General features: G+C 40.6%; 3 protein-coding genes across 6 annotated transcripts; 1 reads left to right on the forward strand and 2 right to left on the reverse strand.

The window, feature by feature from the left end:
• Positions 1-14,782: 14,782 nt before the first annotated feature.
• Positions 14,783-50,752, forward strand: SLC22A3 (solute carrier family 22 member 3). 2 transcript variants are annotated; one of them, XM_054064027.1, is made up of 12 exons: positions 14,783-15,495; positions 29,124-29,227; positions 31,224-31,378; positions 34,241-34,406; positions 35,155-35,272; positions 40,495-40,592; positions 40,732-40,946; positions 44,014-44,122; positions 44,366-44,478; positions 45,402-45,501; positions 46,250-46,351; positions 49,517-50,752. In XM_054064027.1, exons 1-11 carry the CDS (start codon positions 15,082-15,084, stop codon positions 46,305-46,307), a joined length of 1,650 nt encoding a protein of 549 aa, XP_053920002.1. In that variant the 5' UTR covers positions 14,783-15,081; the 3' UTR covers positions 46,308-46,351; positions 49,517-50,752. The 2 variants fall into 2 exon arrangements, with proteins under 2 accessions (XP_053920002.1, XP_009556013.2); XM_009557718.2 differs by having other exon boundaries at positions 46,250-50,752.
• A 193-nt stretch (positions 50,753-50,945) lies between these two features.
• On the reverse strand, positions 50,946-75,754 carry PLG (plasminogen). 3 transcript variants are annotated; one of them, XM_054064022.1, is made up of 20 exons: positions 75,621-75,754; positions 72,255-72,390; positions 70,164-70,270; positions 65,577-65,691; positions 64,549-64,688; positions 63,847-63,967; positions 63,605-63,723; positions 62,588-62,750; positions 61,866-61,996; positions 60,946-61,111; positions 60,039-60,205; positions 59,195-59,343; positions 57,653-57,746; positions 55,832-55,952; positions 55,025-55,099; positions 54,522-54,662; positions 53,633-53,739; positions 52,753-52,898; positions 51,407-51,574; positions 50,946-51,239 (listed from the first exon to the last, which is right to left on the reverse strand). In XM_054064022.1, exons 1-19 carry the CDS (start codon positions 75,667-75,669, stop codon positions 51,413-51,415), a joined length of 2,409 nt encoding a protein of 802 aa, XP_053919997.1. In that variant the 5' UTR covers positions 75,670-75,754; the 3' UTR covers positions 50,946-51,239; positions 51,407-51,412. The 3 variants fall into 3 exon arrangements, with proteins under 3 accessions (XP_053919997.1, XP_053919998.1, XP_009556014.2); XM_054064023.1 differs by having other exon boundaries at positions 50,946-51,574; positions 63,847-63,964; XM_009557719.2 differs by having other exon boundaries at positions 50,946-51,574.
• A 5,458-nt stretch (positions 75,755-81,212) lies between these two features.
• On the reverse strand, positions 81,213-107,699 carry LOC104056486 (plasminogen). Its single transcript, XM_054064035.1, has 19 exons — positions 107,592-107,699; positions 104,686-104,821; positions 103,977-104,083; positions 100,240-100,354; positions 99,009-99,172; positions 98,357-98,492; positions 98,115-98,233; positions 96,458-96,620; positions 95,416-95,546; positions 95,028-95,187; positions 93,360-93,592; positions 92,298-92,446; positions 91,507-91,600; positions 89,513-89,630; positions 88,486-88,560; positions 87,883-88,023; positions 86,425-86,531; positions 84,467-84,612; positions 81,213-83,447 (listed from the first exon to the last, which is right to left on the reverse strand). The coding sequence occupies exons 1-19, from the start codon at positions 107,638-107,640 to the stop codon at positions 83,289-83,291; spliced, it is 2,502 nt and encodes an 833-aa protein (XP_053920010.1). The 5' UTR covers positions 107,641-107,699; the 3' UTR covers positions 81,213-83,288.
• Positions 107,700-144,179: the final 36,480 nt, after the last annotated feature.

A 144,179-nucleotide genomic window follows, 5' to 3' on the forward strand; every position in this document is an offset into this window, starting at 1 on the left:
ATTATGCAGATTACTTTTGGATTTCCTGTTCAGACCCCAGTTAAAGTACCATTTAATCACTTCTCTGAAATGAATAAAGACACTCCTCTCTCCTGGTGTGGTCATAAATTACTTTTCATGTGACAGAAAGCCTGCAATCACACAAACCACTTATTAAAAAGAGCAGTGAAGCAGTTAAAAATGACCTAGAAAAATGGTAACTGGGGATCAACTGATGTAAAAGATTTAGTGAAGGACTTTTTTGCCTCTGGGTTTAAGTATATTTTTTTCTGGATGCAAATGGAGTTCAAATATATTCTGCAAGCTCGAATCTTTGGGGAGTTAAGTATCATACACATAGAGCTGTAATGCAGCTTGTCAGTGTTTGTTTACATAATTGTTATTAGCCCTGATATTTATTATATTTATAACCATATATAAAATGGTTTCTGCTCAGCTGGGGATGGAGCTATTGCCTCTGTTCAAATTGCTTGTAAAATCAGCCTTTTTGTAGCTAAGAAACTGCACATTTTCTGTGAGCATCCGTGTTCAGGTCTGTTGCCTCTGACACTATATTAGATGCAAGTGAGGTGCTGCCCAAGTAAAGCAGGAAATATCCAACACTACTTGTCAGGGTAGGCACTCTTAAGTCTTCCCTTCTAGACAAGTGGAGAATTCCAAGTCTTAACTTTTATTTCCATATTTTAGACTGTTTTGTAAATTTTTGAGTTTTGAAATCTTGTAATTTGGTTTTATGAACTTTTGGGCATCTATGTTTAATTCTGGGAGATAAAGAAACATACTGATGGCACAAATCCACTTGTAGCTACAAATGAGATAATGCAAACACAATCTCTCAGGGTCTGCAAGGGTTAAGAAAGCTGTCAAGGAGCAACAGCAAGAACGCATCAGTATTTTAAGTCCAAAGGGAACATATAGACACAATGTTCACGGAGAAGCAGATGGTCTTTGGTAGAGAATTGGGGCTGAATGCTACAGACCCATCATAAATGCAGACAGCCTTGCCTCACTTGATCCCCTGGACTGCTGAAATGTCAGTGGGGCTAACTGGCCTAAAAGAGGCTGGTCAGAGAATTAAGGAAAGTCAGATTCAATGTCAAGGAAACTGACTAGGGTGAAGCCAAACATATACCATGTGGCATAGGACTTAGGAACTAGAGACCAACGTTTTCTAGTTGAGTTCTGCACCGCAATGGCTAATTGTCCTGCTATGCTGCTCAGCAGTCTTCGGTGCTCCTCTCCCTGCTGCAGTAAGTGCCTTGATAGCTGCCTCCAGTGTCAGAAATGAAGCAGTGAGTGGAGCAAGGATTTGCCAAGCAACAAGACAGTGATGGTCACCGTTAGATTTCCTGTTTGGGGCAATGGAAAACGAGAAGAAGTTGCCTACATGCTTCAATGAGATCATGCTGTTACCCTTAAGCATCTGTAGGGTTAGTTGCCTCTTGAACAAGCAGCCTTTGAAGTGAAATAACTATGGGAAAACCTAGTCACGTTTAACAGTTAAGGGAGTGGGTGGAATGAGATTGTTGGACTTGGCACTTTGTACGGATGAATCATAAAACCAGTGTGGGTCACTGTTGGTCTGGAGTAGCTCTGCTCTTGAGTTTGAAGGAATTGGCTACGTGAAGGCAGGGTGGAAGAGCCCTTAGAGTGGACCGAAACTAAGGCAGAATCAAGCATGTTATTTAAGTGACTGTGGAAGTTCAGCCTCTAAGTCAAATAAAGATAAAAACAGGGACAAAGTATAGGAAGCATTCACAGAATGAGCCACAAATTCAAGTACGGGAACAGCAGTATGTCTCTGTGTGTCTACATGGGGTAGTGTCTGTGCAGGAAGGGTCTTGTGTTACTCAGCAGGTGATGGACAAACAGCCATGCTGTGTCCCACTCTGGTTCCCAAGATGGAGATGGCAGAGAGGGCACTTTTACAGTGCACAGGCTATTCTCCAGGGAGTTATTATGGACTGAGTGACCTTGTAAAATGTATGTCCTGACTTTCCTATGGAGCAAGCTGTCCATTCAGTACAAGAGATTTCCAATAACTTCTGAATTATTGGGCTGCTCCCATAAATACAATAGTAAGTGGATTATGAGTGTACCAGGAAATTGTGAGCCTACCTCATCATTAAATATATCTCCATGAGTCCGTAAGAGTGGAAGTGGGTGTGTAGAGTCCTTAGTCATATCTGTGGAGACCATCCAGGTGAGGGTCTATCCTTAGTCGAACATGCAATAATGTACGTGCTATTACACAGGCCATGGCTATATCACAACAAAGCTAATATTTACCTGCATCTGCCCCTCATTTACAGCAGAAGATGCAGTGACCTCAGCTTTTCCACCCGATTTCAGGGTATGCCTATGCTGTGACCTGCAGAGTTGTCACACACCAGTAACACTAGTGCTGGTTCCCAGGTCACATAGCACACAAAGCTGACCTGAATCACCTGAAGGCAAACACATGTTTCTGTTGAATTAGTTCACATGACATAGGGTCTATGCCAACTTTATGTTTTTACATAGGTTTCAAGGCCATCCCTGGGATGACAGGCGATATCCAACCCAGCACACACTGAGGGACCTCAGCCAGCACAGGTACTGCTAAAAGGCCTTTTCAATACTTTCTGGACACACCATAATCAGCTGAGCAGATTTATGTCAACTCAGTGTTCTGAATAATTTTTACCCAGCCCTAGGAGCCTTACAGCCACACTGACCAGAGCTTTCACACCTGTCATTTCTCCTGGTGGTTCATGGACACTCCTGTGCCTCAGCATGTCTAGTGTTTGGATATGTGTGGCTTCACTTCTTGAGAAACACTGTTTTCTTGAACTCTGCAAGTACAAGGGGGATAGCAGACAGAAATGCAGCTATAAAGGACCATCCCCAGCAAGGAGAGAGCATCTGCTTCAATAAATTTGGGCAAGGTAACTCCAACCGGGTATGTAGACCTCGGCAGGGTCTGCTTTCCAGGCTGGTGCTGAAGAGGATGTACTCTGCTGCGATTCACACACAGGTGCTCTGCTGGGCCGATCTGCACTGCTGACAGACCATAAAGCTGTGCCCAATGCAAAGTAAATCTGACAGTTAATCAAGTAGAGAAAAAATACACTTCAGACTCCCAAACTGTAATCTTATCAAGAACATCCTGTAACACTCGTGTTTGCTCTTAGATAATCACAGGTGGAAACTGTTAAGAAAAAAGCTTTTAAGTAAGTCAGATGATAGCATGCAAGAACTTTGTTTAAACTTCTGTCTGTGCTGTGGTTAGCTTGGGGTTTCCAGGCACAGTGAACTCTATGAAAAAGTAATCTTAGGCTCTAGATCTGATAAATAAAACTGCTGCATAGCAATGGTAAGCTGAAAATGTTTGAAAAGTTTCAGAAGTTCCAAAGAAATTAGCTGAGGTTTTCTAAGCAGGCAAAGGGAGTAATCAGGCAGGTAGGACACCCTATGGATGTGGTGACAATATTAGTTCTGCATTAACAGTCAACAATAATGATTTTCAGCATTGCCGGTCTGTACTTGAAAGTGACAGCCACTGGAAAGGCAGTTGTGTTTCTCATCACTCCTGCAACTGCTTTTGATCCCATCCTGGGGATGAGAACTCCCTCCTTCCCGTGGTATGACACGTGGTAAGAGCCTGCGCCCAGGCAATACCTACAGCACTGGGTGACACCCCTGCTCTCCCCTCGCACCTCCCTGTGAGTTCAGAGTGAGATATGGTGAAGGTTTTACTGTCAGAAAGATGTGACTTTGTGCAGCTGGGCTGACACCTGCGTGTGGAGGACTGCCCGAAGGGCTTCCCAGCTGTCCCTGCAAATCCTTGTTTTGCTCTTTGATCCTGGGGTCACACTACCCATGCATTATGTCCCCGTTCAAGCTTAGTGCCTTGCATTCCTGCTTTTTCTGCAAACACTCCTCATGACTGAGTTTTTCTAGTCAGGGACAAGACCTCGTCTCACATCAGGCCTCCGCATACCTCAGCTGCCCCCTGGGAGCAGCCTGCACCACCTTGCCAGGACCAAGCCTGCCTACCGCCTGCCGCCGCCACCAGCCAACAGTGTGGCACTATCGAACGTCAATGAGCCTTGGCCAAAGGCGCTCACACCCATACGTGCATGTATACACGTACACACAGAGTGTTGGTTTATTCCTCTGGGAAAAATGAGTTGTAAAGGGAAACCCACTTCCACCAGGAGAGCATCAGCTGAGTACCTGACCTCAGCCACTGTGTCACAGACACTGCAGCGGCTGACAGTAAGATGCTGGGTGCTGTCTGGGTCAGTGGCTTCCCTGCTGTGCCTCTGATGTAATTTTTCCCTTCACAGGAGACCAACTTCTGAAATACAGCCTGCGGCGACAGTCCTGGAGGGACCCCGTGGACACTTGTGGCTTTGGTGTAGACAGACTTTTTCTACTCTGAGGTCATGGCTCCGTACTGCAATGCTGACACTCAGAACTGCCTGCTGGGCTGTCCCTAGGGAGAACTGGCAGACAAGGGTGTCTTCTGCCCTTAGCCCACCAAGAAGTCCTCCTCCTTTCCAGTGCTCTGCTGAGGGCTGTACCCTGACTGATCAGCTCTTCCATGTCTTCTTGGGGCCAGCAGATCTGTGAGGCCATCAGAGGAGCTCAGCAGCTCTCCCACAAGGACCTGGCTTTAGATGATCATTGCGTGGGCTAACCTATCTCCTCTCCTTTCCTTTTGTTACTTCTTTGCACGCCTTCCCAATTGCCCAGCTCACATGGGTTCACGGTGCTTTAAAACAGAACATTTCTCCACAAGCTGCTCTTTGCTCTTAACAAAGTGTCCAATGGCCAAACCCACCTGCAGGCAGGGAAAGAGGCAGAGGCAGCTGCAAATATCAGACTGGGACAAGGAGAAACCAAAGAGACCTGGTGAGGGTGAGCAGAGCTGGCCAAGCCCACCCTCAGCAGAGCAGACCAGCAACAGAAGTGCTGATTTCCTCCAGGTTCTTTCTTATCACCATTTTCACCCCCTCCCAAACAGACTACTCTGTTTGCTCTTAGCCCCTGTCCCTAGTTTTGCTGTTTTTAGAGTGTTTCCTGGTATCTGTGGTATGACAACATACAGTATTGTCTCTGTATTTTCTACCTGGGTCAATGGTTCCTTTAAGCTACTACTTCTCTTTCATCATATACTTAATACTTCACTCTTCTGCCCTTACTCATATTGTTACCTCATCATTTCTCATGCAGTTATTTTGTTTATCTAGGTACAGGTCAGCTCTGGCCTTTTGCCTGCGTGCCTCAACATAGCAAGCTAGACATGACAGCCTGGAGGTGATCATGGGTTAATCTAGCTCAGGTATTGTTATCATAAATATCTCTAGAGCATCACAGAAGTTAGGCCAAGGCTTGGTAAACAAAACTACTGTGGTACCATCAGTCACAGGAATAATTTTGTTATTTGACACTACTGTATTTTTTTGACACTCACATGATATTTCATGACAAAGGCGTAAGAAAGCAGAGCTGAAATTACACAAAACTGGTTTGCTTTTTTTTTTTTTCCCAGCACCAGTAACAGGTTTGGCTTAGCACAAATAAGGTGGGCTGCAGTTCCTTGGAACTTTACAGGGAAAAGGAAACAGAAAATAGTCACAGACTTGTTGAGGTTAGGAGAAAGCACTAGAGGTTGTCTGGTTCAAACCCCCTGCTCAAAACTGGAGCCAGATGCCCAGGACCACGTCTAGACAACTTTCGAATACCTCCAGGGATGGAGACTCTGCTGCTTCTCTGGGTAACCTGTGCCAGTGCTCAGTCACCTCAGAGTAAAAAAGTGTTTTGTGATGTTCAGAGGGAATATTTTGTGTTTCTGCTCATTGCCTCTGAAAACATCCTTCCTAAGATCACGCTTTAATCCCCTCCTGGCAAAAAATCTGCAGCCTCTGTACACAGAGGGCTAGATACAGCCTGAGTCAATTAATGTCTAAAACATCTTGGCACAGTATAAACTAACAGAACTCACAGCTGGAACTGTGGTTGCTAGGTCCTAGGCCTCCTTATGAAAGTCACAAGTCCAGTGTTTCCTTCTGGACTGATGGCTTTATGGAACAGGAGGGTAACAGGACGAGGGATTTCTTATATTGTATGTGGTGTTTTTCAAGATCATTGATTTGTCTGGGAGAAGACTGGGCTTACCTATAAGGTTAATTCTCAGAGGAGGGAAAATTGAGGTGGAGCAGAATAAAATAAGAACAAAGAATGTTGTGGTGGGAAAATACAGGGAGAAACTTCCCTGGATATAGAAAAAGCAGCAAAGGATTAGCTGGGAAAACCACAAAGTTCCAGAAGAAAAACAAGGGGCTTTCTTGCTGAAGGCTGACTTATCAGTTAGCTAGTGCTACCCCACCAAGCAAAAGTTGTTAACAGAAAAAATGTGCATGAGATATTCTTGGTACTTTAAAATAATTTGTCATATTAATCATATTGCTGAAAGAAAGGAAGAGAGGGAGAGGAAGTTTTTTCCATGTTAGTTGTGCCAAGGGTTCTGTCTGTTACAAAATTGTCAGCCACCCCTTTGGAAAATGATTGCGAAGAGGATGAAAGTTGGTGAAGATGCCTATAATCTTCCACCAAGCTGGAGTGAAGGCTGGGAGAGTGACAGCCAGGATCTGCAAAGCATAAAGCGTGTGACAGACAGCTTTCCTCAGGTGGACAAACTGCTCTAATGTGTGCATCACCTTAGCCTGGCAGCCTGTTCTGGACTGGCAGTGGGGCTGAGATGAGCTCTGGTCCCCCCCCTACTCCCATAGGAAGGTGGTGAAGCCATCAGCCCTGCTGTAGGTGAGGAGAGTATGAGAGTCATGTTCATGCCTACTCTCTGTGCAAGAGCATAAAACTCTCCTTGGCTGTGCTGGCTCAGGAGTGGTTTGTTGTTATACAGAATCCTGGAGGAATGTAGACATTTGAACAATTAGGATAGTGCCAGCAGCTTTGCTGAAGCATGTATGGAAAAGATATGGTAACATTGCTGTTTTCATTTATTAAACAAACCCCAAATAAATCCCTTTTGCTTTTCTTCAGCTATCATTTTGCTAAAAATACTGTGTGAACTAATCCTCTAAATAACCATTTCATAAAGCTCTTCTTCGACTAGTCTTCTAAAACGAGGTTTCAAAGAGCTGGCAGTTAGTTCAGTAACTGCTTGTTCACTGAAGCTGGTCCATTCCCCGTCACCTTATCTCAGTGTAGAGGAGGAGAAAGTTAGGACTGGAAGTATTGGGTGTCCCGAAGGACTGATTGTGGGACTGCACCCAGGGAAGATCAGCCACCATGGCAGTGGATAGCACTGCCCCAGACTTTCCACAACCTCACCAGTTCCCTGTTCCACTGCAGATGGCCAGTGTGAAGATGGGAACAAAGCTGTAGTTCCATCTCTTGTTAGTGGTTGATGATGTCTTTTCATCGTTTGAGAGTCCTAACTCTCGGTTACTGCATGCCTAGAAGGGCTGAGTCAAGGGTTGCACAGCTTCCGCTGTGATCAGTTGTCAAAGAGAGCAACCTTACGGTAGGATGAACAGTTTTTTGCAGACAATGCCTTCCAGTTCTTGGTGCCCAGGGCTTTCCATCTGCTGCTGCTATACTTTGCATTTTGGTGACACTGCCAGGGTCCACCTGTCCAAGTTTCCCGATCTGTGCACTCACCTTACGTAGACTCCTCTGTTAATCTGTGGGTTTGACCTGTAGACTCTGATGACTGAAAGCTCAGCCTAGGAATTAGAGCAACCATCTTGGGAATTCCCTTTGCCATGAGCATTATTTTTTCAGGTCCAGCTTCCCCAAAGGCGGGTCACTGCAGGACTATTTAATGAGAAAATGGATATGGATGATTCAACCTTTTCAGATACACTCAGCTTGAACCAGCCTTTGTTTCAGCTCATCTGGTTTCTCAGGATTTTGGGATCTTAGACTAATATTCCTTAATTTTCAGATGTTTGTTGAATCATTCTTGCTTTGTATCTCTACATCAGATATTTACGTCTTTGTATTTTTTTTCTGAAATACACTCAGGAACATTTGCCAGGGAAGGGAAAATATAACAAATCCTGTTTAAAAAAATATACCCACATTTAAAAGCAAATAAGCATTAAAACAACTGAAAGTACTGAACAATTGAAGTACCCTGCAGTAGCTCCATATATAAAAAAAATGCTCATTTTAAGTAGCGTGCTAGGTGCTGGATGGTGAACATAAGGATGTACACCCAGCTAGGCAACCTGATGAAAGTGGCCTGGTTCCTCTCCCTATTAAGAAAGCATACTAATCAAGCAAGAGGTGGAAACTGAGCTGTAAAGAATTCCTTTGGCTTGATATTGTGCAGCTAGGACAAAGGACACAATGTTATAGCAGAGATAAACTACAAAACCAGTGTCAACTATAAATAGATTGTTACAACTAAGGGTTTCCAAAAACAGCAACAGAGAGATTAGAGAAAGGCGCTGAGGAATTACTAGTTCCCATCCATCCTTCCAGGACAACTCAAACTTTTGCTGATGCATCTGGAGTGTACTGGGTCTCTGCTGCAGCTCTGAATTTACTCTGCTCCTGCACCTTTTTTTTTTTTATTTTCTGCAGAGCTGTATCTCACTTCTTTTTCAGTGGTGGTAAAAAAAACCCTGTTATTGTCTTGGAAAGCTAGAAACAGGAATTTGCTGTGGCTAAATAAATTTCCACATAAATATGAGATGCGTATTAATGCTCCCGTGTGGACTGTGATCAGCTAGATATTCAGGCCCATGGGGTATTTTAAACCTGAATTGTCTGCTTTACTAATTCATGTTCCTTCTCTAAAAGCTGTCTGTAAGATAGACAGTGGTGATCTGGGAGAATTGCTCTATTGCCCTCTTCTCACATTGACCAGTTTAGTAGTCTTCAGATCCTGAGAGTTCTCAGCAATAGAAATGATACAATAGAAAGGCCACAAAAAGACTTGTTGAGAATATTTGAAATGAAAATAGAGAAAAATGATTAATGTTAGAAAGTCTGCCAGGGGTTTTGCTTTTTTTTTTTTTTGGTTTTTTTTTTTTTTTAATTAAAGTCTCACTTCAAAACCAGCAGAGCAAGCAGGCAGCTAGTAAGTGGCACTCCCAGAAATCTTACTTATACAGACACCTCCCTTGGTAAAGTTGAAAAGTTTCACCCTTATTCTCACAAAACCGGGCTGGGAACTTTCATGTGAGGCCCTTAGTATTTAGAAATGTTTGCTTCCATACTTGAGGCAAACTGAGTCGTTGAGGAGGGATGTGCAACCACGAGAAATCACAAACAAAACCGATGTGACTTCCCCTGTCTTTCCAGGCAGGACTTGAGTAGGTATGGTTGAGAGAGAAAGCAAGCTTCCGATTCACAACTGTCTGATAACATCAGGGGCATTTTTACTTTATCCAGGCTTTACACGCATCTCTGGAAATATTCCTGTTGGTTCCATTGTGTAAAATAGACTTTGGTGAACTCAGTTTGTCTTATCTCATGGCTGAAATGCTTTGAGATTTGAAGTCATTGGCAAGTGCCCTGACAAATGTGCTGTGGGATTAAGGCATATTTATCTGAACAGGAAAGCAGAGCCGGATACAGTCTTTCCAGTGGCCTCCAGAGTGACCGGGTGAAGAGGAAAAGGATAAGGAAACTCACATATGAACTACCAAAATGCACATGGGAACCCCTTTTACTATGTCTGCCCTTCCTTCAGCTGGCCTTGGAGATCCTGATGAGTCCTTTTTGTTCCTTGGCCTGTCCCAAGTGTTGAAGTGAAATCCTGATGAGTAAGTGTTCCCAGATGTGCTTGCCACAGGTTTCTGCTGTTTTCCCTGAGTGAGATTAAAGTCAGTGAGGAACAGACACAGGCTATCTGTGGGCACCCAAATGAGTGGCACCTGATCTTCTCCAACAGGCAAAGAGGAAGAGTGTGCAAGCACCATGGTGGGGAAACAGCACTGGGTTTGGGTGAGAAAACATAGATCCACCAGTATCCCATTGCATTGCAGCAGAAGATGCTTTGCCCCTAGAAAGACCTTGTGCAAAAAGGGGGGTGGGGCGACAGAGAGGGAACCCTTGTTGCTGCCTGAAGGAGCCCCAGGGGCTGCGAACACCTAAGCCCAGTGTGCTTCTCACCCTCTGGACAGGGGCAGCAGGACAAAAAGCAGCAAAGGCTGCTTTGTCCCCTACTGTAATATTTTTTTACCTACACACGTTTGAAATGGCAGAGATATGGGCTGTCTCCAGTGTGGTCACTATTGCTCTGGTTTGGGTTTTTTTTCCTCTCCTGTGAGCAGAGAAACAGGAGCATCTTTGATCTGTTCTGCTTTTCCTTTTGCTTCTCACTTTATTTCTTCCTCACTTGGGTTTTCCCTTCTCTCCTTGTGTCCCAGTTTTCCTCTGCTGTTTCAGCTGCTCTTCTAGTAATGAGTACAGATCTCCCTGGTTGTTTTACTCTACAGTTCCTAGAACTATATTTATTTATATTTGTTCTTGGAACCAAGATGGTAAAAATAGCCTAAAGGCCATGGAAATAGTGAGGGAGGGGAATATAATGCTTTGTGTGTTGCTTTCATGGATTGCCAAAAGATGGAAACCCTGTTGATTGGAGTTTACTTTTCCCATGGCTCAAAATTAGTCTGCAGCTCACTAAGTTGACTTGAAGGCCTGGGAAAGGACATACTCCATTGAGTAGAATTGCCACCTTTTGGAAAGAAGAAAAGAATCATAGAATAGTTTGGGTTGGAAGGGACCTTAAAGATCATCTAGCTTCAACCCCCTGCCATGGGCAGGGACACGTCCCACTAGATCAGGCTGCTCAAAGCTCCATCCAATCTTGCCTTGGACACCTCCAGGGATGGGGCATCCACAGCTTCCCTGGGCAACCTGTGCCAGCACCTCACCACTGTCATGGTGAAGAAATTCCTCCTTGTGTCTATTCTAAATCTGCCCCTCTCCAGTTTATATTCATTGCCCCTCATCATGTCACTACAAGCCTTTGTAAACGGACCTTCCCTAGCTTTCCTGTAGGAAAGAAATGTGGAAGAAAAGAAGGGGGAGATAAAAGAAGATGGTTAAAGTAGGTGGTGGGAGGAAGAAGAAACAATAACAAAGTGAAAGAATAAAACAACAGCAACAAAAACTCAAACATATTTCTTTGTCATAGAAAAAGCTACATGCAATTTAGTGTCCTGACTTGGAATGTGATTATACTATGTGTGGGAGAGGGGATTGTAAACATCTCTAATTGCCCCTTAAACAGGCCTCACTCTGATCTCAAAAATCTGCTATTCATTTGATTTCTAAAACTAAGCTCCTATGTTCTTTCCAGGCTGGCTTCTTAATGAGGTATGTTGTAACACTGTGAGCCCTACAAACATGTGGTCCAGGGGTGGTGTCGGGCCTTTGCACTCATAGCATGGAAGAGGAATGATTTCTGCATGGTAGATGCAAACACATAAGATGCAGCTGGAAGATGCATGAAGGGTAAAGTAAGTGGTGAAGAATGATGAAGGGCCCTGCAATCTTCCGCGAACCAAACTTTGCCATTAAGATCTAAACAATATACTTTGCGATACTAGTGCCTGGTTCTTTGTGGCAGTCTCTGCTGTGGAGACACCAGCTAGTGGAGGTACAGGTAACCATCAAACATGGGGCTGTGGGGATCCCTGCTGCTTCTCCTGGCACGAAGAACTGAAGAAAAGTCTGGTGTAGGTGTTCTCCCGAATGTAGGATGATTTAATGCTGACTGGGCTGCATCTCTTCTGTTCAGGGCTATGTAGTCTACAGCAGATTTGTCTGGGCAACAAATACGTGGTGCAATACAAAGCTGCATCAAGCAGTGAGGTAATAGGCAAGAAGGATGATAGTGACTCAAACTTGTTCCCAGGCCCTCTTTTATTTAACGAGGGGCATGTGTCTGTATGAGATCAAAATGTATTTTTCTGCATAACTTTATTACAGAAATGGTTCCGTGGTGTAACATGGTGACCGCAGGTGTCTGCAAACCAATTGATGTCACTGCTCCAGTACTTACAGTGCCCTGAAGAAGGACTTTGAGGTTTCTAAGTGTTTATCTGAAGCACTGGCAGAAGTTATTCAGGGTGTTAGAGTAAAGCTCTTACTTTGCAGGATTCGATAAGAGTAGGTATTGACCCAAATGTCTCGTGCTGTCTCTCATACTTGTATAAATGGTAGTCTAGTGCCGTGAGTGTACCAGGAGTGTATGTCTTCCCCTCTAGACTAGAGTTTTCATTCTGTTTCTGAAATAGCTATGACATTTGGACTTCTAAACAGACCTCCAAATGAAGATGCTCATGATTGCAATTTAGTTGTACCTCTACAAAGGTGGAGAAAGAGCTCTTCTGCTCCCCTTTCATCACCACTTCTGCCTCTACTCTTCCCCTGCCTCACTGCCCTCTCACACTTCCCCCTCCTTCCTTCTGTTCTCTTCTCTGCAACTATTTTTTCTGCTTCTGTCATCCTCATCAGTCAACATCTTCCTTGGCACTTTCTTCCCTTGCTTCTTTCCCAGTATCAAAGAGCATAATTTCTTACTGCACATATAGGATAAAATGTTTAAAATGCTGGTTTGACCCTGAGATCTGTCCTCAAAGACTTAAAGGCATTCTTTCAAGGGGTCACAGTTGCAAGATTTGTATACAAACCCATCATCTTCCTGTCCTTAGATGTTTTCAGCTCTCATAGCATAAGGAGGAGTTGAAGCTCAGGGAAGCTGGGGATTGCTTGCTGTAGAATAAATGCATTAATGCACATTTTCATGATTCTGTCACTGGGTTATTTTAGATTTCTTTGACAAACTGGAGTCTTGCAGCACGCTGATATAGTAGCAAATATTGATAAGTCATTTTTGGACAGAAAAACGAAAGCAAGGGTGAACACTGATGAACTAAAGTCACTTTGATATCATCTATGTCTGACAGTTGAACTGATTTTACTTCACCGGTATGACCAGCAGTGTAACTGTGGGGAATGTTAGGAAGACTCCCAGACGTCCACTGTTGTGACATTAATGCTGATCTCTCTCAGCTGCTAAGTTCTCTGGCTTCAGGTCTGGCAGACTGCAATGCCCTTGCTGTGCATAATGGATGAGATGTGGTTGATAACCAGCTGCTTTCTTTTGGGGAAGAAAGTAGCTCCAGAAGCAATGTTGCAATAGTACACTGAATTCTCACTCAACCAAATCTGGTCTAGCTCCATTGATTAGCTAGAGGTGGCTGCCATAACTGTATCAATGCGTTTCTGAAACAGGTAAAATGCTGAGCACAGCTACATTGGTACATAGCTTACAAGGAAACTAACTCTTAAGATTGAGAATTGAACTAATACCCAATAGGGATCAAAGCAACATTTTTTATTGGGGTAAGTCTTGAGGAGCAGTGGAGGTTTAATATATCTTCAAGCAGAGCTGTGAGAGCACTGCACAGGCTGATTAGCAGGCTATGTCCCCAGTTATATGTCCATGTGATGGTCCCTGCCAAAGCGATTTCCTCCCCTGTTGCTGGAAGCTGTCAGGATAAATCCATTCACCTTTGATATCTCAGCATGATTACTTCCCCTCCCCCCCCAAATTAACACCTCTTGTATGAAACCAGCTGTCAGACAGTGCTCCTCAGGCGCAGACCTAGACCGAAAGGTGATGTGTGCATGGCCTCTAAGCTTGATTACTGCAGAACAGCATAGCCAGGAGTCAAAAAAATCAGCTAAAATCATCTTCTGATGCAAGCACAGCAGTGCATCTACGAAGCAACCAGCATGTTTGCTAACATCACACCACAGCACCTGTCTTCGTGCCTGTTATGAAGTTCTTGTCAGATGGTCTGTAGAGTAATCAAAGCCTTCCTTCGTCTAGATCTAACTGTTTTAGAAATTGTATTTTGCTTTAAAGTCATAGACATCCATGGTCAAAGCTGCAGGTAACCAGAGACAAAGGATTGCAGGAAATGTCTTTGATAGGTGCTGTCCCTCTGCTCCTTGTCGCAAGAGAATAGAGTGGCCATGGACCTAACAATCCTGCACAAAGGGCAAAACACCTGCTATTGCATGTCTGATTTGATTCAGGGAGGTTTGCACATGGCGTGGTCATACGCAGACAAAATGCACCCCAGTCCTGACTCACCCTTCCCTTCTATCCCCACTCACATGAATAGAACAGCTGAACAGAGAAGTCAAATAACTTGTTTTCCATTCTTTATTTGAGGCAGAAAAACTGCTTATGTCTCTTTTAAATATTTTGAAGACTTTGTGAAGTTAAAATTAACAAGGTTATAAAAGCCTTCTTGAATGGGTAGATCCAACTTTAAAAAAAATCCTGGATTTTGGACTGATGCACTTTTTAAGACTCACTTTATTTACACTACAAAAAGGAAAGATTCTTGCAAATTAGATCTGTGCAGATGGCAAAGTAATGCTTCGGAGAAGTAATTAAACATTGCTTTAGGATTAATTTCTATTTGCTGACGGAAAGACTTTATAGCTTTCTTTGAAGCAACTTTCTTTCTGCCCCTGCCACCCCGCAGAGAGCCTGCATCATTCACTGCTGCTTTTTTTTTTTGCAACAGCTTCTATGCTCTTTCCCATTTAACCCACTGCTTTATCCATGCACCTATTAATTTATAGCAGCTGGAACAGGAGCTGGCATTTGTGGCTCCCCTATCTTCAAGGAGTTAACTGGGTTTATTACATAATCTGTTTAACATTTTGGATGAATAGGAAATGCAAGCCCCTCCTCCGCTACAATATGTTTGTGCACTTTAAATCGCACTCCTCCCCGGCTGTGTGTAAGCCCCACGCCGCTTGACATGCCCTGAATCTCCGCGTGTGTGCTTGTGTGCGCACTTGCATGCCTGCCTGCAACTTTGCCCCGTTCTGGTGCTGCTCATGCTGCCAGTGTTGCACACCCACATGTCTCTGTGTGCGTGTGTGCATGCACGTGAGGAAAGAGGAGCAAGGGGAGGCGAAACGGTCGCACTTATAGGAAGCACCAGCGGTCATTACGAAGTGTGAAAGCAAACTCTGCCATCTCTTGGACTGCTCCGAGTGGACAGATCGCCTCACATAATGCCATCCTTTGATGAGGTTTTGAAGGAAGCTGGGGAATTTGGAAGATTTCAAAAGAGGGTATTTTTCCTCCTCTGCCAGACAGGCATAACTTTTTCATTCCTGTTTGCCAGCGTGGTTTTCCTTGGGCAGGCACCAGACAGCTACTGGTGCAGGATTCCAGGGGCAGTCGAATTAAGCGAACGATGTGGCTGGACGCTAGAAGAGGAACAAAACTTCACAGTACTGCCCCTGCACCTGGCGAATGGGTCCTACAGTGGAGAGTGCGAGAGGCTGGACATGGTGTGGGACACCTCTGTCAGCTGTGCCAGCCCACTTACCCACTACGGCAATCACAACGCGGGTAACCTGCCGCTTGCCGAATGCCATGATAGCTGGGTGTACAAACAGCCCCATTCATCCATCGTCAGCGAGGTAAGGAAAATCCCCGTCCTCTAATCAGAAGCTTCCATCCCAGGGCAGAACTGCAGCAGTAAAATGGGATTGCTGCTGCAAGGGTAGTTGCTTTGGTGGTTGATCTTCCTTCCCAGATTTCATAGAATAGGTTTGTTTCATTCTGAGTCACAACTGAATCCAGAAAATGAGTATGATCAAGTGTCAGCGGCAAGCATTTAGGGGAAGGTGACCTGATCTGAAAAGTGGCCTCTTCAAAGCCAAGCACCCCACGCAAAGCCATTTCTGCTCTGTCACAGAAGGAATGTCAGAATAAAACAAAGAATTAAGTCCTTGCAGCTGCGGCTTCTGGTGCTCAGTTTTGGGCCAGTAACTTTGGTGGTGTAAACCCCAAGCGTAGCTGACTGTTATCACTTGTTGATCCAGATCCTGGTATATTATCCATTCTCTGTATTTCTGGTACTGAATATTTAAGTCTCCAGGGAATAAAAATCCCAAAACTCTGGTGGCAGACAGCCCTTATGAGATCTGACAGGAGTCGGCAGAAATGATTCTGCTTACTAAACAAACACACATTTTCACCCAAAACTATCATCCAGATTTCCTGAAATGTCAGTCAGAGAACTGCAGAGCGTTACTGCTGGTGGTAAACGCTGGCAAATGTAGTGTTTTTTTAATGAGGCTGCAAAAGGCCATTTAAGTCACTTTCCTAGGAGATCCTCTGTGTTATTTGTAACAATGCCATAGATGTTCTGTGGTCTGGCTCCAGCGCACAGGCTGCACACTAGGAGCATGTATTTTAAGGTCATCCTGACAGTAACGGTCATCAATGCAGTGATGAAAAATATGAAGTGTGCTTAGAGAGGTTGGCTAGGAAATCATCAAGGTACACCGCAAGATGTGTCAACGCAACTATGGGCTCTGGCTCCTGCCTCTCTCATGAGCCTCCTGCTGCTGTTTTGAACTGTGATTAGGTCCTTGCACTGGAGCTGTGCTCTCTGAAATACAGAGCAAGCACAGCAGATGAAACCCTGATCAAATTTGAACTGAAAAGCAGTGCCTATCCCAACCTTTCACCACCCTTGCCCCATCCAGTTGGGACCACTGGATCTGCCTACAGACTTCAGGCTCTTCAGAGCAGCAGCTTTGTGCCCCAAGCACTGCATCTATGCTGAGGAGAAGATAAATCAGAGCACCTGGCTCACCCTAGAGCAAAACTTCAGAACTGGCTTTTGTGTGTGATAGCTGAAATCAAGGCTACTTGGAGGGCCGCAAATGGCACACAGGGAGCTGGAATTGTACTTTGGTCCCTGAGAGCGAGGTGTCCCTGAGGGTGAGGTATCCCTGCCTGTGCTGGCAGCAGCTACCAGGGCTTGATGGGCAGGAGGATGAATGCTGGCACAAGAGGCACATCCTGTCTTTGGAGTGAACTGCAGGAGAAGGCCAAGGTGGGAAGGTTATGCTGCTACCTCTGACATAACTCTGCTTGGGGACTGCGAGGGGTTAGGTCATGGTGTCTCTTAACTGGGCAGTCTGTGTTAGCTATTCCTCTCTGAGCTTAAAAATAAAAACATAGAGATTACTTCTCTTTTGTTGTTCCCCTCGTCCCCCCCCCTTCAGCTGTAGGTGAAAGCATGTAAGTCTGTAAGATTGTGCTTGGAGTCCATTTATGGCAGCAGTTTGTGTATTTAGCAAAGCCACTGGGTACAGCTAAGAGAAAATGAAATCAGTGTTTGTATTACAGCAGTAAATGGGTGTGAAAGGTTCAATGTTCTCTGGCAAACACCTTGTCTACCTGAACCCTCTTCTTCCTTCTCCTGTGGAGACCTCCAGGGGTAGAGGAGGGAGGAGGGATGAAGGGATGCTTGTGGAAATGCTCCCCACCTGTGCTTCCCAAGGTACACATGGGGAAAGACAGGGAGTAACACTGCATGTAGCAACAGGCTGCGATTCTCTCTTCCCTGTGCTGGGGCAGATGGTCCCAACATCAGTGTCACTGCTGCTCTTGCTGGCCAGGGGCACCCCAGCCAGAGGGCACTCATTTGTGGCTCATGGCATTTGTGTGTTGCAACATTTGCCTGATAAATCACATCCCACGAGGCTCAGTTTCTTCCTCTAAAAAGGAAGCTTTTGGCATGCACGTCCTGGCTCAATTGCTTTGAGATCATCTATTAAAAAGAACCTGATATCTTATTAATGCATTATACATGCAGCAAAGACCATTTACATCTCGGACTTCATTTAGTTGAGGTTCTAACAACTCAAGCAGATTCAACTTAAGCAGATTCATGCCCTGTTTAATCAGCTCACCAAAGATGTCTTTTCTTACGAATCTACTTGTAAATGTTTCATTTTGTCCGTGTGTGCAGAAATGTTTCTGTTTCTTTCAACTGTCTTACGGTTTCTGGCACTTTATGCCTGGCAGAATCAACAGTTGATGTGACCAGGCAGTTAAAAGGATGAGTTACATGACAATCTGAAGGACATATGATCAGGGAGAAAGAGAGGGGATGGGGGAGGGAGAGTCATGACACTGAGGGGAGGCAGAGAGCAAATGCAGGTATGTAAAGCCTACCCTGGGAAAAGATGTACTACAGAGCAAGTCTGGAAGCCAAACCACAGGCTATTGCGATCAGTTCTGAGTGTCCTTAAGAAGCTAAAACATATGGCTGAAGGGACTGATTTATGAGGAGTTGTGAAATGAATGGTATTGCAGTCCCTTGACTTCATTGCTCTGATTTGTGCATGAATGGAGCACGCTGCTTGCTGGCCACTCTCTCATCTTGGATATCCATCTTCTGCAAAGGTGTTCACAGTAGCATCAGCAGAAGCAAGCAGAAGAACAAAAAGGGGGAATGGATATAACACACCCAGTGCTTTGTAAGCAGCAACTTCTGCTGCCCATGTCCTGAGTCTCAGTGCTGGGGTACAGTGGGGCACAGCTGGGTGCTGAGAGAATCTATGAGGACTTTCCTCCTTCAGGGTTTGATAAGAGCAAAATTTATTGAGAAATCGTCACAGGAACAACACATGGCAAAGGCAGTTAACTGAATCTAGTCATGGGTGAGAGAGTTCCTTTTATAAGGTTCCCTTTTAAAATCTTTTGATGTCTAACAGGCTCTGAGGAGAGGTTCCTACTTCTGCAGTGACATGCCTAAGAGTATTTCAGCTCTATTGCTTTAGATCAGGCTTTTCTGTGAGGGCAATCCAGATAGAGGAGTTGTCGACTGGTGCTGGACATAGAGCCTTGCACCATGGTGCCTGAAGCACAGTTGGACAAATGAGAGCTTGGACGATGCACAGGTTTCAAGATATCAGCAAAGTTGTCTGCTATGTGTAAAATTTGGCAGCGACCCCTCCAATGCAATGGTGTCACGGATGGTGGATCTGCACAAAGGATCTTGGCCCGGTGCAATCTGCTCCCGTTTAATTGAGTGGGTGTTGCGCTATTCCCTGTGAAACTGGAAGACACAGCTGTGTGCGTCAGTGGTGGAACAGCAACCTAGTGACCCAAGATTTTCTTGGAGATGGAGCCTGAGGGGGTAATTATCAAGCTAAATCCATGCCTGGCTCATGCTATCAGATGTTATCTGAAATGATGCCTGTTGTAGCAGGTGGCTGTCACTGCTTGGGAGGGAAGGCTGGTGACAGCAGTACCTCTTACGGGAGAGAAGGGCAGGAAGGGACTGCCTTTCTTCACAGCAGAAGGAAAAGGAGGAAGAGCAGGGGTGCTGGGGCACTGCAGTAGAGGGGGGTGGCACAGCCTCATACTCTGGCCAGAGGGTCTGGCAGGGAGCCCAGGTCACCCCCTGCACTCTGTACACATGAAGTAAGCGTGTCACCTGCTGTCTTCTGCTGAGTGAGCCTTGTGAGGGAGGTATCTAGGACACACATAAATAAATAAATATAATTTCCTCCAGAAATTATGCTATAGATTGAGTCACTGACCTTTAATACCATGGGGCTTTGGCACTATGTAGTTTTGTCTCAGTGGAGAAAGCCTTGTGCTCTGTGAAAGGGCAGCTGGTGATAGTTTGCAAAACAATAGTCATTTTATTCAGACATTTTTGGCAGTGATGAATCCTAGAAGCATGTGCATGAATTACAGTCATATCTGTAGGGTGAATGGCCTCTGGTGGTGGATGAAAAGAAGAAGGAAGTCTACATGGTCATCAGCTACAGCACTACTGGCATATTTTAGGCTTAATAGCAGCCTTTGTTGGCAGGAGTTCAGCAGAAGGGACCGATTCCAATATGCCCTGTCTGCAACAAGTCTTCACGTTGTAGATGATGTAATTTTGAGACTTGGCAACAATTTGTTGCCAGTGTGAGGTCCGAGGTGGACAAATGATCATCTGAACATATCCTATTGCACCTGTTGAGAATAAATCTTATTCCTCTGCTTGCCAGCTGTCTCAGAAAATAAGTCAGGCAGCATTGGCAGAGAAACCTGTAAAAAAAGCAATAATGTTCGTCTCACAATTTTTATAGTTCCTCAGAGCAGGAGATAACATGGCAGTCAAGCTCAGGGTGGAGAAAGCACAGCGGGTTCTTTTTCTGTCTTTCTCCAAGGCGATAAATGCTGTTCAGTCTCAAAGTTTCATTCTAGTGTGATTATTGTCATTTGACCTGACAGTACCTTATATTATTTCCATCATAATGGTGAAATTAATATTAAGCAGTGGAGGGTAAGAGGAAAAGGGCAGAGGAGCAAAGGGAGCAGCAACTGCTGAATTTCTTGTGAAGTCCTTAACTAAACTTTCACTGTTACGAGAGGTCTGGGGCAGTTCCTTGCACAGGTTATACCAGTGAGGCTATGTTGCTATCTCTGCCATCGAGCCAGCTGGTACTGGCTGAGGGTTTGGGCCTCTTTCTTTCTTGTTTTTAGGACAACAACTCTTTCTCCCCCTTTAGGAGATGGTAAGTTTCCCTTGCTCCCTTTTGCTTTGGCCATGGATGGGCACAAGAAAAAAGGAAGGATACAAGAGGTCTTCTGTCCTATAAAAGCTCAATGAGTCCAGGTGATCTGAGTGGCGGGGGTGCTCAGGTACCAGCTAGACTTTGGTCCCTGCACAGGAGAGAAACATTTGATGCTTTCAAAGCTAAGCTCTTAATTAGGGCTTGAGCCACAGTGGCTAGAGGCAGGGTGAAGGCTGATCCCATTCGACATGTTAAATGCTCACCTTGAAACAAGACACGGAGAAGGACAGTGTCCTTGCTTAGTCCCCTAGCACCCTGACAGAAGCTTTTACAGAAAAGGATAAAACGGGTAATTTTCTCTCTTTCCACTGCACTCGCTCACAGTAAGGTTGTGTGAAAGATAGCAGTTTGACAACCCAGAGGACAAGAGAGATGGAGAACAACAAATCTCCTCGTCTCCCCAGGTTTCCTTAAATGATGAATATTGCCCTAAATCATTTGTCACCGGGAAAGGAAGAGTAAACCAGACTCTGGCCACTTGTACAAATGCCACTTAAAATGTGTGTTTGTGCTCTCAATATGATATTGTAATTCATCTGAGGAATCACTGTAGATCTCATTATTGATGGAAAAGTTTCATCCATAATTTTAAAATTTAATTGTAACAGGCAGTAAAATGCTTCTAAACTCCTACTCAAAGTTGCTACATTTTGAGGAGCTTTTAATCATATGTCATCTAAAGCAATGCATTTTTACAGGCACAGGTGTTCTAAAGTGTTTTTTGGGACTTGCTTGGTGCCCAAAGGCCTCTCAAATACCAGGAATTACAAGTCTGTTGTTAGTCTGCATGTCAAAATAAAATGGAAAATGTTTGCCAACTGTCAAAGCTATGAAGAAATGAGAAGTCACCACAGCCCCCGTATTTCCCAGTCATTGGTCATGTTCAAGCATTTCTTCTGTTTCCTTCTCAGCCAGTTCCCATTCTTTTCTATAGAAGAGATTACTCCACCAGTGAACTAATGAACTACAGAGGTGTGGTGTAAAACCTCTTCCTTCTCCCCAGGAGACTCCTTTAGGAGTGGAAGAGACTCCCACTTAAGGTGCAAGAGACTGATTTTCCCCACTCTATTAAGGACAGTATAGAGATGGGCTGTCCTGGAGGAGCTGGTTCCTACTGCCTGTCTGTGTTGGCAGCACCCCACTTCTGCTCAGGACAGCAGCTCCTTGCCAAGGCTGAGCGGAAAGGAGTGCAGATGTAGATTATTTACCAATTTGGGCAGCACAATGTTTTTTAGTCAACTCCCTAAATGGCAGGAGGCTGTGTTCTGGCACACAGTGCTTTTAGTCATACAGTGGATAGAAATGTAGTGGGTGAGCAGAGCGCTGAATGCAGAGGTGAGTTGCAGGGTTGTGCTAGGGGCATGCACTTGCGCAGTGAGGGGCTTAGCAAGAAGCATGGTAATGCTGAGGAAAAGGATATGCCTGAAGTTTGCCAGCTGAGCTAGTTCACCCTCTTGATGATTGCAATCAGGAGCTGGCTAGCCAGATTTTAACACGGACTAGGTGTAGCCAGTGCTATGCAGATCAACAAATAGGCTTAAGGTCAGGGGCAAAAAAACCCTAAGGCTTTTCTTTCCTTTTCCATATCCTCCTCCTTGCCCTCACCTCCAGCAGTAAATGTTTTGGCAACTAAATTTCATGTCTATAGAGCAAAGGGTAATGAACACAGGCCATGGTGACATTCCCTTTCTGCCATGTTGTCCTGGGTGAGCTTATTCATTTGAAAGCAGAAGTGTTTACCTTGTAGTGTAGATATGCGCTACGAGGACACTTTGTGGACAGAGAAACATATGAATTCACAGAGAGGACGGGACAGTGAGCTGTTCAGACTCCAAAATCTCCCAAAAGTTTCTCCAGAATACGTCTCAAATTTTGCAGCAACAGGAGTGTGCTGTTGCAGTCACAGAGCTGATGTTTTTGAAGGGAAACCTCTGCTGGGTCTCAGCTTGCTGAGAGTTGTGTGATGCTCAGCAATGAGTCACTTGTCTCAGTTTTTGATTCTCAATGTTACCAATTTTGGAAACCAAGTGAGGTCCTGGGGGCATAGTCTGTGACATTTGAAGACCATATGCTGGGATTTTTTTTTGTATGTTATAAGAAGAACATGAACTTTCAGGGAATGGAATCTCCTATTGCTCACACTGGGAGATGGTTACTGATGGGGATAGTTCTGCTCCTTTACGCCACCATGTATGTGGAAGTGCCTCTGCTGAGCTCCTCCCAACATGGACTTCATCTGCATAGGCATAAAAACAGCCTGTGTGGACTGTAAACAAAGCTCACCCATGGACAGGTATACAACCATTCAGAAACAGAAAGGCAGAAAGGAGGCATCACTCCATTCCCTTTTGTGGAGGATGGTAGGAAAGGATGTGGGAGATAATCTGGGGAACTGCACGAGTGCAGTTCCTTCCAGCCACACCACTGCTACTGTAGATTTGCACTGGGATTTCCTGTTGGTCTTCAAGTCTCTAGTGGGTGGGAAAATATTCATCACAGGGATGTATTTCCAAGTCATATAGAAGGACTGCTGGCTCACTGGAGACAGGCTGAAATCCAGGGTAAACAGATGCTTTTCTTCCAAGTGATGCAGATGGGGATAACTATCAGGCACAACCAAAGCAGGTCATAGCTGAAGTGGTGATGTGGGTCTGACATGCAGCCTGGATAAAAGAAAGATCTCTGCAGGGTGTGATTCTCTTTTAAAGGTTACATTCCCCTCTAAAGGTTATGTTTGCAAATGAAAAGCAAGACATTAGAGGGGTGATGATTTAAACCCTAAGTGCTAGGTCAAGCAAACGGAAAAGGTCTGAAAATGCTTATCTGTACCAGAAGTTATTTAAGTACTTGGAAAATAACACAGTGTAGGACAAACTTGGGAGAGTATGGTTAGCCCCTTGTCACTAATCTCTTCAGAAAGAATTTATGATTTCTTACAAGTTTGTCCTATTTCCTAGAACATTTTAAATATTTGACTATATTGTTACCAAGTGCTAGTTTCAGATGCCACCTATATCATGTGAAATTGTTATTCAGATGAAAAAGTCCTCTTTGTTAAAGATATTTTTCTCTTTCTGGCACACTTTCATTCTCCTCCCGCCTTTCATGACTGCTTATTAATTGTCTGCTTAGAGTAAACAGACATCCAATTATTTTTATAAAAATACCCTTTGAAAAAGGATCAAAAGTATAAACCCTGAAGACCAGTGCCTGCAACGAGCACTGGGTCAGGCTGGCTACTTGCCTGGGCACAGCTCCAGTGCTGCTCAGCACAGCCACCCAGCACCAAGCTAGGAGCTTTGAAGGCAGGTGCCCTTCCTGGGAGAGCAGCTCTGCAGTGTGTTGAGGGTGCTGGGCTGGCACCATCCCACAATAGTGTGGGAAGCATGCCTCACCTCCTCGGTGGCAGCCTTCTGCCTGGCACTGCCAATGAATCCCTTTGCCATCACTTGGGCTGCCAGGATACTCTCCTGAGTCTTGGGAAACCTACTGTGTCAGCTGGGGGAGAGCTGTCATCCCAATGCAGCTTATAGGTGTTGGAAATTCGGGGCTTGGTCTCTGAAATCAACAACTGAAATTAGGGGCAAATGGATTTTAAGTGACCTACAATGTGTTTTATTTGTGGATTTTATGACTGTTTAAGCATCATCTCATTCTGACATTGCTTTAATGGTTTTATTATTACATCCACCTATTAATTTTGTTCTCGCACTGATTTATTGCTGTTTCTGTTGAGGCAATGGCTATTTTCTCTGTTCCTCATACTCACGTCAGATATTTTGGCTTATGAGGGGGAGTTTTTTTTCTCATGACCATCTTCTCAGGAGAAATTCCAAGCATCAGAGGATATTTTACTCTTTGACTTAGGCAACCCTATGAAGGACTCTTAAGCCTGGTCATGTACAAAGACCTGCTGATCTACCAGCCTCATATTTCTCTCCAAAGTCTTGATCTTTTAAGGAGCCAAGGTGTTTTCAGGGTGCTGAGTGATCTTAACGTTCACTGGGACATGACTGACTCTGAAGAAGTCACGGGCTTATATCTCCCTGTTATTCCTGGGAGTTTCTAGTAGAGATACTAGTGTGAGGGTTCCTTTTTGCCCCCCTGTGAAATGGTGTTCTCATGGTCACTCTACAGTCATCTTCTGGAAGTAGAATATAACGGTGTGAAAGTTCATGTTAGACAATGTTCAGAGCTGGAGAATGGATGTAGGTTGAAACTGTCTTCTGTCATGCTCCATCACTGTAAACAATTTTTGAAAAAGAGGTGAGACCAGAAGTTATAGGAGTAGGGAAATGCCCTCAGCCTGGTAAGAGCAGGGGACAGTTAAAAACTGCACCAGCGGTGAGACTCTGGAAGATCAGTGATGTTCAGGGATGCTGTGGAGCCTCCACCCTAGGAGATGATGAAAGCCTAACTGGACAAGGCTTGCAGCAACCAGCTTTAATGTGAATTTAGGTGTAAACTCAAAGCAGGTCCTGCTGTGAGTGGGGGTTTGGATCAGGGGGTTCCAGAGGTCTCTTCCTACCTAAACTATTTCATTATTTCAGGAGATGTGGACAACAGAAGGAATAACCCTAAGCAACAGCTCACTCTGTATTTGCAAGCACTAAGTTAAGTCACTGGAGCAGCTCCCGGTGCTGATTTTCCACCCAGGGTGTGCTCAGCTGCCAGCATCTCCCACAGGAAAACACAAGAGGATTTTTATAGCATGGAACAGCCTGTAGACAGCACAGCCCTCCTCTCAGAGCTCAGAAATGTGGCTGGGAAAAGCCAGCACACTGCAGCTCTGAAGCCATCAGTAGGAAAGAGCATGAAATACCAGAGCATTTTGTAAAATAGCCCATGGCACTGGGCTATGAGCTCTCACTGGAGCTGTCACTAGCACATCAGAGCATGGCTTCTCTCCTGCTCTCACTGGTTCTACAGGGAAGAATGCAGCTACGTGGTGAGAGAGGCAAGGAGAGTGGAAGACCTGTACTGATCTTTGAGGTCCTCGGCAGGCTGTTCCTGTATGGTGTGAAAGCTCAGCTGAGGAGCGACAGTCAGTACCTGAACATATCACCTGCACCTGGAATGCAGGCCAAGCTGGCCAGAGAAGCCATGCCAGAGATCATATACCTCTCCATGTGTATACGAGTTCAACAGCTGTCCAGATGGTCCCCTTGGTGCATACATGGCAGGACCAGCATGTGCAGTATGGGGCCTGGCTGGGGACCTTCACCAGGCATGTGGTCTGTGACATATCTGGCTCAATACAACTCTAGCTAAGTCAGAAAAATTTCCTTAAGTTTACTTGAAGCCACTATTCCTGCTTTCCCTCTGTGCCTTTCTCTTCATGTGGCTATTTCATTTTCTGTTATACTTCAGCAGCACAATTGTGAAGCTATTTTCTTGTAGCTGGCTTCTAGCCCCCGGGTAATTTTGACCCACACTGGGCAGTATAGACACAATTCTGCCCCCCCTGCAGCGAAAGGGGAAAGGAATGAGGGAGGGAGAATATGGGTTGGGAAAAAAAAAAACCTAAAACAGCTTTAATGAAAAAATAACATTAAAAAGGAAAGATAATTATTAATAAGGCAATACAAAAATATATACAAACCCAAAATTGCACTCTCTCTGTTATGATCACCTCATCACTGATGCTGCAGGGCAGGCAGCGAGAGACTCATGGATTGGACTCAGCTGCAGATGGGACTGGACTCAGGAACTGGATCCTGGAACACATGGATTGGGATAAAAGGCAGGAGAACAGATGGAGTCCTTCCAGGACACTGGTCATAGATGAAGGGAACTTGACCCTGGTGATTCCTCAGCTTTATTTTGAATATGACATGTGTGGAATGGTATACTTTCCTGGTCATTTTGGGATGACTTTTCCTATCTGCCACTCCCTGCAGGTGCAATACTTTTTCACCCCTTTGACTTATGGCATTCCACTGACTTCAGCAATGGCCTCGGTTTCTACAGAAATAAGTATAAACAAGGGTCTTCCTGAACACCATTCATCCCGTTACGTAGCACAAACTATAAATATTAGCTGTTATTGCTTCCAGAGGCAGATGCTGTCTGAAAAACCTGTTCTTCAGCAAATGCAGTCATTTAACTGAAAATTTAGAGAATTAGCTCTGGTTTAGCTCAAAAGCTGTAGTGCCTTGTTTAGGTGGTTTCAGATGTTTCTCTGAGGACCCCAACATCTACAATCAACGCAGTCAATTGCACTGTCTTCTAAAATGTTTTAATGGTAATTTTAATGAAAAAATTCTGCTTTCCAAAGCTGCGTATTTTGATACTTTTTGCCAGGGTTGTCATAGTTTCAAGATTCAAGAGGTTAAGCAGTGTTTGAAGTCTGAAAGCGCTGCTCTGTGTTCGGACTATTTTAGGAAAACATTGCAATAGCCCTTGAATATGACAGCTAAGAGAAAGTTTTATTCCTCTCAGAGGAAGCTGAGATTTCTGCAGCTCCTGCTCAAGATTTACAGAAGTAGAAACCAGATGCTGATGGTCTGACTTGCCTGAAAGCTGGCCAGTCAGGCTTCTTAGAGAAATAACATTGACATCAAAACCAAGAATTTGTTTAAAGTCAGTGAGGGAGGGATATCTGTTGGGTTGGGGATCTGTGAGATTACTAGAGAAATTTTTCTTAACAGTTCTGAAAGCTGGAAACTGCAGTTGTCAGCCACAAAATTCCCAGGTCTGTGGCTTCAAGAAAAACAAATAAACACTAAAGTCCTTCCCCCCTTGCCCCTGTCCGTCCGTCCCCCCCCCCCCCCCCCCCCGTATCCTGGACTTTCAGTAAAATCATCATAATTAATAACAGTAATTCTGCTGTAGTTACTGTCAATGACGGTGCTAATACTACATCTGGAATCCAAACTGAGGAGTTTAGTTTTAAAAAGTGAAGAACAGCTCATAGAAATGAATGTGAATGGCGCCTATGAGGAGTTTAGAATATGAAAAGAAATTGTTTCTCATGTAAATACATAAATAAACATTTAACAGTATACTTCAGGCTTTTGGGTCCAGATTCAGGCTCAGTGACATCCAGGTCTGGGTGCTCTCTTTATCTCCTATGTATGCATCTTGAGGTGCCTGCAAAGCAGTATTCACTGAGCATTACAGAAAGCAAATGGGCTAAGAGGGAGCAGAATCACAGAATTATTTAGTTTGGAAAAGACTTGTAGATCACAGAGTCCAATACCCCCAGGGATGGTGGCTCAACCACTTCCCTGGACAGCAACAACTGTTTTTGGGAAGTAATATTTCTCAATATCTAGCCTAAACTTCCCCTGGCACAACTTGAGACCATTTTGTCTCTTCCTATGACTTGTTACTTGGGAGAGGAGACGAACATCTGCCTCAACACAACCTCCTTTCAGGTAGTTGTAGAGAGCAATGAGGTCTCCCCTCAGCCTCCTTTTCTCCAGACCGAACACCCCCGGTTACGTCAGCTGCTCATCATAATGCTTGTGCTCCAGATCGTTCACCAGCTTCATTGATCTTCTTGGTACATGCTCCAGAACCTCAATGTCTTTCTTGTGAGAAGCCCAGATTTGGACACAGTATTCAAGATGTGGCCTCACCAGTGCACGGGGGGTGTGTGTGATTACTTACCTAATCCTGCTAGCCACACTATTTCTGATACAAGTCAGGATGCTCTTGGCCTTCTTGGCCACCTGGGCACACTGCTGGCTCATATTCAGTTGGCTATCAACCAACAGCCTGAGGTCCTTCTCTGCCAGGCAGCTTTCCCAAGCCTGTAGTGTTGCATGGGGGTTTTGTGACCCAAGTGCAGGACCTAGCACTTAGCCTTGTTGAACCCCGTATTCTTGGCCTCGTCCCATTGACCCAGCTTGTCCAGATCCCTCTGTAGAACCTTCTTCCCTCAAGCAGATCAACAGTGCTGCCCAAATTGGTGTCTACTGACTGAGAGTGCTCTTGATCTTCTTCTTCTTGTTTCATTAAAGAGGTTTTAATTTCCAGTCCACAAGTCTCTCTCATTTTCTTTTCCCCTTTCAGGGTGGGGTGACAAACTGGGAGAACAGCTGCTCATATTTGGCTATCAATCATGCTAGGCCAGGGCGAAAACATGACAATGCACCTATATAACATCATGTTAGGGAGTTATGTCTGCTGCAATATGAGGTATGAGAAAGCTTCACCAAGGAAATACATATTCAATGTGTCTGAATTTGATCTGAGGACTGTTTTTATTTTTCTCAGAGACCACATTTTTGCTTTTATCTAGAAGGCATTAAGAAAATATTAAATCATTTCTGAAAGCTGGTGTTTTCATTGGCTAAAGCTACATACCCTTATTCTGTACTAAACTAAGTCATGGCTTTGTCTTGGTAACATATTTAACAGCATTGCGTTCAGTTTGCAAAAGAGCAATTTGCTTTCCATATCTGGACAACTGAGGTATGAAACACAGCATCCTTCTGGCAAGAAGGATCTCTCCCTCTATCTTCATAATAGCTTGAAGAGTGCTTGCTATGGCTGTGGTTTCCAGGCCGACTGGTGCTTGCTGTTGAAGAAGCACATTGGAACTTCCTGTTTCTCTTCTACTTCTGCTTCCCACCTGGCCTTATGCAGTTTCCATAATGTTTTACCCTGAGGACGATGAATGACCCACCTGAGGTGTTTATGCATCTCCCTTGTTCCCACAGTACAACCTTGTGTGCGGTAATTCCTGGATGCTGGATCTCTCACAAGCTATCCTCAATCTGGGATTTCTGGCTGGAGCCTTCACCCTGGGCTATGCTGCAGACAGGTACTGTATAAGCGCTGTTGCCCTTTGATATTTTCAAAGGTGAAATCACTTGTAGAGTCACCTGCAATAAGCATGCATCAACACTTTGGAGGTTTGATTAACTTCAGATAAGTATCTCCAGCCTAGGTTAACAAAACACAGCCAATGTAATCTTTGCTTCCTTTCGGGCTGGAAACTTTGCTCAATCTTACTGATCTAACTTATTGATCCTGTTTGGATGTTAAAATGTTGCAAAAATAACTTTTCTTGCATTTTCCAATGTTTTATGTGCACATCTGGAAGCAAGAAGAGCAGAAGGACACAAAAATGAAAAGAAGGCATTCAAAGTTTTATGGACTGGTGTTTACTGGGAGATGTTTAATAGGTGTCATTGATGAATAAAGCAGTTACTGGAGGAAAGAAAGAAGGCGCTCAGTATGGTAACTCTCCCCATTCACAGACAGGACTCACACACTTGCCATCGAGGTCCTGGGTCCCTCCAGCCAGTCCTCAACTGCGTGAGAGCTGGATGAATAATACCAAGGAAAAGATGTGGGTGATAATCAGGCTTGAGTAGCTGATCTGCCCTGAGGCACGGAGCTCCCATAAGCTGCATCGTGCTCTTGGAACAAAGGAGGGAGCCTGGTTTGTGCTTTATTCTGATGAATAATTGTAGTCAACTTGCGAGTTGGCTGGGAGCACCACCAATGATTTCAATAGCAAAGAATATTTCTTCAGTTCACACAATTCTTTCTTTCCACTTGTTTTATTTTTCTTTGGTATCTGTAATAGTAATAACTTAAATCATGATTTCTTTGTAGACATGAATACTTAGAGAATTATCTAGAATGTCAGCTTAGTTAACAAATTCTGAACTAACAAACAAAAGTACTTTCAAAGAAAACCTCGTCTTTCCAAGGAGTATAATAATAAGGAAAAAATAAGGTGGAAAAAGGCCATGACACTGGCTAGCTTGAGATATCTCTGCTCACTGTCTGGCTGGGCAGTTGTGATAGAAGCACCTTAAGACCATGTAAGAGTAGAGCTATTACAACAAATTATCAAAATAAAATAAAATAAAATGTCTAGGAATACTTGTGTATTAAGCATAATTTAGCTATCAAAAAATAATGAATGTTGTACATTGATAGCATTGAGGTAATGTTCTGTAGCCAGACCAGTGGATTCCTGTCTCCTTGACAGCGCTGACAAGAATGGACCTGGCTGAAAACACCTTGATTTTTGTCTTGCATAAATTTTTCACATGAAACCTTGTCAATGAAATGAACAAACAAATAGTCTCTCAAATATTTTTTGGTAAGACAGAAAGCTACATAAGTTTTCACAGTTTCTTCTTCTTAAAATAGCAACAAGAACAATCAAAATGGAAATTCTAGTTGTGTTCCAAGGGCACAGTTGCCATGAAGATAAAGGGAGGTTTTGTTGTTTGTTTTTTTTTTTTTTTTTTAATTATAACCTATCTTGGGCACCCCTATTAATAATGGTGGATTTTTTTTTCTGGAAAACAAGATTCCTGGATATATTAGGCTGACTTTGAAAAAAAGGGATCTAAACCTAAACAAAACCTGGAAAATTACATGAAGTAATTAAAGAAAAAAATTACTAACTTTCACAGAGCTGGCTGTAATTACTGTTAGGAGACTAATAAGTGAAAAGAGAAATCCCCAACAAAAATTGCTCTTATTTCAACTGCTTCAAAAATCTCTACTGTAACATATGGGCCATAGTTTAGATACAAGAAGAACACATTGTTTTCCATAATAAAAAGGTGCCTGGTGGGGACATTACCAGTCTTAAAATTAATGACATAAATACCACAGGAAAAAGAGTCTCATATCCCAATGGTCAAGCCTACAACGTTTCTAACAGCCTCCCTTTGGAACAAGGCTGGTCTCAAAAAGGAACTTTCAGATCTAGCATTAAAATGAGATGCCAGGAAAAAAACAAGTCCTTTGGGTCTTTTCATGATTTTCACTTTGTTTTCCTTTTTCAACAGATATGGCAGAATCCTCATCTACCTGCTCTCCTGTCTCGGGGTTGGGATATGTGGTATCATAGTAGCATTTGCACCAAACTTTACTGTATTTTTGATCTTCCGTTTTCTCCAAGGTGTGTTTGGCAAGGGAACCTGGATGACCTGTTATGTGATCGGTGAGAGGTGTTATCTTCTTTCTTTTCTGGTTAGGAAAAGTGAGGGATTTTTGAAGGACAGGAGATTAGCTACATCTGCTCTTGATAATGTTTTTACTTGAGAATAAAGCACTGGCCGTGGGGTCAACAGACAATGAATAGCCCAAGTCCATCCTAGCTATTGCATTTACCTTCTAAGACAAGGTGCCTGCCTGCAAATTGTAACTTGATATAATCTGTGATCTGGGCTCATGCCTGAACTGGATGTTTTGGGAAGCAGTTATTGGCCTTTGTCCAGACCATGATAAGGACCTCTCCAGCACCTAAACAGTAGTGTTTTCTAACCTGGCAGTGTGTGCTAATTTCAGAGGTGGCCTCTGAAAATGGCAGCAAGTGCAAACTCTTTCTGATATTCATTACTGATATAGGATGAAAATGAGCATCAGTGTACATTCCTATCTGACATCACAGGATCCCATGGAGAAGGGGAGAAAGAAGTAATGCATGAGGGTAGACTGAGAAGAGTGATGTGTCCTTCAGAACATCCAGGCTCTCTTTCTGTATGCATAACCGTGATACTCAAATATGCTTGTGAGCATTTTGCCATAGGCAATGCAGTAGCAATGAAACACTTTCTGATGATGTTATCTAGGAACTTTTACAGTTGCCTGATCTATGGGCTCCAACGGAGAGGAACATAAATAATTAAGAGGTGAAGGAGTCTTATGTGTATATATAAATATTATCTTACATAGAAGATGACCAAGATAATCAAAATCTACAGAGCAAGCCCTAGATAAACCAGATACACAAACAAGGACAGAGTTAATTCAACAGATGCTCAGAGGAGTTTACTCACTGGGAGGACAGCCACTTGGATGGTTGCTCTTCATTCTTTAGCTGAGAGGCTTTGCTTAGTGCCAGTCTGGACACCAGGGTCCATATCAAGGTTATTATTTCCTGAAAAAGGAAAAGGAAAGGAAGCTTTTCTATAAATAGCATCAAAACAGAAGGGATCCAGATTCTTTGATAGGTTATAGTCATGGCCCAGAAATGAAGCCCCTCGCATAGCAAGTTGCTTTTCATGAGAAAAGGGCATTGTTGTGGCATCTTGAAAGACTGCCAGGTTCAAAAAGGGAAACTCATCTCTAGAGTATGAAATAACACAATATTGAGGAAAGCACCCTACTAGAGATGAAACATCAAATTTACATCAAATTTACTTAAAAAAAAATCAGCCATTTAGTAATCTACTGTGATAATCCAAACCACAGTTATATCATCACTGCAAAAATTTGTACCATCACTGCAATCTGTGAGGCCTGTGACAATTATTTTAAGCTCCTAGTGGAATTATTTTAAGCTCTCATTGGAATTATTTTAACTCCTAGTGAAGTGACAGTAGAATTGCAACCAGACATAAACAGTTCAAGTAAGTCCTGGGAACACTGTGGTCATATACTCACAAACATACCTGTTTAGCCCACTCAGTATCTGAAGCCTAGGAACACCTAAGTTTTCTGAGCAAAGCTGTACTGCTGAGAAGCTCAGGTCCAGTGAAAGGGCCAGAAGCTGCTTTTCCCCTTGCTTCCAAGCATGTGGCCTAACTTTAAACTAAGATCTTATCCTAAAACTTTGGTAGCAAAATGATTTCTGATATGCCATGACTTCCTTAAAATGGCCAAGTTTTAACAGACAGGAATATTTTGGCAATGTTCAGATCAGACTACCTGACTTTACAGAAAGATTCATCTTGAGGGACAGTGCATAACCACAGCCCTAAGAAAGGTGCTCAATTCTATATTGTGTCCCAGGATCACCCAACCCAACACCTTTTAAGAGGCATAGACAGATCATTGGTTTCGTTGCACCAGGAGAACATTTGCTATTAATACATCTCCCAAGCTACTGATCTGTGCTTCAGAACTACAACAGGCTGCCACAAGAATCCAGATCTTCCTGGGCCAGTGCTGAGCAGCTACCTTCAGGCAATGTTGTTGGCCTTGAGCCATGCAGATGTGATGAATAGTCAACAAAAATAGTAATGATGTCATATCTCTCTGCATTGCTAGCTGAAACAAATCCCTGTTGCTTATAAAATTGTGTTTCTTTTAGTAAAAATAATAAATAAATAAAAGGGAGGGATTTCTGTGTATTTTAAACCAAGGTAAAACCCTGTGCTTCTACTCTGAAGGCTAGGTAGTGATGGCAGTTTTGAAACAAACAAGACATACTTCTTCATGCATTGCTCATCTCAACTGTGAATCTCATGTCCATGAGATATTGCCTGAAACATGGGCTCACATGAGTTTCAGAAGTGATTAGATAAATTCACAAAATAAAAAATCCATCAAAAGACTAAAAAATTTCCAACAAAGGCTATGTTTGTTCTAGTAATTAGAACAATCTAGTAAAACAAACTTTGGACCATACCTCACCCATCAGAGCAACCAGCATAGTATGGCTAAATTCTCTATCCCATGGACGCCTTGTCCATATTACCTGCTGGACGCAGCCTCTGTCTGGAGGACCCTGTAGTCTGGGGCATGAGCCAAAACTGTGCCAGGGTAAGTGCTAACAATTTGCCACTAAGCACAATCATGACACAGTCTCAAACTCCTGTTCAGACTCTATTTAATTCATCAATTCACATGCGGTCAGAACCTCCCCTATCTGAAGAACAGTGAGTGAATTGAGGAATTGTTATCCATGCTTGCCCTGGAAAGCCTCAGTGACATGCTTAGACTGCTGGAGTCAAGATGCTGGGCTAGACAGACTTGTGATCTGAAACAGTACGATCCTTCCTTGTGTTCCTCAAATAATATTTTTCTTTCACGCTGGGTTTTGTTTTGTGTTGTTTATTTTGACTTTCTCTCTGCTCAGTGACAGAGATTGTTGGTTCTGACCAGCGGTTTGTTGGGATCGTGATTCAGATATTCTTCACCCTGGGCATTATGATTCTCCCTGGAATTGCGTACTTGGTTCCCACCTGGCAGGGGATCCAGCTGGCCATTTCACTGCCCAACTTCCTCTTCCTGCTCTACTACTGGTAACCTTGCAGTCATTGCTCTTGTCATTTTTGCTGTTCGAGAACCTTGCGATTCCTGCTGTGGTCCCAAGCTTCTAGTGGGCAAGATGTTGTATGTTAAGAAGAAGATATTTTCACGTTGTTCATTTTGATATTTTTAACTCTTTTTAGTGAACAAACATATATTACTTTCCTTTTCCTGCCCAGGGTTTGCCTTTCTTGTCAGCCGCAGGTCTTCACAAAACCCTGTTCTGCTTCTGCTTAGCCCAGAGGTTGCTGTTTATCTGGTTAACTTGACCAAAGTGGGCTTTTCTCATCAGCTGTGGGACCTGACCTTTACCTCTAACTAGGTACTTAGTTCAAGCCTTGTCACAACCCACGTGTGTTGGGCAGTACAGCTAATGAGAAAGCAAAGCACTATGCTGTGATGAACACCCATCCCAATGAAGTGTAACTATCGTATGGGCTGGATCCAAAGAAATGAAATCACCAAAGAAATGAAATCACATACCCTCTTCATGCACATTGTTTCTGTAAACATTGCCTGTTGTAAACTTTAAAGTTGTGAATCTTCTTCACCCTAGACTAGCAGATGCTGAAACACCAATCGGTAGTAGCACTGGAAAAGCAGTCCACAAAACAGTTTCTGTGTCCTAAAGACTGAAAAATCAGTGTATTGTGCATTAATACAGGCAAAAGGCAAAGGACTTTGGTTTTCTTATGATGTTAAGGGGTAAACCCCCTATTTATGACTTCTGTGTTCTTACAGGATGGTTCCTGAATCACCACGTTGGCTCCTGACACAAAGAAAGGGAGAGAAGGCATTAAAAATCATGCACAACATTGCAAAACACAATGGGAAATATCTCTCACCACATTACTCAGAGGTACTGTCATCTGTGTGAGCTAGAGGCTTTTTTCTAAACTTTTTAATTTTTGAAGGTTCTGTTACATTAAAACGCGTTCTCCTTATGTGATGGGCCACACTATCGAAATGTCACACGAGAACAATATTGTCAGCTCCGTACCTACTTTGTTACTTGCAAGAGGGTAAAAGCGAACTGGCTGGAAAGACAATGGCTGAAAAAAGATTTTCGAAAAACAATGAATCAGCGCTTTCATTTGCTCCTACTTTAAAAACTTGGGACAAATATCAGAAACTAGCCTGAGGACCAATGACATTGCACAGCAAATGACATTTTAGCTGACAGAGTGAGTGTAGACAGCAGGATCCACTTCCCCAGCTCCTTAGCTAAAACTTCCTTTTACAACTCAAGGTGAATATGATGCAGAAATTTTGAATTTAAATATAAATTTGCGTCCTTCACAATAGGGGGGAAATATGCCCCAAAGTTCAAAACAGGTGAAGAACTGTTTGAGATCACTATTTGCAAAATAGGACTATATATGTTAGAATTACTGTCCTTTGTCAAGTGGTTTTGGTGGAACTGAAAGGACTGACGCATTTAAAATTCTCCTGCCATGTCATTGCACTGTTGACCTTATTCTTGCTGAGTAGCATTGCATGGGTCTCAGACCATGTTTCCGAGTTGACAACAGATGTAGGCAAGCTAACTGATCTGTAAGGAGCAAGGTCTGGAGCCTAAATGCTGGCTATAGTAAAGTTAGTAATCTTTATTTGACCCGAGGAAAACACCTGCAAATTGCTATATGCAGCCCAGAGGTGGCATATAGAATGCAGTACAAGTATTTCAGAAAGAAATTGGGATATTCTTATTGAAAATAAATTACCTACATAAAATATATGTCTATCAGTACGCAGTAGTATCCTTTACACCTACATATATGCACATACATACACATAATTTTTACACAAATACAAATTTATCGTGTGTGACTTTTAACTAACTTTTCACTGACACTAAAGGTAAATACTTTGTGATGACAATGTTTGGAGGAGATTGATGTGTGCCATCCTGTCAGGAAGGGACATCATGATGTGTCTGCTTTATAATAGGTAGTTGGCAACCTGGGCTCCCACAGCTTGGTATCTTACCTAGGTCTTTCACATTCCTCTACTTTAGCAAGGCAGAATCTGAGAATTTAGCCCTGTCTATCAAAAAAAGTGGAGTAGCTTCACCAAAATCCCAGAATATAATTTTGGATAAAACCCAAGCAGTAATTATAGGCACTCTTCTGAAATACCAGGTAGCTGTTCTCAAATCTGTAGGATTTTACTTAATTGGTGAGAAATAGGCTTTGTATATTATTCAGCCAGCCTAAGCAGCTCTCCTTTTCAGGACCATTCCCACTATAAATACAGGGCTTGTGTGAAGTGTACACAAGAATAAGGGTGTAGCAACAGAAGTATAGAAATGGCCAGTTGAATGATATCAACATTCCATTATCTTTCCAGTTCATTAAATGTATCTTAATTGCAAATAATGACAGTCCTGGAAAGTTAAGATTCACACAACAGGTTCCATAGAGAAGCTGAACCCTAACCTATAATATGCCAATCAGGTTGTATGACTACAGACTCTGTAAAGTCAAAACTAGACCTCTCAAGAGAGATGAGTCTACTGAAATATACATTTCCACAGCCAGCTGCTTTATTCACAAACAATTTGTTCAAGTGCATATTTCTATGAACATTAGAGAGCTCAGGGAGACCGATAAAGTTTAATTATGGTGAGGGTGCTTTGTGAAGCAAAAAAGTTCTGTATAACTTCCTTGGCCAAGAAACAGGATATACCAGATGAGACTGTTGTACGTTAGTAACACAGCGTGACAGAAGGAGTTTTGATGAGCTATAACAAGCTGGGCGAGCAATTAGAGAATGATTTTTCTGACAGAAGTCAAGATATGTCTGTGATACCAGCCAAGGTTATCACCCTGAGATGTCCCACACGATGCAGAATGAGCTTTGCTAGTCACGTTGGAATAGCATCTTATGCAACTAGAGAACTGTGGACTGAAACTGGTGGGAGAGAAACAAACTGCAAATACTAAAGAGAGAGAAAAGTGTAACTCCATTTATTGTCCTTGGTTGCAGCATACATACCAGTGAGTTTCCTTCATCCTGGGCAGCATTACCCAGGGGTGAGTGTGACTTGAGACGTGTAGTGGAAAGGTTGTGAACTCCACATTCAGCCCTGCATTCCTACACCCACTTTCCCTTCTAAACATCAATATTTTCAAAGCACCACATCAGAATGGATATATGTGGTTTTGCTTGCTTTTTGTTTTAAGTGATACATATTTTTTTTTCAGAACTGTCCCTGCTTATGACCTTAAGCCTCTCACAGCTGCAGCAGATTAACCTCCACACACCCAGATTCTTGCTGGATCTGTTCCTGGAACCTTTTTAATAGACAATGTATGCCATTCTTGGTGCTGTGCCCAGAGGAGAGAGCATCTCCAGGAAGCGCATTAGTCATGGATCAAGTGTATTTCTCACATTAACTCACATCAGGATTCGTTTTCACAAAGCAACTTCGGAATTTTAGGCAAAGTCCTGCAGGTGTGAAGGGACAGGAACAAGAGTGAGGCATTATCCACCAACGCATTTTGGATAAGATTTTCCAATATGTCTGTAAAAATTTCATTGGCCTTGTCTCTTCCGTGGCCCTGGATCTATCAGGGTTGCATTTTTAATGGCATGCAGAAACCACCAATGACCTTTGTATGAAAACAGATAAACATTTGCTTCATTTGCTCTGTAAGTTATGACACTGGTACAGTACAGCTCTGTCCAGAACTCATCAAATTAATTGTAGATTATAAACTCTTTTTTTCCAGTTGCTTGTAATTATCCGAGCATGATTTTTTTCTCAAGCTATTTTTTCATTCGTTGTCTCTGTCAAAAAGCAAAACGAACTGCAATCAGCTCGGTAAGAGTTTCTTCTTGACACAACTGTGGACCAAACCCCCTCTCTCTTTATATTTATTTCTACTATACAGGCATATGTAGACACACATATTTCTAGTATAGATTAACTTACATACGTATGTATTATAGACATGCATGGATGTACTGTCCTGGGCAGAATTAAGTGTGTGCAGAAATATATGTCTATGTTATGAGAAATCTTTAAAAATTATTGTAGAAAAAATGATATGTAATTTGAAGGGACATAAATATACTATTGTAGAACTTCCTCCAGGATTTTCAGATATTGGATCTTTGGAAACAAGGGCTCATTGAATTCCTGACTGCACTCATGTGAATAGCAAAGATATCCTTGCTTTCAAAGAACAAAAAGAGACCCTTTTTTCACTTGATAAATTTGATTTTCCACTGTGATTTTTTTCTTTCATCCATTAAAAAATTGCTTAGTTATGGTTGGGGTTATTACGACTTTATTAAGATGTAAAAATATACCGTAGCAGCCCTGCTGAATTTAGCTTTAGTCCTTTGCAAAACTAAAACCATATTTACACCAAGTCACAACTGATGGTTGGCAGCCTACTCTTATAAACACAGACATGGCAGCTTTATAACCATAGTATGAGAGAGTACAAGAGCAGTGCAGAGACCCAACAATGTCTGTCTGCCCCATAAAGGGTTCTGGCATGCAGCAGATGTGACAGTGCTTTGATGAAATCTTCTGGCCCTGGTTATAGAAGGAAAGCAAGAAGGAAGTTCAAACAAATGTGGGGATTCTCCATCCGCTTACAAAGGCTTGTGTTATTCAGTTATGAAAAAGTCATGTGTAAATACATCCAGCCAAATGCCATGGAAAAATACCTGTGCTGCCCTATGATGTGAAAAAAACCCAGAGGGTGAAAACTGTGCTCAGCCCTGGATGACTTGATGAGATCCTAGGGCAATGCCTTTAGCTTTAGAATGTTCTCATCATGGATCTGCATGTCCTCGTGTGCTTCTCCATCCTTTCACACATGTCTCTACACGAGATGGAAACATTTCCTTGGGTTCCTGCATCCACAACAGCACTGGGTGCTGTGGTTGTAGAGAGGGTTTACTCTTCTCTTTGCTCTTAGGCCTCAGCTCAGGAGAGGGGCAATAACTGGGAGTTAAAGCAGCCAGGCTGCCTGAAATCCTTTTCAAAACGGTGTAGTAGGTTGAACCCATGTTTCCCTCATCTGTTTTCAGAGCTGATGGTAATCCCAGCCATGGCTGCCAGTTATTGGGCAGTCTCGTGTTTATCCCCTACCTAAAACCATCTTTGCCATCTCTTCTTTGTCTTCCTCACTTGAACATACAAAGAAAAGGGCTGCCACCAGGCTTGGACATCACAGGAAAAACTTCTGCCCACAGTTAAAAACAGCCTCCATAAATATGCCTAATCTCTTTTTGGTCCTGAGAATATTCTGGCACCACTATATTTTATGGCAATGAAGTCCAATGTGTAAACACAGGCTGAGTGAAATCCTGCCCTTTTCTGTTATTGTTAAATGTTCTAATTAGTGATATCATTGAGTGCCTTGTTATGATTTTATTAGAGGAAGCTGTGAACAGATTTACAATACTTTGTAGATAGTATGAGCACCATTAATTCATACTTTGCGGGATTTTTTTTTCTTGGGTAAAAGCCATGTTCACTACAGTGCTTATGTATTTTAAGGCCCTCTGAATTTCACCAGTTGAATGTTTTGTAGCACCCAGGTGCCTTCACAGATTTGCTCTTTCAATCCTTTTTTCTTCCTGCTATCCAGCTGTGCCACCAGACAGTTCCCAAGCCCATTGTTTGCCACTCATCCTCTCTTTGACTGTTTCCCATAGCCTGTTGCTTTGCTCTTCCTGGCGTGGTCTCATTCTCTCTGTCACCTCTGGCAGAAGGCAAATCTGCTCCCAGTGACTGTTTACTGTCTTCCAAGAAATTCCAGGTCAACCTCTCTCAGTGTACAATGAATAAATAATTTTTCCACTCTCAAGTGAAGACGGGAGATTTTTTTTCCTGATTTTTGCACTCTCATCATTAAGGAAAGCCAGCAGCCATCTCCAGTTATAAGCTGTTTCCCTTATTGGTGCACTGCTCTGGAGTGCTAAAAGCAGAAAGCTGACTTGTCAGCACATTCGCTCCCTGGACTGGAATATTGCTAAGCACCATGTTTACGTAGAAACTTGGCCTCAGTGCCTGCCAGACCCCCAACAGCTGACTCTACCGCTTGCTTTTCTCCTCAGATCACTATTAAAAATGAGGAGGTCAGCAACCTCTCCTTTCTCAACCTGGTGAGAACTCCCCAGATGAGGAGATACACACTCATCCTGATGTATGCCTGGTGAGTACCCATGTCAGTTCAGCTTGCTACCAGTGTGTGGGGGTCTTGAAGAAAAAATCTCTTGTCATTTTTATGGTCTTTCCTGCTGCTTGTAGTCATTTGTTTGCTTCTCAACTCTTTTTTTCCCTTTGCTGTTTAGGTTCACAAGTGCTCTGATCTACCAAGGGCTTGTCATGCGTCTAGGAATTGTTGGAGGAAACCTCTACCTAGACTTCTTCATATCAGGAGCTGTGGAGCTGCCTGCCGCTCTCCTAATTTTAGTGACAATTGATCGCATTGGCCGGCGCCTTCCCTTTGGAATAAGCAGCATTGTGGCGGGAATTGCATGTTTCATTACTGCCTTCTTGCCAGAAGGTAATTCTTTTCCCAAAGTCAGGCTCTTTAGGTTACTTACTTCTCTCTAATGCTCCTTAAACGACAGCTCCACAATACCGTACATAAAAGTAAAAAGTGTCTGATGATGTGAGCAGCATTGCAGTCATGGAAGAAATTTACTTGCTAATAGATTGCTCTGGAATATGTAGTGGTTGTATCTTTGATGGGTGGTGAGCAACAGCTGGGTGTAGGTTTAGAAAAACTGTATATAAAGGCTATGTAGTGGTTTTGAAGGCAAATGCAAGGAAAGAGAGACAATATGTTCCCTGATTTGAGAGACACTCAATGATGTAAGAAATCATTGATTTAGCTGAGGCAGCTTGGTGGTCTTATCATTTGCAAATAAAATTGTGCAAACCACAACACAATGTAGGGGTTGTGGCACAAAATGTGGAGATTGTAGTCCTGTCCTCACGCTCCCAGGGATTTGGACGATGTTAAGGGTCTAGAGGAAAGGTACAGCTTTCGATGAAGTCATTCTTATCTGGTTTCAAGGGCAACTAAAAGGTCTGATATTGCACACAGGCTTCCTATCTTTTATTTAAATCGTTTTCCCTCCTTTGTATTTTTCTTTATCCTGGGAAAGTGTTTGGAGGTGCTTGGAAGCTTATGTTATCATGTCAGCGTGCTTTGCCTTAGCACAGATGGAGACTAGCATTGAAAGGGCATTAAAGAAGCTCACTCTTCCTCAGGAAATATTCCTGTCAAAGTAAGGGACAGTCCTGGCCAGCCTCAGAGGTTACGGTGAGGCCCCTCTTGAAGTTACGTTGTGGGGCCATTGTTTTCCCAGAGAAGAGCCATGAGAATCCACTTCAAGAGTATGATGTGCTCATAAAACCAGGCAGGTTTGTGGTGAGAGCAAAATTAAATTCTTCAAAGAGGTACGTTGGTTCACCTCCATCTCAGTTAAGTTCTGTTTAAAGGGATTCCTCCAAAAGAACTTAAAATTAGTGCCATATGCTTAAGGATCTTCTCTGCCTTAATAGAAGTAGAAGCAACAGGAGAGGGAAATGGAGAGGGAAGATCAACAGTCTGTTCTGGTGCTGCAGTGGAGGCTCTGTGAAAGTGCCCTGGGAAGTCTGTGTTGTAATTTGTTTGCATTTATCAGCTTGACCACTGAAGCCTGTGAGGACTAACTCTGCTGTCCTGGCAGATTTTCCCCGGCAGATTTTCCCCAGCTCCACACTGCTGCGTGCCTCTCAGAAGAGCCAAGACATATCAAGCAGATACCAGCTGCCCCATGCTCCTGTGGCAGCCACCCTGACACAAGGCATGGCAATTCAGGCACAGAGAGCTTAGTCACCATCCCATCTGCTGATTTTTCCAGCGTCATACTCTACCTGTTAAAAAAGTACAAAGGATCTGCTAGCATAGCAGGTACTGGGGACTTTTAATCATATGGAGCTAAGGCTGTTTCAGGATGAGGAAACAAAGAGTGACACTGGAATTACTCCTGCAGGACTTCTGCTTCTGGCACCTTCATGTATTTTCGTTCCCACCACATGCTAAGCATGGTCCTGGGTAAGAGCACGAGCATTGTGTGGGGCTGGTTTGGCTTGAGTGAGGGGAGAAAGCATCAGCCTGGGGCCAGCAGGATGCTGCCATCAGCCTGCTCTCAGGAGTGGTAAAGTGCTGAGGGGACCTTGCCCAGGTGAGAAAAGCCTGGAGATTAGATACTCACTGATAGGACACCTGAGGTCCAAGGGTCCAAGTCCTGCTTTCAAGGAAGGTCTGTTTATACAGATGAGCAAACCTGCAGCACAGCTTGTGAGTGTTCATTCATGCTGGGGTTCTCACACAGTTTGAGTTCTCTGGCAGAGAGAGGAGGCACACAGACGTCACCCTTACCTTGTGTGTCTGATGGACTGAAGAGATGCCAAAGAGACAACATAGATTTGGTTTGTTCTTTCTACCCTTTGCTTTTCTTACAAGTGTTTGAAAACAGAACTTTTCAGGGCAAAGGCAGAGTCTCACAACATCAGATGAAATTTGATGGGGGTTTGTTTGGTTGTTTTGGAAGGGAAATAACACCAAGCATCTCATTTTTTGCTTCAGAGTAAGCTGAAATGTTTTCTTATTCTTCCTATTGAAGTTTTGAGAAAACACAATCGTTGCCAGAGCCCTCTTCAGTGGCAGAGGTCTCTTTTATGCCAGATTCAGGCCTGTTGTTTCACTTGCCTCCCCATCTATCCGGCTGTGGTTAGACCATACAGGCAACTGCCCTCTCCTAAGATCATTGCAAAAGTGCTTACTGCATTCCTTGTGATACTCCTCCAGAGGCCACTGGCTCTCCAGCGAAGGCAATCAAAGTGCTCAAAGGTTGTACATAGTAAGACGGGATGGCTCTGCCTGGTAACGGGAATGTGACCATTGCACCTTCTGCTGATATATATGGGCTCTCTGATGACATATACAGGGTAGTGGCTGGGAGCCAGAGCTCGAGTGGAGCCAGAATAGCTGGGCAGAGCCATATGCAGCATAAGGCCCCTGAGCCAGTTATGCCATGTACAAAGGCAAGGACCAGGGAAGGGAAGGGGAAGGATGGCCAGGAGCATTTCTAAGGTGCAATGGCTAGGCAAGTAATGAAGCGTAATTGGCCTACTCTAAGGAGAGTTACTTTTCTGTTGCTGCAGATGCACTTCTGGAGGTTGCTTCTTTGTGGTCAGAAGACTTTGGACAGTGACTCAATGGTGTTTCTTACAGCATAACATCCCTATGTAGAGAAATGTTCATTTCCAGAGCACAATTTGGGCATGATCGTGGAAGATTTTACATTCATTCCCCCACCAATAGCATTATGCCCCACCACAATCTTGAATCAAATGACTGGAAGTGATTTCTGGTTCTTCAAAGCAGTCTTGCATGATGCTGGAAAGCAATCAATGTCAGTATAGGTTGATATCTACAGCTGTGGCCCTTCAGTCTGATTTGCCACTAATCTATCTTTCATGTGACATAGCTTCTGCTGACAGATCCTGGGACATTCAGAAATGCTCTGCTGGAGCAGTAGAGCATGCTTCACCTGGGTTTCTTTTTGAATGAACAGATATCCCATGGCTCAAAACAACAGTTGCCACACTAGGAAGACTGGGCATCACAATGACTTTTGAAATTGTTTATCTGGTGAACACTGAACTGTACCCTACAACGCTGAGGTATGTTGAAACCCCCCAGGAATCTTTCAGCTTTTCCTTCTGCTTTTTCCTATTCTTCATTTCACCACTTTTTAGTAAAACTCTGTTTTTGCCAGAGTTTTCTGACTAAACGTCCACTACTCTATGTTATTGCATATTATGACTAGATAATTTTGGAGCTAAGTCTGTGTTCTGTTCCTTAAACTGCTGGTTCAGGTATTTGGTAGCACCTCTCATATATTTGGCACTATTTTTCTTTTGCAGAAACTTTGGTGTTTCCCTCTGCTCCAGTTTGTGTGACCTAGGTGGGATCATTGCCCCATTCCTGCTTTTCCGATTAGCAGCCGTTTGGTTGGAGCTACCTCTAATTATTTTCAGTAAGATTTGATTTAAAAAGTACTTTTGATTTAAATATCCTTGTCCTAACAGAACTTTTCATTCTTGATGAACAATTTCAGATCTGCTGTCTATCTGAATGCTCTTTCCCAAGGATGAAATTTTATTCTGAATCACATGATTTATTTTGTTCACGCATACACAGAGGGAGTATTTCAGGAAAATCTCAATGGTCTCAAGGAACACAGGTTCATCTACATGATAGAGCCCCTTGAACAAAGGCATATGTATCAAATATATATGAAATACTATCTTGGGTCCACTCTAGTTTGTATGCACTTCCCCATGTGCACTTATCTCAAGTTTTTAACTTCTAAGATTTCCCTTGGGAGCAATTAAAGCTGCCAATGAACCACTAGCCCTCAAGTTTTTTGCAATGAGCTAAATTACTGTAGCATAGGATTACAGAATCATAGAATAGTTTGCATTGGAAGGAACTCTTACAGGTCATCTGGTCCACCCCTTCTGCTATTATCAGGGACATCACCCACTAGAACAGGCTGCTCAGAGCCCTGTCCGATATGACCTTGAATGTTTCCAGGGATGGGGCTTCTACCACTACTCTGGGCAACCTGTTCCAGTGTTTCACCACCCTCCTTGCAAAAGATTTCTGCCTTCTATCTACCCTGAATCTAACCTCTATTAGTTTAAAACCATTACCCTTTGTCCTACCACAACAGGCCCTGCTAAAATTTTGTCCCTATACTTCTCACAGGCCCTCTTTAAGTTCTAAGGTTATTTGATAAAGGTGTTTGATAAAAGTAGGATAATCAGAAACAGCTATTGCACTGTGAAAATCTCACTTTAACCTCAATCTAAGTAAAATTTCCTCAGTGGATAAAGACTGAAAATAAGGAAAGTAACAGTTTTCTTATTGTTTGTATTTCTTCAATGTCCATTGTAGGTATTCTCGCAGTTGTCTGCGGGCTCCTAGTATTGCTTTTACCAGAGACAAAGGGAATGTCCTTACCAGAGACAGTCGAAGATGTGGAGCAGCTTCCAAAGTATGATATATATTTTCTTACATTTACTTGGATGAGGTTTCCTGAGGGTGTTCTTCTCCAACCTTGTCATCTGTCATAAATTACTGATATTTTCCAAGTGTCAAAGTAAATTCTCTGGTAAGGTTGATGTTATGTGCATGTGAACTTTTCAAGACAGGTTGTTAAACAAAGTGCAGAGATAAAATCTGTATTTTTCTCATAGAGGTACAAAGTTGTCTTGTACATCTCTAGAAGCAGAAAGTAATGGTGTGCAGGAGAGATGCGTCAAAGGATAGCTTGCAACTCTCTCCTCAAGAAAACTAGCCGTTACTTCAATCAAAGCATTTTGTGAGGAAAGGCCCTTGATCATGGGAGCATTTCCATGCACTACTTGTGAAGTCATTGAAAAGTCACATACAAGATGAATTTATATCTGAAGAGTTACGGGTTCATCTTTTCCACTCCTGGCACACGGCAAGCCAGACTCTTCACTGTACTGCAGACATACAGGGAACATTTGCAACCTGGCTTGCTTGGCAGTAAATTTCTTAGCTTTAGAAATTTCTTCTATGTATAGCTAGTGCTATACATGAACATTTCAGACACTGGGTTTGAATATTGCATCAACAACTCTTGACTGCTTCAATGTACAAACTAAAGAAAGAGGAAATTTTCCATACAGAATGTAAATGTTTCAGTATTACAACTTGGACTACATTTTTTCCTGTTTATATCACCCTTATGCTCCTCTCCTCTTCTGTTCCTTCAGTCATTTTGGTAAATGTGGCAAGAAACGGAAACACCGGGACACCAACTCTTATATTTGACCCTTGAAGGACAGCGGCAAGGAAAGGACAGTGTTCCCATGCTGGTAATTTGTTCTCCACCTACACTACGTCAAAATTTACTGCAGAGAATGTTTTAAATTCCATGTTCTTCTTCTGGGCATAAGGACATTTAAAACAAGCAGTGTATTTTTCTATAATGTGGAATAAATTAATTTTTTCTGAGTATGCTGTTTGCAAGAAAGGATGTGCCGTTTGCACTCTGTGGTTCTTGGAAGAGAACAGAGCAGCGTAAGAAAGATGCAGTATCCAGCTCAGTGAGCTTTTATTTATTTCTTTATATATTTGAGCCATTTGTTTATTTCTATTGTTAGCATGTATCTTTGGGTGTGGAGGGTTGGAAATCGTACTGCTTGTTTAACATTTGAATGACTTTGGGGAAGACAGGATGAATATTTCAACCATTCTTCTTTTCCCCCTGAGAATGTGGAAAACAGAAGATCTGATGTCTTGGTAATGAGGATGCTGGTCAGGGCAGTCCTCTCTTTGGTCAGGAGAGATGGGAATCACAGGCATATATCAGGACGCTCGTCTGCTCCTCTCCCCCAGAGAGCCATTGCCACAAAAGTTCTTCTCCCTCCCTGTTCAAAGGCTTTCTGAAACACGTCAGCAGTCCTTCTTCTCTCCTTCCCAGGGCTTCATATAGGTGGCACATCCTACACAAGGCATTAGCTCTGCAGGTCAGTTTGTCCTCCTGCCTCCTCCAGTTGTGCCTCCTCCAGTCACAGCTGGGATTCATGTGCCAACCCATTGTCCTGTCCCCTGGCCAAGGATCCCCACATTTCCTGAGGGAAGGACTTCTGTCTGCTCTTCCCTGATGGGTGCTTTTCCAGCCCTCCCTTTGAAGATCTGATCTTTTATCTTCTAATACATACTTTCTGCCATTCCTATGAACAAAATTAGAATCGTAGAACGCTTTACGTTGGAAGTGACCTTAAAGATCATCTAGTTTCAAAGTCCCTGCCATAGGCAGGGACACCTCCCACTAGATGGGGCTGTGCAAGACCACATACAGCCTGGCCTTGAACACTTATGGGGATGGGGCACCCACAACTTCCCTGGGCAACTTGTTCCAGTGCCTTATCACTCCCATGTGAAGAATTTCTTCATAATGCCTAATCTAAATATCCCCCCCTCAAACAATTTAAAGCCATTTTTCCTGATGCTGTCACTCCATGCCCTTGTAAACAGTTCCTCCTCAACTTTCCTGTACGCTTCCTCCAGGTATTGGAAGGCCGCTATATGGTCTCCCTGAACCCTTCTCTTCTTCAAGCTGAACAACCCCAACTCCCTCAGCCTGTCCTCGTAGCAAAGGTGCGAGCACACATTGCCAGCTCATGTTGAGCTTCTTGTCAACCACCACCCCCAAGTCCTTCTCTGCAGGGCTGCTCTCAACCATGTCATCTCCCATCCTGTACTGGAACGACAGATTGCCCCAACCCAGGTGTAGGACCTTGCACTTAGCCTTGTTGAACCTCATGAGATTCACAAAGGACCACTTCTCCAACTTGTCCAGGTCCCTATGGATGACTTCCCATACTTCTAATGAGGCAACTGCACCACTCCACTTGGTGTCACCTGCAAATGTGCCGAGAGTGCACTTGATCTCGCTGTGTATATCATTGATGAAGATATTAAACAGCACTGGTCTCAGTACGGACCGCTAAGGGATGACACTAATCTCTATTTGGACATCAAGTTGTTGACCACTACTCTCTGAATGTGGCCATGCAACCAATTCCTTATTCACAGAACAGTCCAATTTAGAGAGAAGGATGTTGTGGGGGACCATGTCAAAGGCTTTACGTAAGTCCAAATAGATTACATCCACTGCATTTCCTGTGTCCACTGATGTTGTCACCCCGTCATAGAAAGCCACTGGGTTTGTCAGGCAGGACTTGCTTTTGGTGAAGCCATGCTGGCTGTCTTAAATCAATTCCCTGTCTTCCATGTGATTTAGCATGGCTTCTAGGAGGATCTGTTCCATGATTTTCCCAGGCACCAAGGCTTGGCTCGGTTCCCTTGCTGTGAGAGCTGTCAAGGTGATCCCTAAATTCTGCTTCTCTCCATTATTATTACTTGTCATCTTTCTCTCTTGGGGATAAATTGTTTGGGTTGTTGACAGGAGTGTTAAGCTATCTTGGGAATATATGCAGGGATGAGACAAGAGCTTTGGCTATGGAGGGAAGCGTTAACTGGTTGTTTCAAGCTGACACGTAGAAGAATAGCTTGAATCTGTGGGTCTGCAAGCAGGTAGCAGGGACAGCCTTCCTTCCCTTACAGCTGTTCAGCCTTCTTTATCAAACGTCGGGTCCTGAGCACTGACAGGTAAACAATACACTCAGAGTGAAGGACTTGAGAACATGTGGTGTTCAAAAGGTATCCTATTACCAGCACAGAATAATTAAAAAAGAAAAAAAGCAAAAGAGCTGTTGTAATGGCCTCATAAGCTCAGAAAATAACATATTTGGCATTCAGATATATAGGACTGAGTTTTGAAAGTTCATACCACAAAGGAGTAGTGTTAACATTACTGTCATTGCAGCTGAATGACTACTGCTCCAGTCTCACTATATTAAGACCACATATAGGCTCAGGGGTGCCTGCTCAGGGTGGTTTCCTATGGTGAGAAGTGAGTATACTGTCATTTCAAGTTCCTGACTCTCCCTGCCTTTTCTCAGCAACTGCTGATACCACCTACCCTTCTGGAGGAAAACAAGACCTTTGCTAGTAATCTCGGTCTAATGTTTGCATACTTCAGGCAGTTAGTGTTAAAGGGCTCTTTCAATAATACAGCTGGCTAATTGGTGATATCTAGAAGACAACAAAAAACCAGAAGAGTGGCTGTGGTGTTGCACTATTGTGAGTGAGAGATGATAGATGTGATTGTAGAAACAGAGGGGGAGCTTCGGTGAGGGAGGACCCCACAGGGAACCTGCTGAGATTGTGCACACGACCAGACTGGCTGCTTGTTTATAAAGAGTTATTATAAATTCATGTATGCCTCAAACCACTTAATACATTGAGTCTCACGGGAAAGTACTACAAACTTCTCAGGAGGCAAAACAGTATTCTCCTAAACTGCATGGGCTGGTCCCAAAAGGACTGTCAACATCCACTTCAGTAAGAGGCACCTTCAAGAGGGGCCAAACATTTCCAGCTTTAGTTGTCTTCCATGTGTTATATTTCAGAGTCTCAGCGAGAGATGTGATGTGCATAGCAGACAAAAGACCATCTTAGTGCTGCCAAAGACACGTGTTTACCATGACAACAGAAACTCAGGAGCCGGGGTTTCCTGCCTGCAAAGAGATTCGCCAGACCAACAAATCAGTGAATGTGCTATTGGATTCAAATGTGCCTCTGTCACCAAATTGCCTTTTTTCTTCATCTAGTCTGTGTCACTGGTTAGTGGTAGGTGGCAATTTTTATTGCTATTGATACTCTCACAGAAGGAAAAGATCACAATTCACAGATTTTAAGAGGTTATGTGACAGGACTTCTGCAGTCACTTAGGTGCCTCTAGGCATTTCTGGTGGACTTGGCAATGACAGCAGTGGTGGATTTGTCTGCCTACAAGCCAGGTATTAACCATGCCTGCAACAGTTCACATTTGAGGAGCTTTACAAATCAAAGACCCAACTGCAACACAGAATTTCTGTTGTTGGGTTGTACTGTGTGGATTTCTTGGCTGACTTAATGATCCAGATTAATAGGCATGGAAAATATGCAGAAGGATATTTGTGCTCAGTGGGTGGGGAATGCTTTATCAGAGCTGTTCCTGCTCAGCAAGGCAATGCCCTGAGACCATTGCTTCTCCCAGAAACAGGCTCCAAGTGCAGAAGCCTTAAAACTCACCCTGCCACCTAACTGTTTTATAGCTCTCATCTCCCTTTTAGCCTATGGGAGAAAAATAAGAACTGCAGGGATGCAACCCATCCCTTTGTATGTACATGTATACAAAAAATAAAAAGACAATCTAAATTAAATAACTTGCAGCTTGGCATGCTTGGGAATAGACCTCTGCACTGAAGAAAATGGGCTAGACAAGTTCCAGCCCAGGAATCAGCTGTGTTGCTTTAGGTACACTCAGCATACCGTGGGGATTTAGGAAGGATTCCATGAAGAGTCGAGGTTCCCAGATGCCTGTGGAGTGCTCCCTGGCTGACATGCAAGAGGTGCAGGATAGGAGCAGGGGTTCATAGTTGGCAAGTGTTTAACTTTGGCAAGCATGAACCAAACTTTCCTTGCAAAGCATCTCTAAAGGTCTAAATTTTCACTTCCTATAACCAAAAGCACATGTACATAATTTCTTTTTAGAGAATAAAAATGTACATATAATAATTATATCATGACAAAAAGTTACGTAGTGAAACAAATAGATACTATGGACAACAAGATTTTATAATATGTTAACTGCATCATCATTACTTGCTGTAATGGTTGACAGTTATTTCTCTGTCTTCACTATAGACTAACTTTAGGATGAGACTATTTTTTATTCAGTGCTTTATATGTTTGATGCAATATTTATACTTCTGCTGACACACAGATTACCATGTCAATAAAAAATAGGAAAATACAAACCAAATGTTCTTGCTTCTTTTTTTTTCCATCCCATGTATTTAATACTACCAGATACATCAAATAAAACTTCACGTGCATTTAAGACATGTACAATGAGTTTCTTCTCTTATTTGCATCATTAAATTGATAAGAGGCTCAGACAATTCATAGAAAATGAGGAGTATGCTCCTTTCTTTGTTTGTTGGATGCATAGCCTTAGAAGAAAAAGTCATTGTAGAGCCTAATATAAGATTGAAATGCGGATGTCCAGTTACATTTGAGGTTGGGATTTCTGACAAGTGTTTCAGGGGTTGGTAAGTCTATTTTCAAACACAGCAAACCATAGAATGTCTAGAAAGAATATAACACATGGTTAATTTGGTTTCTTGGCAATAAGGGCTGATATATAGCACTTTAAAATGGATAATCATATTTATTTTACTTTCTTATAAATGATTGCACTTGGAATCTTGTATTTCTAATGTGCATACTGCTTTCCAGAAGAGGGCAGTCCATACCCAAGATCAGTTGTTTTCCATTATACTCCTAATCCAAGGAATGTAATTGGAAACTCGAACATAAACACCAGGTTTCATGGGTTGGGCACAGCCAAGGCCCCAAGAAGTGACTCCATGTTGGACAAATTTATCTTGGTCCAGACAGACTAGAGGTCCTCCACTGTCCCCCTAAACAGAGAAAGAACATAATGATAACTTCATGAACAGGCCTGTGTGCAACTGTGGACTTCTCATAGGAGGCACAGAAACAGAAGTACCTCTCACATGTGAGGGCTGCATAAGTTATGAGAAAACACTGGAGCTCTAGCCAGAGAGTAGTTCTCTGTGCATGCTGTTGAATGCTTTTGTAAAGCCATCTCTTCCTATCACCTGGGTGACTACATTTATTTTTGGAGTAAGGAGATGTGGTGAAAAAGAATCTGATTGTCCTTAATAAATGCCTTAACCTGTGCTTCCTCCCTCAATCTCTTCTCTGAGGTCTTCACAGAATCCTGTTGTTGCTAGATGATCCAAGATCAAGTCAATGCACTCAAGCCATGTGCCTTTACACATGAGTGCACACTCCTCAGTGGCCTGCTTACCCATCACCATGCTTTTGCATAGGGTAGCTGTGTTGTGTTGGCAATGGCAATGGCAGGTAGGTTGTTGTTTTCACATTTATTTACATAGTTGTCTCTAGCTTTTCAGGAAGGAAAGTTTCCATCTTGATTCGGTATGTTAAGATTTTCTAATCCCTGTCATGTATTTAAAGAAACCGAAGAACTTAATTTCAACACCTAGACTTCTGGAGAAAGCTTGATATCACACTTGTGAGATGAGCTACTGCCAACCTTATTCTTCCTTTTCAGCAAAGGTGAGTGCAACATGCATTTTGCCGCATCCAATATGATTTTCACAGGCACTGGCACTGACACTGACGCTTGGAAACTGGTAGTTTCTTTGCCTGCATGGCAGATTCCATTGGATTGTTCTTTGACTTCTAACTGAGATGTCTCAGGTTGTCAACTGCACTAGCTTGGATACTGGACCAAGACAAGCAAAGTGGTCTGGGAAAAAATAATCAGGCTGTTACTCATTCTAAACTGGCTTCCATACACTTGGCTCATGCAGTCATGTATTAGCATCTGCTTTGTAGTTCAGGATGATTTGAAAAATTAGCTGCCTCACTCCTGAGCAGCCAACAAGGGAGCAAGGGAAGAGCAGAAATCACGTGCATTTTTCAGTTTATATGCCATGTGTTACGGTATCATCCCGAGGCTAATTCTGAGCCTCTAAAGTCCAGAAAACACAGCACATATGATTTGAATGTGCTTACAATCAACTTTGACACTCATAGACCTTCTTACCTGGCAGCTGTCTGTGCCACCATGAATATTCCCAGCACAGAGCTCATGTTTTTTGACTCTACCATTCAAAAATTCAGGGCGGTTGCATATTTTATTCTCAATTACAGGGAATCCAGTTTCCTTTAAGTAGCCATCACCACCAGTTCCTTTGCAAATAAAAACACAAAACCCCACAATAAATGACAACAGTAAATTAACAGCTTCACAAAGCAAACATTGAGGTACAGATAAGTAGTAAGATAAGAACAGTCTTTATGCACTGTGCGTATACTTTCCACGTGTAATATGAAGTGATACAAAAATCGAAAAACATTATCAGTATCATGATACTTAACACCCTCTACTACCCATCAAAATTCACACTGCACTGGTTGATTTTCCTGCTCCCACAGTATATCCATATGGATGCTGAACCTACTGATATTTGCGGGAGTAATTTCCAAGCCATTATACATCTCTGTACCTGAGCTTTGAAAGAAAGGTAGTAGGAAGTAAACAGACAGTTAAAAATGGCATGACGGGCAGAAGTAAGGAGGCAGAGAAGGTACTGATGGTCTTCTCAATTAAGACAGCGTAGGAAGTTTTCAAAATGTGATATTTATATTCGAATGAAATCTGAAACCAGGCTGGTTGGAAGCAAAAGGGTTCAAAAGAATGAGCAAACTCCCCCTCATATGATTAAGAAATAGCCTAGATCAAGAAAAACTTTCCTACTCTCTGCAGAAAAACCCACCCTGGAGAAAAGCAGATGAATTTTGATGAAATAGGTATGCATGCAAGCTCATGTGGGGTGGTTTTGGCACAGAGAAAATACACTTTGGATAGAAGTATATACGAATCTCCGAACACAGAATTTTCAGTTGTCTTAATGCTGTCTCACCTTTCGTATCCCCCCAGCCTGTCACATAGCATTCCTCTCTTCCTCCTAACACAGAATTTTCTTTTGGCAGACAAACGGGGATTACATGATTATTGATGATTGCTGGGCTGAAAGAAACAAACAAAAGGCTCATAGAGTAGCAATCATTAGCACACTTATCCTTAATTTAACTTTCAGGTTTCTAAAAATATCTTATTTACAGTCAGAGCCTGAAGCAGTTTGACTCATCTTTGGGTGGATCTAAGACTAGGCTTAATTAAAAAGCCATATTAATTCTGCTGACCCTGTGTCTGTTTTGGGCCCGCGTTATGGCCATCGAAATAAAAGCACAAGCACTATGTGTTCACAACTGCTTGCAGCAGTTTGGATATATTCCCTTTGGTTGCACTGTGCCTCGGTGAGAGTTTCAGATGAATGAAAACAGATGCACGAAGGGTCATTGTGAGTATTGCATCAAACACATACTGTTTGTCTGCTCACTGGACAGACCTGCTGGAAGCCTGCAGCTTTCAGTCCTCATTACTTTATTGTGGTAGAAGCATGTAGGCAGAAACACAGAGTGAAAGCTCCTCTAGGCATTACGTTCTCCTCTGCTGCCACTGCCTCACCTCCCAGCAGCTGTCACCTAGCACATTGCCAGCCTGGGTCACTGCCCCTAGCCCTCCTCCTCTCCCAAAGCAGCCCTTTCCCTTTCTGAAGTCCTGCACCTGAGTCACCTAGGTTTCCACTGGAGCTTTTGTAAAAGGGAACAAAGAGAGGGTCTTAAAGTGCTGATTGATAAAGTGCATGTAAAGAAACATATTTCTGCAACACCAGCAACCACTCTTTAGTTAAAATACACAGAACAAACTTGTCCAGTCAAAATGGAGTGCTTCAGGTGAAAGGGTACCTGCTCAGTTTTAGCAGAGCAATGTCCGCCCTGTGTGGCTCCTTGAACAATTTCTCAACATCTCGCTTTTGTACTGTTGCCTCTAATGCTCTTTCTCTGTGTAATCCAAGGTATACTTTGTACGAAGATGGTCGTGATGACCTATTGGAAATGATTGCACATGCAATGATTAACATACACCCACAACGTAGACCACTTGTGATCTTATTTGGCACCTTATTCCTTCAAACTCAGAAAAATAAAGCCATTTTTATCATAAACATAATTTCTTAGTCTCTTATTATGCCATATGAAATCAAGCTGGAAAAATTTATCACTCTCACTTTTTGTTTCTTCAGTCAAAACTCTGATTCAACGAGTGATGAATACACTTGACTCAGTTCTCAGCTGCCTGCAAGCTGAATGGAGAGACAGCTCAGGCTGGCTATCTGTCCTATGTTGTTATTTCTCTGATTTTCTATCTAGCGTACAAAATGCTAGTGGAGGCTATAGCAGATACTTACTTCTCTAAGCAGTGAGCAGCAGTAAGAACCCACTGTGGGTCTATCAGAGTTCCCCCACAGAAATGTAAGCCAAAACTGTAATAGAGCAGAAAAGCATGAAAAGGGCATTGGTTTAAGGCAGGAAAGCTAATTCTAGGGCAGTTCATCAGGTAATCTTTCTAACATGTATGCCTTTACAAACGAAAGACCTTATTCTGCATTTGCATTAATAATCAAACAATTTACTTCCCTTAAACAATAGTTAGTACAATGACAGTGGTGTTGCGTGGACATTTTTAAAAGACTTTGTATGACAATGCCTAGAACTTTGTTCCTAACAACTATTTCTATTACTGGAAAACCTTATATGCAATAATACATGCCTATTTAGAGATTCCGTTTCTTATATATCTCTCACCATAGCCAGAAAGCTCTGCATGTGGCCTTGATTCCTACTTGGGTAATAACTTTGTTGGTAGGTTCAAACACATAGGTACAAGGACCAATCAAGATCTGTACTAGCCATACTTCAAACTGTTGCTTCTTCTCATAGGATACTGATTCTATCTTAGGATATAGTGACAAGTTTAAATTCATTCTGGCTTTTAGTGAAAGTGGTTTTGACATTAGCAGTTTTATCGATTCTATACGTATTTATCACAGAACAACATTCTTGGTTGTCTAAATGACCTTCTTTAAGACTAGCATACACACTGTATAGCCCTGAGCTGTTTTTAAATTAGAATGCTGCCCCCACATATTGTAGCATCCAGTGAGATGTAAAGGTTGCTTGCATGTAAAATCTAATGCAATGGAGAATGGCAATACCTCGTCCGGAGACTGATTTGCCAGGGCCAGGAATGTGGATGTGAAATACACCCAGCAACAATCCTTTGAGCGCATAGTTTTGGCTTGAACTTGGATTTTCCGCACTCATACTGAGTAGGTGCTACAGAATAAGAAAAAGAAATCACTACGATGAACTTCAGCATATTTGCTACATATTCATTATACACTCAGAAAACTAGAAGGTGATCCTGTTACTTTTATCACTTCAGTTTTTGATTCTCTCTGCAGGCAATTACATACCATGCACTACATATGTCTTGCTAGGTTACCTTCCTCTAGAACACTCAAAAATGCCTGGAAAATTTCTCAGTGGTCAAGAAATTGCATGTGAATAGATCTATAGTCAGACAGAAAAACAGAGAAGGAGAAGGACAAGGAAACAGAGAAATTAAAAGTAAATTCTGCCAACATCTTTCAATATACTCTTACTGATGCCAGCAATGCAAAAGCTGCACTGGTAGCTGAATTCAAACTAATCTGGGTTGTACAACACATGAAATTTAATTACTGTCTCTGCAGAATAAAATGTCCACTCTTATCTTGGGATCTTTTGATACTTCAGGTGTCCAGATTAATAAAAGAAGGGTAGCTCTTATTTAGCCATGGAAAACTGACTTATCAATACAGAATTTAAAATCCGTTGTCAGCAAAAGGAACTAAGTAGCGAAATCAAAGGCAAACCCCACATTTTCGCTGTTCTTTAGCTGAACAAATGAACAAAAAGATATTAATTTAAAAAATAAATTGGATTTTCAAAATTAATACAATAATCACATGACAATGCCATTTTCCCCCTAAGAGTCACAGCCCAGCACTTTCAATGCAGCGGTATTTTTACAGCTACACTATGTGCGTGTTCAGGCTTGACATGAGGAAAAAATTTTTCACGGAAAGGGTCATTGGGCACTGGAACAGGCTGCCCAGGGAGGTGGTTGAGTCACCGCCCCTGGAGGTGTTTAAGGGACAGGTGCATGAGGTGCATGGTTTAGAGAGTGTTAGGAATGGTTGAACTCGATGACCCAGTGGGTCCCTTCCAACCTTGTCATTCTATGATTCTATGTTATAGTACATCTTTCTTTTTCTTGTTTGCTTAATTTTGGGGTTTTGATCAGAGCACATTTTCTGTTGTTCACAGCTGAGAGGATAAATGTGAGGATAGAGCAGCAAGAAAGTCATCGTTCTTTTGAGTGGGAACTACTTTTCTTCCTGGCATAGATTTTGTTGTTGATAGACATGAAAGGACCAAAATGTAAAACTTTATCATTGCACACTTCATCCAGAATATGGAATGGCTTGATTACTACTAACAAAGACAAGGGAATTTGGTTAAATATTTAGGGCCATATACACTTTCCGGACATTTGATACAGTACAACATCAGAGAAGGGAAAATCTGGTTTACGTCCAGACAGAACCAGAGTCACTAGAACAGAGTAAGCAAAAATTTTGCTGAAATAAAAGCATCCCTTGTTCAGTCTGGCCACATACAGTTATGCCAGGCGACCAGGCAAGAGCAAGGGACATTTCTGCAGGAATAGCCCTATTTTGAAACACATGGCATAATCTCTGTGAGCTTCAGTGGATGCCAGGTTCTTCTTGTGCTGTGTTTGGGGCTTCCAAGGAACAGACTCTTAAGACTTTACAAAGAGATTTTGGATATCACTTCCCCACAGCCTAAATATTCATTCTAAAGCAATAACACTGTCTTAGATCCAATTTTCAAATTAATCACTGAATGTCCTCCAGTTGTCATAACAGGTTACAGGAAAGGGAGACGCTAGTCTTTAAAAGAATAATTACGGCACTTGGGAATGTCACAGTACTCCCAGGCTTTTCTTGGGTCTGTTGTGTAGCACCAGGGTCCATTCACATCTCCATCAGGATTCCTGCAATACTGTAACAAAGAATAAATACACTAGCTGTTAACTAGGAGACAAAAAGTCTACCAAGATGTGTTTCAAAATAAATAAAATTAAAATTGGGAAATATTTTTTTTAGTTCCTTGTTGATAAATGATTTCCATTTTTTTTGTCAAAATTCATTTTATTCTTCTATGTGTTCTGTGAGTTTAGAAAAAAGTAATAAAAATGAAACCTCTTCAGCTGTCTTCAGCCAGTAAGTGCCACTAGTGCAAGTTTGGACCTCTGAGCTCTCAAAAAGTAGGAGATCTTGACTTATGATGGGGTTTTCTAAGGTGCTAAACTGTCTACTCCTCTTTCCACAGCTGTTAATAGGAGTAGTAGTGTCAGCCCTGATATATTTTGACACCCACTCTGGTTGCATGACTCTGGGGCAAGTGAGTATTGTGTAAGCTGCTCTTGCACAACTTGGTGATGCCTATGAATCCCAAGGGCATTGGTGCAGTGGTGCACTCTAATGTGAGTTTGTGGTTGGTTGAATCACTCTCTAGGTCTTACTGGACATATTGACTTGATCTCAGCTCAGCACAGACACTTCACACAGCTGCGTGCTACCAGATATTTTTCTAATTTCCTTCCCTACCCTGAAATATGTCCGTAACTTATGAAAAAGGAGAAAATATTTGCTTCCCTTCCCCAGGAGTCTCTGACAAATGGAAGAACTAAAAAGGTACTGCAGACAGCTTTTTGGAGGGACTTTCCCCAATCTAAACTGGAATTAAACACAGAGTATATGGTGCCTGGAGAAAAAAACCAGTTCAAGCTGGCAACACCAAGCAAGCATTTTAGATCAGATACAGAGTTTGTCACAAACCAGGCAAGTATTGTATAAGGGATGTTAAAAATCTAGAGAACTGGTAATGAGAACACACTCTCAGGACTAGGGAGCTGAAAACTAGAGATGGAGGAAGACTTGCAAGATGGGTCAGAAGCATGTATATCTTTTTATGATGGACTGCAGCATAAGTTGGAGGGCTGGAGGGAGAATGAGTAGAGGATGCAGGCTACAATCCATCAGCTGTATGTGTCAAGGAATCTGCATTGTGAACTTTGAACCCTTTGCCATCTCACCCATCACTGTTACTACTGAAACCCATGATCCCAGTTGCTCTTTCTGTTAGAGGAGGCATGCACACTGCCCACAAACCAACTTCAGTCAGTCCTCAGCAGTGAGGAAATGCAAATACCCATCTGAAGACCCTTGGCTGTGCGGTAGAAGAATTCAACAGAGTTTCTGGGCATCTGTGTGCTCCACAGAAGTACAGACCACTCATGTCAACTATTTGCATGATCCAGTTCTTGGTTTGAACTGAGAAAAATAAATTAGTTTTCAAAGACTTCACATAAAAAGCTTGCTGAGGGACCATGGAAAAGATGGGTAAGGCTCAAGATCAGCCTTACCATTAAATGAACAGCTGCTTACATTTTTATCCAGGCCTGCTCCAGGATGAGTCGTGGGAGTGAAGTAGTCATGGCTATGAGGTCTCTGAGAACTCCACTCCTGACAAGTCCTGCCTCTTGCCGTTTTTGCTACTGTGCCTCGATAGTCTATACCTTTATCGTTAATACAATCTGTGAAGAAAGAGGAAAAGGAAATGTTTGTTAGCTGTGAGCTCTTGGGCCATGTCCATTCATGATGGTCATGAAGCAGAAATAAATTTTAGGAAATACTACTAGGACACAAACTTCCTACATGATATCTATGAGTATACAAGGGAAGAAGGACAACATAGGGTCAACGGTGGCTAACAATTACATTTTCATTTCCTTGCAGTTCAAATATTTTCTTCATGATCATGAAATTCATAAATCAAATAGGTTTATCTTTAGCTGGGCCCTCATGACTCCAGAAGCCAGGACCACAAAATCTATGCACTCATAAATTTTTTTCCTTGTAGACACTGATACGGCACAGGAAAAGATGTTTTGCTTGGAAAACTTGCCAGGAAAATACCATCACCTCTATATTTGCTGTCACTGCTAGTAGCCCTCCCACGGTAAAGTGGAGGCAACCAGCCTCCTGTCCTTTGTGTTTGCAATGTTGCCAGATGTAGTAGATAAAAGATACCACATTAATCTAAAATTAAGTACAGAAACCCCGCTATAAAATTCTACAAGAGAGTTCAGAAAATAAAGAGAATGGATACAGTGTTCTATTAAATTATCTGGAATTTCCTGTATTTCATCCTTTTTAAATTCTTATGTTTCCATAAAAAAACAGCTTGCTGGTTATGAGCATTTCTGGGGGAAGCAGGAAATATTCTCACCAGGGTTTGGTTCCTGTGTTGTCTGAGGAGGTTTAGGTAAAGTCACTTGTACATGTTCATCACACCTCTTCAGGTTGCAATACTCCCATCTCACACTGGGGTCAGTGGTGTAGCACCATGGGCGGGTATCAGCGTCTGGGTTTCTGCAATAATTCTGCCTCAGGTCCCTACAAATGTAAGTGTATTATACTCCCATCCATGCCACTGCTCTGAGAAGAACTTGAAAGAACGTTTTAGAAAGCAGATCTGCTGCAAAGTTAGCATGTATTTTTTATCATGTACAGTGCGCAATAGGAATCTTCTTTCCAGCACAAAGAAATGAAAAAAAATAGGTAGAATATTTAAGTACTCCAAGTACTTATTCACTGGCTGGTGCTGTTTGTAAACAGTAGAATACTGTTTACAAATCCAGATAAGGAAATGCATACATCTATATTAAATATATAACTACTTTTACTTTTTCAAATCTGCTAATAGCTTTTAAGAAGAAATAGTTTTTTGCATTTCAGAATAAATAAATAGTAAATGCTGGGACTAAGAAATAACCCATCCCTTCCTCAAAGCTCTGATGAACTGCAGACCACAAAGTGAAGACTTCAACTCATGAATAAGCTCACATGTAGAAATAGTTCATTTCATCTTAAGGAAAAATTTATGATATCTCCTAGTTCCTTTGGAAGGAGAGTGGAAACACACAGTTGTTTATTCTAAAGCAGAATAGCTACAACTGTGGTTTGTTTCAAATGAGGTTAATAGAAAATGTTTCCATATTAAAAAAAGAAAAAGATTCTTTTTATCAGGTACACTTCCCTCCCGGCTTTTAAATAATTGCTGTGTAAAGATGATGCAAATAAAAATTAATGTATGGTTATTGTCCAATAAACACAGAAATGGGAAATACACATACGCATTTGGGAACTGCTCTGCTGTTTTATTGTGTCGGTGCGGTGTCATTGAGCTCCAGGCTTGACATTTCTTTCCCGTGAGAGTGAAAGAAGCTGTGCCACGGTAAGTCACACCATTGCCGTGGTAGCACTCCTCAGTAATTTGAGCCTGCTCAGGCACATCAACAGCTGTAGTGAATAACAGAAACCAGTCCCTTGCATCTTAATACTTTGATATTTATATATAAGCATAGAAAGCTAACAGAAAACAGCAAGCCAAAATATTTCACTGACCACCACAGCACACTCTCTGTTACAGAGTCTGTCTTGGACTGTAGATCAAACGGCGGATTTCCAAAAATGTTTGTAAAAATTCCATGATATGCTAGATTAAAAGTACTTGTACATTAATTTTACTGTCACACATGAAGATTTATTTCAGCTAATGATATAAATAGTTCGCATGGGATCAAAACTTTTGCAGGGTAGGAAAATGTCTGTGGCTTTGCCACAGATGTATGTGAGGAACAAGCCTGCCTTGCGTAAGGAGATTTTTCTTTTGATTGCTTTTTATGGAGTCTTGGTTCAGTGCTCTTAATTAATCTTAGGTTTTGCCTTGGATTCAGTTTTTCAGGAGCTGGCATGGAAAGAAAATTTACTTTTCCATGGACCATTTAAAAATATAGAGATGGAGGGAACCACCATACGACAAAAGGGAAAGACATCTTTTACTGCAGTTTTTCCTGAGCTGGGTCAGTAGGTGCCTTAAAACCTTCTGCACTTCTACACCAGACTCAACATAGCAGCCTGGGCTCCACACCAGGCTCAGGGGTTTAACTGATACATAGCAACACTGAGAGCGACAGCAGTACTACAACTGAGCAGAGTCACCCGGGATTTTTCAAAATAAACCCTCACTTCAGATATCTCCCGTTGTTCTTACCAGGGGTCTCTGGCTCTGCCCCGTCACAGGAGGGTATGTTGCAATATTCCCACCGGGCAGTTCTGTTGGTGGTGTAACACCACGGCATCTTCTCACCATCGGGATTTCTACAGTAGTTCTCCTCTAGGCTCCTGAAACAGAAAATCTGGCTAAGAAAAGCCTCTTATGGAAACCTAGTAAAGGTTATGAACAACAGGGGAATGTACCTTGCTGCCCAGTTTACTGTTGTATTTGCTGTTTGGTAACTCTGCTGTCATTTACCGATGCCATTTACTAGATGAATGATAGCAATGCATTGGTGTTTTGGATGTGCTAAACCAGACATCTGCTAGATTGATGGATGAAACAGGAGACTGCATTTCATGTAGTCAAGAGCAGCACAGCAGAGATATAGAGTTAAATAATGTAGCCTCAAACAAATATCATAATTGTAACTTTCCTACACCTCATTGCTTCACTGAAGCAACAGTACAATAAAACGATGAACTGGAGAGGGAAAAGGTCAGTCAAGCAGAGCTTGGAAGTCAGAAGAGGAGACAGTAGTATCCATGAGCAAAGAAGTGAATAAGCAGAAATGTGGAAAAACTATGAAAACATGGAATCCAGCAGGTGACAAATGCTGATGTAACCAAAGAGCTTTGCAACTTAGTTGAAAAAAAATGAGATAAGTCTATTCCTTGGTACTTCTCATGCACACGGAATAATGGAGAGGTTTCACTTACTTGCAGGGATAGTTTTCAGGAGTGCGAGCATGTCTGTGAGGTGATTGAGAACTCCAGTGCTGACAGGTATTTCCCGATTCAGTAACAGATACTGTGCCTCGATAGTCTTCTCCTTTTCCTGATAGACATTGACGCCCTGGTGCAGGAGGTGGTGGGGGTGTTGCTGTTGCAGAAAAATTAACATTTTAAAAACCAAAACCAAAACAACAAGCACTTTGAGTCTTACAATTAAGCAGGTTTTTTAGCTGTCTTTGCGGCAAGGCATAAAGACCAAAGTATTTGGAAAATCCAAAAGGTAGAGAAAATATCTAAAAATATCCTTTCTTTCTTCCACTTTAACGTATTCACAAATAGTCAGATTGCCAGAAGGGCATTTGCACCTGCCCTTTTATGGAAACCAGGATACAACACAACCAAGCACTAGTAGCCTCATCAGCATAAACCTGGAAAGTGAGCAAGTGTTAATATTGTGAAGAAAACTGGGGTGAAGGTGGCAGGTCCATCAGTGACAGGTACAGGCGTACATGCAGATACGAAAGAGATGTATTCTCTTTTGTGAAAGTCAGAGACAGCAAGGATGAGGTCTTGTGAGAAGCCTCAAGGAAAAGTACCACAGCAAAGACAGGCCTCTGGGGGGAAAGGAAATTGAAAAGGTGGAGAATTGAGTCAGAAGAGCAAAACAAGAGCCAAAAGATTTTGAGGAAGAGTCAAACTGACTTCAAAAGAGACACACGAGAAGAAACATCAGAACCACTGAATGCTTGGTCATGAAAAAACACAACAAGGAATGGAGATGCGTTCCAGGCAAAACCATTTGAAATGCCTGTGACAGAAATGCGTGGTCTCAAAAGAACTATCAGAAGTTTATTTCAAGGTTAATTATTTTTTCCCTTGGCATGAAAGTCAAGTCTTTTATTCTTTATTTTTTCTTTGGGGCCTCTTCTATTTGTTCTAGCTCCTTGCATCACCCTGAATGGAAGCTGTCTAGACGTCTTTGTGTTTAGAAGCCAGACTCACTGCAACGAGGAACGTCACAATAATCCCAGCGTTTGGTTGGGCTGGTAGTGAAACACCATGGCCGAGGTTCACCATCAGGATTACGGCAATAATTCATCTTCAGGTCCTTCTCTGGAAAACTGAACAGCAATAATAATTTAAAATAAAATGTTGCTAATGGCTGAAAAAATTCTCCTGTGTGCGGCAGAGTGGTCTTCAGGCCACTTTTGATGATAAGAAAACCTTCACAGAGTTTGACTCACTTTTCTGGGAGGTATCCATGAGAGTGAGGTTTCTGAGAGTCCCAGCGCTGGCACTCAAGCCCAGACACTGTTGTTGCAATTGTTCCACGGTAGTTTTCTCCACTGCAGTGCATACACTCTACTGTATGAACAGGATGGAATGAGGACAAGAAAGACAGACATTACTTGAGGAACTGGTCCATAAATACTCATACTCATATCAGGTGAAGCTTAAGAGCCTGATCAGCGCTCAAGGCTGAAGACAGTCTGGTTTTTTGGCAAAGGGAAAGCTTATTTTTCTTGGTAAGGTGATTTCAACTAGCTGATTACATGTATAGTGTTCCATTAAAAAAAAACAAACCAGCATTAGAGAATATAGATTTCAAAATAATTTAATTATAACTACTAAGCTGTAACTGAAAATCTGTGCTGTCATGTTTTATTGATTTTTGTACTAGCAACTGGTTTTTGGTTCAATTCTAGGAATATGAGAAGTGAATACACTCGTATATTTTTATCTAGGGAAAAAGCAAGACTTTATATAGCTGATTTGGGAGTCTTGTAGTCTTCCTTGTTCATGTTGAAAACATTTTTGGAAAGTTTCAGGTTGAACTAAACTCAAAATGGAACTAATACTTGATTAAAACCAAAACTATCTGAATAACTTCACATTCCTGAACACACCTTCCAAGAAGTTAAAGAAATTGGCATATGTATCCTGACCTTCACACTCTGGGATGTTACAGTAATCAAATCTGGTAGCAGGATCTGTTGTGTAACACCAGGGTCCCTTTACATCTTCATCAGGGTTTCTGCAGTAGTTTTCCTCCAGTCCCGCATTGGGATATTTTTCAGGTGTGTAACTGAAACAGAATTTAAATGGATTAGAGAATAAGCAAAATGTCCCAGCTGTTCAAATGAAGACTTTAAAAATAAAATCTTTATCTGAGGACCATTTTGTAGATGTTGTCCATTAGAAGTTCCCAAATTCCTACTGTGTGCCTTTGTTAAAGAGTTAGAAGTGTCATAGCTATAGACTTCATGAAATATGGTGCCTCTAAGGCCAGTCATGTCTTTAATACTTGCATTTACTCCAGCTGTTCAGTTTTCAGCAATGTTTGCTCTGCTGAGGTACATTTTATCATGCAGAGAAAAGTCTCCTCTGGGGTGTGCACCCTAGGAGATGCAATGAGAATACATTTGCTGAAATGTCAGAGTTCTCTGTAACTTGAATACCAGTCATCTCAATAGAAGTTCACTAAATAAACCCAGGATGTTTTCCCTTAAATAGAAGAAATACTGCTCTGTTAATTTTCCATGGATTCACTGATAAAATGATGTACTTCTATCTTATCTGCCACAACATTCACTGATAAAATGATGTACTTGTCTGTCTACCACATTATACCTTTAGCCAAGAGAATTTCTTGCCCTCAGGAGATTAATGCAACATTCTTATTTCAGCAGAGCCAGTGTTCCCTTGTCAAGTGCTTTACTCATTTAAGAACAACGAAATTTAAAAACAACTGGCGAGTTTAGCAATATCCCTCTTGATCATGTAGTCTTCATTTCACATCTATGAGTTACAACTCAAATTAGAGAATTATTTTAATTCTAGTGTAGAAAAATACAAGAAGTCTTTATAAGGAGGTTTTAAACACAGAAGAAATTGCTTATATATCCAGTTAGCACATATAAATGTCTTAGCAAATTTTCAGCAAAACATATAAATGTATACAAAAGGGACTTACTTGGGTTTATGAGGGGCATTATCAGTCCACTTCTGGCATGGCACACCTTTCTGAGTTTTGGCTTCTGTTCCTCTGTAATCTACCCCTACTCCCTCCTTGCATTCTAGAAGAAAAACTGAAATGATATGTGCTTAATTAATCAGCATCACGATATGTCCATTGGATTTTAGCATATACAAAATCCATTTTCATGCTAATAAATGTAATTATTTGGTCATATTTTTACTTTCTTATACTATCAAAACTAGACAGCTCACATTGTAAAAACTTACTAGTTACTTGATGTCTAAGTTAAGTTGAATTAATTAGCATTGACAAATTTATATGACAACCAAACACTTCCAAACAAGAATTCCAGAGAAATAAGTGTAACACAACCTGCTCCTTCGAGTACATACTTTAAATAATAAACATACTTTAAGTAATAAAATAGGCTTTTAACATTTAAATATGCACTATAAAAAAAAGACAAGAACAATGTGTTTCCACTGCCTCCTATGATGTCACTGTAGTTATGTACAGTAATTAAAATCAAAGCTTGAAAGAGAATTCACCTGAATTTTGCTGAAGAACATAACAAGACAGAACCACCATGCATACATATAGCATTTTACCAGCTTATGTAAGCAAAATTGTTTAAGTTCCTATAAATGCAGATGACATTATTTCATTAAAATTCACTTTGTCCTGAATGAGACACTGTTAAAATAATGAGTCTCTGCTGCACAAGTCAGAATGGATAGTCAGTTGTGGGTGCACATTATATATGCCTTTGTATTCTTAGATTTTGGAACTTCACCGTACCTTCATGAAAAATGGAAAAGGACAAGTGAAAGAATTAGCAGTGAAATCCTGTCTTTAAGTCAGTCAAGAGGGATTTTAATGCTGAATAAACCTGGGGTTTGTATTGGTAGCCTTGACAATATTAAATATTTTTAAATTGTTTATTGTTAAATTCAATGAGAACTGAAAGTTCAATGTTGTCATATTTTTCCCAGGAGGAGGGAGAAACCATAACCTCGTTGCAGCCTTTAAGACTATTCTGAGAGGGCTGAACAAGCAGCAAAGTGCTTGTGACTGCCAGGGGAGAGCAGGCTTGCAAAGAGTGGCTCTGGCAGGGCATGGCTGAAGGAACTCAGATCTTGAAGAGTTCTATAAGAGCTTCTACATCTGCAGTCTAGGGAGAGTCACATGTCCTACGGCTTAGAAAACTAGAGCCTCATTTAACAATTCTCTATGCACAGGGCATATTTCATCAGACAATTCCTCCTTTCTATCTGCAATAAAGCAGTCTGTCTTTTAGGTCATGACCTGGTTTGTCTCGATGTCTATAAGTAGTGCCTAAATCAGATATTTGTGGAGATCCAGTCTTACATCAACTTTTTTCAGCATCAAAGTAATACCAAAGCTGACATACAAACAGAAGATTAATATAAACCTGGAGAAATAGTACCATTTTACAGAGCTATGTCTTGTCAAAAGTGAAAAGAACTAATATTTGATTCTGAAATAAGGTCCAGCTCTCCTGTGGGCCAATAGGTAGTTTAGATCTGGATTTATAGTTGAATCTTTAGGCAAATCTTTATTTCAATCTATACATATATGTAGGAAGTTTACTTTAAAAACTTAGCTGGAAGTCATTTGGACCCTTCAAGCAGTTTTGCAATAAATTAACATTAAAACCCCCAATAAGAGAACATCGAATCAGTCAAGTGCTGACTCTTTCTGTTTGCATAAACTTTTGACCGTTTATGTAACCTGTAGGTTTTTTTTCTGTCTGATGACAAATGACTAACTTTGATCCCCAAACTCAACCCATGTCCTTCTGGTTAACTATTTACAAACAGATATGTGCATAACAATTCCCAAATGCTAGCTTTAAGTCTTATTACTTTTTCTATAATCCAGAGAAGGTTATATTTCTCTTTTATAGCATGTATCATTGAAAAAAATTTAAAACTGTGAATTTTACACCAACTGTCTTCCTTTTCTTTGAATGCAATGATAAAGATCAGTTAGGCCTCATCAAGTAATTGCTTCAACTGAAAAAACTAGTGTTGATTTTAAGCAATAATATTGCAAAAGCATCTGGGCATGTTAAGTTCCTTGAAGGATCAGGCTAGCAGCAGCTCCTGGGGACAGCGGTGTGATTTGCCTGAGTATAAACTTGTTCTATGACAATGGATTAAATTGATGTTATCATTAGAATGGACACGTAACTATTTGAATGGAAGCATACACAATAGGCTGTGTTTTTTATGTTCACGATACCTACTCTGTGGGTTTTTTTTCCTGTAGATAGATGTGCAAGTTTTTGACATTTTGGTTGTGTAAAACTAGTTTTTCACACCTTTACTGATAGGTTTCTGTTCTTCAAGAAAATATGATCCGTGTCTGTGACCTCAAAAGGCTTATAAAGATACCATAACAACTCCTTACTGAATATTGCAGGAACCTCACCCAGGTTCTAACCTCAGTGGATCCAAAGGATGTCTCAAAAATAAGCCAGAATCACAGTCCAGCTCCACATCACAGTATGGAAGCAAAATCAGTACAGATTATTTACGTGTAAATTATTTGTTCAGTCTTTAAAATTTGCTACTTGCCAACTGATCCATTCACTTTTCCTTCTACAATAGGAACTGTAGAATTACTTAGAATTACTTAACCATGATTCAGGAAAATTCCCACCCGGCTCTGGTTATAGAAAAAATACCTTACGTCCGAATCATTAAATTACCTATCAGCTATATACACAAAAAAAGGCAGCTGGCTGGAGGTTTCAGAAAATAACTGACTGAAAAGGACTGTCAGTGGTCATTCATCCAAATCCTGATAAAAATCACGGCCAGCTTCTGAGCTGGATGAAGCCACTCAGAGCTTCGTCCAGACAATATCTGCAAGAGTGAAGGCTCCACAGCCTCTCTGGCCAATGTGATTCAGTGCTTACTCACCCGTCCTGTGAAAAATGCTTTTTTCCTTATATCTACGATGTCTGAACAAAATCTCCTTTGAATGCTCAGTGGCAATCCAACTGAAGCTACTGAACTGTTTCATAAAATATTCTTGCAGGTGTTATACACATAACATTATTTTACCCTACAGGTCTTTTCAGGTCAACAGAGGAGTAAGGATGTAGTTTTCTGGAGATTATCTGTATTTACAGTGCAGTTATTGTGATTCTTGACTTTTGGTTAGAAATTGGTTTATTGAAACCGCTCCATGAAGGACCGCAGCAGCTAAGAGCCTGGTTCATTTTTCCTCTGCATGCACCTTTCTTTCTTAAAGGAGACTAACTTTTTGGTAGATGCTATAGTTTCCAATTTCTGAATATTCTCAAAGGCATTAATGTTTTTTTAAAAGCTAGAAATGAGCAAATTGTTAAAGACAATGTCCAAGAGGTCTTTTAATATAGAGCAGTAGTAATTCTATTCAAAGTTTACCACATTATCTTACGTCTGATTGATCAGAAAGGAGATATTTTCTTCCTTGTATATTACTAAAGTCAGAGAGCAACACAATGGAACTTATGTTACTTCAAAATTAAAGCACATTCCTTTTTCCCTGTACACAGCAAGAGTTCAGTCTTGATTACATTATTCAAAAACTGTTTTAAATACCAATCCTTTGCCTGCATCTGGCATAAGGTGATAGATTTTTAAATGTGATGATAAAAAATAATATAGCTGCCATTTCTAAAAGACAAACTTCCTAGTTTCAGGAAGGATAGGAGGTCAAATACATTTGAGCCATGTAATCCTCATATATGACAAAATAAGCATAAAATAAAACATATAAAAAAGTAGAAATAAAACATATAAAGAAGCAGAAATAAAACATATAAAGAAGCAGAAATAAAACATATAAAGAAGCAGAAATAAAACATATAAAAAGTAGAATTAGAAAATACATTGTGTCAATTAATTATATTATAAATATATCTATTAGGATGAGAGTTTCACTAAGTTCGTATATTAAAGAGTACAAACATAATATAACAATATATATATGTATATACGATAAAAATAGATAATTTTTATCTGTAACATAGTTAACACTTTAATACTTCTGACAACATGTACAACTAAAGGAAATTTGATTTCAGTCCCATCCAAGTAAATTGTGGATTTTCTTTAGTGATAAAATTGAAATTATTTGGTAACTTCCACTGGTTTTCCAGCGGGCAAAGGTCTGTCTCAAAAACCATTGCCAGCACAAGTAGCTCTTCCTCAGTGGGGACAGAGAAGATGCAACCATAGGTTATTGGCTGGTTTAAAAGGAGTGAAAGGACCCTTAAGTACCTCCATTACTCCCAGTGCCTTCTGCCTTCCCTGAGCAACAGTGCTCATTTCTGCCATGTGAATCCTAGGATTTAGGTAGCAGAAAAGATGTTGGAGCACTAATCTGGGCGACAAAAAATGGAACCACTGCTATACGAGCAATGTGGGGTGTTAGGTAAGGGTTGACCTACCCACTCTGTCTGATCCAATGATGGCTTAGCCCCCATTTTACAACAGGGTTATGTGAGTCCCACTGGAAAGTACATCCCAGTGAAATAATGTATGAGAGACATAGACATAGACGTACTTCTTTTTTCATAAAGAACTGCATTTGTTCTTCTGAATATCACTGCTGTTTTGGTGTTCTCAGCCAATGTTAAACACTGTTGGTCTTTACTGGTGAATAAGAAAGCCCTGTTGAAATTAAGAAGAGAGAGCAATGTAAGAAACAATAACAAAATGTGTGCATTATTTTCCTAAACACTTTTCTAGTACTTATAATTTTAGCAAGAACTGCACTTCCATGATATTTTAGATTGAGTAATGTTTCTCAAATCACTGTGTATCACAGCTCCCATTTTCAGTAGTGACTTTGACTCCTTAGTCTTCATACCAAACCTAGGTTGAAAGGGTGTTACATAAACAAATTTTGACAAGGGATAAAAAAGAAGGTTTATAATGTGCCAGAGACTCCAGAGTACATGCCAAAAAAGATATATGCACAAGGGACTTCAATTTTATTTCAAAAAAATTAGTTGTAAGTCAAGAAGAAACACATTCTACAGTATTCAGTAGTTACCAAGCAACAGGTAAAACACAACACGCCAAGACCTTAAATTACCTTACGATAACAGTTCTGAGTCATTGTATGTGGAGCAATGTAAGCACTTTGAAAAACAGCCATTTCTCTTTTCAGCAAGTACCTACTCTATAGGTCTGCAAAACTGGAGCAGATGATGTAACCTGAGGAAAACTCCAGCCAGGCTAAGAAATTTCTATGATCAGCTTTTCCAAACCAAAAAAAAGAGCAGGAGCAACACATGACATTCAGTGGGTAGGTCTGTACCAGGAATGTAAATACAGATAAACCCCATTCTGTAGCCCTAATACCAGCTGTTATGATCCTGGTGTGCCTGTACTTATAAATCCACATAACCTCTCCTCAAAGGGAAGGGATCACTTCGACACTCACTGCTGGCAATGGTGTGTATGCATGGTCTGGGGAATGCTGGTTGCCTTGGTCCAAACAACACAGGGGGCTGCTCCTTCTGATCCAAGCCCAGCTCTCAGTAATGTTACATTTACAGATAGGGATGTAATGAATGAACGCGGTTGAATGCACTGTAAAGTGATATAACAAGTCTGAATCCGAACTCATTGGTCTGAAGCACTGATGTAATGGTGCTGCAGTGTTGGCTTGGTGTTAAAGCCCTGCCTAGCAGTCACCTTTCTTCACACAGAATTTTCCCTGCCAGGCAGCATCTATTCTTTACTGATCGTAATAAATGTCACACAATTTATTAGGGAGGCAATGACGAAACAACCCTGACGTTATTCCAGTGACAGCTGATGGTAGGGCTCAGATCTGAGGCAGAGGCTAAGGAATGATATCGCATCGAATATGGCTAAAAAGCAAACAATAATCCTCTGCAAACTGTAAACACATAATCTGAATATACAGACCTGCCTCTTGCCTTCCTCCCTACTCAACTGCAATAAGTGCTGCTGAAGCTCTGCCCTCTCTGTGTGGTTTTCAGGGAGGGAAGTAGGATCAAAGGGAATGCGTTTTGCACAGTCAGTTAGCAAACCCCATCATTCTTCAGGGTTACACCTTTTCAAAATAAGTCTCATATTCCGGTTTGATTTTACAAAGCATATTACAAAATCAGCAGCAGGGTATCCTTGCCTTGAACAAAAGCCTGATGGAGAACCTAGTGCTGTAAACAGCCCTGCAGTTGGTCAGCTGAGTTCAAAGAGGCATGCTGCAGAAGTGGTAGATCAAGAACTCATGAAGATTAGAAGAAAAAGAATTGTCCTCATATGTAAGGACAGACTACCACTTCATTACCCCACTTGCCAGCTGTAATGCTGAAGCTCAATGGGCTTTGACACTTTGGTACAGGAGGCTCAGAAGGCTTAGGCTCAAAGCAATAGGCTTCCCTAAGGCAGGAACCTGAGCAAAGACTAGTGGTACAAACTGGTCAATATCTTCTATGTTTTCTTGCCCCTTGGGCCCGGTTAAATTCAAGTGCAAAGAGAAGACTTAATTGGAAGTAGGGTATAGGGTCATCGAGATTTAAATGTCTGTCTCTTTCTCAATAAATAAATGTGTTATTTAAGTCCAAATTCCAGTAAAATTAAGAATAATGGATCTATCAGCAAGACCATTGCAAATTACCTGCAGGGAAATTTATTTTCAGTTTCACATCGTTCTGCACACTCTTCTTCACTATTTGTCTTATAAATTTGCCTCTTTGGGTTGAGCAGCCAAGCTCCCTCTGTTCTCACATAGCTGTCTAGTACGCTTCCTTGCACTAAAAGGAAAAAAAAAAGAGAAAGGGTTGAAATCTAATATGATTTATTTAAAACTTCCATATTAAATTCTTTGTTATCTAGTTGAGTAACATCATTGATTTAATTGCTGGGATAATTGGGTTAATGGTAACAAAATATGGGTAAATCTCGCACTTCTAAAATGGTAAAGGATAGCGTCACTGAAAGCCCCATGTAAGTCAGAACAAAGAAATGGCTTGAACAGTGCTTTTTGTATCATTCTGAAGGTATAACACATATCACATTCCTAGACTATAAAGTGAGGGGAACAGAGATGACAACACAAGGAGTGAAAAAAAAAAAGAGGTGTTTCAGAAAGAAATTATTGGTCTCTCATACTTTGGAGAAAGTGGAGAAATGGGACTCAGGAAGTATGTGAAATGATGATTGTCCATTACTGATACCTATCCACCCACATGGAATAACTTCAATTTTGTTAGCCACCTCTTAACTGCCTCTTTTCAAACGCTCTTTGTTCTTGCAAGAAACAAGCTATCCTCAGTCACTGGGGCTATTGTGCTCATGTTTGGTTTGTCATTTCTGTAATAACTCTGTATTGAACTTATTAAATAATCAAGTTGGCAGAAGTTGTTGTCCATTGCGGTGAATTAACACAAGAGATTAAACGGGTAGATAAATTCACTTAACAACCCCTAAGGCACACCTGCATGTTAAATATATAGGATGTTAAAAAGTGAAGATATGTTTAGCGGTAAACTCAAAACATATTCAAGCACAATCCTTCTTGTAAAGGACTTTGCTGGTTAGTATTTTCCTTTTTTCTGTTACAGCAGTGCATGCTCTGAGTGTTTGTCTGTAGTTCACAAAACTGTAACTTTTATGACTTCCAGCTGCAGGTTCATGGAGTTGCATGAGTCCTGTTATTTTTACGGTTTCTTTATGAGAGGAGCATATGACTCTAAACAGACAGCTGGCTCATGGCCTTTGCAACACATCTCCGTCCCTCTCTGTGCCCTGTTTCGTGCCTCGCTTCACGTAATTGCTGAATAAAAGGCATACAGAGTATGCACCAGACCTTAGCTTCACCCTCATGCATGACAGCCTTGCTGAGGAAAGGGACAAATTTCTTCATCTTTCATTGTCCCTTCCCTTTCTTGGATGTAGCCCAATGCCAGCAGGAGGAAGAGAAAGCAGCCACATCCCACTCAGACTCACAGCCTGTGACCGGCGAGGCTCCAAGGGGATGTTGAGTGAAATCTCCACCAGGCTGAGGAAGGCAACTACTCCACCGTTTCCTGAGTAACACTGTTCTATAGCGTGAAGCAGGTTTATATGCCTCCTGGTACAGCTAAATTCCTTCACCTGAGTGCTAGCTCAGCCTGCAGTTGAGTGTTTTTGTTAAGATAATTTTCCACTTACAAGATGGAACTGATAAAACAGACACAAAAGCCAAATTACGTGTCCTTTCACACAATTATAAATCCAGATAAATTACTAGAGTTCTCTTTCAGGATATAGGCTAGGGAAGAGTTTGCTCCTAAGGGCTGATAGTTTAATAGTGTGCATGAAAGAAAACGTTAGCAGCTCGGAAAAAAAAAAGACAAAGTGAAAAATATACAATAAAATTTCATTTGAACAGCACAGGAATCACTGATTCCACTAGTTATTTTAAAACAAAAATGACATTAAGAAGAAACGCGTTTTGAGAGTAAACATTGAAATAGGTCAAAACAATATCGTAGGGATGCTGCAATACTCTCCACAAGGACAAGAAATACAAGTAAAGAACTCCTAGTGTGGCACAACTTGCATGCAAGCTTAATTATGTTTGGTTTTGACACCCTGTAATAATGATTACAGCATTTTAGTTTTAAAATATTGACAGAGTCATCATTGATTTAAGTCATTTAAATATTTTCCCCCTTTTCTATTATTATTACATGGCAGGGCATACTCCTTCAGGAAAAAAAATAACCAAGTATATGCAAGCTGCATAAAAATGCAATAAATTTACTTGCTACCATTTTTTCTATGTCTGTAGATTTTTTCATTGTCAGAAAGATTTATTACTGCTTTATTCAGAAACGCAAATATTTACCACCATTTGATAAAGGATTTGGAAAGAAAAGTAATGCAGAAAAAAGCCCAAATCCTATATTTCCCTCCCCTGTATATTGTGAAGTACATTTGTTTTAAATGAGGCTGCTCTGCAAAAACAAAGCTTAAAGACCAGAATTAATAAGACGGTCATTCTTAAGATTAAACAATATCTAGATTCTTTTTTGTGCTGGGCCACATCTCTAGTATTGCTAGGTAAAATCTACCCAAGCATTTTTCTAACTGTTATATTTTTTACATTTTAAACTAGGTATGTAAAATTCTTGTGTACTTTATTGAAGTCTTTTATATGTGTTGGCACACTCATAACTGTATTTTTAACTGCAATCACAATGTGCCGTGTAGTTACACGGAAGGCCTGAAACATGTGCCATCTGATTCCTGTAGTTCACTGAAATTTGAAGTTTTCAGGACAAAGACTATTTGTTTGAAATTTCTGAAAGACTTAACACTCTACTAAACCCAAGAGTATACATGTAAAGACCGTTAATCAGTTCTTGCATGTTACAAATTATTTTGTACTGTCTTCTACAAAAACAGTCTTGCAGCACCAAATATACTACAGAAACTAACGCTGGCCAGATATTGGCCTCTCTGTCACACAGAATGAAAAATTTCCTATTAAGACTGTGGCTATCAAAAAAGATTGAATGTCTAGCATGTACAACAACTTTTCCTTTTCTTTCTAATTTTGTTTTTCACAATCCATTTACAATTTTTAAAACAATCAGTATAAGCATCACAGTATTTGGCAATAACAGGGAAAAGAAACAACCCCAGAATGAAAAGCTTCTCAAATGAGAGACAACCATGTTTTTGTAGCAAGACTTTTATAGGCCCATTTCCAAGGAAATCCCCATTTCTGGCCATGGGACACGTTTGCAGGGAGCCACTAGTTCCCCACACAGACACCAAGGCTGTTGCTCTTCTGGTTTCTCTAATGAGCACAACACTGGAGCAGTCACAGCTCTCACTTTGTTCCACAGCATCTCTCTCTGGCCAGCAAGCCCCAAATCCATCATCATCCAAGTAAGGGGTGACACAGGGATTTGGGGACATATATTCACAAGCGGAGCTTGTAAGTATTTGGCCCTCATTTCACCTACACAAGCATAAGGCAAGGGACTCTTACCTGAGCTGAGCAAGAAAAGAAAGAGAAAGGCGCCTTTGCTAATCTCCATTTTGGCCCAGCTGGCGGGTGCTGGAAGTTGTGTGTGTCGGCGCACAAAGTTTTATTGACTTGTACTGGTGTGAGGCAGCATCAAACAAACAAGGCAGGTAGGTTAAGTTAATCATTCTCCTGTGCTGTGACCCCCTTCTCTGTGGCCATTCAAACAACCTTGAATTGGATGTATTACTAAATCAGACTCAATCATTTGTACCGGATGAGAGGAAATGTGAAGGCATTCTCTTGTTTTGTGGGGCATGTTTTTGTTCTCAAATGTTTAGATCTTTCTTTGCTAGAGAATAAGCAGGAATCATGGTGCTGGAAAGCATGGGAAATCATGCATCAAGGCAGAACCTGAATTTCTCCTGACACTAGAATCCCAATGGTAATTTCAGCCAGGCATAACTGTATTGATTTACAAGGACCAACTTCCATTTAATCACAGGATAAGAATGATTACCAGATCCAGATAATAATAACTATGTAAAATAGTTTAGTGTTACTTCTTTGTTAAAGAATCTCTTCTCTCTTATGTTTCCTTGACCTAGACTTTTCCTTTTTTTCTTTTGCCTGGGAATAAGACCTAAGAGTTCTTTTTAATTTGATGATGTAACTAGGTTTAAGACCCAAGGATAGCTTTCTAGTATTCTCTCTCACCAGACATTTAACCTCACACTGCATGAATAAACTCATCAAGCGAGGATGTCAGACTTTGCTCATCCTTTTGTTATCCTGATTTCAACATCAGCTCACTCTGCAGTTCCCAAGCAGCCTTTGCCTTGGAAAGATTGCATGGTAGCATCGTTTCATGGCTTCTCTTGCATGTTAGGTCACTGGTGTTGCTCCAAAACAACTTGTTGACTCTAATGTGTTAGTGACTCAGAGACAGGAGGGGGCTGAATACTGGATGAGGGAAAGAGGTTTGAATGGATGCTGCTGGGTCATGCAGTTTAGTCTTGGGCAATTGAAGGCAAAAAGTTCACAGAATTATAAGTTCCTTCTAAAACCTAGTGAGTTGATCTGCTTTCTGTTGTCCTGCTTACTTCAAGGGGAAAATGCATTGTACTGAGGACTTGGGGTAAATCTAGGGGTGCTGGATTAAATATCTAAGAGAAACATTCTAGTATTGGAACTAGATTAGCTGCTATTTTACAGATTATGTGAAAAATGTGTAGCTGATTGTGCTTGTAGTCCTCTACTATTTTTTCTTCTGTAGAGTGCTGTAACACCACTTTATCAGGTTGTCTTCTGTGCTTGAAAATGTTTTAATGAAGCTTGTGAACAAAGCAAATTGTGGGGTATCTGTAGAGGCTTGGAAGACTGCTAACTCTAGGCCGGGGAAACAAAGCAGTTGGCCCCAAGAAAGGAGCTGATGGGAGCTGGACTCAGTTTAGGAAAACACTTCAGGGGTGACAGAGAGAAGGGGTTGAATACTGTGCAATTGTATGGGGGACAAGGCTTATCAATTTTTAGAACAATTACTCATTGAAAAATAAGGATATGTGAAGGAGCAGAATACAAAGTAGGCTTCACTAGCAAATAAACTTCTGAGGGCTACTTAAGTCTGATTTAGTCTCATGTGTTTTTTATCAATCTTAATCCCTTTTTCAGTTTTCAATCCAGATCCTAGATTCCCTCTCTCCTTCTCCACACCCCCTGACTCCCTGGCCACTCCCTTGTCCACAGCTACGGGCAGCATCTTCTCTCCAGTCCCTATGCCTTTTTCCCAGTAGAAATTATCAGATAGTGTTTTTTCCTAACTCCAATGCAAAATTTGTTTTCTGCACAGTCCTGCCCTCCCTAGCACCTCTGGCATCTTCCCCATCCTTCTGTACGCTCCATTTCCACAGAGGTATTCACTGGGCTACTGCATTATTATCTGGTGATTAAAGTGTAAGAAAAAAGCTGTGTATGCGGGTTACATGTAGCTGTTTCTCCTGCACAGGGGAGGCTTGAAAAGCATTAAGTTTTAGTTGAGTTTGTAAAACTCCTTGGTAAACATGATGTTTTAGAGATTTTAATCAGATAGCTTTTCCCACAGGTTTTCAAAACCAAAGGAGATAACTGGGGTAGCCAAAGGTGTGTTAACGTGTGTTCAGGATAGCCTGGGAACACTGACAGGCAGCGTGAAAGCAAGCGCTCTGTTTCAAGCTTTCCTTATGTGAAAAGTCCACATTTATTCCCTCAGTTGCCACTTTTAACTTGGTTCTGGCTCCGGCCAAGGTTCTTCTTTCAGTCTTATTGCCATTAACCTGCTTAAAATGCACATACTTCCATGTGGACACTCCTGATTTATCTCTGAAGAAAGGAAAGAAAACTTGTACTGCTGTTTCTTTCGAAGATGACGATGTAGATTTGGAGATACAATTTCCATCTCTGACTTAATGCATCTGATCCCCCATAGACTTGGCGATATTGTCAACAACTGATCCTCATACAAAAATGCTGATTCGATATGTTTTCCACAAGTAAATGTCAAAAACAGAGAAAAGTCCGGACTGGCACTCCTCACTGCTCTCTTGTGGTAAAAATGAGACCTCTTGAGATATCCTGCTTGGAAGGATCTCTTGTAAACTGTTGATTTATCTGTCTTCTTTTATGCCTGTTTTCCCTCATAGATCCACGCAGTACCTAAATCTTTCCCCAGTTCTGGTCTTATGGTGTTTGTTCTCATTTATTTGACCACTGTGAGGCCTGCTGTAGGTGGAAGTTTATCAGGTCTTATTTCAGAGTCAGGGTACATTAGTTAGCACAGTGGTTAAAATATAAACAACAGTAGGAGGCTTTTTAAATAGAAGTTGACCCTTGAAATTCGGTTTACTGTAAGCTCAGAAAAATCCCCTGCAAAAGAAATTGCAAACAACGTCAGAACACGAGTCATGTCTTATTAAATAAATTCACTGAAACATAATTTCCCTGAGTTTCAGAATTGAAAAAGGCAGAAAATAACCACTTAGATATCAATTATTTGCCAAGATGAGAAAGGGCAAAAGGTAAGATTCAGTAGCGTGGAGGGGAAAATCTCAAAAGGCAGCTCTAAGGAAAGACATGGCTGCAAGACTGGGGTGAGAGTGAACTGAATGAGCTCATGTAAGAGCTCCAAGGGGTAATGCTATGGCAGAGATAGACAGGTAGCTGGGAAATAAGAAAGTATTTTTACTTTCTTTTCAAAGACAACCAGAACAACTGACAAAAGGGATTTACATAGTCCTGATTCACAGAGATAGAGGGATCTTTGGGCAGTGAATGCAGTGGGATAATATGGATGGCTTCTAACAGCAGGATCTGCTGTGGTAAGGTGGGAAGGTGTTCAGGAAGGAAAAAGATAGCCAAGTTAAAAATAAATTCTGTCCTTGCTCTACACATGAAGGAACTCATAGGGCCGAAGACCTGGTGGATAAGCTCATCTTTCTATGGTAATTTCTGGCCATAGACACTAAAGTACCCAGGGAAAGGAATGTGATGATGACATTAAGGTAACACAGAGAGGATGTTTCTCCAGCAGTGAAAGTTTTAGGATTTAAGATTGTAATTTGTCCAGGCTTCTGCTAAATATAAGAAATCAGCAGCATAAAGAGAGACAAGCATATGAGAAGCAGAGAGGTTGGGAAGTGAGGAAACTGAGTGTCATCTTAATAGTTGAAACATCTAAAGAATTAACTACTGCTGTTTCTGTGTTGCTGAAATAAAATCTGGATAAACAGAGATCCTGCAGTTGCCTTTAACAGACCTAAGAAGAACATTTACGCAATAGAGAATCTGCAGTCTTTACTGCATGTAATTAAGAGAAAATGCAGCCCTTTTCCTGCCTTAAAAATATTCAGGTAAGGTGTGAATTCAGCTGTAAATACCTAGAAATAACGCCCAGTTCAGGAGCCATGGTGTTTAGCACAATGTGTGCTAGAACTCTTTGTACATGAGGGACAACTTCGTCATGTCACTGCTAGGTAGGGTGGCAAAAGCTTTCTCCATTTTCTAGACAGAGAGCTTTGGAGAAGCCATAACTAAGCTAAGAATGGTTTATAGCAGAGTGACTTGGTGGGCAACTTTGAGTCCCTCTTGAGTGTCCCAGCACGTAATGCCCAGCACTAGTAGTGCTTTACGAAATAATTCTGCACAACCACTGCGGTGATCTACTGTAGCCCATTCCACCTTTCTGTCAGTGGGAGCAAGTGTCCTGCAAGCAACCCTATTCTCTCTTGATTGTTTTATTCTCCTAGTGTACAGCAATCACCACCCTGCCTGAGAGTACTAGTCAATCTTTACGCGTGGGGCTGCACAACAGAAATGGAGGAGCAACACAAAGCAGGGCCTGAATTCAACCTGTATGCCTATTTTTCCTTTTAATTACATTTTCTTCTTGGAAGAGTCTATAAGAAAGTGAGTATCTGTTTGCACTTAGGCTCCTCAAATACGAACATCCAGCAGGTCATGCCTACCCTTTTTTTTGTGTTTAGCAGGCAAATGGTTCCTGTCTCTGCTGCCCGGAATCACAGGACTCAGCAGTCACTGTTGTTCTGGAGCCCATGCAGAGGCAGCGGGTGAGGGTGTTGGACTTTTATTAGTCCTTCCTCTCACACTTAATGGTGCAGCTTAACCTTTTGACCAGTCTGTTCAAAATATTTGGAGTTACTGGGGAGTCCTCAAATGAGGGTGAGGGCTACTTGGCAGCAGAACGTGGAACAAAGAATGAAGAAAAGCAGCATAACCACTATTCTGTTACTGGTTAGAAAAGAAGAAAGTTTTCTGAGAGAATTTGCATTTTATTCAACAATTGCCCAAATGCCTCCAAAGACTCCAGCAAATGCCTGCTGTTTGTTCGGTGCTGTTTTAGTATTTTTCAACAAATTTAGACACTTATATACAATGATCCCTGCAGCGGTTTGTTGTTTACTGATGGTTACAGCTAGTGGTGAAATCAGATGTCTAGAAATGTCACTGAAATAGGATTTATAGCTCCTTGCTTCTATGACAGCTACAGAAGAAAGGGAAAAACAACGTCCATTTTCCACACAATGTACGTATTAAAATTGCCAGTGGAATTTCTACTTGTCACATACATGTAGGTTTATTTCTGTGGTTGTTATTAACTCGGTGACTTGTATAAAGGATGTTCTAACCACTTTAATCTTATTGAAACAAAATCCTAAAAAAGGCAAGGCAGCAAATGATGCTGTTATATTCCATTCAAGGCTGCATGGAACGGGATGATTTCAAGCAACTTGAGTCAATGAAATTTTCAACGTGTCAGCAAGGTGAGAACATCACCTTCAGATTTACTTTAATATTTTGGCACATTGTGTGTGTGTGTGTTCATGCGCGATCGTGTGTGTTTATGGATGTGAGTATAACATACAATAATATCTTCTTTGTTAAGGATGGTTCCAGATTAATAGATATTATATAAAGATCTTTAATTCTTTAATATTTTTTCTGTACTTATGCAAAAAAGACCTTGCCATTAGATTCCACAGCTTGCATATTCCGGAGACAGCACTGAGCTAAGATCAGGAAATTTTTCATTAGGAAACATGCAAAATTTGCTGAGCGGTTTTATCAGTTGCTCCTGTTATATCAGGTCCGTGTTCTTAATTTCTATGACAATGTATTGACACAGTCCTAGTGAGTTGCACTGCAAATATAAAACCAGATAAATATAAAAATACATATATTATTTAGACACACTGAAAGACTGAAAAATGCAATAATCCTTGCCAGAAGTAGTGCATCATTATATGCCAAAAGCATGCAGACAACTAATAAATAAGTAAATAAAGAATTCCCATGCTGCAAGAGAACAGCTAAAACAGCAGTCGTTTTCCCAGCTGGAGAAAATAATGCAGGATTTCCAGACTGTCATTTCTCATCAATGATAAAAAAACCCTACCAAGACACAAAAGGATGCCCAGAAAAGACTCAAACAACTGAAGAACTGGGCCAAAGGGACTTTTCAGCCCCTGAAAACATCCTGTAGCAAGACAACATACTGCTAATAAATCATGTGGATTTTGGGGAAGGAATCCCAATTTCCAAACAGGATGCATAGTGACATAAAAATTGTCATATTTATTAGAGAGTCCAGGAGGAGCTACAAAGATGGTCACCCCAAATCTAACCAAATAGTATTGAGAGGTCCTCTGACAGGAGCATCCAGGCAGAATGGTCTTTTTTAAACCTTGAAACAGCAGCAGCATTTCAGTGACAAATGTAGGAGTTGTTGGGTCCCATGAGGAGTATGTAGCTGCACACTTTTGTGCTGCTGCAATCTGTGAATTACAGGCAGACTGTATTAAACCTCTGCAGTGAATGATATCATCTAGGTTGGCAGAACCACAGCAGGCACAGTTCAGCATCCGTGCAGAATCAAAAACCTGAGATTTTCATTTGGCAAAGCCTATAGGAACTGAAGAATGGCTTACAGGCACCAAGAGAAGCATCAGCAGTTTTTTGATTTGGCCAGTTATTACAGAGAATTTGTGCTAATGTTTTTTGAAGGAACAACACTACTGGCAGAATTTACAAACACAATAGTAGATGGGGAATACAAAGCAAGTGCCAGATCGCAGCAAGCTTTCAATGTGCTCCAGGAAATATTGTGCTCAACAGGTTTTGAAGGTATTCAAGTTTAGTTTTTACAGTCTTTTTCCATTGTTCTGTGTGGCAACCAGGCCAGGTTCCATGGCTCAGGGAGGCTTGACTAACTTGAGGGTCTCCTTTCTTTCTCCACCTACCTGCCACAGAACACACAGGCGCACAAGCGGCCAAACCTGATAAGGCAAGCACTGGCACGCTGGCATCTACCTTCACTTCCCCAGCCCCCTGAGACATCCTTGCCTCTTCTGGAAATAACATCAGTTTATTTTAATTGCTGGACTCTCTGTCAGGGCCGAACTGTTGGTGACACACTTGAGAGCAGGATTTCTGTGCAAGAGACTCACCATATACCATTCAAATCACCGTTTTGTCTGCTGGAGTGGATAGTTGTTTTTCACATGCAAACATCTAACCCAGGAAGGTTAGATGATTGCATGGTGCAGCACAAAACTTCTCTTCTTCAGGGACAATTAACCCCAAGACGAAGCAATCCCACCAGGTTTTCATACAGCTCTTGGCAGCACAGGCATGGTCTAGCTTTGTCTCTTCATACCCAAGGCTGCAATTGCGTTTGGTTGCTACTTTTTCATTCCATTCCTGGAGCAGTAACAGAAAGGGAAGCAGATGCCAGTGATACATACAGGGACAGGCCTTATTTGGGATAAAGTTTCTTGCACAGGGAAGACCTTGTACTCAGGGATAGGCCAGCTGTTGTATGTACAGAGGAGAAAAGCAGGTCTCAGAACAAAGAGGAAGACACTTTCAGGAGTGACAGTATGTCTCAAAAGAGAAGGGTGAAGTAGTGACCTTACAACTGCTGCTACATGCAATGTGGTTGACTTACCTAGGCAGAGCACAGATACACTGAGAGACAGTAACAATTGGTCAACTTGGTTACTGCTTTGCAAAAACTATTTATGCTCAGGCAGTAATGATATTTATTGAAGATTCTTATGAATAGTACAATTTTAAAATGATAATTGAAATGCTTTTCTGACACAGGGGCTGCTTTCCAGGAAAGTTGATCTGCATCCAGACTCAGTGGAGAAGCATTGCATTTTTGATCCAAGAAACAAAACTAGGAATTCGGACAAAAACAGGCTTTGATGGCTGGGTACAGTCCAGTCCCCAAGAAGTGACTCCATATTGAACAAATCTGTCCTTATCTTGGCAGACCAGAGGTCCTCCAACTTCAGCCTATGGAGAAGAGATAATAAAGTGACTCCTCTAGTGATGGAGATGCTTGACATGCAAACAGCAAAATGCGTGCAGGAATAATATTGTGGTAATTCTGAAGGCCTCAAAAAGTGACTGAGGCAATTGTAATAGAGAATTTTTTGTTAGATCTACAGGAGAAAATAAAATGAGGGGGAGTGACGAAGTGGTTTCAAGCATCCAGGCCATTCCTCTGGTCTGAACAAGAGACACCCAACCACCAATTATGGACGTAGTAACATCCCCAGATCACTGTGAAGCCAATTACACAAAAAAGGAAGTTTCTCAGTTTTCTACATCTACTTGATCCTGGAAAAAATGAATATAATTGTTCTAATACTGTTTATTAAAATCCAAGCATGACAGGAGATGAGTACCTATGTCTAGAGATTTATGTGCCTATCAGTGAATGCACTGTCCACACTCTCAAAGACATCATCTGCACTGGCAGTTTTGAACACCTGCTCGGACAGGTCGGCTTTTTGTTTCTGACTCTGTCATCAAGTAGCTACCAGCTTTTTATTTAAAAGCTCCCAACATGATACCCTCTATTAAGAGAACAACATTCTAAAATTTTCTTTGTATTCTTGTTGAAAACTGGAAGTACTTCAAGATTTTTTTTAATCAAGGGATTAAACAAAGATGTGGTACAACTCCAGGGTGCACCAGAAACAGTCACGTGTTCCCCCTCTGTCTCTAGAAATAAGGAGAAGTCCAGACAGTAAATCATAGGCTTTATTTCAGATAGGATGGGGCATTCATAACACTAGGCTACTATAAGTAGTCTATGTCAACCTGCAGTTCTGAAAGGAAGGCAAAATTTCCCTTCAGTATTTCCCTGTTATTCTGGTTGACTGTGAGAGTGAAGAAAAAAAATACTATGTACACCTAAATTCTTATGCTTCCTGCAGAAGCCTTGAGTGGCTGAAGCTGTTTCAGAGCTTATTTCAAAGTACAATTTGTCGTTTGACCTGCAACATTCAAAGTTAGATTATTCTTACCTCACAATTATCTATGCTTCCAAAAGTAAATCCACCACAAAATTCATTGAGTTTGACACTTCCATTCAGAAATTCAGGACGATTACATATTCTGTTTTCAAGCACAGGGAATTCAACATCCTTTAATCTGTTGTCTGTATCAGTACCTGTATGAAAAAACAAGAAAATATAGCAGTTATAAATGGGCACTGTGTTCCAGTGAAGCCACAGTAATGAAAGCACTGGGATCCATCTCTAGCTCTGCTACGGTCTCTGAGCTCTTTGAAGGACCTTATTAAATCTTCCAACATCTGTACTTGGATAATATCTGCCTTCAAGAAGCAGAGGTCATTCTTCTTTGCAAAGTGTAACAAAATAAGAAAAATCCCAGATGTTTAGTATTCTGAGCCCTTGTGTCTGTTTGTAGGCTTTCATTATGGTGCAATAGCAATGGCTTGTTTCACAGGGGGCAAAATTGTTAGCCTGGATTTACTTTACAGCATTTGAACTCTTTCAAGCCAAAGACAGTTTTTGCTAAAAGAGAATTTTCCAGAAGCCAAGGTCGAATTTTCCCAAAGCACAGTTTACTTTGGTGTGGGGCTCTGGCTCTGATTTCCCTGCTGATTTCACGAACTGGTTGCATGAGGTTGCATGACATGACAGGAGCCTCTTTCCCACTGCTTAAATGCAACAATGGTCTGTTGGTTTTTCCATCCTAATGCACTCCTGGAAGATAACTTGCCTACAAACCTTCTTTTTTTTTTTTTTTTTGGTGGCTTTGACACTAGAACATGGGAAGCAGCTGCCACCATGTGGTAGGCTGAACAAAAAATTTAAAAATGCAAGTTAAAAAGGGGAAACAAGGTGAGAGCAAAGCCAGTGAGTACTGTCTATATGTTGAACAAAAGAGTTTCCTGGTAATGCTGCTGAGTTACACTAATTATTCTTAAGCATTATTTTTATGGTATCATTTTGTAGCTAAATGAGACAAGAAGAGGGAAAAAGTACTGCAACGTATTGTGGAAGATTTTTACAGTGGAACAGTAAACCAGTGTTCTATTGATGTTCTTTTTTAAAAAAAATCTGTGGATGCACACACAAAGAAGAATCGATTGGCTTTGTCTTATAGGTGGAGTATTAATAAGGTGCTGTCTGGCAAATGGAGTGGGAAAGGCATCCCTTGCATGTAGCTCAGCAAGGTGAAACATATATGTGTGAGCTGGAATTGAATGAGAACAGATGCCAGCATCACTGCTGGAAGCCATAGGATGAGGAATTGCCTCCTGCTGCAGCAAAAGCAGGTCAAAGAGGGATGGGTGTTCTCAACTATCCACACTGGTGGAGCGAGAGGTGGACAGCAGGAGACCGCCTAAGTTGTCTTGTAATGCTAGGCTGTGAATAGAATCCTGGTAAGGGGTTTACAGACATTAAAACCCTTCAGTTTAAACTCATTTTGTCTGTGCCACAAAGGTGGCTGGATCTGAGCAAACTCTGACTCAAAGGCACCATGGTTTACAGGATGCCATATACTCAGATACAAGATCTTAAGGCTAGTCCTTGCCCATATGTCGTATCTGTATAGAGTGAGTGTAGGTCCCCACAGAAGTCTATGTAGACAGCGACGTTTAGACTACAAGAAGCCAAATGCAATCCTTATATTAAAAAAAATTATACCTGAAGGTCAAAATTAAAGGTAAGGGCGTATTTGAATATTGTCCTTATTGGTTCAAATACAGAATATATCTAAGCTGAAGAAAGACCAAAACAGACAGTCTAATTCTCCTCTCTCTTTTCTCATGTTTAATGAATTCAGTTTATCTGAGCAATAAATGGGAGAATCAAGCTCTGAGAGAAAGAAATAAAAAGAACAATGTTGCCTGGTAAACTCTGACTTAGTTAAATCTTAATTCAAATGTTTTTTTCAGATCCCATGAGTGCACATATTTTGATAGAGGGTTTGAAAACCTTCCTAGGTTTACCTCTTGTTTTTCCCCAGGCAGTTAGAAAACACACTGCGTTTCTTTCTACCATCCGATTGGTTTCAGGCAAACAAACTGGTTTTACATGGTCAGTAATTGTTACAGGACTGGAAAAGAAACAAACAATGATCCTTAGAAAAAATATCGTCAGTTTATTCAGTCTTCATACCCAGAAGGCTCTGCATGGAAATGGCTTGGGGAAGGGTAGAGAAGCTGATGGTGCCTTAGAACTGTATAGGTGGTTGTAAGATCATGCCTAGTCAATTAATGAAAAAAAGCAGTTACTTGCAGGAGCTGAAAGCCTCTGGGGTATGTTTGTGGGAACAATCACATCGTGAGTGTGTTTGCAGCATAGTGTTAGAGTGCTGATCTCTGGTTACGCCTGCAGTGTGTAAAGTAATATGCAGAAGCTCAAGCCCAAGCCCAGCACCTAGCAGCTCTTGCAGGTGGAGTGAGCCTGACCTCTCTCTGACGGTCCCTGTCTCAGAAGTCATGGACGTTTACAGGGACTTCACAGAAGAGTGGAAGGATGGATGAATGAATGATTAAATAAGCAGAAATAGCTGAAGTTGCAGAAAATTCCTTTCTGTTTTGATTATGTGTGTGATGTAACTGTGGGTGACATAACTGTGGGTGACATGCAGTATCTCACACATTACTAAGTCTAACACCTCAGTAAAGAAAATACCTAAATAAAACTCTTCCTCATCACAGTATTGTGGCTGGAGGCTTCAGCAATGGAATAGAGCTCAACATGGAGTGGATAGGGCCCTAGGGAGCAGTTCTGCGGAAGATGAAAATGTTGCATAGGAAGGTCTTTGCTTTGGACTGTCTGATCCCTTATTGACTCTCAAGTATAGATGTGAAAATATGAGGTGCCTTCTGGAAGTTACCTCACTCTAGGAGTCAGACAAGTGGAAACAGTTTTTGTACAGTGAAAGTATGTCTGAACAAGCTGTAAAATGAGATCCACGACTGTCAGAAATCTAGTCTGTGAAGGTTAGTTCTGATTGCGAAAGCAAGTAACAGGACCCTTCTATTTGGTCCATGCAGAAGTTGGGATGTCTTCTGGACAAAATTCAGTTGGAGCTCACAGCCCTCAGGTCTAAGCAAGAAAACTCTCCAAGGAGAACCTCCAGACACAATTCTGCTTTGGTTTTCCTCCACTCTCCCTGTTTCAGTGGAGCTGCCACTAGGTGGACAGCAATCCCTCCCATCTTAACTGGTCCTTGCCCTTCCTAAACCACTTAAAAATTTCACGTCTTCTGCCAGTGGGGTCCTTTAGCAGGAAAGATACTCAGGGTTTACCCTTAAATAGATGCTTATGCTAATACTCAAAAGGACTCACACTCTCTCATAGCATCCCACAACCACCCCGAGAGTGAACTCCATGCTAAGCTAATTCATGACTTCAGAGTAAAGATGCTAGTGCTGGAAAAACTTGGACAGAAATAGTACCTGTTCAACTTCAACAAAGCAATATCTGCTCCATTTGGTTCCTTTAATACTTTCTGAACACTTTGAATTTGCAGGGATGGCTCTGCTGAATTGAGATTCTGTATCCCAAGAAACACTCTGTAGGAAGAAAGTTCTGTTGACCTGGAAGAAATGGCAGTGGCAAGGTTATACATCCATACTTGTCATCAGAAATGTTACTCTTACCACATTCAGTGATTTCCCTGGAGAACTGCAACTAGTAAGATGGTCAGGCTACTGCTTCAGACTATGCCTGCATTTCTTCTAGGGGAGGAGGAAAATGTGGGTTGTTTTAAACAGTTTGATTTTTTTCATTTTTTCCAAGTGCAATTACCACCAGCACATCATTAGACCCCTTTTCAGAGTGCTTTGAGGTGGGGAAGAGAGCAGATGACAGAAGTAACTTCTGTTGTGCTCTGCTGCTGTTTGACTGAGGCAGGAGCAGAAGATAAAAATTGGCTTTCTGGAAAGAAAGATAGGAAATAAAGAGTAAAGAAAGTGCTCTCTTTGGTACATCTTGCTTCTCTGTTGATTTTCTCATACAGATTTTGGAAATACCGGCCACTTGTTCTAGCAGATACTCACTCTTGCAAGCACTGAGCTGCAGTAAGGACCCACTGTGGGTGTATCAGAGTGCCAGCACAATGGTGCACGTTGGTACTAGAACAGAGAAGAAAATGATGTTAATTCAAGACTACATAATCGATTGTTCACCACCTGTGCTGTACACAATGGAAATTATTAGCCAACTAGCAATATGTTCCCTATTCAAATCTTTTACCAGTCATAATTTGCCTTTTGCCGATGGCAAGAGAAATCAAAAGCAGATTTTCAACTGCCAAATTTTATTTGCTCCCAAACATGAGACATGAAAAGAATTTTGACACCTAGGCGAAATTTTTGCAACAGGGCACTCTTGTTTGCAGGAGTTTAGTAACAATAATTACATTTCCTAACAATGTCACCTTGATGCAATGGGTTTGTTGTGATTAGCAATTCATAAATGGATATATCCTTCTGATTTGTGGGGCTGCTTTGAACTAGTTCTTTAAATAAAGCTTGTTATAGACTTCTAACCTTTTCTGGGATAGTATTTATTATGGTGACTGTCAACAATGCTATAGCAATTTTCATTAGCCTTTCTCTAAACACTTGTTCATTCCCTGCCCATAGGAGTAGTCACAGCATTAATTTACATTTGAACCAGATTGCATGCTTTGTGAAAAGGGATGATCAAAATCCATTCATACACATTGTTAGTTGATGGCTATATTCTTGGGTTTAAATCCTCCACTGCTGAATGCAATTTACTGTCATTATCATCAATAGGAATTATTCCTTCTTCATTGCAGTAGAAAAAGTTGTACTTAATGACTGCAGTTTAAATTTGCCCTTTAGAGAATCAGGAAAAAAGTGGGGAGTTTGTAATTGTGACCTGTGGACATTGGGACAAAGAAAAACATGTTTATTTTACCTGCTAAGGCATTTTATATAGAAACCAAGGCCAGTCTCCAGAAGCAAATGCGTTGTTTCCTGTCAACCTCTTTCTACCATCTGTTCCCTGTGAAAACCTGGCAATCATGGATAGTGATACAGTCTGGAATACCAGTACCTCTTCCTGAGACTGACATGCCAAGGCCAAGACCCTGGAGATGCATCGCACATGCTGTATTGCGCACAGGGTCGCTCACTTCTCATTGAGACTTTTCCACAGTCATGCTCAGAAGAAGCTAAAGAATAAAAAAAAAGGTACGGCAGGGAATTGAAAAGCAGTTCTATAATGCTACCAACAGTGTGTTCAGATGAAAAGAGAAAGACATAAAGATATTTTTTATCTTCTGTAGGATTTCACTCTTTATATTGGTTAATAGAAACTAAGGATAAAGAAACTACCAGAGCCTTTAGACTCCATTATATTACGATTTAAACCTGGGCCTGATATATCACATTTGACATGTGAAAATATTAGTTTACCTAGAAAAAATGTTAGGTGTGTGAAATATTTGGATGTAGTTTGAAAAGATAAGCAAAACTGCAATGAGCACTACCCCCCCCAAAGAAAATCTGTAGGGAAGTTCAAAAGAAAAGGAAGAAAAAGAAAGTGGAAGAGTTTATTGCCAGGACAATAATAACTTCTTAATCTCTAGAAAGTGACAGTCTACACCTTGGTTGAGTCCAAACAAACCTTTAGATTATAAATAAAATGCAGTCACTGTCCTGTTGTCATAAAATATTCCAGTTTTACACTTACACAGCCCAGTCTACTTTCTTGTTAACCTCTCTGAAATCTCTTAAATGGATTGAACTTGGGTGCTCAATAAGGACCCAATTAACTCTTCCCAGAGTTGAATATGGTGCTATGAATGTTAATTTTTTTTAATTCCAGTATGAGACAATTAATAAAATAAAGGCAAGAGACAGCGACTTTCCCCTAAACCTTAACTTAAAAATCTAGTGTTCAAAGGCAGTTTTGAAGACATCAGATCTCAAAGTGAAGGTTCACCACAGCAGTCTCAGGCAGCAGGTTTTTACAGCTGTGGTATACGTTGTTTGTGTACCATTCCTTAATTTTTTTGCCTGCACAGCTCTTAGGTCTGGTTGATAATGTACAGAATCATAATACAGTGCTGCTAAAACAGTACATTAGATGGTTGGCATGAAGAATATCACATACTCCTGAGGTAATAAACACTTCACTATTTTATGTTGCTATGTTGTCCAACAAAACAGGGACATAGCCTCTAGAAGTTACTGTAGTAAAAACAACACATAAGATTAAGAAGAAATACTTTCCATATACCTTCCAGACATATTAAAAAAACCCAAATCTGTCAAAATGCAGGCAAGGAAGGGAAGAGCAAAGCAAATGAGATAGCTGTCAGGTGTGCCAAGCAGCAATCCCTATACATTACAGCTGTTATTGATGCCCACTGCCAAGGCACCACAATATGTACAATCTCTTTTGCTACTGAATTTTTCGGTAAACACTATACCTGCTCAGTGTACTGATTACTATCCTAAAATAGAAGAAAATAATTAAGTAAATCTGCTTAAAATATCCAAGACCAAATTCACTCCCTACCCCAAAAGAAAGGCAAAATATCTAGGGTCACCTTTTTAACATCCAGATCAGAGTAAAAATCAAGTCAGCAGAGGATGAAAAGGGTTTCAAAGGATGTCATCTTCAGTACTCCCAATTAACAGGGAAAGTGTATGAGCAGGTCCCGGAGGCAGTAGTCCTGCCACAATGTGTATGGAAAGACTAGCACGAACATCAAGGAAAACCCTTCTGTGTTTGAGGACCCCAGGGAAGAAATACCTCACTTCACATCTTCACTGGATATTTCAAATTCAGCTAGCAACTCTGAGTGCTTAGCTTCACTGATGATATACAGCAGATTGTTATGAAATCCTTCTAATGATTCGACATCAGGTTATCTAAACTTTGGCTGACTGTTACAAATGCCTGCTTGCGTCAAACTTCCATACAGACCTAAGTTCATATCTCAAGCTAATGCAGTTTTTTATGGCTGTATTGAAAACATTTAGTAATTATCATAACAAGATGTAGAAAAGGAGGACAGAAAAATCTTTAAGGATAATTACAGCAGCGTGGGATTTCACAGTACTCCCATTTTTTTTCTGGGTCTGTTGTGAAGCACCAAACACCGTTTATATCTCCATCAGGATTCCTGCAATACTGTAGTAATTACAAAAACAAGAATGAAGACTCTGAATGTTAGCCACAGAATGAAAAAAATGCATGTTTTCTCAAAAGTGTTAAACTAAAACTTTGAATTATTTCCCCGAACTAGCATGTTAGATACTTTTTATTTATTCTGGCTACAAAATATTTTGTTTCCTGTATCTGAAACCCATTAGATTAAATTAGAAAAATAATATAAATTTTCTATCATATTCTTTATCCACCAAGAGTCATCCTAGCTCTAATGTTTTTTAAGGCCTCGAGAGAAGTAAAGTTTGACATAGGATGACTAAGTGTTTTGAACTAGAACATTTATTATTGCCCTAATCCTTCTTTCCTTAAAGTCAGTGAGAGCAATTCTGAGAATATACCAGAAGTCTGCTTAGTTTGTGACAAACAGCAAAAGGCGTCACTTTGGGGTTTGCAGAAATCAGGAAAGGGCTGTATGATTGCTTTTGTGCTGCTTGCCTGTCAGCATCAGCCTCAGGGTGTACCTCTGTGCAAGAAGTACTGATATCCTAGGTAAGTGAACAGCATCCTTCCCTCTTCAATACTATTACAGGTCTGGGCTATCAAGGTGATGACTTCTAGATAACCTGGTCTATAAAGACCAAACACAAAGTGTTTACTGAGTGATCATGGGGAACGGAGACAATGTTCAATGATACCAATGGCATGAGCAGCTGTTTACATTTTTATCCAGGCCTGCTCTTGGATGTGTCACAGGAGTGAAATATTTGTGGCTATGAGGTTTCTGAGAATTCCACTCTTGGCAAATCCTGCCCCTTCCAGTTCTTGCTACTGTGCCGCGATAATCTTTACCATTACCATTAATGCAGTCTGTGAAAAAAAAAGAGGAAAAGGAAATTATCGTTAGCTGCTGAATCTGCATGTGATGGTGGTGAGAAGAAGCAAGGTAGAACTTTACTTAGGACTTGCATACTGTCTATTGTCTATAGCAGAAAGACAAAAATGTACGCTGTGATGCAATCCCTTAGTTTGTCAAGAGGAACGGTCTTCCTGGATCTGAATTGGTACGTGAATTGGAAAAAAAAAATAATCAAGCAACTTCAGGCTAAATATTTTCTGCAACATATTTCAAATACATGAAAAGACTTCATAATTTTTGCCAAGTTATATTAATAAGCATTGTCCATGAAAAAGGCATATTTCAGACCTAACAGCCCATTACACTGAGAGCAATTGCTGCTTTTGAGGACACTGCTTCAGGTACTTTCTTCTAGTGCCCACAGATAAGAATATACAGCTTCATTTAGGAATTTATAATTTATCCAACCCTGCCACCTTCCTTTGCAAAGTCAGTAAACTTTGGGAAGCTCTACTATACATTCAGAAAAGTCACACGACTTTGACCAACATGGAATAATAATTAAGGAAGTGCACACATTTTGCAAAACATGGTTTGCAATAGCACAAGCTAAGGTCAGCCTTCTGGAAACATAAAGCATAGCAACAGCAAAATTCCCATAACAACAGCATTCACCGTGATCACATTTCAATAGCACACAGCTACAGAGACACTGGAAATTTTGTCTATTTTCCTCTTGTTCCCCTAAATGAAAAACCCCGCTTACGAGGTGCACTGAAAAATTACACAGCCTACAGGGTATGAACTGACTGAAGTGTATGTGATGCAAATTTCAACAATACAGATCTGAAAGCTGGAGGAGAGATACGACTTATTTTGTGGCACTACTCAAGAATAATCTTGAGAGATTACTATTTCCTTTACCCATAGAGTCCAGAGGAGGTGACAGTTGCAGCCAGCTGTTACCAGATGTGAGGGGTGTAGCTAGGACAACATTTTGTGCTGTCCTTGCAGGGCGGTAATTTGGTGCACGTTCATGTGTGTAATCATCACACTTCTTGAGATTGCAGTACTCCCATATCACGCTGGGGTCAGTGGTGAAACACCAAGGGCTGTTATCACCATCTGGGTTTCTACAATAGTTTTCCCTCAAATCCCTGTAAAAAATAAATAGTCAGGCTCAATAAGTCGAAGTAATCATAAGAATATCTTACCAAAAAGATGTGGATCTGCACTATGCAGAGACAAATACATTTATTATTTTTTTTTTATTTCTTGCCAGATATCCTACTACCAGCATTTAAGACTATGATACTAGTGGAGAGTTATATTTCACATGTACATCAGTCATAAATATATTTATGCATAAGGAAATATAATTCAAATAGTGGCTTAAGTTCTGCCAATGTGACAATGTGCTAAGTAGCTAAATAAATGGCCAATATGCCAATAATTTAATCTCTAAGTACATATATACAAGCATACACAATTGTGTGAATATGTGAATTAATAATAAATATGCAGGAAGATCCATACTGTTAGCAGTTACCAAAATTTTTATTTTTAAATATGAAAGGGTTCTTTCTCATAGTCAGAAGAACATCAAATTAATACTTATGTAAAAGATTCTCCCCATTCTCAAAAATCCCTACTTCTACTGAGTTCAGTGGGAACACTCTCATGCCTGTTTTTGCTGGGGCAGGGGAAAGTAGAATTCCTTTCTTCAATAATTTGCAGAGCTGCTGTATTTCCCCACTCTGAATTATAGCGCGGTAACATAATAAAAAAACTGAAAGGCTTTTTTTTTTTTCCAAATATGCCAGAACACATTAATTCCACGGTTTTGCAGCTTGATTTCAAAATTTTAAAATGTTTTTGAAAGACACCATCCCGTTTGAGGACGTTTCAGTTTCAATGCATCAGTATTTTTGATGCCAACATAAGACTAAAAATTAAAAAAAAAATATTTATTTAGGGTGATATCCTAAAAAAGGCAAAAAAAATAGAAAAGCCTCAACCTTTCTCCTTACACTTGCAATCCATCAAGCATGATGGTTTTCCTAGCAATTGTCATCTTGTTGCTTTCCAAACCTTACTAACAACTGGAACATTAGTAATCATGATTAGCCCTCTAAGTCATCCCTGGTCTAGTTTTGTTAGTCTGAAGACAAATCAAGGGGGAAAATTCAGTGTATGCAATTCTGGATGCCCAATTCCGACTACAAGTAACACTTAAATGGTAGTTCTAATCATTATATATATCACTCCATGTTTTGCAGCAGACGAAATAAGTAGAAACCCACCACAAAGGTCTCAAATTTATAAACAAAATGCATATTCTGGATACAAGTGTCCCAGATACAAAGGCTCATATTTAAGAGTAAAGAGACACAATTGTATGTTACTCAGAATGTAACCAGCATGAAAACAGAGTTTTTAAGAATAAGGCAAGCAGAAAATGTTTCCACATATAAAAAAAATACATATATACATTCGCTGACAGTGTTTTAAAGCATAGATGTGCAAAGAAAATATAATACAATTGACAATGGACATTGTCAGATAAAATAGGAAAAGATGAGGTAAACATACGCGTTTGGGAATCTGTCTGGGGTTTTTTCATGCCTGTGTGGGAACATTGAGCTCCAAGCCTGGCATTTCTTTCCCGACACAGTGATGGAAGTTGTGCCACGATAATTCTGGCCTTTGCCTTGGTAGCACTCCTCTGACAGGGGAACCTGTGCAGGCACATCTGCAGCAAACAACAGAAACTGGACTTTTGCATCACAATTTTATGTTTTTATTGAGTAGGCACAAGTAAGCATCAAACACGCAGGGCAACAAAACCAGATGACTCCTTTATATGGACAGCACCAGTCTGGACAGTGAGAGCCTCATGGCCAGCATGAAAAGCAAAAGGTCTTTCCCAAAGATACTTAGAAAACTTTCACAGACTACCGTCATACTTCACTACTTATACCAGCAATCCCTTGTTCTGTCTCATCACAGCTGGGAATTGCACAATATTCCCACCGAACGCTGCTGTTTATGGTGTAGCACCAAGGCCTCTTCTCTCCGTCAGGATTTCTGCAGTAGTTTTCCTCTAAGCCCCTGAAACAGAAACATCAGTTTTAAACTACTCATAGAAATCAAGAAGCGTTTTGTGCAAGACTGCTAATAATTACTGCATGCAGATCTCATCTCAGTGGTTATATTTATTCTTTCTTGAGATTACCTCATGCACTACATTTTTTTGGTTCATCAATCAATCAACAGCCTTCAAATTTACAATCTAAATGCTTATGATCTATGAAGAACTTTTCCAATGCTTACAGTTTCTGCTCTTGTTTTTGAGGCCAATATATGGCAGCAAAAGCTGACTTCGAAACGCAAGCAATTGGTGCACCTGATCATTACAGTTCGAACCAGGCAAAGCTGGATGTCACAGCCTGATCCTGGAAGCATGTGTGTACAACCACCAGTGCTTGCTGCTTTCTGCCTTGTGATAACGGACAGGGTTGCACACAGCTAGAAAAACCTGCAGGGTCCATTTCACAACCCACAGGATAAAAAATGCAGAGCTAAAAGCACAGTCAGTTCCAACTACACAAGCCCATTGATAATGCTCAACAAAACCAGCTCCTCTGGCCTTAGACCGCAGAGATGTATTTAGTTGTTTTGGACCTTGGAACATAGCGCTTCAGAAAAGTAATTGAAAATATGCCAAAACACAGAGGCTTTTTAGCATAAAAGAACTAAATGCTTTTAAATACTTACAACTGCAGCTGGATCTGGAGGCAACAGGTGAGACAATACATAAGAATAAAGTAGCTGGTACAAAAAAGAATGCTAAAAATATGAAGAGCAAGACCTGAACAGTACTAATGAGATTTGACAAAAGGCAAGTAAGCAGCTTATTAACATAGTCACAGAAAAAATGTGCCACTTTCGCCTCTGCATCTGGACCTATGAGGAATAACTATGTTCTTTCATATTTGTTAAAATTATGAGGCTCAGCATACTTGCAGGGATATCTGTCAGGAATCCAGCCATGTCTGTGAGGAAACTGTGTGTTCCAGTGTTGGCAGACATTTCCCAATTCAGTGATGGCTATCCTGCCCCGATAGTCTTCTCCTTTTCCTGAAAGACACTGGGAGCCCAGGGCAGAGGCTGGTGGGTGTGTAGCTGTAACAGGATTTAAAAAAAAAAAAAAAAAAAAAGGAAAAGAAAAAGAAAATAAAAGAAAAAGTACAGCTAGACAGTGCTTTCAAATATATTAAAATCCCCCCTGTTTTCCATAATGTTGAACATGCTTTTCATGCTTTTTTTTTTTTTTAATTTCCACAGAGGTGACATTGGTTGGAAGCCATGGCAAAACCAAAGTGTACATTTTCACAGGCAGTCGGGCTGCCAGACAGGTGTCCCGTGTCTGCGCTTTTACAGCTGTCAGTAAATAACCTTACTGGGTTGAGCCAGACTTTGTGCCTGCAGTCCCTTGACAGCAGAGCTGGAAAGGGAGTAAGGAGTCCTGTACAGTTTGGTAAAAACAATTGAGATGAATGGAGCACATTAATATGATACACATGGGTAGGGTGGAAGGGCAGAAAGGGCAAGGACCAAGAAGAAATTGCAAGAGAAAAAAAACAACCTTCAGAGGCTGACTCTGGGGAGTCAGTGAATTGGGAAAGTGGTGCAGAAGGAGGAGTGAGAGAAGGCAAATTGGTCTGGCATGTGTAAAACAGCAAAGACAGTGGGAGTAATGATCAGCAGCACAGAACCTGCAAAGGGCAGAGAGAAAATGAATCTATGGTGCGTACCTATTATATACTCATATACTTCATACTTGGAATTCTCTGAAGAGACAAGTATTAGTCCAAAAGGTTGGTCTGTCCCTTAATTTTTCTTTCAGTTTTAAGCAGAAAATGAAGATGCTATGGTAAATTTCACAGTTTAGTTTATCATATAGAAGTCCATAAATAGTCATTCTTCCATCTGCAACTAAGCATGCTGAAGTGAACTACATTTAGCAAACACATGCTGCTACTGAGAGCACTGGCAAGTGCAGATGCATAAGAAAGCAAGCTTTAGAGACAAAACCACAATATTTTTTCTCAAGGTGCAATCCAGTTCTACAAACAGCAATACTAATTTGATTATTCAGTGCTTTGGAAACATCCAGATTTAACATGCTCAGCTTAATGGGTTGAGAAAGACTATCTCAGTCTTTCTCCTGAGGCCCAAACTTGTTTCACAGGATTCAATCCTTGCTAAGAAAAAGGCAGGGCTGGCTGTGCCTGGCCAGACCCAGTTAAAATATCACAGTGTGGCCACATGGTGGTTCTACATAAACTCAGGTCAGCTGAAAACTACCACCTGATTTCACCTAAATGCCCTGCCTCTCAGGTAAATTGAAAAGCAAAGCGTATGAAAAAAAAAAAAACAGTTTTCATAACATCTCTGGTGTCATCGCACTTTGTGAAACCTGCATTTGCATTGGCCTTACATGATTTTATGTAACAGAAATTTACAGAGTGATTCTGCATATCTATGTGCACTTTCTGTGGTTCACAAGGGTATCCTGAGGTTACTCAGAACCGTGATTGTTGGTATTTTCTCCTCCCTGCATGATTTTAATGAGAAGAGCTACCCTATGGAGTGATTTCAGGAAATCAGACTCACTGCAAGAAGGAATGTCACAATATTCCCAACGTTTAGTAGGGCTCGTAGTGAAACACCAGGGTCGAACATCACCATCAGGATTACGGCAATAATTCATCTTCAGATCCTTCTCTGGAAAGCTACACATTGAAAATGAAAGAGAATCCTGTCATCCAGCAATGACCAGCTATGGCAATTAGGCTGTCTGCAGGTAGAATCTCCTGGGCACTCTGGGAATGAATTCAGTGCAGAGTGTGACTTACTGTTTTGGGGTAAATCCATGCATATGAGGCTCCTGGGCATCCCAGAGCTGGCACTCGAGCCCAGACTGTGTTCTGGAAACTTCTCCATGGTAGTCTTCACCATTACACTGCACACACTCCACTGTAGAACCTAGGCAGAATGAAAACAAGGCAAGTTTTGCACCAGCCCAAGAATTCCAATCCAGACCTATTCACGGGAGACTGCACTGAACAGAAAGAGAGGTTTGCTCCAGCTAACGATGAAAGGAATCCAGAACACCATTCATTACAGCCTAGCCAAAAGAAGAAAGATTCAGGCATACAGGTTATTTGGAGGGAGGACTTTGTCACATATCTGTATGTACTGATAAGAATGAGAGTACTGTGTGTAATACAGCATTTGGGTCAGTCTCTACTCTTGTTAAAACGAGATAAATTGCTAGGAGTAAGAGCAGGACTATGTCAGGAAATGATTAAAAATTTTAGTTCCTCCAAATTTACAAAATTACTTTGATAGCTGAAGCCAATTAGGAAAACAAACTTTGTGTTGAAAGCTTATTAAGTTCCAGCTTGATTTAAGTTCACATTTGAAACCAACCTGCAACAATAAAGCAAGAACAAACAGCAGGAATAATATTACCCGCTCAAACACTTCTCTGAAAAATAAATATACCTTCTCCAGCGTACATGACCTGGCCCTCGCACTCTGGGATGTTACAGTAATCAAATCTGGTAGCAGGATCTGTTGTGTAACACCAGGGTCCATTTTCATCCTCGTCAGGATTTCTGCAGTAGTTTTCATCCAACCCCGCATTGGGGTGTTTTTCAGGTGTATAACTGTAATAATATTAAAATTGCATTTTAATTCCAGTACTATAGTGGAGCAGAAGGGAAATGTCCAACTTACTCAGCTAACTGTGGGCTCTATTCATTCACAGTAAAAATGAGAAAAACATTCTGCATTGTAACCTGTAAAAGAAATCTAAAATGCATTCTGTAACTACCATTATGAGTAGCTTCTCCCTAGGTCCCAGTGGCCAAAGAGGAGCGATTTTACAGCCTGCAAGGACTACGACAGTCTCAAAGACTTTAATACTTGCATCCAGCTGACCTAGTCAGCTCACTGTGGCCAGTGGCTCTGTCATGTATTTTTCTCAATACAGCTACCTTAAAAGTGGAGTATTTCTAGAGGCTATAGACCAAACACAACTGTATCCTACTTTCTAGAGATTTTGAAGACCTTAGGCTTCTTCCTATAGCAGTCTTCGCAGAGAAGACTAGATGGCTTTTAAACAAAAAATTGAAACAAGTACATCCAGGCTTCATTACAATAACAACAAAAAACTCCCTTTTTAAACAAATAAAACTCCAACATAGATTGGACAAAATAGACCCTCTGCTTCCACACTTGCTTCAATGAGCCCAGTGGCAACGAAGATAGCCCTAAGAAAACTCTGCCTGGACAGGTCCCTTGGGCACTTAGATGCTTTACTGGATATCTCTTCTTGACTGTCTCTGGATGGAAAGCAAGAGGTCATAGAGCTGGACAGATACCACTCCTTTTTTTTTCACACCTCATACAGAAGAGAGAAATTATGGTCTCACTGTTACCAATAGTAAAACTTTCATCATGGATTGATAGAGGGAGCATTTAACCTTCTAAAGAAGCCCAGCCTTTAAACACAATTTCTATAGCTAACAATGCACACATTCTTATCCAGAACATTGCAATTCACTGCCTGTAGAGTCAAAAGTAGCAAACAGATGAAGATAAAGTTGTCTTTAAAAGTTGTCTGGCAGCTGGCTTTCATAACATGCACAATAAAGTTGTTTATACCCATGAAACTGGGGAAGCTTAGAAAAGTTTCAGAACAACATGCAAACAAATACAAAAAAGACCGTACTTTGGGTTGTGAGGTGTTCTTTCTGCCCACTTCTGGCATGGAATACCCTTCTGAGTTTTGGCTTCTGTTCCTCTGTAGTCCATCCCAATCCCTTTTTTACATTGTAGAAGGTAAACTGAAATGGAATTGGCTTTGTTAATTCAATAGTGTTACAACACTTCATCTCTTGAAACTGAGAATCTACTGAAATAACTGTGAAGTCCACCAGTTTATGATGAACTATGGTTTACCCATTTTTTGATCTTGTGTGAGCAAGCAGAGATGTGATTCCATGAGGTATTTTAAAACAAATTAATTAGCAACTTCCAGGCAGCTACACAGGAAAATCCCTTAAGCATTTTTATAAAGCTAATAAAATCAAGTTAAGAAAACAGATAGAACAAGTTGCAATTGATTTTAGCATGTATAAAATGCATGCTTATATTGCTGTACTTCTGGGTTAAAAGGAAAGCCTTTCCTCACAGCTAGAGATTCTTTGAAATTTATTGTTCATAAGCACATTTGCAGTGTGATTATCATGCAACTATCCCTTCAAACCAGAGAAATTTTAGTTAGCAGAACACTTTTGTCCCATAAGTGTCCCACACACTTTTGATTCCTCTTAGCCTCAGACTTTCAGGTACTTTCCAGTCTCCAGTTATTGGGGGGAGTGACCCTCACTTCCCCTTTCACCAATCCCCCGGATCCTCTGTATATAAAAGGTTAGAGGTGTTACAGCAAGAACAAGAAAGCAGTCTGAAAGGAAAAGCTGAGCCTTATTTGGACATCTTGCAATAGTTACTGTTATCACAGTCTGTGGCTGGGACTACAAATACCTGCGCTGCATGTCTTACCAACAGTGGTTCTTGGAGCTGCTGCCTGACTGTCAGGGTACTGCTGGAGAGCCCAAAAGTCTTCTTACTGCTGCTTCAACACTGGTACTCCAGTAGCAGACCCCAGAATGACCATCTCTGGTCAATAGCCTTGCCCATGTACTTTCTAATGTTGCCAGGTAACTCCTAAATTATTTTAGCATTATCTAAATGTTAAGCCAGATTCACCTGACAACGAGGAGCGGGGGATGGAGGCTCTGTATTGCTGGGTTGGGAATGACAACAAGCAAGTAACTACCCTGTTCAAATGCCATGTGGTACCTTAGTATGTGACCCCTCTTAAACAGAGTTTTTAGTAACAAGCCTCCTTTCTGATTGACGCCCAAAGTCTCTTACTTTTCTGTCCTATAAAGGATTTGGCTGTGCTGGCCAGTAACCCCTGAAAGTCTGTGTTCCTCAAAAGAGTAATGAGATCAAAAGCTAAGTTGTATGCCAAGAGAGAATTAAGATTTGACTGAGGAAACTGCTCTGTAAAGAGGGAGAAGTCTCTAACCACGTTCTTAAGGATTTTTTTAGTGACCAAGTGCAAAAACTTTATTACTCATACAAGAAGGTAAGCATCCCAGATGGCCACTGAGCTAACAAACTTGTTCTCAAACTCTGAAAGGCCAATTAGGATCAAAAGAAAATGTACTGTTAGAGCTGCAGGTGTGAAGAAATCTGATTCAACATAATGTAGTGAATGTAGTCTACTAAAGCTATGTATGTGCTCCTCGTGGAGTAGTCCTACTATTAACAAGGAATTTGTAATCAGAAGAGCATTCTTCATATAGGGATTTGATGCTAACATAGAGAAAGTAAAACTGTAACAGCCAGATGTATGTTTATGGAGCCTTTGTAATTATGGACAATCTAGAATATGGTCTGCATACAGATACGTACCGTAGGTTGGGTAAAATGTGAGTGCATAGCATTGTGTGGCCCAGCACAGCCAGCCAAACTCTTACACTCACATAAGCAGGAACCTTGTGGCTTTAAAGTAGCTGTTCTGTACAGATCTTTTGCATCCAATCCCAAAGAAAATAATCTCTGGTAAAGACTGATGCCAGAGTAGCTGTTACGAAGTCCAAGGTCTGTGTCAGGCATAGGTGAGATTGTTCAGTGATCATGAGCCTAAGGGAGTGGCAGTCACAAAATGTCTTGGAGACTGTTTCCTCCAAGCAGAGTAGAGTTTACGATATCTCAGCAGAAAGGAGTTTTACAGCAGCTGTTTCCTGGTGCTGATGTGTTGTAGTGGGGACGGAAAACCTTTCTGAGGCTTAAGAACACTAAATTACTTTATTTGCACATTCAAATCCAGATTGGGTGATGTTGGCTATGATAACTAGGCTGCTTCTAGGAAGGTAAGTCTCGGTTTTACAATGCAATTTAACAGCCTTATAAGAAATATCTCTGGTTTGAGATGGATTGAGGCCATTACAGACACCGAATGCTGCTCTTTGGATTATCCAGAGACTTCAAAAAGATGTTGACAGTGGCTGCCTTTCATGCCTAGATGGACCACCCAGTTTCATCCTGTGGAAAGACAGTCGGTAACCATGTCTGGGCCTGACACCCAGACAAGTGTCTCCAGTCAGGGAGGATTCTGTCATGACAGGCACTTACAGGCTGATTAGCTGTTCCCTCAGCATGAGGAACCAGACATAGTGTCTCCTCCTGCAGTGGACTCCTGTGGTGGTCATGTCCAGGAAAGAAAATCTTCACTTTTAAGAGAATGAGAAGAGACGGGAGAAGATTCATATCTGACCCTACAGTTCCAGTTAAGGGTAAAAAGTAAACAAGAGAAATCCATTCTGAACCATGAGAGGCTGCCAAGGTAGGTCTTTTTTTCTGCAGGAAAAGATAGTTTTAATGAGGGTACGAGCAGCATTGCTTAAGGCTCTGGCTAAATTTCTGGATTATACATGTTCGGGGAGGTCACTGAGATGTACATTGAAGCTGGTAGCACAAGGCTTGTCTTCCCAGGAACAGCAAAGGAGGAGGTGGACAAGAAAGAAATCGATCAGTACTCTCCTTTTCCTGAGAGGCCAAGTTTCCTGGGTGTAAAATCAAGATGTTTGCTGCTGAAAGGAAGGACAGATGTATCTCTTCAGATAGTTCAGAAGTTTGGAAGAGCTTGGACAAGAACAAGCAATGTAAAAGGCCCCCGCTGAGTTAGGGGTATTGTCTTAATTTGTACCAATTTAAGCCCGAGTTATTGTCTGACCCTCTGTGACAGTGTATTATTAGGGTCAATGAGAATTATTTATTCACTTATTACAGCTAATTTCAATTTAGTAATTAATGAATGCAGAAGAATTTACAGAGCACATACTCCTCCTTTATCCAGTTCTGCCTACTAAGGAAAACACTGATCAATTTTGACTTCAGTAAAAAAAAAAATTCACATTTAAAATGTATCATTGGCACCACCCATTTTTTTCTACAGGTACTTTGCAGTGAAGATAAAGTCTTTTAATCAAACCAACTGTAACAGTGGTATTGCCTTTCAAAACAGGAAAGAATCGGACCATAACACTGAAGAATCAAGGAGTAAGCTTCAAATTCTAGCTTTTAAGGCGTTAGTAATCCATCCGAGCTAAACATAAATTTCAATTTCAGGAAAACTTGTCATTAACATAGAAAGAAGACACCAAGGAACACATATTGTATCATAAGAACAAGATGTCACTGGCTGAAAATCAGCTAGATGTTAAGCTATTGCTGTTCTCTGGCAGTTTCAGATTAGTTCAAAATAGGCGGAGGTCCACCTTCTGAAACGGTCACCACCTGCAGTGGTTTGCTCCAGCACTGCAGCAGAGAATGCAAGGATGTAGTTAAAATAGGCTTAATGTGTACTTGTGTACCATCTTACTATATACATACTTTTCTTCTCATAAAGAACTGCATCTGCGCTGGTGAACGTCACTGCCATTTTGGTGTTTTCAGCCAGTGTTAAACACTGTAGCACTTTCCTAGTGAATAGGAAGGCCCTGTTGAAATCGAGAAGGAAGGAATATTTTTAATTAAATTCAAATTATTCAACTCATAATTATTTTTCTATTATAAAGTATTAAATTACTAGCACTGTCTTGTATCCATTTATATCTTTCAAATACTGCACAGTATTTGAGACACTGAGTAAGAGACTATTTCTGCTGCTCTGAAGCAACCTAATTTTTCAGGATGTATGACTACATGAATAAGGTACTGTGTGGGAAGCTACTCACTGCACTGGCAAAATATTATCAACAGCATCCTAGCTGCTCAAGTTAGTGCCTTTCCCTACAAAGAATTAGAAACATCCCACCCTTCTTTTGTGAAACAAGGTAGTATCCAGCTAAAGAGATGTAAGCAGCTTTCCAGGTAATATTGAATAAGAATGGGAACCCAAGCATTTACTACAGAATGAGTAATATGTTGTAAATCTTGTCTTAATTTATGGGTGGAGATAAGCCACAAACTAAAGGCAGAGGAGTAGGTGACACTGCTATAGGCAGAGCTGCAGCAACACGGTTGGTCCTGACCAACAGCAGGAAAATATCATTATATAGACACCCACAATGCCATAGTTTTAAGATTCAACAGAAATTACCTGCAATTGAAATTTCTTTCTGCTTCACATTTCTCTGCACATTCTTTTTCATTGTTTGTCTGGTAAAACTGTTTATTTCGAGTAAGTATCCAAGCACCATCTGTTCTTAAATAGTTATCTAGTATATCTCCTTTAACTACAAAGGAAGGAAAGGAATCAGGCATTAAAAATTACAATGCTGCTGTGAAGATCTGTGACTTTGAGTCCCGTGTTATACGTAGCATTGACAGGTGAAGACATCATTTATTTTGGGCAATTCTGGGTAAAACATGATGAACGGAGGATATTTCTGTCTCCTGACACAACCATAGCTGTATGACTGGAACATGTCATAGGAAAAAGCAGTAGAAGAGAGATGTAGATAAGCAGATCTGAATGCAGTTATGTAAGTGTTTGAAGATGACAACAAGAAATGTGAAACGAGAGTGAGAAGGACTGGAGAGAGGGTCTCAATGGAGTCAAAGAAACACCATTCAGAGAGACATGAAAGGAAGTTAAGTCAATTCTAATGTCCTGGAGAAATGTGAATTGAGAGGATGTGAGATTATGACCTCCCATGTGTATGGTGTAATCACTACAGTTTTACAGGTCACTAAATAGTTGTGTGTCCTAATGTCTTGCCCTGGAGCAAGAAACCCAAATCATAAGATGTCTATATAATCTCTTACAACAGCCACTGTTATTTTTGTTGTAATGGGTTAAGACTTACTAATGGATCTGTCAGACTGCATATCTGTAGCAACAAATTAACCCAAGATTTTAAATTAGTAAATAAAATAGTGTTATTATATCTGAAAGCTACATGTGCATAAGTTGTATATGATAAACCTGCTAATACTGATAACACTTAGCTCCAAAATGTTTTTGCTCACAATGGAGTTTGCCATATAATTGATTTTTTTCTTTTTACATCTATAAAGTTTTTGTTTCTGGTCCTAATTTCTATGGAAGTTTATTTCTGTATGCAGCCCAGGTTATGAAGTTACCGACGTGATATGGTTTAATTATTTATCTTTTCAAGCTAGATAGTTATTGAAAGACACAGGAAATTCATAACCTTGTACAGTGTTCTCACAGGTAACATTGTGAGTCTTTCTTTTATGCAAACACCTATATTAGGCTCAATTCACTGCAACATCACTCCATGACACATGGTCACATCAAATAGAAGGTATTTGAACCACTAATGAAAGTAACATGATAAATTGCTTGAGGGCAATCTTCTGTGACCGTTTCCAGCATTGGTTTAATTTAATGCTATAAAACCCATATCTTAGGAAATCCCTGACATTAAGGCCTACCATATTTAATCCTACTGTTACAGTAGGACTATGTGGAACATCAACAGTGTAAAAATTTCTCTGATAGACTCAGCAAATGAGTGTTTCCTCTCCTAACTTTTTTTCTAAGCTAACTGAGGCCACTGCTTCAGAATTGCAGGGGACTAGAATGGGAAAATATTACTTTCCAAACTTTTTTGGTTCATCTTAAAACTATATGTTTGTCCAAAGATCTCTACTTTGGATATTATTCCTTTTCAGTAACCATAAAAAAAGTTTTATTTCAGTTGGTTTAAGAATGAACACATGAAATTTTAGATGACATGCATAAGTTAAAAGACAGAACAAATCTGATCCTTGGATAACAGAGGAGAAAATGGAATGTTATTTACCTGGAAAATATCTCAAAGTGTAGACTTAAAGAAGAATACAATAGATTAAAAAAAGTATCTAGGAATACATTAATCTGGCTAAAGTCCAAAAAAGACATACATGATAATGATGATAATTGAACAGAATATTCAAATATATATTTGCGCAAACTGATTGCTTCTTTTACATACATTTCTTCCTCAATTTGACCAGTACTAGTCCAGAAGACATCAAAAAATGTAAAGGTAGTTTAGTGTACCATCACATTACAGCAAGTGAGGTAGAGCTGGTAACAATGAGAAAATAAGAATAACTTTGTCAACCGTCTTTCATAACCCACTACAGTCATACAATGATGTATCCCTGTTATTCTGTCATATAAACTGTCTGAGCTAATAGAAAATCATAAACACTGTACTGATATGTTTTTAACAGCGCTTTTTAAAAGTCACTTAATGGCCTGCAACGATATACAATGTTATAGTACTAGAGAATACGACATCGATTGAAATCTAATTGAAATGTATACTACATGTGGAATACTTACAGAACTTGTAGATGAACCTGAAATTCACATATTATATTTAGACTTATGTTCTTTTGGACTTGTAAAAACCAGCTCTAGACGCATTCCTGGAAAAGTTGATCTAGGTTATTGAAGAATAAATTTCTATCTACTGCCCTCAGGAAAAGAAGGGACAATATTTTCTTGTAATGGTTTGACAACAGCAAATGTGAAATTGCTAGAATATAAAGGAGTTTCTCATTTTTATTTTATTTTATTTTAAATATTTCATTAAAAAGAAACTTAAAACTTCTGTCATAAAGGATGAAAATCAGGATCATTGTGCTTAGCAATGCTTGACAGTAAAAACAACTTTAGCATCTGATCTAAAGCCTGCTGAAATCAGAGCTAACTGTCTCACTCACTGCTATAGGTATGCAAGCAGAGTTTGGGGCTACTTACCAAGGATGATCCCATTTCTGGCCATGGGACATGTTTGCAGGGAGCCACGAGTTCCCCACACAGACACCAAGGCTGTTGCTCTTCTGGTTTCTCTAATGAGCACAACACTGGAGCAGTCACAGCTCTCACTCTGTTCCACAGCATCTCTCTCTGGCCAGCAAGCCCCAAATCCATCATCATCCAAGTAAGGGGTGACACAGGGATTTGGGGACGTATATTCACAAGCGGAGCTTGTAAGTGTTTGGCCCTCATTTCACCTACACAAGCATAAGGCAAAGGACTCTTACCTGAGCTGAGCAAGAAAAGAAAGAGAAAGGCGCCTTTGCTAATCTCCATTTTGGCCCAGCTGGCGGGTGCTGGAAGTTGTGTGTCGGCGCACAAAGTTTTATTGACTTGTACTGATGTGAGGCAGCATCAAACAAACAAGGCAGGTAGGTTAAGTTAATCATTCTCCTGTGCTGTGACCCCCTTCTCTGTGGCCATTCAAACAACCTTGAATTGGATGTATTACTAAATCAGACTCAATCATTTGTACCAGATACTAGGAATTATGAAGGCATTCTCTTGTTTTGTGGGGCATGTTTTTGTTCTCAAATGTTTAGATCTTTCTTTATCAGATTGCTTGGCCTCACTTTGCCAAGGCAAAGATGGAGAATATGATGGTGGAAAATATGGGAAGCCAGGCGCAGTGTAATTCTTCACAGTCCTGTATACTTAGCTATACTAATGGCAGCCAGCAGTAGCTCACAGAGAAATTATGGGGACATGCAAGAGAAGACACAGGATTAGAAGACCATTTGGGAGTAAAGAGGTCATGGAGGACTTGAAAATTTAGGATAGAGGTGGGGTCAACCAGAAGGGGGCCAAGCTGGGGCGGGGCTGGGGGAGGCATGACAAACAGGGATATAAACAATGTGGAAGCCAAGCCTTGCTTGTTCTGCTACCAACAGCATTACTTGCCTTGCCCTCAGAGAGCAAATACTATAGACTGTAGATGTAGAACTCTGAAGACACTCTAGATCCGTTAGCAAACAGCATGGAAAAGCCTCTTCAGTTGTACCTCATTTAAATATTAGACCAATCAAAGGCAGAGAGATTCTACTCAAATTTTCTATTGGAAACAATAGGAGCCACATCTTTTTTCATGAAAACTATGATGTAATCCTCACTGATTCTGTTTGGATTTTCTGGATAAAGTGCTGCCCTGGTAATGTCCAGAAGAGTGCAGCAGATGACTTTTTTGACAGAGTGAGCGACATTAAATCTCCAGCATGAGCAAAGGTGTCACTTAGCACTCATGATACATTGGCAGGAGATATTTGTTCATAAGCTTGAAAAAACCTCGAGGGATCTATTATTTCATTACTGATATCACAGCACTATAGCTTATGGAGAAAATTGTCTTATGCAAATATACTTTTATTTCTCAGTTCCCCTTTTTCCTTCCCACCACAATACAGAGGCTTAAAGTTGATTTGTTTGAACTTATGTAATATTAATAGGTTCAAAATCTTTGTTTTCTCAAAGTGATAGTCCGTGTAGGAAAGACAGCATGCAATCGTAAATACGGAGAAAAAATATTGTGAGAAAGAGTGAAGGGACAAAAGCCAAACATACCATCACTGTAAGATAACAAAAAGATAATAAAGGCTATGACACAGTAAAAACCAGAGGCACCTATTTGAAACTAAATAAAACCCCAGATTTTGTGAGGCTATAGTGCAGATTTCATTATAGTGCAGATGTATCAAGGGGATACGTCCAGCCACTGGTTCAGAAAATTTTGTCAGTAGAATATAAATATTTCTACTGACTTCAGAAGGCTTTTAGACGTGCCTTGTATAATTTTTAATTCTTGAAATCAATTTAAAGACTCTTGGAGGAGAAACAAATCCATGACTAGTAAAGAAAATAAATGCATCTCCAAACAAGTGAGTGAGAAATTAAATACCCCTCATCAAGGACAGTTTCTTGGGCAAGTAAATAACAGAAGAATTCCTCTGAAACCCATCCCTCTTACTTTCCAAGCCCCATGAAATATAAATTGGCGTTTCCTCATCAGATGCAAATATTTTGTGAAGAACCAGTTTCTAAAATACTTTGCACTTTCTTTATTTCCTAATAGTTCTTTCATGGTAAGGGCACATTGAAAAGAGTATCAAGTAAGAGATCAGCCACCAGAAGGAAGAGTGGATGGTGAGCGGTGGGGACAGATTTTGTGTTGATTGGCTCTGCCCACTTCAGAAATTGGTGCATGTGAGCTCTTGGCTTCACATGCAACAGCCTATTGTTCATGTTTCTAACAGGCAGAGGGAGTGTTTGAGAGAAAAAAGATGTGAGGAAAGCAAGAAGCTAGTGCCTCTACCTATAAGCAATGAGTCTGCTTAACACGTGTCAGAAGCTCGGGACCGCCTCTGAGATACCTGTATGTTAATGCCTGTCCCATCAACAATGGTGCCTGCACAAAACACTATAGCAAGTGTCCCATTTATAAAGAAGGGGCAACAAATAGTCCACAGTCTATCTGCTGTGAGGTTAGTAAATTCCCGTTTATTTTGGAGTCAATAGGAAAAGATGGTGTAAGTGCCAAGCATAATACTTTTATGAGTCTGTGAGGCAGTTATGGTTCAAAATCTATAGGTAAGTATTGAAATGCTATAAATAATAACAACTTAAAGTCTCATCCATGCATCTGTAAAATCAAATAAGGCTGTCTGGCAGAGAAATATCTTACTTCTCCCAAGTTAAAGAACTGCAAATAAAACAGAACTTGCTGTGAAGCTGTGTGGAGTGAGTCACAACCTCCAGCAGCCACTGTGCCCATTAACCACCTTGGTTATATCAGTATGCTCTGCTCACTCTGCAGGCTTCAGTTCAGTGCTGTAGGTTGTCTCTTAGAGCATTTTATTTTCCTTTGAGAAGAGTAGAGTACAAAATGCTTGCCCTAGGAAGACTGATTGAGCAGAATAACTCTCTTCAGAGAAAAGAAAAATCTGTTCTCCAGAGCAGTCTGGGAACACTCAGAAATCTCCTTTCTCAAAATGTCTCCAGTATGAGCCTACAAGCAACATCATTTCATGCAAGTGACAGCTGCCCTTGCTCAGGGCCACACTGACTACAGTTGGCTTACCCAGGCTTTTCACACCGTAACTGCAACTTCTGGAGTTGCCTCACCTTGACAGTTCAGGTTTTTTTTGCTGAAATGCCCTCAGCTATGATGAAAAATACATGCAAGTCAGACTTGTTCAGGCTTGATCTCCTGGCCTCAGCCAACTCTCCTGCAGCTGGTGAGGGAAAGTTTGTGTCCTTCCGACACCCACCAAATTGGAGCTCTGGCTCCCACCCAGTGGCTGCTCTCCTGCCTTAGGCTCTCATCCACTCGGCCTCTCTCTCCGTGAGCACCATGGATGTTACCAGCACAATCCCCCAGCATTGGTAACGAATTAACAGGTAACAAAATTCTTCAGAAAAACATGTTGACCTAAATGACCCTGGTAAGTAAGAGACAGGTATTCAGTCTGTACAACCTGCCCGTACGGGTATATGATTGAGACCCACCTGGAAGGACAAAGCACTCTGATGGAGAACATTTAGAGGGATGTTGTCCTTGTTAACAGTCAGAAACAGCTGGTTGTCTAGGTCTAACTCCTTCCAAAACTGAAGTCTCTGTTACTTGCTGCCCTTGAAGAAGATTTGAGGCACAGGCCTAGCTCATTTCCCCCTTCAATTGTTTAGTCCCATATTTTCTTCTCTGCATGTGGATACAAACAACTGAATCTTTAATCTGGGCAGTACTTCATGCACTCATACACAGTGTAAATGTGTGCCCTTTGCTATAGCAATTGAAGGGCTGGAAATAGGTCCCCAGAAGCTGCCTAGCCCTTCTCCCTTTCCTCAAGTGGAATCAACATGGATGGATTCTGTTGATTATAGTGGCAGGCTTTTTTTTGAAAAGCATTCAGAGAACTGGATGCAATATTATGTTTGAACTACATGCAGAACACCTCAAGTAAACAGTGTATAACTAAGACATATTAATTCATATTCATATTCATATAATAAATACATATATACAATGTATATTTCATATAAATATCTATATAGTTCATATAAATATTTGTATTTCACTATAAATTAATAATAAATCTCAGCACTGCTAAAGCAAGGAGGTGTAAAACAGGAGTGTCTCAAAAAGTTGTTTTAGAACAAATATCTGAGCTGACATTATTGAAAGAATTGCTGTGTCTCACAGCTGTCTACTGAGCCATAGTCCTATGGCCACCCCTGTGCCATGTGGCCCCAGACTGCTACTCCAGTTGTGCTCCAATTATACCAGCCAGGATGCTCCTCATTCCCACAAAGCTTGTACACAAACAATGCAAGAAAGGCTACATCCCTATTGTTTCCCACTTTGTTCATGTTTATCCTTCTCCTACAAGTGGTCCTAGATCACATTCATCATAGTTGCAGACACAGCTAGACCTGCTGGTAATCTTATATGTTAGGTGGTATATCCCCTCTTGGCAGATGGTAAATTGTAGGCTAAGGGCTCTCTTCCAGAAATTTAGTTCAGGAAAAGACCTGTCTCAGCTTGACTTAACATGATGGGTGATCCTACTCCTGCTGTAAAAATGCTCGGACAGGGCTGCAGGCAGCGGTTGGATGTAGAGTGTAGCAGCTCCTGAAGTCTGCCCAGCTTTGCTGGAGAGCTGAGGTGGTCACACTTGCCTGCCCCACCTGAACAAGACAGACGCTTTGTGTGCATCAGTTCCTGCATGGACTCTGATTTACACCTCTCCGCACTGGGGAATCACTACCTGAAGACAATCAAAATGTGAGCAGGAGATTAAAGAGGAAGGAACAAATCCTTTCCAGGCGGGTAAGGACCACGGAGAAAACCATTCTGGTCCCTAAGGAACTCGTCATGGGACCATCAGGGCAGGGTCTGGCAGCCAGGGCCCATCCCACACCTAGCCAGGAGCTCATGGCCAGACAGGGCTGTAAGGAGGTGGAGACCAGCCTTGCTGCAGCATCACTGGGACAGGGGCTGGCAGCCCGAGGGGCTGGCATCGGGTCCTGGGCTGTGGGGGAGCCTCGGGGAGCTGACTGGGGACAGTCTGGACTGGTGGAGCCATCAGGGTACTGACAACTACAGGTGGTGGAACTGAGGTAACAAGACCTTATTTTCCTCCATTGAACCCATGGCATAACTAAGAAGTGTCTCTGCTCTGCACATGCAGTTTCGTTATAGACACCACCCGCCCAGAAGAAGCCTGTTTAGCTTCATGTCTTTTAAATCCCTTCCTGCTTTCCCTAGACCAAGCTGACATCCAGCACTCTGGGGAAGAGCCCCAGGAAAAATGAGAAATATCTGCTAAAGCAGTTTGTTTCTATGAAAAAATGGAAAGTTCAGGACACTTTATTGCCTCTTATCTTTGTGTCCACAGATGCACAAATGTAGCGGCAATGAGGACCTTTGCTCCTGATTTTTTTCCATGCTTACGTTCGCTGTGACTTTTCCTGCTTGGTGCAGGGCTGGGAGCTGGACAGGCAAAGGGAGCACTGGCGCAATCACCTCTTACAGTCCTTGGGAATAACTTACTCATTTGGCGGAGACATTTCAGCAAGGAAAGAGATAATAATCTGCTATGGCATCTATTAGTACATGTTTTATTAGGTTTAAAGTACATGTCAAAACAGAAAATAAGAACACAGCAAGATGCAATGCTGGACAATATCTAACATACACAATATATGAGCTATTCAGCCCTACATTCACCTTTTTTTCCTCCGTATTTCTCAGGTATTATGTTGACATTTATTTTTCAGTCCTAAACTTGACCTCCCTTTGAAGGGAATTTTGTTCCTTCTCATTTGAGGGGAACATTTCCCACCAAAGCCTCTCCTTTCCCCTGACTGACATCACAGTGATCAGCTGCATATACTGTCACAGATCACACATTGGTGACCATAATTCACTAAATATAAATTCACTGAAATAAGTTATAAACAATTGTGATGGCTGCATTCATTTAATTTAAATGAACTCTCATCAATCAACTCAGAACACAGGGAGGAGCTAAATTTGTCCAGTAAAATGAAAAAAAAAATCATTTGTAACATTAAGTTCCTGCTGTCCTGCAAATCTGAAAGTTAGTCTGTGTTGTTGGCAACTGAACATTCTAGCAAAACAAAAAAGTAGCTTATGACTCTCTTTCCTGTAAAAGACAAGTTTTTAGGAAATCATAAGGGCTGAAACTGTTCCACCTCTAAAACCACTTTATAATAAGTGCTTTAGGATAAAGTCCCTTTTAATAACAGTTTAATTTTCCTTAGAAACAACTTGACATTAAATTCCTACAGGCAGAAGCTACTGGCCTTTATATTAGGACATGCTGGCGAACCCATGCTGTAATGATCTATTTTTATTCTCCTCTCGTTTCTGATGTGAGGTCATGCCACATTCTTCTCTGGTGAGTTAGCAAACTGCTCCTCAGCACCATGATCCTCTGTCCTCTGTGCAGCTGTAACCCAGGTTCTCCTCTGGCCTTTTCCCTGCAGCAGCAGTTTTAGACTGCAGTATTATGCAGATTTCCTTCTTGAGACATTATGTTTTTTTCCTGGAAGAGACTGAAACAGTACAATCTTTAGCCCCGCTGCTTCTCTGGGAGAGACACTAGGAGGAGGTATTTGTATAAAAAAGAGTCTAAATCAGCTGCCTGGGGTGAGAAGGAGGAGACATCTGTCTGCCTAGAGGTAGGACAGTTGCAGAAAATGTCCCTTTCCTCTTCACCCACAGTCATGCCTCCATGTGTGGGAACAAACCCAAGGGCAGAGAACTTAGGCAACAATAAAGAAAGCAGGAGCTCTACAGCATAGATCCTTAATCATCTGCAACACTTGCAGTCTTGAAAATGTCTTTTCAAGGTTTAGCCCTACATTTGCAAATTAAATGCATACTTAGGTACCCTGGGATAGAGGCCTTGATGTTCAGAGACATTGTAGAGATGAAATTCCTATTCTTCAGATGAACTTCATATTAACAAAGCCGAACAAGCCTACTTGATCTAGTGAACTAGAAATGGATTTAGCTGTCTGTCTTGGGAATCCTTCCTGAAAGCATATTAGCTTTATCACCCTTTACACAAGGAGCTAAACTATTATTTATGTACGACCTTACCTACTGCTAAGAAGAAGGAAGGAAAGAGGGTTACTACTTAGGCAATATCCAGGCTTTTGTTCAGAATTACGGATATTTGGTATTACTATGATAATACTCTCAGCAAATAGAGCACACAGCTGGATTACAAAACTATTTAAAATTCAACAACTCAGATGTGTGGCTTATTCAACAAATTGTTCCTTGCACTGAGCAAAGACTGGGATTTATCATCCCCTTTTAAGTGGTCAGAATAACAATTTATCTACGTGCATCTTAAGCAAGAAGTCATAGGTAAGCTAAGGCTAGATCTTTAGAAAGCTTTAACAAAGCCACATCAGTAAAAGCCTGCATAAAGATATGGATATAAGAGTAAAAAAATACACATGGAAGTGTAGCTTATGCTTGCAAGGGCACAGCTAGAATCTACATTAGTATGAACTCTTCCTTAACCACATCTACTTTGGGGTAATTTTGTCAATTTAGCTATATCAGACTGCTTAAGGTAGAAAAGTCTATCAGTTCTGTTATGTTTTAAAGAGGTGGAAATAATTTTCTAGCCTGAGAATACTTTGAAACAGAGTTCTACTCCATTCAACGAAAGGTGGAAAAGGCTCGTTTGTTCTTGCTGTGATGATGACCCAGAGGCATCATCACAGAACATTTTGTGACTTACGTACAATAGTTGCTATAGCTGAATCAGTACAATAAGAATTTTTTTAAAGTTTAACTATATTAAAAGCCATTGTTAACTTTTTCAAATAGTTATCAAAATATTTGCATATTTCACATGTAGAAACATGATAAACTAGTAAACTTAGTTCACAGGCAAGGGTGAGATTGCAAATACAGCATCTCAATAAAATAATGAATAAAATCAGTTACTACTGCTACAGTATCCACCATGGAGAAAGGGGTTATGAGGCAGGTATGAAATCCTTAACATAATACCTGATGGGTCAAATATTTCTCTCTTGTACAGAAGATGAAAAACTGTAGAGTTATGCAGCCTATGCCTTCTAAACAAGTACATGACAGAGAAATATGTAGGCTATTAAAATATAGTGCACTGGCCTTAAAGGCAAAATAGAATGGAAAAACTTACATGAAATCAAATCAGATTAGTAATCTTGAATGAGTCTATTTCTCTACTGACTTGTGTAAACTGATGCTAAAAACAGCCTGGGTAAGTATATCATCCTTTGTCAAATTATTCTGGTTCTTTGTTATTTAGATTAAATATTCTAGCAAAAATGTCAGATAGAATCAACATAGAAGTAAATTAGGTTTTTGAAAGACCCAGTTAAAAGTTTAATCAGTTTCTGTTTAACAGACAAAAGATTATTAAGCACAGCTCAAGTGAAACCATAGACACTAAGTGTGTAGTAATTAAGATGAAAGAGGGATGATATTTTTTGTGGAGTGATATGGACAATTAATTTGTAATGTCTTAATACATTGGGTTTGAAACCTCTGTAAGTCAAGTAATAGATATGTTTCAGTCTTGTGTCTATGTGACAGTGAAGTCAAGACACTAGGAGAATTCATGTTGGACTACTGCTACTCTTTTAATAATATGAATGATGAAAGTATAGTATTATCCAATCGAATAAGATAACCAGAGTCTACTGGTTATATTTACTAATGCATATTGTATTTTATATATATATATATATATATATATAAAGTATGTACTTTAATTATAAAAAATGCAAGTTTGGTTGTTCAGTTTGAAAATGAACCATTGCAGTAATATTCTTTCTGATATAAATCATCTGCTTAGCTTTTGCCAAGATAATAGATATGATAACAATAGTTAGGGGTTTATTTTGCTAGAAAACTACTTGATATTAATACCTGTCCTATGTCATTATTGTCATTTTAGTGTACAAATGGGCATTTATTATAATAAATGTAATAACTTTTATACATATTTTTAGGGAATAGCAATTCAATTGTTCTTTTTCGTCCATACAGAATATTCAGTGTGGGAAATAACCTGGATATTTGCTCAAAAGCTTTCTCAGCTCTACAGAACCAGCAAAAGTAGCAAATAAGGATAGAGGATAACAGCAACATAGCAACATCTTAACTGAAAATATTATGCAGCCAAACTAGCTTTAGGAATGGGATGAAACAATCCTACCATGCATGTCATTGTAAGCAATAAAGTTTTTGTTATCAGAATTTACAAAACAGATGCTGAGGATGAAAAATAAGGATCAGACTGGCTTTCGATATCTGTGTTGTCTCTGCAAGGAAATAAATGAACAAAGCACGCATTTTTTAAAAAAGTAAATTAATATGACAAACCACAGGCAGCAAAATTCACTGCTCAAACAGTTTGAAGTCCTTAAAAAAGATTTCTATCTATTTTCTGCTCTCAGAGAAGAAGAGTAGGATGATTAAAGTCTTGTGCAATGGATATTTGAATCTAGTCCAGGGTTCTTGTTATTTAAACGCAGAGTGAAATCATTCCTCAGGCTATAAATGCAGACGATTTTTTTGGGTGTGTTGACATTTCTAGGCAGCTTGTCAGTCTTTTTCTTAAAGACGGCACTTCATTATATTGTCGGAAAGAAAAGCAATGCTCTTTGTGACACATTCTGGGAGAAATGGTATTATTTGTCTACAGGAACAACCACGGTGGAATGGGCTACTGAAGAATGAATGTGCCAGTGCAAAATGAAACATTGAAATATCTGTGCTGGTATGGCCTGATGGTTCTTTAGTTTAGCATTATAAAGTAAAGCAAAGACACGAATGACAAGCTTCTTTGTTTTCTTTTCCTCCATTGCATGTCTTAAATTATCATGGAGCAGTAAAACATGTTTATGTATCTTAATATCTAATGGGAAAACCATTAGCCTCTCTGTGGTATAATCTATTTCCAAATAGGGCGGAAGATTTACAGCTAATCCGAGACTTGTTTAAGAAAAGCATCTAATACCACTTTAGACTCCCTAGAGAATCCTGCGAAGACTACAGCTGCCACTTCAAAATGAATTTTGTCTCCTTCATATCCTGTAACTTTTCTGCCAGTCCCATTCACATGTCCCAAGAACCTGAAGATTTCTATATCACCCTGGCTCTCTATTTTGGGGCAGTTAAAAGGTAGCTCTGATGCTTACACGCTGAGATAAAGTGCATACTAGGGATTTGATACCATTTTTACTTTGCACTGTAATCCATTGTCAAGAACAGTACTGAAGGTTTCTGAAGACTTGCCTCATCCTGCCTGATGGAGAAGTGTTTGAGCTGTCCATTATATGTTACTGCACTGTGTATATTCCAGTTCTGAGACTCAGTAGAAATTCTGAATTTGCCATGCACAGAAATGAAGAAATCTCTCCCATTTCCAGCAAAGCAGACCCTGGGGAAATCCTGCCTAATGCCTACTGTCAAATACAAGAAACTTCTAAAACTGAACAGTTCTTTGCTGACGCTTTTCTTCTGACTGCATAGCATCTGGAGGAGAAAACCATCCTCACGCTTGGCAATTTCTGTGATGGCTGTTAGGTAAGTTCCAGAGCATGGAGACTACCATAGCCACATACTGCTGTCTGAAAGGCATTCACAGTCCAAAGACCACCTATGGAGAACCTCTGTCTCCCACATTTCAGTTTGATGTCCTTATGATCCACAGGAGGTCCTGAGAAAAAACTGGCGGTATGGCCGTTATTAATACAGGAGGTCAGTGAAATTGTTGAAAGCACAAAAGACCTAGAACAATACAACCCCTATGAGAGCTAGAAGTACGTGTGAGATTCAGCTACACAAAGAATGGGATGTTTTGAATGGATGCTTCACCTGTTTGTATTGTAGAATGCACGGGACTACAGACCACACTGAAAGAGGGAAACAAGCCGTTTGGCTAGTTATAAAAATGTTAGTTTACAGTAATTTATAATGGATGCAATTTATCATATTATTCTTAAAATTTAATATAATTTTAACATGGCACTTGGATCTTGTATTTCCAATACGCATAGTGGTTTCCAGAAGAGGGCAGCCTATTCCCAGGATCAGTTGGCTCCCATCGCATTTATAATCCGAGAAGTGTAACTAGAAATCTTGACAAAGACAGAAAGTATCTTTGGCCGGGCACAACCAAGACCTCAAGAGGTGAGTTCCATATTAGACCAGACTGTCTTGGACAAGACAAACTTAAGATTCTCCATTGCCTCCTTGAAGAAGAAAGAATGTAATTATGCCTGTGATAGTGCATCAGTAATATATAATGTACATAAAGAAGGCACAGGAGTGGAGTGAATGTATCACCACAGCTGTGCAAATAAATAGCATAACCTGAACTTTGGCTGCGGAAGACTTCTCACTATCTATTACCACACATAATAAATCTGTATGCTATAAAGCCACCAAAGCTCTAGAGGCAGCCAGGAGATAAGACTGGCCTTTTATTTCCTGACATTTCATTCTTAAATTCATTTAATTTCATTACTTTTCATAGTTTTTTTTCATATTATTATAGAACAATGTGAGGGGTTATTTCTGCAAACAGTATGTAATGAGTCAGACTGCTTTTCTTCCCTTACAGTCATCCTTGTCCTCCCTCTACCTGTCTTTGTGTGAGTAACTTGAGAGAGCATTGAACTCTGCTCTGAAGTAACAAGCAGGGTAGCCACATCAACAAGATACAGCACTAAAGTAATTAGCCTTAACATCATTTGGCACAGACACTCCTGCGCTTGTCTGGGAGAGTATATCCATATTATATTTCATCGTTACTGAAATCCACAGAAGATACTAGCTTCTCTCCTGAGCTGGTGCAGCTGCCCTAGTGCAGCGCTCAACCGGAGGTAGTGCTCTGCAGCAGCTCAGGTGCTGACATGAGCTTATCTGCAGCTATTGTTGCACTGCATTGTGATTTGCACTGCAGGAGATCAATGTAACAAAAGTCATGGAAGGAGAAGGTGATTTATTTTATGTTTAAAGGAGCTGATTTTACCCATTCAAACTCATTCTGTCGTAAACTTTTTTTGCTCACACTTCTACACCCACATGCACTCAAGCATCTCCTGGTGCTGGACCCCTATGTGTCCAAGTGATCTGCTCAAGATTCACCAGTGGGGCACAAGGGACACAGGTGGGGGTCCTCAGTCTTCATCATGACTCTGGGGTATTTTTTATTAGCAATGACTAATCAGCTTTTGAACAGGTCTTTTATGTCATTTAGGAGTCAAGAGCTGTAATGGGGTGGTCCTTTTCTACAGCTTGTCTTCCTGATTGGTTAACAGAAAAAAAGAATGGCATAAAGTGGTGTGCAGTCATGTAGTTCATGCACTGGAAAAGGATGGATAAGTCAGAGTGTGTACCTTTTGTCTCTTATATTTTGTATGGAGGATAGAGCATATATCACCTGAGTAATAATCTAAGAACTGAACTACAAGACTAACAGAAAATTTTTATATGCTTAGAGAATCAATCAGAAACTTGAGAAACATTCCTAAACAATAATACAGATAATCAGTGAATGGATTGACAGGACCAAAGAACTAGAAAAATAAACGTCTAAGGGCAATGTATTTTCTGAAGGCTTGCAATAGGGAAAGGAAAAGACAAGTATAGTCAGGTCAGTGGGTTAGGATGAAGAACCCTATACTACAGAGTTGAAGGACAGAGGAGCTCATTGCGAGGGAAGTGTACTGGCTGTTTATACTAGGAAGGTAGCAACAGGTTAGGAATATGCATGAAACCTTCAATTTAATCTCAGTTCACTATACTAGCTGGAAATTGTACCTAGATCTTCGCTAAATTATTTTTAGTGTATTTGCTACTTCACCATTTACCCTAATTGCAGTCAAATCCACTTTCTACATTTTCCTTCAGCTTTTCAGTAGTGCAATGTACTGTCTAGATGGAAAATCACAAATAATAATGCACACAAATATATGTGCATAACAAAGACTGAGTTTGCAGTACTCTAAGAGAATGCTTTGTTGGCTACATTGTCCTTTTTCAGAGAATTTTATCCTCTTCCCCTTCACTGAGAGATTTGCTCCTGTGAACTAGAGGAAGGGCAAGGTTTTCTGTTTGAATTTGCTTTCATTTCGTTAAGCTGTGGTTGTACCTTGTGACATTTTCCTTGCCCTGGTGCACTCCCCAGTCCTAAATAATCTACCAGCCTTGCCAGACCTTTAGTGCAACCTGTCATGGTGTCAAGATCACACTTTCTACGGCTGACTCTGGAGTACACGTAAAAGACTGTCTTCACCTCGGAAACTACTTCTACAACCTGATACTGAGTGTGTTCTGTGATCATGTCCAGAGCTGGATGTACTACTGACTCCCTAGGTAAATGCATACAGTCTTTTCCTCGCTCCCCACTCATCCCAGTGCTGGCTTGTTCTTGCAGTGATCCTAGCCCTTTCAGCCTGACTGGCAATGATTTCAAAATCAGGATGTTCACTGTCTGTTGAACAGGGGACAAAGACTATGTCTATACTAGTAAACTAAACACAGCCAGAGCCTGGGCTTGCACTCTACCCCATGATGGTGCAAGCTGTTCAGTTTTTAGCACATTCCCTTAGCATGGCTCTGGTCCATGCTAGCTGGTGGAGTTTGAGGACCGACAGACTCTAGGGACTTCCCCAGGAAGCAGTGAAACTGTGCATTTTATTACTGATAAAATCTAACAAAGTTCATAGAGTCTTAATCTCAGGCTATACAAAATTTCCAACTAGCTGAGCAATGCCAGATGTCCTAGTATTCCTTTTTACTGACATTCATGAGAATATATAGGCGACTGTAGAAAATGTTCATTTTTTTAAATTAACATTTGAATTTTTCATAAATGGGAGCTTACCATAAAACTAAAAAAAATTCTTTTTAATTGCCATAAATTGAGAAAACATCAGATGAGTCACTTATAAATTTTATGTCCAATGACCCATAAATGTATATGCATGAGAATTTGAGTAGGGATTCCTATCTAGCAATAGTTCTACTGAATTCAGTGAGCATTTCCCCATAAGGATTTGTACAATGAAAGCTGGAGGGGAATGGTCTTCCTCCCCTCAAGAATTTTAAAGAGCTGAATTAATTTCTCTGTCCTGAAACAGAACAGTGACAAAATCTCCAACAGTTTCACAAGCGGAAACTGTTAACATACACACACCCACACACACTCGCACAGACACAGATGCACAGAAAATGGTTGATTAAAAATGTGTAATTTGGAATGGAAGACAAAATAAGAGTTGAGCTGTTGGCATATTGAAGATATATGTGGGAAGAATTAACAATACACTGGAAGGATTTGGGAAAAATGACAGATGAGAAAGCTGAAAAGGACAGGAGTCAGTCAAATTAATTATATAAGGCTTATAGCTTCCATTCTGGTTTACAGCTAAGGGTAGGCTTACCAGTCATTGTTATTGCTTTGCCATATGAAATGCAATGCAGACCACTGATAAATGTCTAGCTGTTCAGTTCTTCCATCTATTACTCTCTAGAGCACTTGCTATTGCATCTCTATCAAATATTTATAAAGGGACAGTTTTGGAAAGCAGACAGCTCTTTTGCCCTATGTCTGGATGGCTGTTCTTCAATGTATTCTTGAAGAGTTACCATAACTCCTGATTTTTTTAAGGACAGTTTAAAGGTAGCAGCCCCATTACACTTAGTTTACAATTTGAGTTTTGTGAAAAAATGATTAAAGGCTCACTTTCAATATTTGGACATAAGAATTCTTTTACCAAGCACATTCCCTTCTGCTTTTAAGGACTGCAAAGCAACTCTGTGGAAGGTAAGAGCAACTGGCTAATATAACATCAAAAATGCAAAACAAGCATTCACACTTGGGAAATCCCTTGCTGTTCTGTTGTGACAATGTTGCATCACCAAGCTCCAGACTTGGCATTTCCTTCCTGTGACAGTAAAAAATACTGTTCCATGGTAATCTAAGCCCCTCTCTCTTGATGGCATTCCTCGGGCTCAATGACTGCGTTGATATACCAGCGTTGATACATCAGCGTCTGTAATGAATAGCAGAAATCAATTCCTCAAGTTCATGTATATGTTTAAACAACAAAACCCAAAACTCACAACCTTCAGGAAATAGGTGAAAATTAGTTAGAAAAGTCAGACAGATTAGTAAGCAGTCATGAGAATGTTTGAGAATAAAGACCAGATGGCAGTTGTAAGGGTGTCTGGAACAACTTCATGCACCAGATGGTGCTTGGTAGGAGCACTTGCATTTCAATTTCTATTTCAATTCTGCATGCCACATTTGTTCATATTAGGGACACAAACCTTCACATACGGCTCTAAAATTTCTTCAAATGTAATTTTTCATGAGCTAGATTTGGGAGATTAATGTTCAGGGTTTAAAAAAAATTGACTGTTATCCTTTTATTTATTTTTTTCTTTCATCCTCACTTTCACTTTCCTCCAGGCTGCCAACGCATGCAATAAGAGATGTGGTGCCCTATATTTTGATTTTACTATATATTTTTAATTGTGTTTGTTTCTAATGTGTTCTTATATTTACTTACATATGAAAGAAAAACTAGAACTCTCTAATTTGTCAATCAACAGACCTGAAACCTTCAGTACCTCTGTGATCAAAAGGCTCTACTTTCTACCCTTGACTGAGTAAGCTTTGCAGCATGAACAGATCGATAAACAGTCAATTGTACTGAGCAGAGTTGTAGTAGAGATTTTTACAACACAAATGACCACCATCCATCATATTTTGTGTCTTTGTATTACAGCTGTATCTCCTCTCTCTTCCCAGTGGTTTTTGATGCTGTATCTGGACACTAAGGAATGCCATAATACTGCCATAGTATTACGTTGGTGGGGGTGTAGCACCAGGACTTCTTCCTAGCATTCTGCTTCCTACAATAATTTATGTCTTTACTCCTTAAATAGAAATATAGGGTGAAAATAACAGCATTCTGGAAATCTGAAACTAGCTGTTGTGTAAAGATATAAAGTATTTTCCTGACCCATTTAATATTAGTTTTATTTACTGAAGAGTCATCATCACAGAAAAAAATATTATCCCATGTTGCTGTTCAGTCATGCTAGAGACACAATATTTCAATAAACTACTGTTTTGGAAGTGATCAACAAAGCCTGTAATAAACATTCTTTTGCTGGCTGTTACACAATTAGATTTTCATGCTTCAAGTTGTCTTCTTTACGCTTGCAGTAAAATAAACCTACTATAAGTTATGTGTACTGGCTGCTGACTAGTGCACTAAGACTGGCTCATATTCAAAATGCTGACTTGTGTCAGGTAGTTTTTGGACTGTACCAGTTATGGGGAGACAGAATAAGGCAGAATCATGGCCAAGCTGAACATGATCCCAGTCCAACAGGTTCAAGCGTGTAGCATAGGTAGGTGAATGAGTAGCAGTACTGGAAAGAAAAATGTGAAAAGTCAAGTGGAAGCTGCAAGAAAAGGAAAATGTGACAAACTGTCTAATAAGGACTTTAAAAAATTAAAAACTGATTTTGAAACATAAGCAATATGAATTATTGCGGTTTGAAGCCCAGTTTGTTATAAGCAGAGGAATAGCACAGGAAAATTGACTGTATCATAAAAATAAATAATCATAAAAATAAACAATCATAAAAATAATCGATCATAAAACCAAACTGATCTACTTGCTTTACAGGCAATTCTGTTAGAAATGGTCTTGGATTAATCCAAAATATTTAACAGGCAGCTTCACTGAGGCACAACACTGCACTACCTGGAAGTAATAAGGATGATCAGATTAAATAACGCTTTCTTAATAAATGAATTTATACATAGCATATTCCTGCTATATTTTATCTTTTCTATATATATGTCATATGGTGTTTCTGAATTACTACACATTTGTACACACTGTATTGAACTGCTTGTTACTGTATCTTAAACTGAGCTGCAACTATAAAAAAGGCTTATCGGGTGTCTAAATGAAAACACACTAACATCTTAAATGTTACATGAAAGATGATTGTATACTGTGTTCACTGAAATGTTTACTCCAAATGTACAAAGCTTTTATGGATAAGCTAAAAAGGAACATAAATCTTTTTTAAAAATTACCATATTGCTTAGCATTTTGTAAATCCACCTATATTTCCTTGAAAAACAAATCCTGCAACATCTAGGCAAATGAAAATTATATTTTAATCTCTTAGAAGCCTATTTTGCTCCTATTTTTACAAGCAATAAAAAAGCGTCCTGAAAAGAGTGAATGTTCGGTACCTTTGCTCATTATGCTTTTTAAAAGTTTGAATTTCAGAAAAGGATTAAAAGTATGGATACTATATCGTGAAACATTTCATAGTAACAGAGGCAATAAGCAGATACAGGACCTGATCCACATATCAATGGAGTTTAATAGAGGTTTTAGCAGAAATGAAATACAGCTTTTTTTTTTGTAGACTTTTAATATAGCAGTTTCCTCAGCCAGCAACAATCTTCTCTTCAGTCTGAGTGTAGCTTAATTTCTCAAAGCTGGGACTGTGTGTTCAGTTCTCACAAAAAGAAGCGTCTTAGTGATAAAGTGTATTAGAGCAGAAGAACAGAAGACATTTATCAGGTAAGAATAGACATATTATATAATTTTTAATGTTAAATACAATATAAAGTGTGTAACATTTACACCAAGCAGCTAGACAAAGCTAATTTGAGGACCCCTCAACTCCAGAGGAATTGGTATCTTAAGCAAGACTCTGGCTGCAAGTCTGGAATCGATGTGTTTCATGCAAAAACCAGCTCAGGAACTTACACATCTCTGAAAGTCTGAAATATCTGATACCCAGCTGGTATTTGAGTTCTGTATCTTAGGCATTCCTAAATCAAACAGAATCTTTGCAGCAGCTCATTAGGGGTTGGGCACCCGTTTTCATGCCTATGCCAACCCCTGCAAAAGATATTTCTCACAGGCAAGGTAGAGCTATAGATTCTGTTGATTCGATACAGGTCTTTAATGTGGCCAAGTTACCAACATTTGTGCTTTAAATATACATGTCACCATTTTCAGATGATTGTCAGACTTCCTAATAAAGGTCCTTACTTTTTTTTGCAATTATCAGCTGCCATGGATCTGACATTCTCACAGAGATTGTGGCAGTGGGTCAGCAAATCTGAAAATCACAGCCTGATTTCACAAACTTGATTACGAAAATACTTAGTTTTAATTTTACTAATTCAAATGTAAAGCAAAGAAATCTTGCCAGAGCATAGAAATGCAAGAGAAAGACAGCTTTGCTAATGTCCATTTTGGTCCAGTCGGCTGAGGCTGGAAGCTGTGTGTGTGAGTGCATGGAGATTTATTGATTCCCGCTGGAGTTACACATCAGCAAATAAATGTGGTAAATGAAGTTAATAATTTCCTCAGTTCCAATATCCATTTTTTAATCTCCAAACATGACCTAGAATGTAAGACATTACAAAATAATATTTAAATGTTTGTACTGGGTGCTGGGAAAGGTGAAGGTGCACTCACCTTACTAAATATGCTGTTATTCTGAAATTGCAATGCCTGATTTGGTTTAACTAAATATGTAGGCAATATTGCACAAAATCATGGACAACTCTGAGGAGAATCTTGGACTCTGGATGTCCAATTGTCCATGCTATGGATAAACAATGCAAAATGAAGAAGAGGATGCAGGGAATTTCAAAAGACAGATTAATAGAGGTATTATCTGAAATTCATACTTCTCCTCTAGACCCTCATCATACAGTCAGGTGAAATGGCGGCACCATTCCTGGTGAATATAGAGGAAAATTGTTTGGTGTCCTGCTCCCACTAGAAAAGAAATGCAGAGTGGAATTCAATCCAGCTTAAGATAAAGTTAAGATATGAGGTAAATACTGATTTCTAACTAGTCTGTGACTAATTAGTCTCCCTTCAGATTGGTTTTCCAATCAATTGAGGGAAAGTATTTGGAAAGAGTTTGACTAAACATATATGTCTGCTTCAGCATGAGCCACATCCTGGGAATTCTAATTTCTCTTTTTGACTGCAGAAGTAATTTAGTGTAATGTACTTGGCAGGAGACATCTACACTGTAGATCTCTGCATTTGATCAGATAAATCCACCTACAGTGTACATAACAGTCCCACTGAGAGAGAGAGCTTGCTTCATTTCCATCTGTTCTCAAGAATATGCTGAGCAAGTTCTTCCACTACAACATGCTCACCATTAATGGGAATGGAAAAATAAAGACCTATTGGGCTTTTTTTAATTAATCTTCTCCAGAAAGACTACAAGAGAAAACTAGTTTGTCATCCAGATCCTAATACGGCTGTGGTCAGGGAGCTGTGAACATACATTGTTTTGTTGGACAAGATAGTCAAGTAATTTCTTCTGCCATAATGTAATCTTTTATGTACGACCACAGACTCTTCTGTTCATTACTTTTCTATTTTTATTGATTTTATTTACTTTCTTATACCTTGGTAGCCTTATGCTTTGGTCATTTCATTCAGTTATAAGGGGACAAACAGTGACACCCAGGTGGCAGAACTTAGTGAAGTACCTTCCCTTGCTTGGAAAAGGAAGAGACTCTCGGGAAGAGAATTTTACAGGAGTGTAGAGAGATTTTACATTCTAGGCAAGACTCAACCAGCTGTATGTGGAAAGTCCCAGAAGCTGCTAAAGCTTCAGCACTTTGACATTTTCTTGAAACAAGACAGTGCATGCCTGTGATGATTTCTATGATAACCTTCGAGGCTATGGCACAGATTATTTATTATGATGACTGCAGTATCTAAGAAGCTTTGCCACTCAAAGACTTTAGTCAGGATGTGCAATTGATACAGCATCCTTTTATGCAATTTTCCGTGCTTCCAGCACTCATACTTACCTTTACAGAGTTTGCTCATTTTCCATATACCAACATGTTCATACCATTGTAATAGGGCTTTTGACCTCTCCATGTCTGAAGTTTATCACTCAATTTTATTATGAAGTTTTTATTGCCATATCATTACTTGGCAAGAATTTCTTCCCTCTGCACAAACAAAAAAAAAGTTAAATGGACAAATAAATGAACAACTACTATAATTCATTAAATATGTACAGAAAATGAGATAAAGTTCTGCTTTAATCAAGGGGAGCTGACATAGACTTCAGTGGGCTCAAAATATCATCCTTAGCAACACGGTAGAGACAGCTGAGCAGAGTATAAAGCGTATACATTTCAAGAAAAGAAACTGAATAATACCCTATCTATTTCCAATGCTATAGAAATATTCTCAGTTCATAGTAATGTAACTTTTTTTAATGCATCAACAAAAACATTATATATGTGTTCATGTCTTTTCTGTAGCAAACAGCATGTGAGGTCTATAAGGAGAAAGATTCTCTTTCAAGGAAGCACATCTCAGTTTACAGCTGCATAGGTATGGCATTAATACAGACATGGTTAATTTCCACTGTTTCATTTCAACAGTTATGCCTTTTTTTATACCTATATCGCTTCTTTCTCATGCTCACTGTATTTGTTGCTTATTACTGAAGACAGCAAGGACCGAAAATTATAGCTCAAGAATGTGTAACAGCAATGAAAACATCTTCCTTCTCCACAAATTGTTTTCATTTCCTGAGGGAAAAAAGCAAAAATAGGAGTAAAATGCATGTACCTTCTAACTGATCACCCTCCAATTTACAAAATATTGTCTACCGTGGTCCCAATTAACTAAGCAGTATATCAGAAATAAGGGAGCCATTCTTTTGTCCTTAGGCAGCAAAAAATCATATAGTGTAAGTATAGACATTTGATCTGAAATCATACTTCAATTTGGGCAGAAGATAGTACTGAAACATTTTTGCCATTGAATCTGCCGGTCTCCAGACTGGCCTAAAGAATGGAAGTTAAAGTAGTCTTTGCTTTTAAAAGCATTGGAACTGTTTTTTTTGCTCATCCAATCCATCCTTTGATCTTACTCCATATTTCCACAAATTTTCTCTGAAAAACTGCTGTGGATGTCTGGGAGAGCGCTGGTTATGACATTTTACTTGAAAGAAAGGTATAACAGTACAATTTCCAAAATTACAAAGATCCTAGTAAACATGTTGTTACATAGGCAGGAGGTATTTGGATTTAACTGAGATAATTCACAACTCCTTTGCTATTTCCTTGCCCATTGCACTGAGCTAAATTTGTATGGAAACTTGATTTCAGTCCCTTCTCTTTTCCCTCTGCTTCTTTCTCCCCTGTTGAAATGATTTAAAGGACCAGAAAGGCAAAGAAGTGATTCAAGACTGAAATGTCAGTGCTTGTGGAAAGAGAGGAGAGCTGTGCAATGGAGTATTTAAACATGATATCCAGAGACAGACTTTGACCTGTTTTCATTTGCAAAGTCATAGAAACATTGCAGAGAACTGTAGCCATTATTTCCAAAGCTGGATCGCTCCCATAACACAAAAGGTGTCTTGCTAATTTGAACCAGCTTGCAACAATAAACCGAGTAACAATGACAAGGAAGGTCCAAGTAAAGGCACGAAAATTCAAGGTCTTTCTCATATCTTGCATCTTGGGAGCCATATATCTAAATCACTGGCACTTTCTTTCCTTCCTAGGAATGTAATTGATAATTAAAATGCTCAGGACAGCTTTGCCTTGAATCCATCCTGCTCTCGAGGGTGTAGGGTGTAAAATTTTGACCAGGCAAATGTATTGCTGAATTCCTGCTTCAATAACAGAGGTGAGAAAAAAGAAGCAAACATGAAATAAAAAGTGGAAGACTAAGTAAATAGGAAAGCAGTGATACAGACATTGACAATAAAATAAAGCTCTGAAAGAGAGATAAATCTATGAAAATGCTATGAAATGCATTTTAGAAAGCAAACCAAAAATTAAGCTTTCATGCCCATTTGAAACAGAAGACTTCAGTACCCAAGAAATAGAAAAGGTGCATTAACATTTTATTTAATGTGCAAACATATTTAATGGGAAAAAAAAGTAGAGGTAATAAAGGAACTGCATTCTTAAAACTTCCTTGCAAAAATCTGGTTCTATATATTGCAATAATTGCAGTAAATTTAAAATGTGAGGCATATGATAAGGCGTATCGTAGGGAAAGATGAAGATTCAGAAGAATTTATCTATAAAAAGTATTATCCAGCTTTGTTTTACTGACTTTGAACACATATATGTATACTTTTTGTTGAAGTTGCCAAACGCATTAGCCTGACAGAGCTGCTGCACGTCCACTCTGGATTGAGGCTGAGCACATATTCCCGATATACGCACAACCACGTACACATATACACATATACACATAGCCAACCACATGACTGTTTGATTTGTGTGTCCTCCTGGAAACCAGCTCTCAGCCTCTCTGGTGTCTCCAGTAACTGAGTCAGGTTTATAGCTGCTTTGATAACTAGCTCCCAAGCCTCTAACTTTACTGGCTAGTCAGGGTTGATATTTGCTGGTGACCACACACTGACATACATTGCTCATACACAATACACGTACACTGCTCTGTCTATTTGCCACTATGACCCATTGCCTCACTTTAGTTGCTGCACTTAAACTTCCACACATATACACGAACACAATAGAGGTTCCCTCACCCATAAAAGTAGAAATGGAGTTTCATAGGAAGACAGGACAGACAACACTGATCAAGTACAGAGCATGGCTAGACAACCGTACTAACTATCCATCCATTTACATGCTATCAGTCCCTTTTATCTCCTTTCCCCTCTATATTCCCACACTTGTTCTTTCCCAAAGAAATTTTTCACTATGAGGGCGGTGAGACACTGGAACAGGTTGTCCAGAGAATTCACAAATGCCCCATCCCTAGAAGTGTTCAAGGCCAGGTTGGATGAGGCTTTGAGCAACCTGATCTAGTCGAAGGTGTCCCTGCCCATGGCAGGTGGTGTGGAAGTGGATAGGCTTTAATGTCCCTTCCAACCCAAAACATTCTGTGTTGATTCTATGATCCCCTGCTTTTGTTTCCTCCTCTAAACACCCCCAAATAAGCCAAACAACCCTAAGGAGTTCTTCCCCTGCATCCAATCATGGATCCTCCACTCCCTAGACAAGTAACTCCCTCTCAATCTGAAAGTGTTCTCATGAGAGTGCCCCACTCCTCATCTTGACAGGTTTCCCATCTGGCCCATGATGCCTGTAGCTGCCCTGCAACAGCCCCTGGAGGAGCTAGGTAGAGAATCCCTTTCCTTTACTGAGTTATTTGTCCAAACACCCGAAGACAGTGGCAAGGAACTATTTCCAACAGCTTTCATGGACTTTCTGTTAAGCCTTTTGTTATCTGGTGTGCATGCCTTAGAACAGCATTACAGGTTATTGAAGGAAAATTAGTGTAGGGAACATAAAAAGAAACAACAGTATTTTTAAGACAAGTACATGGAAAATTAGACACACAGCTTCCATTCTATATGTACTTTGCTAGGGTAGGAAAAATAATTTCAATACCAGCTGTTTATACATTCTTGGGCTGACTTGTTAATATGGCTCCGGCTGCAATCCATGGTCTCCGTGAAGTGTGAGTAATTGCACATCACACTTCAACCACGCACCCATACAAAAGCTATTTCCTTTGCTACTCTGCATTTTGTCCTCTGATATCTGATGTTTCACATTCCTCCACTGCGAAATATATTGTAATGACAGTAAATAAGGAGCATGATATTGGTCACGGGAACTAGTGTAATAGACAGTAGGCACAGTGTTGTTCACAGTGTCGCACTGTTCACTTGTTTTCCAAAGTGAATGAGCTTGGTGACCTTTAAGTCTGTTTCTGCTGCTTCTGCAGTTTGTTTCTCACCCTCTGCCACTCCACCCAAGCCACTGGACCCCATCATACGTTTGGCATAACACAATCCTGGAAGAGGCCATTATATATGCAGTAAGTAGAGAAGTTTTCTTTAAACTTTCGTGTTTTACCTTTTTTGCATTCCGCTCTCACCTGGGGTTTTTGATTGCTTTGGTAGCTCTTTTCTTCTTTTATTATACAAGATGCCACATTAAAAAGAATTGTCTTCTATTAATCATTACCATCCTCATGATTAGTATTGCTATGAGTTCTCTTGGCAGAGTCTGAGACCCAGGGCACAGTGCTGTACAGCTGAGCAGGCCAGGAGAAAGGGTCTTGGAGGTGAAATGAGGTCTGAAGAATTAAAAAAAAAAACTTGACCAAGGTTAAGGAACAAAAGAATAGCAAGGTCAGAACCCTTGGGGACTTACACTTATTGCAGAACACTGTCCATTTTTCTCACATAACACTTCTCGAAACTTCATGCTACTTCCCTTTCCATCTCCAGTGGGAGAGCCTGGAGGGAGCAGAGGGGAGCTGCCACCCTCTGTGGGCACCTCTGGCTCAGGCATCCCTCTAGGGTGGCCACTCTGCTGGGGGGTGGCACCCCCTATCCTGCAATGCTTAACCCTTGCACCTGATGATCCACTTTGGGTAAAGCCGCGCTTCTGGTCCCTGTGAGTAAAACAGGGGTGACAACCTGTGCCTATCTGCTTCCTTGAGTTTGTGCTTGTTAACATCTTTAAAATGAAAAGCATTGCCTACCTGCTCAGGGTCATGGCCATATAAGTTACCGGTGAGAGTCAAGTAGTGTTCCTACTGAACATGTGGGGAGCAGGTATTTTAAATACCTAGCCTCTATGATTTTGTCCGTATCACTGTAGGACTGAGTTTAACTTAAAAATAAAAGAACCTCTGTACTTTCAGTAGAAAGTGAGCTCTCCTTCTCCTGGCCAGGAAATGTGATTTTCTGCTTCTTCATGCTTTCCTAATCTCTGAAGCCCCAGTGATGTGGTACATTTCCAGAGGTGCTTTAGGCTAGGCTTCTTAAGGGAAGTCAGACAAGAATTTTGTTTCTCTATTCTTTCTTTCCTTCCCTGGTGTTTGGGATGTGTATTTGTTACCTGCGGATGAGAACAAACAATCAGGCTGGGTCATCTGAAAATTTCAGGGTGCCTTCTGCATCCTAGAAAAATTGACTGAAGTGCCTACATATTATTACTGTACGGTACTACAGTTACTTACATAAAGTTATCAAACCATCAAGCTTAATTCAGTGCACTCAGAACTTAAATAACTTCTGTGTTTTGAGAGGTTTTTGCTGGCAAGTGAATCCAATATGACGGTCTGCTGCAGCTTTTCTGGACTATACATCCAATATGTGAAAATTTGAAATTTGTAGAGAAATATGAGGGCAAACGTTAAAAAAATCATTCTATATTCACAAACTATTCAAAATACATTTTGCATTTCTAAAACTACTTTGATTGATTATTAAAATATTCCTTTTACAATTACATATAAAATTCAGATAATCTGGAATTTAAAGTGCCAAACAGGATGGCTTAACCTTCACACTACAAACAGGCCTTAGTACTTTAAGGTACGATTGCTTTGAGTTGACCATTTGTTTTCAGCTGTCTGCTCTGAGGGATCACCCTCCTAAAAAAAGCACATGATCTGAACCCTACGTGCCAGCCTCTGGGCAAAGTTCCTTGGATGAGTTTGAGAGCCCACATCTCCTGTGGCTCAGTCTAAGCTAACTGCCGTGTTCAGGCAAGTAACTTGTGAGTGAAGCTCAGTTAGACAGGCAATAGTTGTCTGCAGAAAAACACTGCATTGCAAGGGATACCTAGGAAATAGCAACATTTTAAGCCATTACAGCTGTTTCCAAATAAAACCTGACTTAAATCATGGCCAGATCAAATGTTTCAGCTGTCCCTGAGACCAGATTATTCATTCACATCATTAACCCGTCCCTCCATATTCTGCCACGAACAGGTTGGTTTGTTTTCTTGTTCATAAAATTTCACAGAACTGAAAGGCTGTGCAGTAAAAGCACTGGCGTGATAAAGCAGGGGTGATAATCTTTTAAGCCAGCTCATCGTAAGAGTTCACCAGACTTCCTTTTAAAAAGCAGGTTGAAATGACTCAAGGAACGGAACAGACTGAGTGGTGTGACTCGCAGCAGCAGCAGCCATGACTACAGCTGCAGTCAGCAGCTGCAGTAGGTACCTGTCTGACAGGGATGAGGCGATCCTCCGATGGTCAGTGCTGTCACTGCTTCCCACACCTCCACTGTGCGTGCTTGTTCTCTCGCAGGCTCGTGTGAGCTCCCACACCTCTTGCTGCATACCAGCAGTGGATCTGTGAGTGATCCGTACATACAAAACCTGAGGACTTGGCTCAGGCCACATGTATGGTTTAACTGGGGACGTCTGCTGCCAGAGGTGCTCTTTGGCAGGTAGGAGGGTGGTATGTGCTAAAGAGCAAGTGAGGTAAAGTCTCCCCAGCCCCAAAGACAACCCCACAGCTCCCATCGATACTGAGGAATGCCCCAGAGCAGCTTTTGTTCTCAGCTGGTCATCTGTAATTACTCTGGTCAGAAGCGCAGATAATGTCAGAGTCAAGCCTCATCACAGGTCACCTCTGAGTCACCTCAGTGAGTCACCTCTGCCTGGCCTTGCTGCAGACTAGCGTGGGAAGGAGCAGTCTCCTTTATGTAAATCATCTTTACTCCATTGTCCTGCTGCTGCTGGTCCCTCAGCTTCTGCTCCAGCATGTCTTGTGAACGGCTGGCCCAGCCACCCAGTGGGTGTCTGCCTGGCTCGGGTGCCCCTGTTGGCTCCCTCTGCCCAGGAGGGCTGCTGCCCATACATAAGTCAGGTAGTAAATCATTCCCCTGAGAGTGACAAGCCATCATACAGCAACCCTGGCTTTCCTTTGGCTTGTGATAGGGTCTGAGGAAAATGACTTTGCCTTGCCATGCAATGTGTTCAAATGGAAGTGGAAAAAGGTGCAACTTCTCCCGGCTTGAGTGCAGAGCTGCAGCTTTCAGAGCCTGCCAGAACCCTTTGATCAGCCAGCACATGGGGAGTTTGGTGGAGGAGCTGAACCAATAAGCCCATCTGTTTCACCCATGGGCAAGAAAAGCCTTTCATTCAGACCACACTGCTGGTGCTGGTTCTGCCTCAGGACGTTCCTCCTCATGGCTAAGCAGTGAAGAACAAATGGGCAGGGAACCAAGAGGTCTAACACAGACAATAAAAGTAAATACTGCAAACACTTCACATATATCAACAGCCAAAGAGAAGGCATCTATGCCTTCAGTCAGTCTCTCCAGGCCATATGGTCTTAGTGCAGTGAAGAAAAAAAAACAAAGCAAAAAGGGATCATACAAATTTTTTAGGGCCTCCTCCTGCCATTTGAGCAGCTATTTAGTCCCACAGGTAGAGGACTCTCTTAGGACACATGAAGGGCACTACAAGGAAAAAAATCCGTTAATAGAAATAAAATGATCTTGTGCACATTCTGCAATAAAGTAAGAAGTCCTGCCTCTACATAATGCAAATTTTCTTTTGTTACAATTGCTGTTGATCCAGAAGTTCTTTTAGCTTCATGTCCTTTTAAATCCCTTCCTTTTCTTTGCAGAACAAGCTGGCATTCAGCACCATAGGAAAGAATCCAAGCTCAGAGGCGTCTTTGTAGAGAAAAAACTGTGAACACAGTTTCTCTCAAAGGAGAGATTGAGTGTTCAGAGCACTTGGCTAACCGTCATGCTTGTCACTACAGATGCGCAAATGAAGTACTAGCAGGGACCTTTTACATATTTTTTTCCATGCTTACGTTCATTGTGACTTTTCCTGCTGGGTACAGGGTTGGAAGTTGGACTGACAAACAGACTGTGTATTATTATAATCACATTTTTAAATCATCTGGAAGAGCATATTGGGTTTCCATTTCACTCTAAAGCATTTCATTGGGCAACCAAGTGGCATAATAGCAATTACCATTTATAAAATGTCTCTGTCTTTTTTGTAAAATGACAAAGATACAGAATATACAAACATCAAAAAAAAATACAGCCAAGTATTTTGCAATTTTTACATCTATTTTGCTGTATGCGTATGCATATATGAGTATATCAGCAACAAGCTGAAATGACGCAACTGAAAAAATTCTTACTAATTTTTTTGTAGGTAGTCTTAAAAGGGTGGTTTCATAGGTAGCTAGTGTGAATATTGACTGACGAGCAGGATTTCACTTCTATAGAACTAGAACCCATAGAAAATCCCCTTTTTTCTCTTGTGGAGCTCAGGCCCATTCGCTTTCCAGTGTGTTGCTACTGAGACAGATTGCTGTCCCTGAGGAAAGGTGGGAGGTGAGGAGGAAACACAGCTTCTCAGGTGACAGAAGATCTTTGGAGGAACTGATGCAGAAAGATTGCTGCGGCAGGTCACATTGCATAGTTATTTGCATAGTTCACTTTGCATATTGTAACTTCTAACATCACCTGGATAAAATTACTTGGCAACGTGTCCTAACCTCTCAGTGATACACTAATGGTGTAAACTTGAGTGATTCTAAGATCCCACCTCCCATACAATCCAGAACAATGGCAGCTGATTCCTGAAGGACACTGGAGAGATAAAAGTTAGGGATGTTTCCAGTTCTTTCTAGTACATTTTCAATGAAATGTTCAGCTCTATTGAACAATGTCCAAGAATCTATCATACAGGAACTATCAAAATGTTACACATGTAGCCACATTTGGCAAATACAGTCATACAAAAGACATTTAGCACAGCTTTCAACCTGTTAATCTTTACATTCATTACCAGAGTTGCATATGCCAGTACATTTTACCAACATATCCCATTAAAGTATATGTAACATATTCATACAGGTGTGTACAGATAAGAAATGTACAGACAACAATAAATAGCTCAAACAACACAACATGACTTTGCACCATAGACACAGGGTGATACAAGTCTATAGAAAAGAAGGACGTACAGGAATTCTAGGCAGAATAAGTCTCTTGAAAATCAACATGAGACATGGGCACATTTCCAAAGCAATAGTGCTTGCACTCAGGCCCGTGTATGGCAATATCGCTCTGTTTTATTTTTGAGAAAAGAGTTTCACACAAGAGCTCCCTGTTGTGATTACAGCACTATACATGATCTTTTTATAGTCTTTTCTTTGGTTTTGGGTTAGAGGAATTTTTTATTTTGTACTGATCAATGCAACAACAGATTCACCTGTTGTCTGTCCTGTTCTTCTGTCTAGCACATAGGGAGCAGCTGGTGCCCTGGGGAGGTGCAGCTTGGACTGGTTGGCACTTGCCCAAACCACATTAGGGTGAGGAGAGGCTGCTTGCTTCTCTGAGTAAGGGTTGGCCAGGTTCTGGTTTCGGACATTGAAGTACAGTGGACTGGAGGAGTTTTAAGGAGTTTCTATAGTGTTAAGATGTATATGTTAGAAGGCATGTTCAATGAAGAAGAAAACTTATCTGTACCACTCCAGATGCCAGCTTTCAAACCCTGTATTCTGGAATGAGGAAGTCTCCCAGACAGAGGACCAAACAAATTGATTTCCAGTATTTCATATGCTTCATATTATAGCTTTGGACACAACACTGAGACTAGGAATTGACCAAAACTGTTATTTATTTAATACTGACAACACAGCAAATGAAGAAGTCCAACCAGGTTATCCACTGTTGTCTTATAAAAACCCCGAAAGTGATGGTTTCTGTCTCAAAGAACCAACTGTATAAAAGATAAGACATATGTGAGTGGATAAGATTAGCAAATAAATCAGACCAAGGCAGTGAAGAGCAGGAAATGCAGGTAATTGGTTAAGGCTTGTCTGTGTTCAATTAGGAACTCTTTCCACAGGTTTCCAATTAATTAGCTTATGAGATCATAGTTTTTTTTTCATTTTAAAAGGAAATGAAGTTTTGCCAGGTGAATTAGCCCTTTTGGAAGTTCAATCAGTTTGAATACTTTGCTTTATGCATTACTCCTAAAGGACAAATGGTAGAAGAGGAGGAAGAGTGCCTCAGAGCAGTTCCTGTCAGTTTCTGTCACAGTGGAGCAGCAATAATAACTTCAGGTTCAAGAGGCAATGCTGCATATTGATCTTTATGGACATGCCCAACTAACTGCCAACGTCTGTGTTTCTCTTTTTGGCAGCTTAGCATGGCTTTTACCAAGCATAAATATAGCTGCACAAATAGCAAGAAGATATTTTTGAACATTTTGGTCACTGCTAAATACAGAATTGCTAACCCAAGCATTTAGAAATCATGATTCAGGTCACCAGAATGAGAAGGCTGGCCTGAGTATGTAGATACTTTTCTCTTTGCTGTCTGCTTGTTTTGTACTGAAACTTTAGAACATTTCTGGATCATATCTTCAAGCACTTTGCTTCAAAACTGAAGATAGAAATTTAACATAAGTTTATATTTGCCTCTAATTCATATAATTCATGGAGCTGGGAATTGAAAAATCATTCTAATGCTCTGAGGCAAGTGAAAATCTTGGGAAACGTTGTAAAATAATTTTCTTTCATCATAGTCTCACCTCTTGTCAGCTCTTTCAGAAGAGTTGAGAGACTTTCTTCGCTTATCTGTCAAAGTGCATGGCACAGTGGTAGCTGAAATTTTTTTAATCAACTGCAGGAATATCATCAGTGAACAGACAGAGCAGCAGAGGACTGAGGCACCATTCATCTCCCACCTTCCCTTGTTTTCAGAACTTTGATTTAAGGGGAGCAAAGTGCCTCTCTGTTCAGAGGTGACATTAGTCAACCCACAGCACAACAGGAGTAACCTTCTGAGTGAGACACTTGCTCACACAGCATAAATACATCATGAGTGTCACACAGCACACAAATATCATGGCATAAATGTCAAACACTCCAAGGAATACTTGCAAAAGGCACTAGCTGAAAGTTGCTTGAATGTTTTGTACAAGTGATTCCAATTTGTGACGCATTTTGGAGGGGTTTTTTAGTTTTGCAATTTTAAAAGCTGTTAGTAGGCAGCTTATAAGCGGAACAAGGATCTAACTTTGTCAAGTGAAATGAAAACAATATATTACTTGTGCAGTTGTAATCTTAAGCTCCACATGATTTAGCACATCCTCAGCTCCTAGTCTGCAGCAAATTTTAAACTCGGCCAATGTTGATTGCAACTGAGATTTCCTGCAAGAATGGTTTATTGTCCTCCTCTCCTTGAAAGGATCCATTTTTAAGCAATTGTGTCATAAGAGCTGGTGACTGTATCATTTCTAAGAGCACTTGAAAATATATTTTTGTGGATGAGGCACCCTTTATTCATTATTGTATTTTTCCTGGAAACACCTCAAAACAAAATTCATACACAGGGAACACAATTTTCAATAGCAAAGATTAACAAGCTTCTTTCTATAAAATACTTCCAGCATCCTTTCCTATTGAAAGACTCCCAACTGATCTTTGATGAAAATTAACAAACTTGTCGTAGCACTATAATATCTGGTTATTGGTTCAGTAGCCATTCACCAAATACCTGTTCTGTATTTGCTTACTCTTGTGACCACGTTTTGCCTTACAGGGCCATACTTTTGCCTAAATAAATTAACTAACTGTATTTCTGTAAAAATACTGTAGCAATGTCAGGATATTTTTGAGTGTAGCTCTCAAAAGTGCTTGTGTGCCTCTTCTCCCCTCCCTCTTGCTTAAAAGCTTCAGTCTGCTTGACACCTGTGAGGGAACAAATAGTCTGACAGGGAAGGGCATGGGCAGGGCTTGCATCACGCTGACCCGTTCTTGCTTGTTGAGCCAGCTAGGCAGCCTAAGTTGGAGGTTACACCTTCCCTAAACAGGTGTAACTTGAATACTCCTCCAATTGTACCAGAGAGCTGAGGGGAAGCACGGGAGATAGTGCATGAAGAGCCAGAGTCCCCGAACAATTTCTTCTGTGTTTTCCTCTTGTTGAAGTTCAACCAAGAAGCAAAGCACCTTCCTGATCACATCATTTGGTACCCCTATCCTTGCAGATATCATGCATTGTGTAGCATGGTTATGACTCACACCACAGTAACCTGAAAGTCAGGTCAGTATGGGCCATGCACTCTGCTATTATCCATGGAGGTAAATGAACGGAGCACTCAGGCAAGGAAGAGACAAGCAGGAGCTCTGCAACGCAATTCCCTTTCAAGCTCATGGCAGGTTAGGACTCTGTAGACTGGGAGCAAGGAGGCCTGAAGCAAAAAGGAGCAGGCCTAGGACATATCTGGCCTTCTGCTGTGAACTCATACTCCTGCAAAGACACAGCTTTTTTTTTGTTTTGCCAGGTACTCAACTGAGTTTGCACACTTTGATTTGGCAAAAGCTTTACTTAAGATTTAGCCCAACCAAATGCAGTTTAAAAGCATACCTACACACCCTTGCAAAGGTGTTCAGAGATACTGGATTGCAATTCCCTCCGTGCCTTTCCATTTTACACAGAAAATGCAAAATGGGCTGGCTTGGTTTAAAGACCTTGAACTAAATTGAAAATGTTAATATTCATTATCTTACATGAATGAAGGCTAAGGGTTTGGAAAAATTTCTTTCCTTATCTAGCACTTTGAGGAAATACGAATCTTGACTATCAAGGGTTGCTGTTGGCACTAAAAAGAACATCCAGGCTTTTGCTTATAGCCAAGTAATCTGTACAGATAATATATTTGGCAGATGAGGAGCATGCAGCTGGATGAGTGTTCAACAGCTGAACTGTGCAGCCTGTTCCTTAGGGAGTCCCTTGCCCTTGGCCAAGAAAAAGTGCATCTTTCTGGCACTGATCTTATTTTATTGATAACAATAAAGTTTATTCCTACTTTTCTGCACAGTAAATGAGACTTTCACAGTAAACTAATGACAGGTGTCTATGGTGTACGCTAGTAGCAGCTCTATTATTGATTTAGTTATGCTAGTAAAAAATACACACTTTATTATAGTCCTATGCTGCAATGGGAAGAGATTCAATTATGCTCATAAGCACTGCTGGAGCTGTATTTATAGTTCTGCCGGTTTTTCTCAATATAAATACACTTTTTTCAGCTAGGCAAATTATACAGAAAGGAAGATCACTCTGAGTGAGAATGCTTTGGAACAAAGTGCCACGTAATCCAAGCATGTGGTAGCAGAAAATCAAGCAATACACAGAGGTAAGAAGCATCATTCATAAATGCATCGCAATAAATGACATAAATTAAACCTCAATTAGTTATTTTTAAAGCAGATTTCGTACTTTGAAAAAAATCTGCTAGACTTACTGTAGTTAACCACTGTTAAATGAATAATTAAACCAGGTTAGTCTAGGGCTAAAGTTACACTAGAAAGGCCTAGTACCTACATCTTCTTCTTTCTGCCTTTCCATTCCTTCTATATCTGCTGTATCTAACTCCAATTACTAACAGGACCTAGCATTAAATATCACATCTGGATGAGCTCTGACCATATTATACAACAGCAATGTTATGCTTCTAAATTAAAATAGCAAAAAAACCCACAAATGATGAAGTATATTAAAAAGAGGCAGTTAGAAAACCTAGCAAATTTGCTTTGTGACATCATGTAGGCAAGCTGGCTGTTTTGTTATGCTGAATACAGACAAAGTACATTTAAACAGTATTTTTCAGATTATGAAAATAGCAACATTTTCATAATAATCTTCCAGGACTCTGATGACCAAAATAAGCACAACTGTTCTACGTTGACTTTTCATATCTATGCATGAATATAAGGCTCTGTGGATGTCAAGCTAGTAATCAGGTTCACTAGTGGTTTGCCTAAAAATTGCAAATTTTTATGGTGACTTAAATGAAAAAAAATTCTTCCTTTAACATGAAGAAAACTTGTCAGTGCACTTTAGTTACTGAGTGGTGGACCAAAACGCTGACAATCCAATAGGAAAAACATTCAATGCCGTATTTAAAAGGCTGTTTGCTTGTTACTGTTTTATCAGGCAGAAATGTTTTAGATTCAAATAAAGATCGTTTGACCTTATCATTCACAGGAAACTAGACTCTGTGATGATAACCCTACAAGCCGTGAACTGTGACACCTATAACTTGCAGCTTTCTAGGAGACTAATACTCACTGCATTACATCAGAGAGTAATTTTGATAGCTCTGCCCTTACCCTCTTTAGACAAGTGATGAGGCAGGCAAAACATTCCTTCCTGGAGTCTATGTAAGGTAGTTACTTCAGGGAGAGACATCCATTCATAGTTAAATCCTCTTATCAAACTCTTTGGTTGGCACACTGTTATAGCTACAAGAAAACCTGCAATAAATGGTAGCGTGAAATTTAATTCTGAAAAGTATTGATAATGTAAAGAGATTTTTAGGTAATGGCCACACTAAATATGCTTACAGGCTATTTTCAATACAGGAAGTGCAATAATTAAAACAAATCAGAAACTAAGCTGAGGTGCAATGTCATGAATGGAAAACAGTCCAGAGGCAATTCATCTCTTGGTTGGCAAACCTGACGTGGCAAAAGCAATGTTGAAATCAGAGGAGCCTAAGAGTTTCAGAATCTGACTTTGTACAAATGAATAAGGGTGTCACAGTCATTTTTTGAGGAGCAGTAAATCTGACCATATACAAATAATGAAAGGCTTGGTTTATTTGACAAGTAGAATGCAATGGTTCATCATTTATACAATTTGAATATCAGGATTTTATATCACTTCAAGTACAAAAGCAAAAGGTGTTGTTAATGTCAATTGTTCTTTTAAAGCTTCTTAAAGCAATTAACATATAATCCAAGTATAAAGTTCAAAAAACAAGCCTGACTTTAAAACTTTGGTAGTAAGAAATGACACAACTTTGGAAAGGAAGAGAAAAAGGACTTGCTTACAAAGCTGTCCTTATATCTGTATAAACATTCTTTGTGCACCTTCTTTTGACAGGCAATTACAGCTTATTATGCAGAAGTGGCTACTTAACAGCAGTGTGAATTATATATTATTTCTTACCTGCAATTGTACTCTATTCAAAATCCATTATTTTACCCTTCCCCCGATTTGTGACAAAATTATAAATAAACCCAAAAGTTTCGTGGTGCTCTGTGCTTTTAAATAGTTGTATTTCCTAATGAACTTTCTGTGTTAGAGATTTCTTGTGAATTAAAAGTATTTGTGAGATCGATCACTGAATGGTTGAACTGGGAATGTTTCTCTGGAGATTAGCTCATCCCAGCCTCCTGCTTAAAGCAGGGTAAGAGAGAGCAGGTTGCTCAGGGCCACAACCAGTTACGTTTCAAATATCTCCCGAGGTGGAGACTTCACAACCTCTTTGAGCAACTTATGCTATTGTTTGATTACCCCCATGGTAAGGAAAGTTTTTCTCATGTTTTAACATAATTTCATGTGGTTCAGTTTGTTATCATTGCCTCTTGTCCTTTCACTGGACACTACTGGTAAGAGCCTGGCTCCATCTTCTTTACTTCTCCCCATGAAGTATTTATACAACTTAGTACTATCCTTCCTGAGACTTTCTTGTGCTGAGGAGCCCAGAAACCAGTCGTCATTTGTAGGTGTTCTATAAATGTGTAAATATTACATTTTAATGCAAAAATCTCAAATGAAGTGTTATTCTTGATATTTTAAATCCAGATAGTAGTCCTATTCTTATATTAATCTTAACTGCCCCTTTAGAAATATAGTAGGTATTAGAGTAATATTCCATAGCTTGTAGAACACATCTTCTCACTCTGTGGTTAGTCATCTATGCCTAATGCAGACCATGAGACCACTGCAGACAGACGAGATACAGCTCAAATATCCATGTAAAGAGTTAGTGTCCACATAGAGTTAGAAAATAATTCTGTAATGTCATCTCAGACAGATTACAATTATGCAACATATGATGTTTTGTAACTGACCCATACTGAATGCTTCAAACAGGTGAACAAGCAAGTTTTTGTGAACAATCCTTCTCCGCTATTATCAAAAGAATAATGAGTGCCTGTACTATTGAAAACTGGATGCTGAATCTGCAGATAAGTGTTTTTTCCTAGCTCTGTAAGCTGTGACTTCCATGCATCGTTGGAAAGCTGGAGTCTTCTAACTGTGTTCAGTACATTTTATGTGAGAGTCTTAATGTCTAGGCTAAGTAGTAGGGATTATTGACTGGTGTCTCTGCTGGGATTAATGATGAAGAAAAATTATTTCCCCACTTCAGACTATCGATAGTTAAACAGCAGAACTAGGGCTCAAACATACCATAGCATTCAGTCTATAAGGGTGAAGCAATTGGGCAATGACAGATCCTCAGTTTCAACAAGGTTATCCCATTCTCCACCGACACGCTATCTCATCCTGTTTTCCCTGATTACAGAGAAGAAGAAATAACAAAATTTTGACATATTCATCTGTATTTCTGATAATCACCACAGCTGAAAGTAACTACTGTGGAACTTAATAACTTCAGAGTGCAATTCAGAGTTGAAATATGTACTCTTAAAAAACCAAATTTCATTATATCTTCACAGTCCTAGGGAAATCCACCCAAAGGTGCTGATAGAAACCATCCTTAAAGAAACAGCATTTTCAAAAGCATTCACAGTGCTAAGAAAAAGAGTATAAAGTTACAACTTAAGTTTGGGGTACATACTTTAACATCAAAATTGGTTAAAAATCAGCAACATAATTTTGTTTACTTCAAGGAAAACACAGTCATGGTATCAGTGATACCATCGCCATATATAGATGAGACCAACTGTATATCCATGAAGATAACAAGAACTTTATCTTCATCTTTTAAACCAAAACTATAAACATCTAATGCTTGTTAAGTAACACTGCTCAGATTATGCTACTGAATTTTTCTCTGGCAGATGCACTAAAAATAATTATTTTCCTGATATTCTGCTCTTTCCTGAACATTAGTATGCTAGTGACTGCAAAG

The sequence above is a fragment of the Cuculus canorus genome, chromosome 3 (assembly GCF_017976375.1).
Source record: "Cuculus canorus isolate bCucCan1 chromosome 3, bCucCan1.pri, whole genome shotgun sequence".
Lineage (NCBI taxonomy): Eukaryota > Metazoa > Chordata > Aves > Cuculiformes > Cuculidae > Cuculus > Cuculus canorus.

Coding starts and splice junctions, on each gene's coding strand:
- SLC22A3 (XM_009557718.2), top strand. CDS start 15,082: ATGCCATCCTTTGATGAGGTTTTGAAGGAAGCTGGGGAATTTGGAAGA. Junction 15,496..29,123: donor ATTCATCCATCGTCAGCGAG/GTAAGGAAAATC, acceptor TTGTTCCCACAG/TACAACCTTGTGTGCGGTAA. Junction 31,379..34,240: donor GATGACCTGTTATGTGATCG/GTGAGAGGTGTT, acceptor CTCTCTGCTCAG/TGACAGAGATTGTTGGTTCT.
- PLG (XM_054064022.1), bottom strand. CDS start 75,669: ATGGAGATTAGCAAAGGCGCCTTTCTCTTTCTTTTCTTGCTCAGCTCA. Junction 63,968..64,548: donor TAACATCCCAGAGTGTGAAG/GTCAGGATACAT, acceptor CTGTTCATACAG/TAGAGTGTATGCACTGCAGT. Junction 53,740..54,521: donor GCTCTGCTAAAACTGAGCAG/GTACCCTTTCAC, acceptor TGTTTCTTTCAG/CCCAGCAATCATCAATAATC.
- LOC104056486 (XM_054064035.1), bottom strand. CDS start 107,640: ATGGAGATTAGCAAAGGCGCCTTTCTCTTTCTTTTCTTGCTCAGCTCA. Junction 92,447..93,359: donor ACCTCCTCTGGACTCTATGG/GTAAAGGAAATA, acceptor TTTTTTTCACAG/ACTGCATTAATGGTAATGGT. Junction 86,532..87,882: donor GCTTTGTTGAAGTTGAACAG/GTACTATTTCTG, acceptor TTTCTTTTCCAG/TCCTGTAACAATTACTGACC.